Raw genomic sequence first — 144,179 nt, forward strand, 5'->3', positions numbered from 1 at the left:
AACGTGCACAGGTAATAATAAACATAGAGGTCTGAACTTCTGTTGTCATTGTTGCTGTTTTACACCTAAGGACCCAGAAAACATTTCCAACTCCAGTATTGCTATACTGCAGATGTAAAAAAGCCAGGACAGTGGTTCATCATTTTTAGTTCTGCACAGTCTTTTCTAGGGATTACCAAGACTAAAACTCTCCCTGAATCCCCTTCCTTCTTTGTCTGTTAACAAAGAGACAAGAGACACAGCACTGCAACCTGTTTGGATCTTTACTTCCCATGCTTAAGAATTCAACTAGTAAATCAGTGTATGAAAAGAGCACTTCCAACAGGTCTACCCACAAGGAAAAGCTTCAGCAAGATCTTGATGCTGGTATAGCCTTTGGAGATTTTGCATTAGTCAAATAGTGCCAGATAAATGAAAGAGGAAGGTTTTGCTGATGGTTTTTAGCTTGCTGTTAGGGACTTATTCATTACACTCAGAGGAATATCCATCTTTTTTTTTGGCTTTCACCACAACTGTACTCCACGGACAACTGTGCCACTTAAGTTCAGCCACTTTAGCCCTGATTTGTGCTGTTTTTTTCTCCTTTCCTCATTTTTACTCTTGCGAGCACAAACTTCTAAATTTGCCTCAGATTCCAAATTTGCCATGCCTGCTCTTGCACACTGACTCTCGCTCAACCATATATCTGTCATTGGATCCATTAGTAAGTACAGTAGTAAGCTCAACTTTCTGCATGTGTTGCTGAGCTTCCTGTATGGTATGCTGGATCTTGAGCAGGGTGGAGGGTTGGGGAGCAAAGAAGCAGTATGGGTTGTCCCCATGGTATAAATCATTAGGAACTGGCTTGCTCAGCATATTAATTCAAGCTTTTGACACCCCCTCCTCCACCCATCCATCTCCCCTACAGCAGGGTCACCTTGAGTTTAAAGATGTGCTTGTTAGGATGTGATGGGATCCAGAGAGGAACAGAGAGAGCCTCCTTTATACACATGTGCAAGTGAAATCTATAGGTTTTGTTGGTGCATCTTTACATCTCTACAGTCTTCAAGGGCTGGCTTTGGTAAGCAAGGACCTTGCACTCAAACAGCTGACATTACTTTTAACCCCAGAGACATTACCAAGTTTGGGCATCAATCCTCTATTCCCAGAAAGAAGCAAACCCCTACTGTCTTGCCTTACAGCACTGAGCTCTGCAGGCAACTGATGCAAAGATGTAATTTTTTGATGTGCTAAAGGAAGTTGGGGTTTTTTTCCACTTCTATTGATAGAGTCTCCCAGAGCACCTTTATGCTTAAGCCTTACTCAGGCTCTCCTACTGTTTGGTATGCGTCTGAGAGGAAACTAAATGACCTTTCTTTTCCTATTTTTTTCCCCCTGTGCATTCTGATTCATTCCTTCTTCTTTTCAGAAATTCTGGCTGAAAATCATCCATTTCTAACCACATAGTGGGATTTAGCATCACAAGGACTTCTAGCAACTTTACCTCCCAATGGCTGCATCTCTAAAACCACTTTCTTCTTCCACACTTCTCAAATCTCTCTCTATTCACCATCTGTTCAATCAGATTTCTTGTTAGACTAAGTACCTGTGTTGGCTTTAATCTTTGATGATGACAGCTCAACTATTGCCCCCCAAGGATGGGCTCAAGGCCAGAAGATGCCAATGTCTGTTCTTCTCATCCTGATTTCTCGCTAAACAGCTTTCAAATGCGATGCCTACCATTAAGAATGGTCTAAAACCAGGTCTAAATCATAAGAAGTGACTTCACTGACTGGATGTTGAACTTATGTGAAAACTGATGCTGGAGTCATATTAAAGGCTCTCAAACTCACCTTCCATGAAATGTCCCATCAGATCACTTTTCCCTTTCAGGAAAAGCTTGGCAGAATCAACATATCTTCTAAACATGCTCTACAGGTCAAGAAATGCAAGCTCTGAGCAGCTGGAGGTAGAAAGCAGGTGCCGACATTATGGGTTAATAATTGCAAATGTTTTGTTATTAGCCTCCTGTTTCCTGACATTGCTGCTACTCTGATACCTCACTCTGCATTTATCCTCTCCGCACAGTTAACTCGGCTCAAACTCAAAAGTTCACCTTACCTTCGTTCTTGTTCACATCCGCAAGATCCTTTTACTCAGCTGGGGGAGTACTTTTAACAGCAAAAGGGAGAATGGCTTGTCAGCTGCTAATGCTTCCCCACAGCTGTGTAAACTCTGGGCATGGGCAGCTGTTCCCCTCCAGATCTGGCAGCAGGAGCTGGGAAGCCTGGCACCCTCAGCTATTCATTACCAGCCCCCAGTGCAGCCCCCAAACTGGGACATGTGAGTGTCCCCTAACAGGCTGCAGCACCACCATGGCTGACCTTATGCTGGGAAGGGTGAAGTGCTTGTGCAGTGTGTTCAGAGAGACACTAGTATCTCCTGTCTCTTAGAATGGTTGCAAAGATCACCTACATCTTCTACATCTTAAAGTTGTTTGCGTCCAAGTGCTGCCTGTCTCCTTCTGCCTCCTTCTCATTCCCTGGGAAGCCTGGACTGATCATTTCTCCCATAGGGCCATGCAGTGTAATTCCCTGAGCATTGGCAAAACTGTGACCCTTGGCAAGTGGCACATGTTCCCAGATGATTATGTGTTACATGCAGCACTGATCCTGACCCACATTCACGTGCTGCTCTCTCCCACAGCTGCTCTGATCAAGACAGATCAGTTTCAGAGGTATAAACTGACTGCTGAGAGAGAAAAGTGGAGCTATTTCTGCATTATCCTTAGCGGGAAATATGCTTGGAGCTAATCTGTACCTGAAATGTTTAGGGCGAAACCAACACTGGTCAGGGACAATACATACAAAAGTACTGTACTCCTTTATGAGAGCGAATGAACAAGAAAGCAGCCATGCAGGGTGATAATCAAAGTTTCTGGCTCATTTGAGAATTTCTTGTGGTTATAATTTTGTTGCCTGTAGGGAAAGCTGTAAGATGGGCTCAGAGAAAGCTTTTGCTACCTTATAGGATGCCATTCCTCCAGGCTCAGGTTACAGGTAGAGGCTGTTGTGTACTCACAGGATATGCAAGAGGTTGAAGTCTCCTATCTTGACTTCTCTGCAAAATCTCTGGGAACAAGGAGTGACAGACACGTGAAGAAGCCTTTCACCTCCTCGCTGTTTCACCAGGGAGCCAAAAAGGGAGAAGCCCTTGCCTGGGCAGCTCTCCCTGGCAGTAGGAGCAAGCAGCTGCATCCTCTCCTACATGAGACCCCAATGGCATCCCTAGAGTTCTTCATAAAAGTGGACCTACAAGAACAGCCTATGACTCACATCACAGCCCAAAGCCCTTGTTGTATGCCACTGGAAATACAGGCAGCTAACACCCTTTGGGTTTTCTCACAGAAAATGAACCCAAGGAGCCACATCTTACCTGGAGGCTATTAAATGTCCCTTTGGGATGTGCACAAGAAGAGCCCTGCACCTGCTGGTGTAAAGCCTTCCCAGTATACCTCTGCCACAGGAGCTATAAATAGTCTGGAGGATAAGACAAAGGGAAACTTTCTGAAAATGGAGGATACCACAGGTTGTCTTGTTTGCAGGAATGAGAACTTTAAAGGTTAGGCAGGTGTTCAAGGAAGTTTTGAAGCTGATGCTGTAGGTCTTGGAGAGGGGAACGCTGTCATTCTGGGGATCTCTTCCCTTTTTTGCTTCACTAAAGCAGAGAGGGTGTTGTCTCTCCTTTCAAATAATACCCATGCACGTTTACAATAGTGGATGGCTGCTGGGAAGAGAAGTTTGTATATCTTCTGTTTGCTTGCTGCAGAGCAGTGGAGTTGCATTGAGCCTGACAGCCCCTTTTGTGAACCACTGCCTAGCAGTACAGATGCTCATTTATTTGAATAAAAGCAGCCAAGGGGCTTGTGTGGTCTCCACATGCAGACTCTACCCTTCCAGTTTCACAACTACAGGCTTTTGGATGCTACTGCAACCTAGAGAAGTAAAAATAGGAAGGAGGGAGCAAGCCTCAGGAAGCCAAATCAAATGGCAGTAACAGCATCTCAGGAAGCTCACCCAAGGTGGTGGGGTGCAGGGCAGGTGAAGAAGATCAGAAGCATAGGAAACTGGGGAAACAGATGTGGCGATGCCAGGCTTTGGGGAGGGAGCTCTTGAGATGCAGGGCCGGCATTCCCATGCGTTCCCATCTGGCAGTGAAGGAAATTATGTAAAGTGGAGGGGCCACGGGCCCCCTGATTTTTTTTCTTCCAATTCTTTTCTCCCTTCACTTCCCATGATGCAATTAAACAGCCATTGCTGACATCATCATGTATGCACACTGAATGCAGCCATTGTGTCTCGGCTGCAGTGCTGTACTATATATAGATTAGTTGCCAATCTCTGCTATGTATCAGCAGGGAAGACACCCAAGGAATTAAGTGAGCAGTTGCACTGTAGGACTCCTGGCTTTTGTCCCGTGGCCTCAAGACATGATGGAACTAGAAATAGTCAAAGATAAGTGATTTGGAGACCAAGCCAGGAAACTTTTGAAGGATTGATTTGCAGCAGTGGTAGGGGAGCAGTCCTCTAGGTTTTGGTGCATGAAGCAGGAAGACGACCTGCCCCACGCATGTTGCTAGCTTCTTTTATGTAAAACTAACTGGTTAGTCAGTAATTTCCCCTCACCAGTCCCTCTGTCAGGTAACATTAGATAGCTGCACATCCAGCTTCTTTGCCTTTGGTAGATGAAGGAAAAACATCCACCTGTGGTCTCGGCCTTGTGGACAATTGAAGGGACAATTGTGATTGCCCTCCCCTCTGTGGGTGGTAAATGCACCCTGCAATCCCCTGTGCAGAGGCCAAATAGAGCAGCCAGTGCCTGTCCTGGCATTGTCAGTGGCATGGGAGGCTGGGCATTTGAGGAAGACCAGTGCTGTATCTGCCACCACAACATACCAGGTTCCGTGCTGAGCCTGTTCAAGTGACCTTGCCAGCACTAGGTTAGGGAAATTTGGTCTTGTGCATTTCCAATGGTAGCATTTTCTTTTGAGGCAAGACAGCTCCATCAGCTACTTCTCCCTCCCACCCAGCCCTTTGGCTGGAGGTGACAGGAGGTAGCCGAGCCAATCAAACAGCTCAACACTTCAGAAAGGGGCAAGTCCTGTTCTCTCCCTCCAGCTCCTGCTCTTTGCTGCTCATCTGTGGACACTCCAGGCAGCTGACAGCAGGGGCTGATGAGTGCTCAAAGAGAGGAGGTGGTGGGACCAGGGAGCTGGGTGAGCAGGAGAGGGTCAGGGTCTTTGGAGGTAAGCAAACCCTCCCTGTTCAGCAGTGACCTGTTAGATTGCCTCAGACAACAGACAATTTGAAGGTGTAAATTGACCCTGAAAGGAAAGCTTTGATGTTAGAGGATTTTTTCTTTCTTGTTGACTTCACTCCAGGCCAAATTCCAACTAAACTGTGGCCATAGCAGCTTTCTCAATCATTTCATGAAGTCCCATACCAAGATGATGAGACCAAGTGTTGCCACAGCCCCAGGCACTCACCTTCCTGCCCTTATGCTGCCCATGAGCCAGTCACAGTGTCTCTGTTCCTAAGAGGTGTTCAAGTCTTCACTCAGTAGATGGTATTTTTTGTTGCTCTGGCTCCTGCTAGGCATTTAAGAATAAGCCAGGTAAAACTGTTTATTTCTTGTAGTTCCTATGAGAGTGGCTGTTTCTTTGGTAGCAGGCACAGAAGATGCTACCAGAGTGGTTTTGAAAATCTTCAGGAATGTAGGTTCCCCAGATTCTGTGGGCCCCTGCTCCCCTGTCTGACCCACCTGTCACGGCAAGGTTTTTCCTTGTGTCCAGGTAGGATTTTCCTTGGTGCAACTCATGACTGCAGGTCTTGTCCTTTTGGTCTTTTCAGGCTAAATAAACCCAGTTCTGTTAGCTCTTCACACATCGTGCTCCAGCCCTCTAACCATCCTAGTGCCCTTCTGCTGCACTTGCTTCATTATATTCATGTCCTTCTTGGACACAGTAGCACAGATGCAGTCTTGCTGCTGCTGAAAACAAGGGAAGGATCACTGCTCTTCACCTGCTGGTTCTGCACTTGCTGATACATCCCAGTCTGGAATTAGCCTTCACGCTGCTGGGTCATATTCAACCTGTTGCTCACAGGGACCCTCAGGGCCTTTTTGGCAGAGATGGTGCCCAGAGAGTAGGTCCCCACTGATGCAGGGAGTTTTTCCAGATGAGGTGGAGGACTTTACATTTGTCCATGCTGAAATTCATGAGGTCCCTGTTGCCCCATTTCTCTAGTTTGTCCAGGTGCCTCTGAACAGCAGCCCTGCTCTCTAGGATATTGTACTCCTCCTGCTTTGACATTGTCTCTGGACTTGCTGAGGAAGTGTTATCTCCCATTGTGCAGGTTGTGGGTGATATTGGTGTAAACCAATTCTGGCCTCAGTATTGACCCCAAAATTCACTACCCATTATGGACTGCCTGATGGACTCTGAATCCGTGACCACTCCTTCCAGAGTCTAAGCATTCAGACAGTTTTTCACCTGCTTTCCAGTCCATCCATGCAGCCCATACCACCTTAGTTTGGCTACAAAGATGCTATGGGATACATGGTGAAAGCCTTACTAAAACCGAGGAAAGTGACATCCACTGCCCTCCTCACCCCTGCAGAGCAGGTTACATATTCTACCAGGAGCGCAGGCAGGCTGGTCAGTCACACTTTGCCCTTGGAGAACCCATGCTGGTTATTCCAAATCACTCTCCTGTTGTTCTTGAGGTAGACATAGAGTCCCTCAGGACTTGTTTCATAATTTTCCCAGGCACTGGGTTGAGTCTGACCATCTGGTCTTTCTCCAGATTCTCTTCTCTGCCTTTTTTTTTTTTTTATTTTTTGAAGGCAGACTTCACATCAGGCATCGATCGACAGATCAAACACAGACCTGGTTGAAGCTGACGGATGTACAAAGCAGCCTTCAAGTACAATAAAAGCAGCAAGTGAAGATCTCTGTGCAGCAGGACAGCTACTGCAGAAGCCAACACGCACGGCATCACAGCGAGCATTGCGCAGCCTGGAAAACACAGCCCAGCAAAGCCCCAAATGCTGCTTATGGGGGACAACACAGGACAGCCATAGTTAATGGCTGCAATGAAAACTGCAGAACTTTTTGCAGTATGACCAGTAAATAATCCATGGTGTTACAGTCTATTTTTGAAACAATTGAGAAAATCACTATATTGGGTTCCTTGGGTTGAAGAACTACAGTTAGTCCCCTGATGCTTTTCCATTTCTGCTGGTACTTGTTAGTCCTTTTAATTGTATGTGTATTGCAGAGCGAATGAGAGGCACAAGTTTGGATATGAGAATCTGGTCCAGTTCAAGCTCTTCTGATGTGGCTGTTTCAACAAAGGCAGTATCAGGGCAGATGGAAAATATTGTGGTATTTCTGGAGGTACAAGGGAATTCTTTGTATTTCCTGAATGCAAACAGTATTTCTACTTGGTAATAGCTGTTCTGGAACTGATTGCCTTTCATTCATTGTCTTTTTATATCCTAGACACAGAAAACCTATATTTTTCAATTGATTTTGCATCTTTTCTTGATACAGCTATATACAGCACCCTAAAAGCTTTCACCTAACTGGGTAATTATATTTTGTTTTCAAGACAGAAATGTTTTAAACTTCCTGTAATATTAAACAGCTCCCAAAGATACATTGAATATTGACCAAAAGTGTGACCAGGGTAAGATGGGCTACAGGACTGTCAAAACAAAACTCCCAGAGCACAGAGCACCCCTAGGAAATTGGGCATCTCAGGATTCCTGACAGCAGGAGCTGAGAGTTGAGGCAGCATCTACCCTGCCTTGATTGCCCTCGGGCACCTTGCCACACTGGCCTTGGCAGATAGCCATTCTGAACTGAATGCATATATTTGTCTTTTAAGATGAAGTTTTGTTAGCCTTTTATTCTCTGTGCAGATTCCAAAGTTACGAAAAAACCTGCTAAAAACTGTGGTTCCTCATCAGCAAGATGAGGAAAAATTCTTACCCTTTTGCAAAGCCCGAGGTGCTGATTCTCTCAGGACATGGTAGACCTGAGGGTGTCTCCAAAAACCTTAAAAAGCTATCTGATCCTGCCAACAGTGATCTGCAAAGCTATGAAGCCCTCTCTGCTTTTCAGGTTTCTGATGCAAGTGCCTTGCGTAATACCACAGGCTTCCAGGTATGGGAACCAAAGCCAGCCCATAAACCTGAGTGCATATCTTATCCACCTTGAGGCCAAAATAACCTGACCTTTAGATGATCTTCAGTGGATGATGAATAATGTATTGCATCTCCCAGAAGGCTGATTTCTGCCCCTACGATAACTGACAGTTTTCCTGGCATCAACCAACTGTGTCAGCTTGTATATTTTGAAAAAATGTTTTGGGATTATTGAGGGGGAAAACCTGTAAGGCAGAGGACAGACTGTTTCAAAAAGAAGTCAAAAACTATTGCTGCCACCAAATGGGAGTGACTTTTAGGACACAGTGGCTGCAGTGTTGGAATTCTCCTGAGCACAATAAAATCTATCAAAGAAGAAGCATCAGGGCTGGAGAGAGACAGCAGAAACTGAGAGCTAGGAGAGAACTTCCAAGGAGTTAATTGGTGCTGCATTGGTGTTTGTGGGTAAGCAGACCTGTAAGTAAGGACAAATATTTGTGAGATCACGTAGAAATTCCCAAAGGAGCTCTCTTTGCTGGCAAATGACACCACCAAGCCTGTGCTGACAGACATACTACCTGCTATGAAAGATAATTATATGTCACTCATTACAGAAAAGGCATTACAGGATAAAATCCAAGTCCTTTGGTTCAAAGAAATCTCCAGTACTGCTTCAGCCTATCTGCCTGTCATCTCCAGCTGTTTCTCACTGGGCTGGGGCTGTCCCCAGGAGCCATGGTGTCCCCAGGATCCACTGGGTCATGGCAAAAGCATCTCCTCATGAAGGAACTCCCTGCAGGTTGTGGACCAAAACCCCTCCCATGCAAGAAAAGACTTGTCTCCCTCTGCTCTCCCTTATCCTGGGGTTGCCATTAAAAAGGCCCAGAAACAGCAGCCTCATGTCATGAGTCACAGAAGCGACTTTTAATTCCCAGAGGGAATTTTTGAAATGATTTAATGCTTAGAAGTTTACTTCTGTTCGGGGATGGGTAAAACTCCCTACTTTTGTGCTTTCAAAAATGTGCCATGCCAATTAGCTGCAGATGTGTTTGTAGGGTAAGAAGGATGCTACGAGAGTTTCCCCTGCTTTTCTTGGCTAGACCATTTCCTGAGAGCAAGCCCTGCAAAATGTCTGAGCCCTCATCCTCATGAATGTTGTGGTGGCCAAAATGGGCTGCACTTCTTTCTGATGTGTTTTTTGGGCAGTGTGACCCTTTGATGCTCTGTCTTGCTTCCCTTGCCATCCTTCTCAGTACTTGCCAGAGCTCCACTGGGCTGGCTGCCTGTTTGCTGGAGCTGGATGTTTGCAGCAAGGTTGGGAGTGTCTTAAATGCTTTTAATAGTGGGGTGGCCACTACTAAATAAAAATAGTCTTCTTAAATGAAAATATATATTCATGCCTTAGCTTGTGGGGAGCTGCTAAGTTTCAGGGAATCACATTTTCTGCCAGCATAACTTCACTGGAGTCAACGCAACACCTTCTCCTAAAAAAGCCTGTGTGGAGGGGATTGCATCCATCAGCAGGGTTGGAACTACTTGGAAATAAGAACACAGACTTCTTTTATATCATAGTAAAAAGTGTGCTTCTGTATGACTTATTATACGTTTTTTATGTTCAAGTTGACACCACTTGCATTCCTTATGTGCTTTTCTCAATTACAATCTTAAACACTTGTATAATTTTAAGCACCTGGAGAGCTTGACTGGCTTCGCTGATGCTGCTTCTGTTTAACCTGATGCCAGGGTTATGTTGCAGTATATCCTCCATTCTCGCCAGGTAAAACTACTGGTTTTGATGCAAGCATGTTTTGTCTGTTATTTCTCTTGAGGTTTTATCTTCTGAGGTGATTCTCTGAACTAAACATTGCTCTAAGGTCTTCTCCATGCTTTTGGAAGATAACATCCATCTTGTTGGGACTTGCTGCTTAAACCGTGTGGCAATGAAGGGCCATTTGACTCGCCAGCCTGCCTTAGGCCTGCTGTGATCCTTCAATACCTTGGTTGACAAAGCAGGACCTGTGGCTTCCAGGGTCTGTGCTGCTCTGCAGAGACAGTGGATTCTTAACTGGAGGAAAGCAGGGACAGGTGAGATGGGAATTCAGTGTCTTGGAACTGAGGACAGTGGGCTGGATAACCTCCAGAAATATGGCTCTGAGTATAGCCAACCATTACAGGAGAAGGTTGCTGAATGTGGCTCCCCCTCTTCCTCTGACCAGTGGGTCGGTGCTCACCCCTCCCTGAGGTCAGGGTAGGCTCCCCTTGCTCCCCTGCAGGCTGCATCCACCTGGCTGAGCTCAGTCATGGGCAAAGCTCACTCCTGGGGAGGGGTGAGGTGGACATGAAACCTTGCTCAGCCTTTCTTCAGCCAGCATCTCCTATCACAAGGAAAGATGACAAATTGTTTGTTAAATTATTTAAGATACTACTGACTGGTTATGAATTATTAAAGTGTTTATTACTTACCATTTGGATGGCAACTCAGAGCAGAAAATCACAAGCCTTTCAAGAAACCTGAGGCCAGACATAGCGTGCCAGACATGCTGGGGACTCGGGGGTGAGCCGAGGTGGTGGGCGCAGCAGCATCTGGTGTGAGAAAAGGCACGGCTGGAGCCTGGAGCGTGCCACAGCCTGCACTGCTGCAGATGGCTTTGCCACTGGTGCTGCAGTCTCACAACCTCCTGCCACTCCTCCCAGTCCTATTTTTATTTCATATTTGCATGATGGCAGTGCTGTACAATGCGCCATATAACTTAAAACAGAGACAGTCCTTGTCTCAGTGGTTTTCTCCCTATTACTGCAATTTTCTTATTAATGAAACTATCTTTAGGTAGGAGAGGACATCACTAAAGCAAGAATATGCTAGTTCTCATCAGCAAGTGTATATGTTTGTTTGTGGTTTTGCTCTGTTAAAGATATTAGAAATTTTTTACACCGGCCTTTTTTCCCCCTCCTTTTCACCTCCCTCGCGTTTGGGTTTTTTTGCTTTCTGTTTTAATTTTCCCTTTTCTTGAAACTGTAACCATGTGCCCATCATTAAGACTTCTGTTCAATGCATACTTACCCTTTGTGGTCACCATTCACGAATCCGGAGGTTACTGATCAAAGAAAGAGTGTACCTTATCTTCCAATGTTATTTTGAGGAAGACAAAGCAAGGAGATAAGCATAGTTTGGACATGCAGCTCTGCTTAACAATACCTCCACATCAGAGTCAGGATTGGGCATGTGGTTAAAATACAACTAGTTGGAGCAAAAATTCTGCTACTGGGTTCTGACCACATAACATGGCTGCTAAAAAATGACATTACCCTTTGGGTTTGATTTGCAGACATAGATATATCACGGCATCCAAAATCCACAGGGTAGCCAGAGATTGCTGGAAATCTCTGAAACTGTTTGTGAAAACAGTCAGCTGAATATGTTTGTCCTTGAAATGCACTGTTTCTTATTTAGTATCGTGTGTTCATTTTTCCTCCCTTGCAAACATTTCAGTCATTCAGCCCAGGAACTGATTAAACCACCCAGTAAACACAGTACAGATGTCAAAGTGAAAAATTCACAAGCTATTCATAACAAGCCATCTGCTGAAAATAATTTGTCTAAATTATTTGGGGAAAGTTTACGAAGTAATGAAAATGCTCAGAGATATTTGGGAAGATTCTAATTACCAAAAATCAAGAGAAGGCCTAATGATATGTTTTGGATACAACTGAAATCTTTACAGCTCATTGCCGGATTTGGGATAATAAATGCTCTCTGGCCTGCCATGCTAAGTACTGTCTGCTCAGATTTGAAGCACATAAACCTGTTTCACATTCATGATTACCCTACAAGAACGTGCAGTTTGGGCGTAGTCCGTGGTCTGACTTATATTCCTAGGACAATAAACGGCTGAAACTCTCACTCAGGCTATATTTGGACTATATTGGAAATCCAACCTTCAGAAACTCAAGCCATCCAAACAGTAAAAAGAAAAGTCATACCAACCTTTGCAGACCTTGCTCAAGTAAAGGCATACCTAACCTGAAACAATTTTTTATCACAGTTTCTTTGGTTGTTCAAACTGCTTCTGTTGTGCATTATTCTGGTTTTCAGAGCTCCTGCTGAGTCCTGAAGATGGGCTCTTTCATCTGCCATGGCTCCAGGAGCATCTCTTCTTTGCCTTTCTCCATTCTCTGCATTTCTTCTTTGCTTTAGTTTACACACCAGTGCTTTGACAGGCACCTGAGCTGGCTAAAGTGTTTTTTGTGTGTGAAATTTGGATTTGGGCCCCTGGGAGTTGTGTTTGCTGGTAGATCAGAGATCTCACCTTTAAACCACAAGCAATTTCCTGAAGAAGGCTTAAAGTGAAATAAAAAAGAAGGGGAAAAGATTAGTATCTTCAGGGGACATTTTCCAGCACATCGCTTAAATCCTCCTCCCCAGCCTACAGGCTGAGTAAAGGTTAATCCTACAGCATCTAAAATCCCATACAATCCACACTCCCTCAATGTACACATTTCCAGGAGGAATTCCTCTGACTGAGCATACTTGGCAGTCACACAGAAAAGTATCTCAGAGCTTAATGGCCACAAGTCAGTGGATATCTAGGTCCATCAATCTCCAGTGGATATAAAAGTCACACTGGGACATAGATGCTGGGCACAAGCGGGATGGGGGCTTTCTTTGTGAGTGAACCATGTGCACTAAGAAGAAAGACCTCTTCTAAAGCCCAGACCAAGAAGTAGTTGTCACAGCCTTCGCTCTGGGATTAATGAGACTAGGGTCAAACAGATAGGTAGGTACTTAATGAATTTTTCAGTAGATGTTACATCTGAAGTGTGTGTTTACTGAATTGTTCCCATGTCCTGTTTCTTCTTTTCTTTGGAAACTGTCAGTATAAATATTCTATACAGACTGAAAAGTCTGTGAGTACAGCTGGTTGCTGAACTTCACCAGTGAACACAGGGAAATTTGTTTTATGTTTGCAGTCAGAACTCATTTTCCATTTTTAAGTGACTTCCAATATTGAACTCCCAATTAGCTACTTTTAAATAGAGATGAGCTAATGCATTGTCCAGCTGCTCTTGCCACTATCCTGTGTTCGTCGATAGTTGCCCATCTGCTCTTTACCAGCTTAAAAATAAACATCCACTAGTAAAATAAAAACATGTTCATTTAGAGTATTATCCTGATGCTACACAATTCAGTGTTTTCCATCTAAAAGTTCATTGCATTCTATAAAAAAACACGAAAAAAGTGCAGTAGCTTGTCTTACCAGAGGGACAAACTGAACTCATTGTATGAAAATACACCGTAAAATGTTGCTGCCAAATAAAAGAGCTTCAAAACTGGCATTAGCCTTCTCTTTATCTTTTGCCTTTTATTAGTGTAGTCTAACAGCCAGACCCACGAAGTTATTTGACTGTCAGACTCTCATTGATTACAACAGGAGTAAAGCACCTAGGTATATTATAAAAGTTTGGTCTGAGTGTCTCCAGCCTTGCACTGCGCGTAACCCATGAGCTTCGGCACATGGTCTCACTCTTAGCCTGGCCAGCTTTGACTAGTGCCGTACACTGCATTTCCGATGGGAAAACGATGGGAAAACGGGGACCACGGCTGCAGATCTTCGGGTAGAGCCTCCCGTACGTTTCCCCGGCGGTGGGGCTGGGCGATCGCGGACCCCACCACGGAGCAAGTCAGCGACTGCAGAGAGCTCGGGCTCGTTCCGGAGGCAGAAACCAGGGACACGAACCGAAAGCACACCGTGTGGTCCCGGCGATGCTCCCGGGCAGCGTGGCGGTCTCGTCGGGAACATCTCCCTGCAGCGCCAGTGACCCCCGAGCGGAGGGGCCGCTTTTGTCCCCATCGCGGCGGGTTTGCCGGCCGAGGGGGGGGGTGGCGGGGCCGGAGGGGGGTCCCGGCAGCGGCTGCCGGCAGTTCATCCCCCGGCCCCGGAGCTCGGCGGGGTTCGCGGGGCAAGAGCGGCACCCAGCGGCATCCAGAGCCCCGCGCCGCAGGCTGCGGGACAGCGCCGGGAGCACCGCGGGATGGTGTGGGGTTTGTGTGTGGCCGGGGACCTGCGAGAGAGGGGCACAAACTTCTTAGCAGGGCCTGTTGTGATAGGACAAGGGGTAATGGTTTTAAACAGAAAGAGGGCAGATTTAGATTGAATATAAGAAAGAAGTAAGTTTTTTGCGGTACGGGTGGTGAGACGCTGGCACAGGTGGCCCGGAATGGTCGTGGATGCTCAGTCCCTGGAAACATTCAGGGTCAGGTTGGACAGGGCTCTGAACAACCTGATCTAGTTGAAGATGTCCCTGATCATTGCAGGGGGTGTTGGAACTAGATGATCTCAAAAGGTTCTTTCCATCCCAAACAATTCTGTGATAGTAGGGTTTTTTAATTCTATGATTCTATGACTCCTAGCCCTGGGAAGGCCCGGAAAACTGGTTGGTTTGGGTTTTTTTGTGTGTGTGTGTTTGTTTGTTTGTTTTTAATAAAACACACACACACACACACACACACATACACACACACACACGGACTGGCAGAAGCCTGAGGAAGCCAGAGGGAGGGTCTGGGCTTGCTGCTGCTGTGCTGAGGGCAGGGTGAGAAAGGGACCTACAGGCTTTGGGACCTTTCTCTTGCTGTTACAAATATCAGGGAACATGGTTTCTCCATGCAATAGTTTTGTCCTGAGGGAATCCTCCCAAGAGGGAGCCAGTGGTGCTTCAGGGCTGGATTGCATGAGGCAAATCTCAACTTTCACTGCCAAGGAGAGAAATGGAAGAGGAGGCGAAAATCTGACAGACTTAACTCCAATCCCAGTCAGTGGCATTTCAGTGGAATTGCTGTGGGTTGGGAGTACTGCACTTAAGAACAGATTTTTTTGGCAAAAATAATTTAATCCACTGCTTTAGAGTAAGAAACATCACACTCATCATGCCTAGCATGATCTGCATGCTTGTGTGAACCAGCCCCAACACAGCAAGTACAGGTAGTGTCTGCAGCCATGGGAGCCTGTGGACCACCAAGCACAGCCAGGAGAGAGCAAAGTGAAGAGCTGGAGCCAGCCCCTCCCTCACCTTGCTCCTCTGGGTCTCATCCAGAAACAGTACCAGGCTCTGCCAAGCTTTGCTCCAGCTGAATTCCTAATGCAAGTGAATCTTAACTCTACCCCTGTTTAGGGTGTTGAACATTGCTGTCTTTGTAAGAAGAAACTGTTGATAAGGATGATCCAACTGTGGGTTTGGAAACATGATAAATAAATGGTGCTCAAATGGCTGCACTTCAGTAGAAGTGATGTTTGGTGGAAAACAAAATATTAAGAAAAAAACTGTATTTATTATTGCTTTTAATCTTTTTAGCAGGATTGCAGACTGGGCAGACAATCTACTTTTCTTGTGGTGTAAAAGAATCCTCCTAAATGAATAAAATATGGGATATGTTAGAGCTCAGCTTAAAAACTAGAAAAAAAGAGGAAAGAAAAAAGCAGAAAGAACACAGGCAAGTCCCCATCTCAGCTCTCATTGCCATCTGAGAATCTGTGGTTGAGATCCTATGAAAGAACAACCCCTGGTGGGACAAGAATTAAAATTAGAAGAAGAAGAAAAAAACCTGAAATACAAAGTGACCCATGAAACCTAGCCCAGAAAGAAGAAGGGCCACTAGAGGAAATGAAGTTAAGGATATGTTTGGAGGGAGTTTGTTTTCTCAAAGCCTTCCGTTTCACTGCAGCTGATTTAAAGCAAGGGTTGTGTTTCAGCAGCAGCAGTTGTAGGAGTGCAAGAGGGGATCCTGCTGCCTTGGCCTCTGCTGGCACACCCCACACAGAGTTGTTTCTGGGATTGGGCTCAGAAGCTGTCCATGGGACCAGACCTGGAGGAAAAGCTCCCTTTTCCCTCCAGGGGACCAAGTGATGCTGCAAAGGGGCATAAAAGGTGTCCCTCAGCCTGGCTGCAGACAAACATGTGAGTTTGTTGCCCAGCAGTTTTCTCCAGTTGCAGAAATGGTCAGCAGTGATGCAGACCTGTGCCCACCAGCACAGGGATTTGAATAGTGCAAGAACTGAACCAGATTTTGTGTGCTAAGGAACCAGTGCCATGCCATCAAACCCTTTCACATGGTAAATGCCTATTTGCTTATTTTATTTACTTCTTTACCCCTAACAGGAGCACTTTTCATCTCATAGTGCTTCTCCAAATGGCCCACATATGTGCTGTTCTCAACTTTTGGGCATGGTTTGGATGCCCATTACAGACCTGCTCTCCTTGGGGCAATCCCACTCCAGCCAGTGAAGCCTCGCTCCTCCACACTCTCCCAGTATTACATTCTCGTTAAGCACAAAACATTTCTATTCTGTCCCCACACTGAGAAATTCTATGGGGACCATGGCATAAACAAATGACCCCCGGAGATTTTGTAACTCTTTGCTGGGTCAGGAAGCTTGGATTGATGGTCCTGCACTGGCAGGTGGATGAAGTTACGATGGTGCCCACTGCTCCAACTTTCCCAGTTGATGGCAGGAGGAGCCACCTTTGTCTCCCACAGGCCCAGCCTCCAGCCCTCCTCAGGGGTTTCATGGGGGTCCATGATGTCCAGTGATGTCAGCTGGAGGTTGTTGACACTGTTAGCCAAACACATTTCAAGGGATAGTTTAAATAATAGATAAATTATGGGTAAGTTTCTGCTTAGCAAGGATCTTTACACTTGAAATATTTGTACTAACCATGTCTGAAAATAGTGGTGTGGACAGGGAAAAATAAATTACACTGTCAAAAGCTGAGCTGAGTAAATGCTGCAGCGGGGATGTTTCAAGTTCATTAGCTCTTTACAAAGCCATACTTATACTGATTCGAATAGAAAAATATCTCCAGTGAAGGGGTGCAAATCTGCCATCATGGTCCAGGGACTGAAGAGCCTGGTAGTCCCTTGCTGTGGTGCAGGTGCCTGGGTGCTGAGCTGCACTTCGGAACACAACGTCTAACTGCACGTCATGGCTGAGGACACTTTATTGCTTTCTGTCAACACCACAGCACCGAGATGGGAAGTAATATGTGCTTCTAGTGATGTGATCCCTCAGACAGCATTTTAAATCAAACTTCTGTCTGTGGGGAGGCATGAAAGATCCCGTGACACCATTTTTATTTCAGGAAGAATAAAGGCATTCATCTCCACAACATTGGATAGATTCACTGCCTTATCCCAGTAGGGCATCTTCACATAAACAGCTGAATTAAACTGCAGTCTGGAATAGCAGTCAGTGGTAGGAAACTCAGGCGCTAATTTTGCTTCTTCACTGAAACTATCTGTGTTTTATCGCTCTGAAGGAGGGTGGCCAGCAGTTTGTGCTATGACTTCCAAATAATGGTACCATTTTTCCTTGGACTGCAGGGTCATTTTTGTTTGAATGCTGATGGTTGGTATTTACAGTTTCAAGCCCATTCGAGGCCAGGAGTGTGAGAAGAAAATCAAAAGCAAGTTCCAACCCCTATTTTCAAGGAATCTGGCTGAGCTGTGGAGGTTGATTTGCAGTTTAAAATCTTTAAAATGCAGTTTTAGTTCTAAAAGAACAATGATTGCACTAAGACAGCCAAAAGAAAAACGGTGATAACATTTTTAATACCAATGGGGACAGCTGATTTGAATTAAGGTTTTTCTCTCAAGGGGGAGACAGCAGCCCTTATAAGGGCTACAACTCTGCCGTGGTGGAGCTTTTCATGACCATCCATAGTCACAAACTTCCTGAATGCCATGTAAGCTTTGAAAACACTATTCCAGTTTTACAGATTTGTGACTTGGCCTGGGAGCACTCCCTGCTGAGAGCACTCAGCAATCCTGCAGTTGAGCCAGTACTGCAACTTGTGGGAATCACTCCCATGCTGTTCTCACCTTCTTTGCCCTACACCAGTGTCCTCCAGGCTGGATGTCACCCCCTACCCCTTGAGCTGATGAGAGCCCTTAGATGGATGTTCATGCACTGATGAACACCAGCCCAGCCTTCATTTGAGTGAGGGCAGAAGAAACAGAAAGCTTCTCCGGTCTTTGGGCTGAGTTCATTCTCCAAGCAGCAGAAAATAAGGAGAAAAAAAATCAGGGTGAGGGGTAGAAAGCAAAGTCAATGCAGGATAGAGATATGTATACTCACCACAGTCTATGGTGTACTTAAATAACATAACAAGGATTTTAAAAATTCAGTCTTGATTCTTTTATTTTAAAAGTAAGTATCACTTGTGAATATACAGCTGGATGAGTTAATAATTTGGTGTTATTTTTAGACCTTTTTTGTGTAATTTGAAAGTTGCTTCAGCCTCAGTAGGTCTAACAACCCAAGAGGCCAGGGAAATGCCTTTTCCTTGTATCTTTTCTCCTTTTTACATTTTGCATTGGTCTGATTTTTTGTGGGGTCAGTTTGCATTACTGTTGGTTTGGATCTGGATGTGTGCATCACTGGATTGTAAAGATGCAAAGCTGCAAAGGCACAATTCACAGAACATCACTGCTTTGTAAAGCATACATTTAAGAACCACTTTGAGTTTTTTCATCTCACCTTTTCACAGACTCAACAATTTTCTTTGTCATTGACAGCAACTGGGGATAAAATCACTATGTGAAATGCTTACAAAAGGACCTGCCTGCCCTTTGCAGAGTTTCCAATACAGCATCTGGCTGCCAGCAAGTCAGACTACCTGGGTAAGGGGAGAACCCTGCTCCATTTAACCTCTTCTCCCTCTTCCCAAGCAACGCTACTGGAGAGACACAGAAGTTTAGCATCTCTCACCACGGATATTTATGCGACATATTCCCTCTCCTTTTTTCCAGAAAGCCTCATCCCTCTCTCCCCACGACTAGGAGCAGAAGTCCAACCCTGGGGCATCCATCCTACAGAAACTGCACCTTGCCAGAGACAAGTACTGCAGATGGCTGCAGCTGCTCAAGCCAACTGGGACAGCAGCCGCCAGCCCCCACACAGCAGCCCCGCGGCTCAGGTGTCCTCAGGAAGGAGAGAATTAGTGAGGACTTTAATGCTGGATTAGGCTGCCCCAGGTTTTCTCTTTTTCTCCTACCACCAGCTCAGCCCATGGAAGCGGGTGGTCTCCGGTGTGGGTTACAGCCTGGGACAGCCCCTCAGCATGGCATGTCCTCTCCCTGACCCACAGCCCTGCTTCGTCCTGGGGTGTCCTGAGGGCACAGGGATGGGAGCTGCTAGAGTTACAACTTACAACTTACCCTGTCCTCTGCTGTGTAAAGCCTGCAGCTGAAATGGAGCATTTTGCAAAGGGCTTCTCTCCTCTCTGTCTTATTCAAAACCCATACACCAGAACATGGGTAGAGCCCCTTGCACAGACAAAATGTTCTCCCCTGTGTTTTTAGGCATTCCCTTTCTCCACAAAACCTTAGGAATATTCCACCAAGCTGCAGAGAAATCTCTAGCCATCATAGCAGACTTTAATGGCCCTTAAGTCCTGGAGGACTGAGCAACCCAGTGCTGTGGCCTTGCTCACACTGCAGGGAGGAACTCACCATTCCCCCTGTGGTCAGAGCTGCAACCATTAATGTAACTACTGGGAAACTGGAGTTGACATGACTTGTTGAGTGGTAGTTGGTAAGCTTCCTGGCTGAATTTGGACAGCCTGCCTGGCTGCCCTTCCACAGCAGTCATGTGGAAAGCCGTGGAGAAATCAGGCTATTGCAATAATGCCATTTTTCTGAAAAGCTAGTTCTGTGGCTGAATGAGCTCATGTGGGTTCAGGACAAAAACCCCATAGTCATGCAACACAGAAATAAGAATTAAAAAAGATCTCATATGTGATTTTTCCCTGGGACTTAGAGATTTGCCAAAACCACTGTGTGCTGAAAACCAAGAGGAAATCACTTTGCATTTACCCCGTTTCTCATCTTTCCTTGAACATCTGCTACTCGTTGTTGCTAGAGGGAGGTTTGGGAAGAGGATACACACCAGATCTGACCCACTGTCATAATTCTTTTACTTTCTGCTATATAGTGTTCATTTTTTAACCCCAGTTGACTTTGAACAGCTCAGCCAGGCTCATCTGCCACTCTTCTTGGGAGCTGCTCTTTGCTTTCTGAGAATACCCAGCTGAGTCGTCCTGATAGTTCATCAGTATTTCCCAAAGGGTAATTAAAAAGCTTTTGGTAAAATATGTCAGGTCTGTTTTGCTGGAGTGAACACATCTTGGAGGCAATAATTTGTTACGAATATTCCATGTCAAAAAGCCAGAGCATGATGACCCTGCTTTGGCTCTCAATTCTAGTAGAGATGCCAGGTCCTGAGGAATTGTATCTCGAAAGAGCAGGTTCATCCACTGTTTTTTGGTCTCAGGTAACCAGTGCTGTTGTCTCATTGAGGGATTAGCAGCATAATTGACAAACCAGGAGGAATCCAACTGGTGACTGCTCTTTGTAGACACAACCTTGGAACACAAACCTCTGGCCCCAGGGATTTGCTTTTCATTTGCTGCTCTACAAGTGCAAACAGTTCAGTAGGGAAACTGCACTCAGGCTGAAGGCTGCTGACCCTCCTCCTGCTCGAAGTGTGAGGCAGCAGGAGCCTGCAAATCATGGTTGTAATATATCAAGTGACTAAACTCCATCTGCCACAGCAAGAACCATGCTTCATGCTGCACCACTTGGCTGATGGTATATGAAATTTCTCAAGTAGAGCTGAAGCAAAACTCACATTTTGCGAAGCTGGTGGAGCTTAAGAAGTTAATGCAAAAATGCCACAAGTAATCACTCTTTTTCACAAGAAATGTTTTGAAGTAAGCCCAGTTAATCAACCATTTTACAAAATGCAGGTCAGGATGGTGTGGGTGCATTAAACCTGCGATCTCAGAATGTTACCTCACCTCCAGTGGGTCATGTAGGATGTTTTGGAGTGGTGGCCCATGAACACCCTTTTAGACTGTGAGCAGGGGTACCTGCTGCCTGGAGACACCTTACACGTTTGAAGATACCAGTGGCCATGAATTTCCTTGTGCTCAACCAGGAGTTCAAAGAGCTGATGCAACACCTTATGTCTTCAGGTGTTGGCATTTGGCACCACTGGCCAGGCTGACACAGTCTCCTACAAAAATTTTTTCATCAGTTTGCATGAGATTCCCATCTGGGACAAGGAAACTTTCTACTATAAGGACTGGGTTTTAATCTTTTTTATTTTTAAGCAGCTCTTTGATTTATTTGCTCATCTAAAGTTTTTTTATGATCCTGAGGGAAATCCCACCTCAGATGACAGATTCTGGTATTGCAGATGAAGCAAAAAACCAGTAAAATGACATGTACCAGGTTTCCCACACATCATTACAGAGGAAGCCATGTTTCCAGAATAGATTTACAATGTACAGAAGAAGAAAAATGCAGAAATAATGAACATTTTAAAGAAGAGAATGTGCCTGTTTATTTCTTCTGATGTAAAGAAAAAGCAATATTATTCCGAACATGCCATTTCAGAGTGATTTTCTAGTATTAACATTATGGATTTTAAAAAAGTATCCACTATATTGTTGATATATAAAATATTATATTTATATGGAAAGCACATAAGGACATTATCAATGTAATAAAAGCATTTAGTTGAAAAGCAGAACAAATCAATCCTGTGCCTATCAGCTACAAATTCAGTTCTAACTTGTCAGCTTCTGCACTGTTTTTAATTCTTATTTTCTACTACCTCTTCTAATACAAGATAATTTTTATGTACTTACTTTCATGATCAACTATGCAGCACTTCCTTCAGTTTTGCACAATGTCAGGAGAGGATGGAAACAGTTGTGTAGGATGCAAAAGTGGAGCCAAGGTCTTGTTGAGGGTGAAATGGGTTTGTGTAGGGGGGCTGAGGCCTGGCAGGAGTAAGGGAAAGGGGAAATTCAACAAGACCCCCATGCATCCATCCAGGACATTAGCTGATGGCAGGACAGCTTGTGCAAAGTGTGTGCACAGAGCTACCTGTGGCTCCTGGAAAATGCTAGTTTTTTGTGTGACCACCACCACCTCTCTCTGTGCCACAGTTAAATGGCTGGTGGCTGGGTGGACTGGTACAGAGATGACTGGCTTTGAAATCCTCCACTGCGCTTTATAAGGAAGGATCCCAGGGATGCAGGATGCAGGAGGAGGGCTGAGGCGCAGGCAAGCTAGAAGGAAACACTGGGAAAAGGACAGTGAGAACTTTATAGGATAAAAGCAGGGGACAAGGACGAAGTGAGGGCACAGCAAAATGCTAAAGACAAAGTGCTGTATTTCAGGCAATTAGAATAATCATTCACATCTCAGAAATGCCACGGTTTTATTTAATATGTCATTTTTTTCTCCTTTTGCCCCCAGACCTGGAGAGGAGGGAGCAGCTGCAAGGCATCCCCAAAACCCCGGATACCCCCCTCTCACCTCTGCAGAATAAATGTGTTATTGGAGGTTTGCTTGCAGCATTTGCACTTTACCAGCTCCTGCATCTGCAGGCACTGGCCAGGGCATGAAGCAGATTTGGGATGCTCTGAGCTGAAAGCACATAAGGACTGGTTTTGCTGCACTATCACATTTTCCTGCTGCAATAAAAATCAAACCATTGAGTAAAATGTTCCCAATAGGAAGCATGAAAATGTGCAAATGGAAAACACAGGAAAGGCTTTTGTTACTGTGGTAGTCCTGTACATGCTGGTGAATGATGAAATATAGAGACTTCTGCAACATTCATAAATGTAGACTGCCAAGGCAGGCTGGCAGAGGCAGAGGATGGTCTATGGGACACTTTGGTTGAACACAGAGGGTGGCCTGTGCCCTCCTCAGTGCACCAAAAGGAAAGAGGAGGCAAAGCATGAGTCCCGACTCATACCTGCACAGAGCACACACACACTAAAATATTCCTTAAAATTTTCAGATGTTATTTGATCAGGGGAAAAGCTAAGGAGGATGGAAGGATTTCTCACCAGTTGGGAAAAATGAGACCATAATTGCAAAGACATGAAGGCATCCTCTGCCTTCCCCGCTCCGGGTCTCGAGTTCCCAGCATGAAATACGCTGCATCATTCTATTGTGATTTGAACAAAATCAGACGGAGCAGCACAGCCATGTGGGTTAGCCACGGAAAATCAACACTTGTGGGCTCATGAAAGGAAAACTCTGGGTACCTCCCTGCACCTACCTGGTATGGAGTGGTGCTCAAGCACCCCAAAATCAATGTGGTTCTGGCAGGACCCCCAGTGGAGCAGGTTGGCCCCTTGAGGCAACTGCAGCAAGGAGCCAGGGATGGAGCCCTGGGTGCCCGCCACTGCTTTTCCCCAGGCAAGGAAGGAGCCGGGTGCAGGCGGCAGGAAGGTGGACGGGGAGGGATAAAAAGGAAGAACCCCCTGATCAGAGGCCACAGCTGATGGCCGTGCCCAGGGTGTACGCCCTGGCTGCCTCTGGTCCGGAAACGCCGTCGTGAGGCCCAGCGAGGGTGAGCTACGCGAGGAGAAAAGCAGCCCCAGAGCATGTCTAAGGTCATGACACTTGACCTTTTCATTTCTTTTCGTTTTTGAAACCTGATTACGTCTATTTTTAGGCCCGTGCTTGGGGAAGGAGGGGGGCAGGAGTGGCCTGACCCTGCCTGATGGCGCAGCTCCGCTGTATTCCCTACTCTGCGCCTGTGCCTGTTTGTACATTGCAGTAATGGCCCCATGTGTCCAAGCACACTTGGAATCACTGGGTGGGTTTGGTACCAGGGTGCTTTCACCACTCCAAATCCCCTGCAGACTGAGGTCCGCCCCATCTGGACGAGGAGCATGTGGTACAGCTGGTTTGGACAGGAAGCCAAGCTCAGCAGTGAGCAGCTTCCAAGGGCATTCGCTCTGGGTGGCCGGGGAAGACAAGGTTTGGTGCAAAGGAGAGTGGCTGCTTGTCCGTTCTGAATTGGGATAACCCTGTGGATGCTGTTGGTGAGTGGTGGATTGCCAGGAAGGTGCAGGAGTGGAGGAGGGACTTGGGCATGTCAGAGGCAGAACAAAGAAATTACCAATTTTGAGAATGAGTATTGTAATCCGGTGTAGACTCTGGATTTTTCTATTTAAGACAGGCAAAATCACAGTTGAAGAAACAAGGAAAAGGGGGTGAAATAATCATGGGTGATGATAGCAAAGCTGGCTCCCAATACAACAGCCCCTTCACCAAGCATAATGTCTATTTTGTTTTACCATTTTAGGTTATCTGAGCAATAAGAAAACAACAAAAAAACCCCATAACCTTCTGGCAGACTGTTTTGCCAGACAGATGCTGATTTTCTCCCACTCCAGCTACCCAACTTCCAGAAGTGCAATGGGGGAAAGCCAGGAGCTGAGCCGAACCTGTAGTGTAGGAGGTGTTCCCAGGTGGGGTTGGGCTCTCCCTCTCTCCCCAGGACCTGGTGAGTGGGTGTTACTTCGCCCAGTGTAAGTTTTGCATCCTACCTTTCCCACAGCTCTGGCCAAAACCAAACTCATTCTCTCTCTCTCTACCTCTCTCTCTTTCTCTCCTTCTCTCTCTTTTGTTTTAAAGCAAAGGTTATTCTGCCCACCCAGGGCCTGACTTCTTTCACATCACCCATGCAGCAGCATCTCACAAACATATTCAACAAAATAAAATATTGGGGGTCTCTATGCCAATATGATATTTACACATTATTTCATACACCAAACACACACACACACACATACAGAGAGAGAGAGAGAGTGCTTTCTGCTTTGTGTTTTTTCTTTAAAAGGCCCAGGGTATGGTCAACCAATTCTCTTGGCTGCTTAGCAACAGGCAATTGAGCCTGCCTATCAATTCTCAGTTTATAATAACCTGAGGCAGACCTAGATTTTTGTTTTCCCTTGAGCTTTTGTCTTCCCTTCCCTCTATAATAAATACCAGAAATGTAGGGGCAGCATGTGTCAGAAATCCCCCAGTGGAATATCTTTCATCGTGCTGGCGGGGCTGCTTCTCTAGCAGGATAAAACTCTAGGTCCCACACGCCCTACTCTCCTTTGTTAAAACATTTGAGAGATTCGTTCTGCATTAGACCACACCTTGTAGTAGACTTATCTTTAAAGTAGATAAGTAAAAAATAGAAATTTTCTATATTGTATTAAAAAGAAGACCCAAAGAGTTCACCTCGATAGACTGAATGCAACCCTGAAGATACCCTGAATATCTCTGTCTTTGAATGTGCTATAAAAAAAGACAGAATATAATTAATTTTACTGGCTAATACATCACTAAACAGCACATCCTGCACTGCAACTCAAGGGGCTGGAGCTGAGGGGCCTGGCCATGCTCTTGGGGGGAAATGGCAGTGACAGTGCATGGAGAGGTTGGGAGCACAGTGCTGTGCCTTAGCGAGCACCAAGGAGCTGCTGCCTCCCGTTGGAGGAGGGCAGCATGTGTTAATGATGAAGAGGCGGGTATTCAGCCCATCCTGAGAGGTGCTCAATGGGCAGTGGGCAGGGCACGGTGGGGTCTCTGTGGCCAACTTTGCTGTAACAGCACGCTTCCTCTGAAACACTTTTGTTCTCCACCGCAGCACCATAGGGATGCTGCTTGCTGACTTTACTGCCCTTACTCTGGAAGGAAAAGCAACCTGTAAGGCCTGGAGATAAGGCAAACCTACGGAGATAAGAAGAGAGCAAATGGGAGAAGCCTTCTCACTCACCTCCGGCCCCGAGCAGCCTCATCCATAGAGCTTAGGGCAGCTTCAGGCTGGTATGGTCTTTTTAGATGTGACCCCTCCGTACCAGGTTGACCACAATTCTCATAGTTATCCTGTATCAAATCTAAGCATTTCCATTATAAGAAGCATTTTCAGGAGACTGACATGTTTTTTACAAGCAGGTGAGCAGGAGTAGCCGGGCCACCCCACATGTCCTGGATCACTCTGGCAAGGGATTGGCATCCCTGGTGCTGGTCCACAGCCTCCAGACTCACCACACCTCTCGTGTTCACAGAGCGTGGTGCAAAGCTGCCACCTGCAGCCCTCCTGCCCACAGCTGTGCTGTGCTCCCCACCCTCCACTGTAGGTATGCCACAGGACCAAGTGCTGTTTCACCCCCAAGCTCATGACATGAAGGATGGTCAGAAACCACCAGCAAGGCCTTTGCTTTCTTGTTCTTTCTTTGCGGATCAGAGGGTTCTTCAAATGCTAGTTCATGCTGATTCTGGAGATGGCACAGATGATGGGGATGGAGAATCCAATAGCATGCATGTGTCTCCTCTCATAAGGACCAGACATTAGAACATTCCCCTTACAGCATGAGAGGAGGTCATGCTGGGGAAGGAGAACAGGGGGTCCCCATGGTCCTAGCGCAGCCTGTCTGCTCACACCCCTTCAGTCTGGGCTAGAGCCTGTGGGATTGTTCTGAGCTGCTGTATCACATAATACCATCACTCATCTTTTGTTTGCTGGAAATTTAGCAGAGGATCCAGCTTTTTAAAAGCAGAACATCTGGAAATGAAACATAGGCAGGGTATACATGGGGATGGGCATAGGTGTTCACTTAAGCAGAACTGAAGTTAATGGAAGCAGCATGTCACTGGGAATGCGAGTGGCCAGGACCTTTCTCCAAGAGGAATCCTACAGGAAAGCCACACTTCTGCACTATTAAAATGCAGTCAGGTGACTGTCAAGGTTCCCAACACCAGCGCCTGCCTTCACAGAGGGAGTTTTCAGGTGTGAAGTTTGTGGTACAGTAATCTCTTCAGACCTTTTTTACAGAGGGAGGGAAAAGTCACATTGCTTTTGTTGAAAGTTCAGTTAAAACTGTGCTGAAGAATGGACCAATCTATCTTCTCCCTGCATACCTTCTCCTATGCTCTGCCCTCCTGTTAGGACAGTAAAATTACAGGCCAAAACAAGCTCTACCTTTCAAGAAAAGATGTTAAGGGAAAAAAAATATTTTCCACAAAATCTGTGCTTTTGATCTGTTCATAGCGGGAATTAAAAAAATCTACAAAGAAATTCAGGACACTTGATGCACTATTGTTCAAACAGTGATTTCTGGATGCAAAGCATCCAACGAGGATTACAGAAATATTGAACTCCATTGCAATCTTTCAGGAAAGGGGAAATATTTTAAAACACATCAGCTGTGGTGTAAATGTGAAATCACTGAAGCTACACAAGGGCTTGTCATCTCAAAAGTGACAGCATTATAAGTGTACATTTAGGTTACAGCAACTCTGGTGCAATTCTCCAGTGGAAACTCACTTCTGCAACAGATATACACTTTTAAAAGTTTATTTATGGCTAAGAGTGTATGTTTAAGAAAACAGAACAAGAAAGGAAACAAAATAATGGAACAAATATTAAAACAAGAGGTTACACTATTTTAACACACTGGCTTTCTGACATTTTCCCAGATACACCCTTCCTATAGACCCTTGTACGTTTATGTAGCTGTACATCTGGTGCACAAGGTGGAATGAGACCCTTTCCCACAGTGAGGATGCAGCACTGGCAGAATTTGAGGAAAACAGCTTTGCTTTAACAAAAAACAATCAGCAACAACTACAAAGCCCAAACCAGAATAACACTGAAGATAGAAGAAACTTAACCGGGAGTGCAAACTGCTGAGAAAATGGCTCCAGTGTACAAGAAAATTATCCATACTGACACTGTGTGTGTTAAACTATTTATTATGCTCATGTACATGGTGATATACTAAGATTCTTGTTGGCAAAATGTCCATTCAAAATTAAATGTTAGCCTCACTACCAAGATTTTTGTGGTACCAAGTCACATTTGTAATAAACTTTATTAAATGTGATAAAATATTACACAGTTCAAACAGAGAAATCCAACAGGGAATTCATGTCCATTTTTTGTTAAACTAAGTAGCAGAGCTTTGTTGTTGGCATTAGAACAGCTCTGAGCTTTGCTGGAGATATGTTCTAGAAAATCTCCCCATAGTTCCTAATGAATAATTGAAGACAATATATAACTGAGATGCTTGTTTGCGAGCTCCAGAGCTAGATCCTAGAGGACCATTATATTAACTTGTAATAACATATGCTATGGTTAAAGTTATAGGACACAAAATTTCACCCTAAATATGCTCATCCTATAAAGAATAATCTCAAGATTATAACCCGGCTAGCAGCAGGTGTACAATGACTAATAAAGCAGAAAGGGAAACATTAGCAAAGCTTACAGCTACTCCAAGTTATTTTTCAGATATCCTCTATTTATGCCTCTTACCTACATATTCCATGACTCTAACAGTGCACCACGATGACAACGCTCAAATTCTCTGTTGCAGTTCTCCTCGTTTTCATGGTCCCCTTTCCCCCCCAGAAGCTAGGAACTGAGCAGGTCTTTCAAGTGTGTGGGGTCTGGGCGAGATCCTACCCATTTTAATTATTTATCATATGTGATCAGTGAGGATGCAATTTCTGCTCATGCCTCAGGGTGATGCTGAAAATGTTTCACAAATTTATTATCCAAGAAGAATTCAGCACAATAAGTTGTCTGCAAAATAAATTTGTAGAGAACGAAGTAATCATTAGGAAATCCAGCCCATTTAAGTGATTGCTAACTGCACCTAGGCTTCCATTAATCACCACGTAATTGTGTTTCACCTAATATTAACTCTGTCTTCAAGAAAGGCTGGTTTATCTTTGGAATAAATGAACATAATAAAAGAAGGGAACAATGAAGGAATGACAAAATCAGCATAAACTTTAAACTAAAAAAGAACAAGAGGAGTTACCAAATATCCCATGCCATGGGTGACTCAGTATTTGTATAGAATCTCTGCAGTCTACCACTGAGACGAGTAGCATGTGAGAACATATTGGAATGCAGGCAATTGTAATGCTGTGGTGGAGCATGAGGGTTTAAGACACAGTGTGACAGCGTGTACCCAGTGAAGTTTTTATTTTGACAGAAGCAGAAAGCAGTTCTGGAAACTCTGGTTTGTAATTTCTTGGCAAACTCTGTCACTATTGCAGCCAATGGTCCATGCTCACTGAAGGTGGAGCAGCCTTTGCCCATTGGCACTAATACTTGAAATGACAAACAGAGGAGAGGAAGGAGGAAGACAGATGTATTCAACACCCAATCCTTCCACACTCTCTTCTCAGCCACTTTTGAACACAAGACATTTAGAATAAACTTGCCTATGATTTGTACCTACCAAGTCCAACCTGATGAAGAAAAATGCAGGACACACGTACTTAGTCAGAACAGCAGTTCTCTTCTTTGAAAGAAGTTTCTAGTGCCAACCAGATATACAGATGTACCACACTCACTATACAGGCTTATACAGCTTTACTTGGGTGAAGGAGTATTTTTTCACAAGAGATTTTGTAAATAAAGACATAATTAAATTTCTCTTCTAAGAGAGACCTGTGAGCTGAGAAGGTCTGTTAGGACTTTTTGAAGACATCTGAAGATACCTATAATTGCAGTAAGGTCTCTATAGTTTTCAAAGGGCTGCTACCCAGCTAGGGATATGCTACTAGATTATAACTAGAAATCTCAGCTAGCACCTGCTCTTTAGATTTGCCACTCAGTGCCAGTCATGACAAACTGCATTAGAAAGGAGGTGGACAAAACCCCTAATTGTCAAGCTGAAGCAATCCTAAACCTGATTGTTCCTTTTCCTCATTTTTAAACTGGAGCATAAATTGTAGATGAAATGTGGCTCCTGCTAGAAGATTACAGTTTACGGGTTCTATACCCAGTAAAGATGGAAAGAATTGTACAGTAGTGAGGAAGATAAATATATATATATATGTGTGTATATGTAATAATTTTTTTTAAAGTCCTGACTTCAGCCAGGAGGGGCTTAGACCTTTAGGGTCCTTTGTCCCACCCCCTTTTCACCATCTCAAAATGAAGACAGGGAATCTTGAGCTCCAGCAGAGATTTCTGGCTAAAACCAGAACACACATATACTCCTCAATTTACAGCACAACTTATTTTCCCTCCAAAGTCCGTCATGCCAGGACAACAAAGACCTGAGCAATGAAAAAATGTTTGCAACTGTACACAGTTTTAAATTCTGGTTCATTAATTTGATTTTTCTTTTTTGAGGTAATACAGAGTGCAAGAGACCCAGGCATTCCAGGCATCATATAAATACTGACCAAGACAAGATTTCCTGTTGCTAAAACCTTTGTGAGCTGGTTAGTCACATCTAGATTAACACTCTGTGACCTTTACAGAAAGGTCTTGCAAGCTCAAAGATTAAACAGAGAGGAATGTGCATCTGATCATGCAATACGCTAATGGCCCTATGTTTAAATATCACCTGGCTGGAGGGATTGTCCATTTTGAAGACAGCAGCATCATCCTCCAAGAATCTTATTTGAAGTGTGCAAAACCACAGCAGAAAATTGGCTCAAAAAACCATAAGGCTCAAAAAACTCTGTCAGCACTGCTACAAACCCCCAGGGAGCACTTTTATTTCTGTGGAGTTTTTTTGTTTGTTTTGTGGTATGTTGGTTTGGTTTTTTTTTTCTCCTTTATTTTTTTGTTTGGTTGCTTTTTGTTCATTTGTTTTTGTTTTTAAGTGAGCAGGGCTCCTCAGACCACTCCACCAGAGAGGTTGCTGTGATCAGTTGTCCTCCCCTGGGGCTGCATAGGCAGTCTTGATGAAGACAACAGTGACTCACCCTCCACAGGTCTGCTTCTCTGAGACAGTATCACCTTCTCACATCCCTGCTAGCAGGGTGAGCCCCAAATCATACAATCTCTGAACAATGCCCTAGCTGCCAGTTGGTGAGAAAAATCAAAGTTAGATGTAGTGCTCCTTGTTAAGTACGTTCTAGCAATTTTAATCAGCTGTAAAATTGAGGGATTTGCATTTATTCAATTTTTTTAGCAATGTGTAGAAGTTACCACTCAGTCTCCATGGACTGTCTGAAATAAATGCGAGCTAAAAACAGGAGTTACCTATGACCTTGGATTATAACATATTCAAAAACACAGTCTATGGCTGTGACCCATTGACTCAATGAACTTGAAACATCCCACTAAAAAAAAAAAATTTCAGAGTAAGTTCCCAGGAGCATGACAAACGGATGGGTAAAATAACGTGTGGGTTGGACAGAGCACTATCAAGGAAATGCCTTGATCTTGAACTGTGGCTGCCAGATCACAGAGCGGTCTTGAGGGAGGACATCAGGTTCTCATCCGAGCGCTGCTTTTAGTAAATGGTCCCAGAATATCCCATTACAGAGAGAGGGTACATGCAGCAACCACAGGCATTAGCTGACTGCTCAACTATGTCCCTGCAACATATAAAAATCAAATGACAAAGCAGATGATGAAAGAGAAACAATCAAAAAGAAATTAAAGCTGACTGGTGTCTTAAGCTACAGTAAATTGCCTTGTGTTCTCCTGTGCAGCTAGGTAGGGATGTTGGTACTAAATAAGAAGAAAATTAACCCCTCTCTTTTTATCTAACCTCAATGTTAAAACACCGTTTCATGTTGTCACTGCAGCTGTTATATTTGGCAAAAACCTTGGCTGCTCCCACTTTTCTGAAATCTTATTCCCTGTTAAAATCCAAGAGAAGTTTAGAAAGAGGTTAAGCAGCTCAATTTCAGGCATGTTGGGAGGGTCTGTTGTTAGCACAGTCCACAGCAGAGATGGGGTGAATTTAAGGCCTGTGGGTTTTTTTGTAAACATGGTAGGAAAAGCAAAAGAGTTAAAAATCATTTAAACTTGCTAAAATACAGAGCCAAAACAACAACCAAAGGCTATGGAAACAGATCAGAGAAAAGACACTTTTAGAATATAAAAGTTGTCATGAAAATACTAAATTTCAGCTCTACTAAATAAAACATATTCTAAAGGTTTTTTGTTTTAAAGACATTGCTGAGATCATAATCAATCAGTCTGGCTACTTAGACACAGCGCCCATTGGAGGATTTAGCAAAAATGAAGCACTAAATTATTCAGCATTTAAGCAATCGTGTAAAGAATGTGTAGCTGAAAAGAACAAACTGCAAAACAAGATTATTTTTCCATTCCTTCAGTATATACTGTAGTTTTGCCTGGGCCTTCCAGAGAGATATCTAAACATTTTTTCCATGTACAGAATCGAGATCCCAGTTTATAATATTGCATTTTTAAGTCAAGTTACTCTAGTATTTATACGCAACTGAAAAGGATGACCTCCCTGTCTAACTTCTTAAATTAACGTTTTCACTGTATTTACAGCTATGTTTTTTCCTTCTCAGCTAGGCTTTAAAAACCAATCAAAAAACCCCAAACAAACAACCCTCTCTCCCTCCCTCAAAACAACAACAAAACAATCAGTCAAACCAAAACCAAAATCAAACAAAAAACCCCAAACAACCCTGCCCTTCTCTACTACAAATCTGTATAATGTTAAGCTTATAAATATTAGGTCTCATCTTTGTATACATGTACTACACGCAGACAGTACATGCATATGTCCAAGGAGTCACAGAGATAACCTTCTTCAGAAAAATACTATATATTCTCAGAAAGACACAAATTAGTAAGTTTAAAAATTTCAGTTTCCTCAGAAAGATTTTTTTAGCTGTAACGTACAAAACTAGATGAGATTTACATTCTCCGTGAAGAGTTCTGATGGATTTTAGATATGCTTTAAAAAATTAGCTCTAATCTTCTGGAAGACTTTCCCTTTTTAAGTCTTCTCCAAGATTCATTATCAAGATTTTGAATGTCTTACAAAACATGAATACAAGCCAATTAGTGCTGGAGACTGTATCACAGCAGTTAATAGCCACAAGAACATGACAAAATGGACCTTATTGCATGCAATTGCATGCAATTTTCATATACAGCTGTTAAAACCCAGGCAGGAGCCCGTAACAGTGAAATTCATACAGAACTGATACTGTAAAATGTTGTGCCGACACCTGACAAGATGGAAAATGCTGTTTGTCAGTGACTGCATCTCAAGGTCACAGTATTAAACAGCATCAAAATAACTTGTTAAGGTGATAAATTTTGTCTCAAGCCCCCACCTCTTTTATTGTAGCATTGAATCTGGCATTGAATTTCCTTCTGGCAGCTGCATGAAAATACTACACCACTCTCATGTGCTGAATGACACGATCTGGGCATCAGGGTTTACTGACTCATGACAGATGACCAACACACATTTCAAGTCTTTGATCACTGGCAGGGTTTCTTACTTATCTTTCAAATCACAGAATGACTTTTTAAATCACAGAACATTCTGAGTTGGAAGGGACCCACAACAATCATCAAGTCCAACTCGTAAGTGAATGGCCCCTACGGGGATTAACCCACAACCTTGGCATTATTAGCACTGTGCTCTAACCCCTCAGCTAATCTCGGACATGTTTGCTGCAAATTTCTAAACAGTAGATAACCTCAGATCTAAGACGAACAATAATGATTAAAACAGCAAGACATCAACTCTACCTAATTATATTAGGATTTGTTTTTAAAGAGGACACTTTTTGAAACTTAATGCCAAGCATGTTTTTAGTTGTTGGTCGCAGAGTAAGCAGGAATATTGTATTGAAAAAAAACTACAGTAGATGTTAGTACTCATTCCAATGCAGTTCTGTAATGAGGAGATAGCAAAGTTGTTGAACAGAATTCAAGGCATTCTGCGCTGCTTAAAAACACAACAGTTTCAAATCATCATCCATTTCCACCCTGTCATTGTGACAAAAGATTTTCAGAGTTCTATTACCTCTTTTTTTTCCCCCACCATATTAACATGTCAGAAAGCAAAATGTAACTCTGACAGATTTAACCCATATATTTACCTAAATGGATAATTGTTACTCTTGTGACAGTCTTCAAAATAAGTCAAACATGCCAAAATAAATACCTACAACATGTGCCTTAAATTTAGTCCCCCCCCTATTTTTCTAAGTATGTTAAATAGAGAGGTCTATATGCTTGTAAAGGGAACTCAACCATTCTGCAGCAAAACGGACTTACAGAAAGTGCACTATAAAATAACACTGTTAAGTTCTAGACCTTGCATTGCTGAATTACTGACTTATGCTCAACTTAAATTCTTTTACTGCTCAACTTCTGAGCAGTTTTAGAGATTTTTATAATGTATCTCCTTCAGAACTCAGGAAAACTGAACCTAACAGAAGAACGAAAGCCCACCCTCATGGCACCCGAGCCAACCACCTTCCTGGTGGAAGAGTGGCAGGACTGGAACTCTGGTTCACTGCACAAGAACCGAGACCTCGGCCCGGAGGTAACCATCAAGAGAGCAAGCTGCCACACTGTCCTTGGAGTGCCGACACATTTTGCTGGATGATATTGGCTACTTCCCCTTAGAAGGAACGGTGACAATCTGCAGATGTATCCCAGACTAGAAGTGTGTAACAGCAACTACTTTCACTGCTTTTACACTTTAAGTTCAGTCCCATTCTCCCTTGCCAACCCTTGCCTACACCAACCCCATTCCAGGTCAGGGTCTCCATTGCCCCAGTTACTTACATGAAAACATCTCATGCTCTATTTCATTAAGGTTCTTTAGAGCATATGTCTCCTCCTCCTCCAGCCAGTTCCAGTCATCTTTTCTGCACCGCAAAGAGGTGTAGTCACTGCTTTCTGTGACATTATTAGCGTCATTATCCTTTCAGGATTCCATCGGGCTCTCAGTCGCATCCACCCACCTTCCCTCAGACTTTTTATCATCTCCTCTACAATCAAACTGGACCACTGCTTATTGCCTCAAGATCTGTAAGGGATCATTCAACTCAAGCAAGAAAAAACTCCACTACATTCACTTTTTATTGCCAATGACACCTTGCTTTCAAAGAGCTATTACAGGGAATATTGCTGGGCTACAACTGATAGGACTGGCTCACTTGCTTAGCACAGAGGGGACATGGACAGGATCATCAATGATAGATGGAGCGAGGGAGGTAACGTGCAATGGAAGTTAACTACTTAGAAGAAACTATCAACTGACCTTCAAAACCTACACAAGGAATTGCCAGTAATATCCCTGAATTAAAGGCCTGAAAAAGTCACAGCTTCTGCCTCAATGTTTTAAAACACACATTTGAAATCACAGTGAGAATTTTTGTTTTAAGTTTGACAACATATCAAACAACTTGACACAGAGCCTTTTAACAGGAGAAAACAGAGAACCACAACAATTTCCCTGCTCAATACAAATAAAAAGGCAAGTAAACATTTGACAATTCCTCTTTTTTTTTTTTTTGCCAGTTATGATGAATTCAAGTGCAGAAATGTTAAGCAGTTGGTGTTTCTCAAAAGATATTTTGTAAAGTAGTAATCCAAATACCAAAATGCATCTTGGCATGTATTACAATGAAAAAGTGTTGACATACATTCACACTTTATTTCATGTTGTTTTTTTTTTCAAAGAATAAAGTACCAATAAAGATCCATTTGCTGTACTGCAAACTCCTTGTTCTTATTGAGAAATACTTACTCTTGCAGACAATCCCACACAAATCAATGCTTCCTTTCCTTAGATGTCACATTAAACTACTCAGGTTTTAAGTGTTGCGAATGGGATTTGCAATCTGTTATAGTGTAAGAAAAGAGGATTGTCTGTATTTACGGAGCAAATGCTGAAAAACAAAAAGAGAATGACATCTGCTTTAAAGTAACTGCAGACAGTACAACTGGTGTATTTTGGAATTCTAAGGCAATACTGTTGGACCAGCATATGAAACTCTGCTGTAGAGACCAAGTTAATGTACTGTTTTCTTTGTCAAAGTAGAAATATTCTGTTGTTTTTCCCTTGCTTTTTTGTTTTTTCCTAATTCAGTAATAAGCAGCAGTATGAAATGCCAACGTTGCCAGAAGACAAATTATGTACTGAACTTCTGCATTCAACGAATCCCTTAAGGTAACATATAACGTCTGCTTTGAATAGCACACTCTTTAAGGTGATCTATCTGGCAATATTCATGTATATCAAAAATACACATGCACATTTTTGCAGACTCACAATTTAATGTATTTTCAGAATTCACTACAAAAATGCAGTTTCACAACTGCTAACATACATTGAACTTCTACAGTAGTATGGATGACGTACAAATGTCTTTTTCAGAACTACCAATACTGTGCATTGTGCAAATTGTCTAGGACTCCACTCCTTCTTGAGCAGCAGCTGGAAGAAAATTTGTATGTTGAATACTGATATCAAAATACAGATTTAAATAATTTACTCTTAAAAACATTCATATTTATAACCTCTTACAGAAAATAAACAATTCATCTGATTATCAGATATGTCTCTCAGTTTTTCCAGTTCCAAGGTATACACAGGTCTCCATCCTGCAGCACAGAGTAGAAATGTGAAATGCAAAGGTGCATGCCTTGTAGGTATGGCAGCGATTCTTCCAGCAGCCGCTTACAACAATCTATCATCTGTGCACTGGAAACACTCGGCTCCTTATACAGTCGGTCCAAAGAGAATTTTTCAGTGGAAGTATCAATTAGCTCTTTTTCTGTAATCATCATCCTAGCAAATGAAGGCAACACACAGTGACAAAGTTAGAACTTAGCATCTTAAAAAAACCCCAAAAAACAAACCACCTTGAAGCAAACATTTCAATATATACTGAATATATATTAAAATCGAAAATCATGAAATAAGTAGGTTATATTCATGTAAACAAAGGTATCAATTCATGTACAGTTGGTACAGCTGAGATTTTTGTGCAGGTTGATACCTGTGTCTACTCAGAGGTCAGACTGAACATTCTCCCATGACTATGGGCAAAAGCATGCCCAGGGAGTCACATTTGAAAGCCTGCACCATGACATCTTTTTGCTCACTAAGTAACAGGGAAAAATATCAAAATAAAATCCTATTAAGCTCCATTTTTAATGTAAGGGATGCAAGTACTTAAATAATGTTGAAAGTGTAAGTTTGAAGTATAAGATCATGTTCATAATTATTCTCATTTTCATAATTACACCAGTACTCTGTATGTCATCAAAAACAACAGTTGATAGGTACAGTCAATTGATGCACATTAAATGTTTTAGTGACTTCCTAAAAGCAGAATTATATGGATCCACTTGGACCTTATGATCTTAAAGGTCATTTCTAAGAATATTGAATTCATAGCTTGCAGATGATTTTTTCCTTTCACCCCAGAGTGATAAGACACCACATGGCAAACTCAAACTACTCAGAAATAAAGTTAATGTGCAGAGTTAATTAAGTCACTGGAGCCATGACTGATCAACTAATGCAGACAGTTCAGGCTCAGCAAGTCTCAACAGCTCAGGCACTGTGCCACACTAACACAGCTGTAGTTTCCAGCCAGCCTGCCTACAGAAACAGCACCGCTGCTGCCCTACTACACACACCCTGTGCTAGACCGGGGAGGTGAATCAGCCCAAGCTAAGCACACACACAGCTACTGAAAACACATGAAAACACTACTGTAGGGCCTCGCCACCACTCTTTCCAGAGCTCAGGATGGGATCTCAGTGTACTTGCACAGCACTGTGCTCTGCTGAGGCACTCAGATCACTGTACAAGAGCCCAGTCCACCTCTGGCAGTCAGGGATGAATTGAGATGGTGAATTAACCTAGGGCAAGCCTGTCCTCTCTGTGGACCATATCTGCACCACCCTCCTGAGTGCCTTCCCTAATATCGAGGCACAAGCTTTCCTGTTCTGTGAAACCTCAGGCTCCCTTGAAGGAATTCAAGTTAGCTGCACACAGGGAGAACCCCTTGTTAGGTGCTAACTAACCTTCTTCTAAACTAACTGACAAACAACTAGAAGTAATGATTCTGTAGTTGTCTCAATATTTTTAGTTTAGATTTTTTTTTACTACTGTCACATTGTAATTAACATTAATAGAAGTTGTTGCTTTTCTTATCCAGTTAAAGGTATCTTCCTTTAAAAAAACCCCCATCTCCCCTTTGGAGAAGTAATTGTAAAAAAATTATGCAATTTTGTCTTTTAAGCAAAGATCTTTCATATCTGAATGAAGTTTCTACAAGGTGAAGGAGGGTATTTTCTAATAACTGTTTGTGTTCACTGAATGCTGTCATTCTTCACTTAGTAAAGTTGATGGTTAAAGTTCTATTTTATAAACAGAAGATTTTTTCCACCAGAAGAGTATGAATATGTTCTTCAAAGGTCTCCTCCTCCTCCAAATAAAAAACATGACATGCAAAGATTTTAATGAGCTAAATGTATCAAGTCACATGAACACTTACTCCTCCTTTCTTTTCAGATTCTCTCTTGCTTCCTGTGCTTTGGCAAAAATAAACCATTGAAGAGCTGCTGGATCACAGACCGTTGGGATCATAAAGTGTCCAAATTCATGTAAGCTTGGTGCATATCTGTCACTTATGAAACATGATGGAAGTAAAGAACAAGGTATAATTTTTTTAATGCAAGTATTTCCATTACTTACTTTCAGCATGAATTCTGAAGATAAAAGAATATAAATTAATCACTATCAGAATAATTGGTAAAAAACTAATCAAGTTTGGTTCATGAGACTGCAGAAACACAATACATAATTCTTTTTTAAAACTACATTTCAAAATCAACTGACAACAATACTTAAAAAATATGAACACCAGTAGGACAGCACAAAACTTTTGATTTACCCCAGCACAATACTGAAAAATAAAGACAGAACTTTGAGTCCAACTTGAATGAAATTAAGCAGGATTTTCTTCAGTCTGATTCCTTCTTAACCCACAAAATGCACTTAAAACCTTCAGAAACAAAACGACTTTGACATAATGAAAATCCGAGATTATATTACTTTTCTTCTTAGTGAAAGCAATAATCAGGGTACAAAAAAAAAAAAAAAAAAAAAAGAGTAAAAACTCTGAAAGAAATAAACCTTTCCTGCAAATACCTACCTTTCCAGAATCATTTGCAAACCTCGCAGACTGCGAGGATGAAAAGGCAGTCTACTGTCACGTAACTTATTATAGAAAGAGTTCAGAGTCTCGTAGTACTCTTCTAGAGTCAACAAAGGTTGCAGTTCTTCAATATATATTACTTGTATTCCTCCCAGAAGTTCACTTATCCGATCTTCCAAGAACAGCAGCCTTTTTTGAAGCTTATAATAATTTGGCAGTCTCTCAAAAATCTGTGCACACACACAAAACACATCTCCTATGTCACAGAGCATAAAACTCATTTTAATAAATTTAACAAGAAACTATAAAAGAGACACTTAACAATACAAATATGGAACTCAAGGGGAAAAAATAAAATCAAAGAATACCAAAATTGAGAAATATCAAAAATATACATTTTGGGACTAAGATTGTAAGTATTTTTCATATTTATACTATAAAGACACCTATATACAGAAATTAACAGTTCCAGATAAAAAAAATGTATCATCTAAAGCCAAAATAAAACATTTATCACCACACTATAGTGGTAGAGCTATTCCTCATATAATAGTCACTACTCACCATCTACCCTGTTATTACATTATAATGTAGTTTTCCATACAAAAAAAAATGCTGCTGCTGGAACAAGTCAAGTGATTTCAGAACAATCTCTTTAGAAACCCAGGAGAGTAGTAAAATCAGAACAGCTTTTGGCACAACAGTATTTATTGGTTCAGTATTTGCATTTGTTATGGAGAAAAATGGCAAAACTCCTCTAAATATTGTACTTCTGATGAAGCATTCTAGAGACTGACTTGGACAGTATCCTACTGCTTCCTTCTTGTAGTAATTAGTAACAAAAAGTAACAGCACTTAGGACTATTTTCTAAAACGGGGTAGAATTGGACAATTATGTCCTCTAAAAACCAAGTGGATAATCGACCTGATCAAGATTTTCACTGACTTTTTCTGTGTAACATTTCACATGATCTTCAGTGCATTTTAAAATACAAAGCCTTTGATTTCAGGTTCAAATTTATACCTCTCTTTTGTACCATCACTACAACTAACTACACACATTATTCCATCGGCTTGGCATTTTGTGTAGATATATGACCTCCTCTGAAAAGTTAGAAAGACCTCCTTGGCAAAGTTAAAAAGAGCATTTATCTTTCCAAGGAAGATAAGAGTTTATTTTAGTATTCATCAGAACGTGTAAGTTCTTAGTAAATCATTCACACTAACAAACCATGGTTTGTTTTCTCTCTCAGTGAAACATATATAGGCGAAAATTCAACAACCAGAGAAAGAAGACTGAGTGTCAAGTTTTCATATTATTCACTGACTGGACTACAGAAATAGAATATTCTCATATTCTAGCAGGGTGAAATTTCCTAGTATGAAATTCCACCAATTATCTCCTTTAGAAGTATTTTTTGACAGAACTATCAATAATATTTCAGCAACCAAGATTAAAGAAAAATTACTTAAGTGACACGTTGATATCACTACAAATTTAATTTTTGGTTCTTTGCATATAATACTTTATCATTTAGAATTCCAGAAAGCTTATCAACTGAACGTTACACAATCAGCAGCAGAACTGGCATAGTCACTAAAGATAAATTTCTGCAACATCCACATTAGCTGCCTGAAAGAACAAAATGGACTGATGGGGTTGGTTAGTCATCATTGACTGAAATCATCAGTTCACAACTCCCTTTAAATCTCATATTTACGAAAAATCTGAATAAAATTCATTAGTTCTTCATGGAAATGAGCTCTTTATGGATCACTAAATATTCTGCCAGTGCTTGCTGCACAGACTGGAACGGTGCATAACAAATTAGTTTTCTTTGTATCTAATCAGGAGTAGTACTGACTTGTTAATGAAAGCAGCAGTAAACATCTGACAAAGTCTGTTGTTAGTAACAGCACACAGAGGATTAAATTTAGAATGCAGTGTACACACTGATGCTAAACATAATAGCTAAGTGTTTGCTTTAAATTACTCATCAGTTATCTGCACCTATTAATATTTTTGTTATAGTTTAAAAAAGGATGTCATAACAAAAGGCATTATCATTTACTTTGAAATCCTCTTACTTTGGTCCAGTGATGGTGAACATCCATGGTCCCCAGCATTATGTGACCTGCTGCACTCATACCCGAGCGGTCTGTAAATACCACTGTGCGCCCTAGAGATTGAACAAAGCTCTTTATTAATCTGAGTTACTGCAATAATTCTCACAATGTATTTCTGCAGCACAAATGCACATGAGTAGATGCTTTTGTTATTCTCAAAGTTTGAAAGAGATTCTTGAAAAGTCTAGCTTCGGAATTTTTTTTCATACAAACCTGACTTAGCATTTGCCTTCTCCCTGTTTGAACTTGACAGTTTTTTAGATACTTGGATTTTTTTCTTATGACTACTTTTAAAATAAGAGAAAATCTCAGCAGACAGCATATTTAAAGAATCTGTACAAATAACGCATACAGTAAGAAACATGTTATGTTTAAAGTATACATAAGTAAGGTAAATGTTGGTCAAAGAACTACTAGCACAGCCATTCAACACCATTTTCACGGAACTCTCTGCAACATGCAAGCTGTAATAATTTTCATTTCACATTAGGTTTTCACTCCTTTTTTAAAGAAAAAATAGACACAACATAAAAAGGATAATTCCGGTTGTATTTTTAGGGTGATAAATCAATTTTGAGTCTGAGTATGGTTTTTTAAGTGAAGTACAAAGATCCTTAAGAATTCTTTAGGGTAAGAGCACAGGCAACTAACTATTTATCAAAATAAGCTCCCACAAAAGTCTTCAGTGTGATGTATTAACCTACAAGACAAGGCTTAAAGAGAAGCTCTTGGTCTCAGAAATCAGTTTTCCAATTCCCAAAGAAAGAGCAGCACTGGTTTTAAGGTATCTAATCCATTCTTGTACCCTAAGGCAAGATCAGCTGTACCTGTATAATTACTGACAGGTATTTGTGTATTATTACAGATTTTCAAAGATGAAGACTACAACTGGTTCACAAGACAGACTTCTTTAGCACTTTAAATCCTTAGCATGCTTAGGAAGAGAAACTAATTTGAAACCTGATACAATTTAAAACTACTACTTATTCTCCTACCCACTGTCTTTTGACAAAGGATTAGGTGCACCCTCAAAAGAAAGCATCTCAAAACTGACTATCTGCAGACAGGCATAAAATGTGGAATTACAATTAGAGGAAACAGCTACTGCCACAGGTCAAACAGCTGTATGAGAGCAATGGCAGGTCAGGTTTACAGAATACTTTAGTTTTTCTTGAGAAAATACAGACTTTAATATAGTTGTTTTATGGAACACACGTGAGAAGAGAAAACAAATACAACTTTAAAGGTATTCTTGTAAGTCCTCATTATACTGACTCTTTAGAGAGTTCCTCACATTTTTGTCTTGAATCTACCATGGGTAACAGTCTATTGTTACCTCCACCCTTTCAGAGGTTCAGACTAGATTTTTTACCTTCATTGTTAATATTAAGTCTGGTGCCTTCAACTCACTCTGTTTGCATTTATTAAGAAGTAAACTAGAAGCTGAGTGTAGCGAACATACTATAAGGCAAGACCACCTTAAAAAATACCCAGTACCTTAAAAGTTCTCACCAGCTTTTCAGTAAGCCTGGCAAGTTTGTTTTTGCACTTAGGAAAGGTATTTACAAAAAGAACGAGAGCTCTGTTGTCACAGAAGACCCGTGCTCATCTCTAAACAAATTCTGTATTAGGATATATGAAACCAGCAACAGAAATACCTTTAACATTCTTCAATACTTCAGGTCGCTGTTGGACTAAGCGAGCTAGACTGTGCAGCTGGCTACAGCGGTGAGCAATACCCCAGCTTCTCTGCCACCTAAATAAAAATACAATTGAAAGCATTTAATTCTCAATGTCATTAAAAAAAAAAAAAATCACAGAAGTTGAGATGCAGGTTAAAGCCTTATAACACAAATAAAACAGCACTTCAACAGTAATAAAAGCAAGTGCTACTGAAAAGCCGTCTATGTCATATGTTATTTGAACAGTTAAAAAGCCTAAATAAAATTTCACAGTGTTTCTTAAAGTGAAGCCAAAAAAACAAAGAAAACCAATGACAGATATAAGAAAACCAAATACAAAATCTGGTAGACAGAACAGAACTTGTAAATCTCTCCCCCAATTAGAAGGGGGTTAGTAAGAAAACAGTGACAGACAACTCTATTTGGCTCACTCATGGAACATGCAGTTTATTTGTACACTGTGTAATGTTCATCCAGAGGAGCAAATACAGTATCTAAGGTTGGGTTTTTTTCGAGTTCCTAGCCCAAAACATTACTATAATTCCAGTGGAAAGTTGCTATGTATTATTTATATTTTAAGTGGAATAATTTTTGTTAAACAATAGAGGAGCCAGGTGTTACCTGGGTGACTTTAATATAGGCAGTTTTGACATCTTTTCCATCACAGACAGATCAGATTTCTAACTAAATTGCAAAACATTTAAACTGTGAATTTGTCCCAGTGTATTGAAAAAATACACCCTTTTACAGAGTTGATATGAAACTGTCTCAAAGCAGGAAATTACTATTCCCTTATTGTACTGGGTCTGTCTGGAATTGAGTTAATTTTCTTCACAGCACCCATCTTTTGCATTTTTACTAAAACAGTGATCATAACACACCAATATTTTGTGCAGTGCTGGCACAGTGTCCAGGTCTTCACTTCTTCCCACTCTGCCCCCCAGCATCAGCAAGTAGGTAGGGGTGGGCAAGATGCTGAGAGGGGACAAAATCACGACAGGTGACTCCAACTAACCAAAGGGTTATTCCAGACCCTATGTTGTGTTCAGCAATAAATGCACAGGGAACAGAGAAGGAAGGGGGGATCCTCATGATTACGGTGTTTGTCTTCCCAAGCAAGCATTACACATACTGAAGCCCTGCCTCCCATAATGGGCTAAACACCTGCCTCTGTCAGGGGAACAGTTAATTCATTCCTCCTTTTGCTTTGCTTGAACTCACAGCTTTGCTTCACTATTAAAACTTCTACTTTAATCCACAAATTCTCTTAGTTTTACTCTTCCTTTTTCCCTTTCTCCCATCCCACTCGGGGTGTATCAAGTGGCTGTGTGGGGACTTAACTGCTGGCTGGGGTCAACCCAGATTATCTCATTTGGGGAAATTTAACTAGCAAAATCTCACTCTTTGGGATGCAGGAAATGGCACTAAGCCACAGCACTTGTGAGGCAATTTAATCTAATCCAAGTAATTCAAACAACTACTTACTGTTACCTAGCAATATCACTTTGCTTTCAGTAGCACCAGACGGGAATGTAAAAAGGTGGCATGTCTTCAGCTGTCCTAAACTTATACATGGAGTAAAGCCAATGACCCAGTTATTTTTCAGACCTCTGTGAACGCTGGCAATATCACAAGTAACAGTTCCCTATTAAGATACTGGTTTGTCAGATTTCCAACACACACATTCTTTTCTGAATTATAACAATATAACTCATGGAAGGTGAATAACTCTGCACGGAACACAATAGTTTTAGTGAATTTTAAAAGCACAAACTGTAAGAAAATTAGATATAAGCAATGAATAAAATCAAACGCACGCGTTTAATACTGAAGACTGTTTCAGAATCTTAAAAACCCTCACCACAGCACAGTTGCAGAGGATTAGAAATTGTGTCCAAAAAAACTGGCTTCAGCTTAAAAGAAGCCAGGGCCTTTTACAGGGTGAAAGGACAAAAGCATGATTTCAGAGGCTCCAACACTCTCTTTCCTTTTTTTAAAAACAGAACTTAACAGACTGGCCCTTGAAATAACCCTCCAAAGTTAATTTTTCCATTGGTGAATACCTCCACTGCCATTTTCCCATACTGAATATCACACTTCAGAACATTCTCAGTCCAAGGCACAAAATTTAAAAAGCAATGGCAAATTATTTTCTGAAAATATTCTGAAGAATCAAGATCTCCAACTGTACTCTGCCCTTCTAAGGAAACATAGCTCCTACTCTGGAGAGTGGGAAACAAAGCACTAGGAGGAACATTTTTATTAAACATTCACACAATATGTACAATGGGCAAAGTTGCATTTCACCACCAGTCTAGTTATCTTTGTAGATATTAACTTGAACTCAGGAAGAGCAATTTTAACCAGCAAAACACCACCCAAACTAACACATATGCAGAGGTTCTATTTCTAGTTATGCGTTTGCCTCAACTGGAGCCTACATTTTTAGTTACAAATACGAGATCTCTTGGAGCAGATTGTAACAGGAAACTTTTGTCCCAAAAGAATTGTTCTACAAAAATATTCAATGCAGTAACACTTTTTCATGTATGAAATATAGCTTTTTTGCTGAAACGAGTCTTTAAAGCTCATGGCGTAGAATTAGGCAACACTTCCTTGCTTTGATTGTCTTAATCCAGGTCCAACTGATCTAAATTATTACCTGATATCTGAGAGCTGGAGTTCATTACAAAGTTCAAATTTTAAACGTTCTAGTTCTTTTCTAAGCGGCAAACTCTTTTTCAGCTTTTTTACTGCACTTGCTCCATTATCATCTAGCCAGGATCTGAAAGAGGAGGAAAAATGCTCAACAGTAGAAGCATGCTGCTGTATTACCTTTCATGCAAACAGTAAAGGTAACTGAATTCTTACTGCTAACATAAAGGTTTTATTTCAAATTACCAGGTAAAGGGATTTTTTTAAAAATAGAGGATAGAAACTGAAATTGTTGAATGCTTCACCTGAAGATATCTACAAAGTAAAACCTGGTACTTAATGTCTTTGAAGGGGACTAGGGAATCAAACTGAACCAAAAGACACTGACAGTGTAAACTGTAAAACTTAGAGGTATGAAAAGGGTAGAGAAGCAGATTAGTGTGATTTCAGGGGGCAGCTTCAGAATGTTGTGTTTTAATGAAAGAAGCTTCCATGTACCTGCCTTTAAAAAAAAAGCCATGACCAATTCCAACGGAAAACCCAACTGAAGTGATCATAGTAGATTACCAAATACAAGAGGTGGTACTAGAGGGCTAGGTTAGGTAACTTCTACAGAGCTGACATGAACATAGATTAAATGAGTCAAAGTATAATCACAATAATCACAACCAGACAAATATGACTCATTAGGTACATCTAAAATTTCAATAAATAGATAATTCTATTTATAGGCAAAAGTTACTCTTTAAGAGATTTAGCCTTTGTTCGTAGCATAAACTGATTTTCATACCTTTATTTTTTACAAACAAATATTTCCATTCGAATATTGTATTCTGAGCAAAAAACTTCAAACTCAAGTAAAAAGAGAGGCCTAATGCCAAATGGATAGTTATTCAAAGGAGATTGTTAATAAGTAACTGTTTGTGGCATTTCTTGTATATGTGTAAAACTAAGCAAAAATATTCTCTAGTATGTTAAACCTCAGTTAAGTGTTTTACAATTGCATATGTTAAAGCAGCTTTATTTGTGAAGTGGTATGCAGGACAAGGGGTATGCTTTGCTCTGAAGAACCTTTCTGCACAGTCCTGCATTCATTTCAAATGACACAAAGTTACAAGAAGTTTTTCAAGGCCACAAAATGTGTATGTGTCCCAAAATGAGCACCAATTTCTAATACACAATATGCTCCATTAAATACAAGTTCAGTATGTATAACTGCATCAATTTAAATATTAAGGTTGGCATGATGAACAACAAATGAGGAGCACAACACTAAGATACCTGGCAAATTAAAACCTTTTAACCTCAGTTTTCATGTATTATCTCTCACTCCCACCAGAACGTGATAATGAAAGAGTAACAATAAAGTTAGGAGCCATATAGTTTTGTGTTACAGAAGTACTGTAAGAGGTAAGGAGCTATTTGGAGCACGTGGACCCTCTGTCTCCTTCTGAACTGCCACCAATATTCCACAAATCTGAAAAGCTAAATCAACCAAAACTGGATTGACCGAACATGACTGCTGGGCAAAGACACAAGAATGCCTCAGCTTAGCTGGCACTAGTTATCCCAGGAGCTCATTAGAAAACTCTCTTTAATTATAAAAAGCATGACAAAATTACATGTTGAACAATAAAGTTTTGTATTGTTCAGAATACTTATTGCCTGCCTTTAAAGAACTTGGCAGTAGAATAAGACCAATTTAGGCTACAAAATTTCTGTTCAATGAAAGCATTACATACATTAAAGTTGTTTCCACTCTCTGGGCTTGTTCTAGTTCCTCCTCAGGATCCTTGAATCCAGTAAACGAATAATAAGTCTTATCCCATTTGATAGGTCTGTTCACTGTGCTTTTTGCTTCCTTGTGTGGCTGAGAGTTCACATTCAAACTCTGAATATGCTCTGTAGATAAACTGCAGGAGTTGAGAATATCTAATACTGTGCTCAGGAGATCCCTAGTACGTAACGTAAAACTGACTGCTCGAAACCCTGTAAAACACAAGTATTATTTAATTAAAATTATTTAAAATGCATTCACATTTCTCTCCTTACATGAGAAACCAAACAAGGCACAGATAGTTGGAAATTATTATGATACTGTTATTTCAGTACTCACTGCAAAATTTACGTGCAGTTTAACTATGTCTCATCACAGCTACTGGGCCAAACTGCCCTGTTAGAAAGCAAGCTCTTGACTCAAGAGCAGAAGACAGCTTCCACTTCAAATGTTACATTAAGCAGACTGAACATAACACTATTTTCTTGAAAAACAGTATGATTTTATTTTCTAGACCTAGCACTAGGGTCCCTCACAATTCGCTCAAGTGTTTTAATTGTCAGGATATAGAATGTAAAACTCATCTGTTAGGTAAGGCATATTGGTACCACCCGAGACAAATATGCAGAATAAAATTAATCATAAGCAATATTCCAAATTTGGCAATATTTTTTGTAGTCTCAAAGATAAGAGACAATCTGGTAAATTGAAGCTTCAGATATTATACAGCTTCTGCTTTACAGAATAAGTTCCTATTGATCCTACAAGTACCCTGACGTTGTGTACTGAGGATAAGGACCCAACTGTTGTTCCACTTAAACATGACAATGGTATTAAAAGCAGAAAAATTATCATTTACATCCACCTATGTTTTTTACTTTCTCATACTGTAACTTGACCTCAACTCTGTAATGTCTCATTCTTTCAATGCTTTTTAAAGCTTAGATGTTTAATTACTTGGGATGGTCCCAGCTGTCTGATCTAATACATATTTTCATGGTTTGACTGGATTTTACTCAGTTGAGAAGTCTTTATGACTGCACAAGGCTAAGTAATGGTCGGAAAGAATTTAAATACAGGAAGATACATTCTGCACGATATAAAAGCACCTGAAGCACTGAAGGATTCTTGAACATTAGAAGAGTTTGGTTCTGTTTCTCTTACATAAAAAGTAAGCTGAGTTGGCTTCAAGGAACGAAATCCTGGTTTCTGTAGGTTCTCCAAGTAGCCATTTAACCTCTTCAGAGAGTTTTCATTTACTTCCTATTTAAAAACAAAAACAAACAACAAACCATTACAGATGATGAATTTGGTAATTTTTCATTTAAACCTTTTTTAATCTTACAGGCAGAATCAGTTCTTACAAAATGCCAGATGCTCTTAGCAAGTAGTGATACAGTTTATATTCTTAGCATTAATAATTATCTTCCATGAACAAATCTGTATGATGTACATACTTGTACATTCCAAAACGCACTCTTCAGGCTGTCAAGCTTAAAGAAATATACTGATTCAAATATAATAAACAGCATTTCAAAGTGATAAAGTAGTATGTATTATAAATTAGTCTGGAAGGATCAGTATTTTGTTTAGAACAATTAGAAAATATGAGTAATAAATAATGGATATTTAAGGGCCCTATCCTTGCTAAAAATAAAGGAAGTGCATCTTTTTGTTCCATGGTAACAACCACATTAAATTCTAACACTATGTTTGTCTCTCTGAGAGCAGGAAAACTAGAAAATTTCCGTCCTTGATACATGAAATATTTACAGAGAAAGCATACTAAAAGATTTTTACCCTCTCTTTGGGATGCTGGCCAAAGAAATCTGGATGTACAGCAAAATAGAAAGGTCTGAGAGCATTGATGGCATCAGCTCCTGACAAAGTTCTTGCCTGAAGAACACACTGTAGCAATATCTTGTCCAGACATAACCTAATTAAGTAATAAAATATTTATGTATGATGCAACCAATCAAGTGACAAAACAAATTACACTAGAATGTGACAGAATTGAGTAAATGTTCACAATTGCAAGTATAATTTAAAACTGATATCAGAAGTCTGAGTTCTGGATTTTTCTTCCCCCTTAGGATTCACAAAGCTGTATTTCAACAGAGCCAATCCAACAGGTTCTAGAGATGGTGGATGCTAATGGCTGATTAAAGACATGTTAATAAGTACAGTAACTTTTCCCTCTACTTTCTCAAAGAAAAATTCCCCAATCAAGAAGTTCAAATTACAGATATTGGCTTTAGTGGTATTTTTTGTAGGTATTCCTGATGCTTCTCTTAAAAGTCAGTCCTTATATATTTTAGAACCTCCACGTTAAAAGCCAAACCTAGTATTTTTCAAGCAGTGCCAAAAGAATATTAGATTTTACCCCGGAATAATAATCACAATTCAGTCAAAAAAAGTTCTACATTAGTTTCTGAGTTTCCCATACTTGTGTCCATTACAAAAAAAAAAAAAAAATCTAGTTTCTTAAACATCCTTTTATAGAAAATATCAAGTTAAAAGACAATATTTATTTGCCTTTTAATCTTCACTGAATTAGAAGAAACAAGGACTAAAAGAAATTTCAGTGGTAGGAAACGAAGATTTATTCACCTAAGATTAGGAGGAAAAATTAAGTTGAAGAAGTTCTACGTAGCTCAGAAAGCACAAATTATTGAATACCTCCAATTATGCAGAAATTAAACAACAGTTCTATAACAAGCACACTTGTGTAACAGAGGACTGAAATGGAAAGAAAAATGAGTTCTGCATTAAAGACCACCAAAATTTCCTGCCATGGCTCAAAGGTGATATTCAGGTTTAGCAAACTAATTACCAAGAGACAGTGTATATAAAAGCAACAAGAAAATGTGAATTGGTAAATATTCAATAATAGGTTTCTCCTTCAGCTGATTTTATAAGTTAACACATTCAACAGGCCGTTTTCTGTGATTAATGTTTATTTTCATTTGCAACTCAGAAGGGCAGGGACTCTGCTCTGTTAAGCAGTAGAATGCTGTTTCACTCCTCACAGTATCATTCAAACTGCAAACCCTAAATATGTGGCAGATTGGAGGCAAAGTTGCTTCCAATTCACATAAAACTAATAACTTATTAATAATAGTTAGCAGGACTGTTTCACAGCTATTTGTTCAGCATCCTAGACCAAATAATTATCCTGGACACAGAAACATGTGAGACTTTGCTGACTGCTGTCATTAATTTAAAAAAAAAATAAAAAAATCCCCCAAATCCCCAAATTTGTGCTCGGACAATAAGGAGAATTTTTCATTTTGGCCAATGGTTGAGTTGTCAAGCAAATGCAGTGACCCTCACTTTACCTTTTTTCTATCAACTTTTCCAGCTCTTCAATTAGATACATAAAAGCAGTTAAGACTAATGTTTTCTGCCTAAGAGGTGAGGAAATATTTAATTAGTAGGCCTGAAAAGTCGGCTTGCTGAAAACAGAAGTTTTTGTAGAAAAGTGGGACAGAAAATCTGTGATGCAAGAAGACTGATGAAATTTCAAATCTGTTATCACTAACAATTTTCACGTGTGTGAATTAAGTGGAAGAATTTAAAAAAAAAAAGTATTACTGGCAAACACTTCTACCTCCTTCCTGACTACATCTCAGAAGCTCTAAGACTAGTCATCACTATAGCCCATGATCCTACTCAAAACAGCAGGAGATGGTGAAGTATCACATATCGTGTTCTTATGAAGAGTGAAAGCTCTCAATGACAGTGCCACAGTTGCTCAGTGAGGCAGGAAAAATATTTCTACTAGATCTGGCAAGAAAGGAAGCAAAGCACACTGGTGGTCCTACGTTCTGGGTATGGTAACACCAAAATAATTGTCTTGCCGAGAAAAAAAAATTGCAGTTGTTTTTTTTTTTAGCAAATGGACACAGAATAGTAAAAGGAAAAAAATTTCTTTCAGCAAAGGAAAGAAAGTAAATTAACCAGTTTTCTATCTGAAATCAGTCTTGAGTAACAGCTATGCAAAAAAATTCACATCCTCCTAGACCTTGCCAGGAGGAAGAAGAGCTCAGTTCACTGTTCACCTTATTTATACACTATCTGCCTCATCCACTCCTAAGCTACACTGCATGCTCTTTCCAGTAGTTCAGGTAAAAAGTTCCAACACACCTGGAAATTCCAAGTTTATTAATCATAAAGTTCCATCTGCTATTCTAAAAGAAAAATGGCCAAGTATGGCTAGCTTTAGTTCCCTTGTTTTGTATCTAAACAACACTGTCATGCTAGTAGGAAGGCTCAGGATTCCAGCCAGAAGTCTATTTTGAACTTGCTTAAAAGAGAAATGCTCAAAGGCCAAAATTAGTCTGCATGACAGAAGGAAGAATTCATTCAGTGAAGGTGAAAGACAGAACTCTGAGGCATCTTTCAACTGAAGTGACAAAATATTTAATTGGAATTAAAATGGATTTAGAGAGATTAAACGCAAGAAAGATGTTTATGGCTTCACTCACAAGGAACAAGGATTGTTCCAAGAGGTTCATTTAGATCTGAAGAGCAGAGAAAGGCTTCGTATTAAAATCAAGGTCATAACCACTTTGAGGACAGTGTCTCCACTTCATGAAAGATATGAAACACAATCTCTACTACAACACATTATGCAATTACACTCTAGGGCTGATTTAATTTATTGATTAAATAATTCCCTCCAGCTTTCTTTTTTTCACATCTCTCTGAAGTTTAACTTTTTGGCTTATAGTTTTGGCACTGAAAAGCTTGGCTAAATTAAGCTCATAGTTATAGGCATATTCACACTTTTTTAAACACTGAGCTTTAATAACTCAATAGTGCAGTAACATATTGGACATCCTATTCATATTTGGACTACCCTGTCTCAAAATTAAGCTATTTTAAAACCCTTGTTTTGTTGAGAGCCTTTTTATTGTCTCACTCGAGGACAGGCATATGGCTTTCGGGGATTTTCAGCTGTGGATGCTCTGCTGAAAGCTTCAAGCTGTAAAGATGAGAATGTCAAAGAAATGAGCACTGATCAAAAATACCAAACCAGTTTCACATATATGTAAATCATATACAAAAACATACATACATATACATATGCTAAAGGTAAGTTAAGTCAGCAACATGCCATACCTTCTCACGGTTCTCAAGCAGCAAAACATTTCAGCAACTCAATAGTCAAGCCAAATTTCAGCCATCCACTAACTCACTTAAAGAAAAGGAAAAAAAAAATCCCGTTTAGTAACAAACAGGGATATTTTCCCCTGCTACTTATCAGTGCATTCCCTAAATCGTAAGTGGTAACTTTCAAAGTCACAACAGTAATACAAAATTGAGCAACCACACATAAAATCTAAAGGTTTGTGTAAGAATGTTTTCAGTTTCCTCTACTAACAGTGAGTCTTGCCAACATTAAGAGTTGTTACCGTATTTTGCTTTGAGGATGAATATTTAAAGGCATTCCAGTTAGGAAAAGAAACCACCCTAAAAATTACCTATGGACAATGTTGCCTGCTCTTCCTGATGTTCAGGTTTTGTTCTGAAAAAAAAGCAAAAAACCAGAGGCTTTCTTTAAGCACTAACACATACCAGTTCATGGAATTCCATGTAAATTTTTACTAAGTCCGAAACTCTCAAACAAATGATAACACTTTAAAATGTACATGCCAACTAATTTATCGAAGCACAATGTAAAAACAAAGGGAAAGACACTGTCTTACAACAGTGCCTTGAAATCTTTTATCAGAAGTTTGCTGGCATTCATAAAAATGAATTAGCAACTTTTACCAGTAACTTCTGCACTATGCAACTGCAGGTTGAGAGTTTTCCAGCAGTAGACAAAACACTGGGCATGTCAGAGTGCAAACATGCACCTAATCATTAGGGATTATGAGGGAAGCTCCCTATTGGCAATGTTTTCTTATATGTTTTCGCGCACTCTTTTTTGAAAAATATACTTTTGTTTGCACTTTTCAAAATAACATGCTTGCTAAGTATGATGTTTTCAAGCTGAGATAAGCAGTTATCAGAGAAACACCATCCATGTTCCAATACGGCGTGATAGTTCCTGTGACTGCCTTGCAAAACACTTGAAGTTTTAAAACTTAGTAATAAAAATATACTTAACCAAGAGGTGGTTTTACTAGAAGCAGATAGTGGGAGAAAAAAATACGCTGGGCTAAAATAACCCCAGATTACTCAATAATTTTTGTCTTCTGATTTTCAGCTAGGTGGGCAAGACTGTAATAATGTCATTTTTAGTGTCTGTGACAACAGTCCTGATCATAAACTAAGTTAAATACATTAACAAGCTCTCTGGTAATAAAAGTTTTCTCCTTCTGTAATTTTAGCTTCAGGCATTTGGGCAGAGGATGGAAAAAACCATCTCAATCCGCGGTGACGCTTTATATAACCAGACAAAAGCATCATTGTTTCTTGCTTCAAATGCTGCTTGGAAATTGGTACACTGCTTAGTTAAAAAACAAAAGCTCCTGGTCTTGACCAAGTTTCACCTGCACCCCACCTCAAAGTCACTCGCACTTGCTAACACAGAACAAAATATTAACTACGTACAGTCACTCAGCAAAACCCTTCGGCAACACGGCGCTGCACATCGCTGCTATCTCACCTCGGGCCGAGGGTGTCTATATCGGGTGCTCACCTATACTCGAGGCAGCACTGAGGAAAAAGACTGAAAATAAACAAGATGATAGCGGCTCAGAAAATAAGCTCGGGCCAACTTCACTCACTCGCTGCTTGAAAGAAAACAGTGGCCCGGCCACAGAGACAGTTTTAGCTACTGAAAACAGAGCCCCGGTAGAATTCACCTTAAGATTCACTAAAGAAAAGGTGTTCCCAGCAGACGGCAGAACTGACAACCCCCGGCTCGCGGGCCTTTCGCACCCTCAGCAAAAAGGCACGGGAAAGGAAGGGACCACTGACCCCGAGCCGAGCTCGAGCGGGCAGAGCCGAACCGAGCCGGAACGAACCGAGTCCGGCCAAAGCGAGCTCGAGCCGGGGAGAGCCGAGCCGAGCCGAGCCCGACCCGAGCCCGGCGGAGCCGATCCGAGTGACGCCCGATCCGATCCGATCCGGCCCGATCCGACCCCCGGTGCCGCCGGCCGGGCCCGCGCGTGCCCAGGCGCACGTACGGCCCGCGCGTGCCCGGGCGCACGGGCTCGCTCCGGCCCCGGCCCGCACCCCCCGCCCCGCCGGCGGGGACGGGGCCACGGAGCCCGGCCCGGTTTCAAAGCATACGCTCCCCCTCCCGCACCCCCCCACCGCCCGGGCTCGGCTTCGCACCATCCTCCGGCCGCCGTCGCCGCTGTCCAAGCGGGCCTCTCGAGCAGGAGGGCGGTGAGGTCGCGCTGCCTTCCCCGATCCCCTCCTCCCCTTGCCCTCCCCTCGAGGAGAGGCGCGGCGAGACCCGCGGCCCAGCCCCGCTTACCGCCGCGGCCGGACGGCGCCCACCGGGGCTCGGCCCCATCGCCCCCGCCGACGGCCCCGCAGGGGGCGGGCCCGGGGATTCCCGCCGGGGGGCGGGGCCGACAAGTGGGCAGGACCATCAGGCGGTGGGCGTGGCCATCGGCAGTGGGCGTGGCCATCGGCAGTGGGCGGTGCCGCCCCGGGGCGGGCAGCGCTTCCCCTCCCGGGCCCCGCTCCGCGCAAGCGCACGCGCAGGCCCCGCTCCTCGGGGCTGCCGTGGGAAGCAGTGTTCCTTCCCATTCCAGAGGGTCCTGCCTCGGGCCGCACAGCTGTGCCTGCAGTAGTTCGTCAGGGACGCGGAAGGGAAAACCCTCGCCACAAGAAATGTCTGCCGTTCCGCAGAGGGGATGGGAGCGGTTTATTCAAATGCCTGCGCGCGCCTCACGTTGCCTTTCTGCAGAAAGAGAACACCAAGTGGGCGAAGAACCAGCCGTGAGCTCTGCGGTCCCGATGGGAACGCAAGAGCCGTTTTCCTGCAGTTACACAGAGATCACGGAGTCCAACCTATGACCTACCGTGTCAACTAGACCATGGCACAAAGGGCCACATCCAGTCTTTCCTTAAACACCTCCAGGGACGGTGACTCCACCACCTCCCTGGGCAGCCCATCCCAATATCTAATCACCCTTTCTGTTAAGAAATTCTTCCTAATGTCCAACCTAAACCTCCCCTGGCGCAGCTTAAGACTATGTCTGTGTTACTAATGCTCGATGTACACATACATTTACACATCTATTTTTCTTCCAAGATAGCTGCTGTCAAAATGCAGCTCATACAGGGATATGGAACCTCAAAGCAAAAATGCCTGTTGCTGACAAGAGTTAGAAAACAAAGGGATATTAACTGCTAGGGACTGGAGTTATTTGCATGCAATGTATTGCACTTCTAGGCAGAAAAGGTTAAAAAGAGGACTGACAAGGTTTAGGAACTAACTGTAGTTCAGTGAAGCTTTTAATCAAGTTAACACTCTCACAGCCCTTCGGGGATTTTCTTAATTTCCATAATGTGCAGCATGTTTTTTGCTTCACAACAGAAGCCAATCAGTTATGTAAGCAAATTGGTTGCATAATTATGCAGATGAAAAAATAAATTTAATTGATTCAACAGAAAACCGTGCTGTTCATTTCACCTGGGATTTCTTTTAACTTCTTGAGGAATAAAATAAATTGGGAGACGTCATCAGCAAGTGGGCCTGCCAGACAGCAGCTCCATTGCATAGGGTACGTATTCCCAAAGAGAGGCTTCCTCCCTCTGCCCCAGCACAGGAATTAATTCCTGCTTTTTAGTTAAGTTTCAGCACTTACTGTGTGACGGGAGTAGTGCTGTGGCTTTATCTGGTTGTGTTATTCCCTATCTGTACCCAGGACACATCCCACTGGCTCAGCAAGCAGCACAGATTTCCAAACTGAAAGTTTGTTTCATACCAGATAAAATTATCGTCTGAAAAAGTTTGTATTTTGACTGCTTGTTCCCTAACAGAAGGAGAATTTTAAGCATTCTTTTTGCTTAATTCTAAGTTGCTACAAGTGGCAATGGAGCTGTTTTCTCCTCATTCCTTTGTTTCGGTCCTGGATCTGCAGGTCAAAAAGTAGCATCAGTTTCTTGGAGAAACAGTTCCGTCACAGGCAATGGTACAGAACCCTGAGACCAATCATGTCAGCATTAATTTTTTATACTACTCATCATTCTAGCAATTTTAGAGAAAGTAATGGAAAAGGAAGTAAGACTGAAAAATGTAGAGCTGGGATCTGCAAAAAAAACTCCCAAAAAACCCAAACCCGTGATGACGCAAGATGCATCTGGAGAATGTGAAAGGACAAGAGATGTGAAGTAGTCATTGCTTTTAATGTGGCCGTTATTTTACTAAGATGAGGAGTATGGCATTAAGATTTTAGTAATTAAAGTTCCATTACTATACATTTTATTCTTTTTCCTCAAGTGAAACTCTCACTGACATCCACTTGAATTCTTCAGTAAACTGAGCACAGCCTGTACCCCTGGCTGTAGCCTCATCTCAAGTCTACAGTGACAACTGGAAGGTGGCCATCTCCACAGCTGGGAGTTCCAGCCCAATTTATTCATGAGCATTTGCTACACTATGTGCTCTGGTGTGGTTAAAAACTGCATAGTCTGACTGATTTCACACTTTCTTAACCTCCTCATGCAGCATATCATACTCCAGATTCCTGTAGTAGCTACAAGATATTAAACTGTCCACATCTACTTTGCTGTTTCCCCATCCTCCCACATACCTAAGAATGTTAATTACAGGGATCTGAATAGGGATCTGAATAGAATTAAATAATTTAATGACAATACAGACACTCAGATATCTTGAATATTTTATATAAAGAATAAAAAACCATTTATTAACATCTTAACAACTTCTCCAAAGGGACCCCCCCCCAATTGCTCTTTATAAAACACAGTGCCAAGCTCTTATTTCCAGCTTTTCACCTCCGTCCCCCATGTGGGTTCAGAAACTCTCAAAACTATCAGTGCTTTGAAATAAAACTGTGGTAAGCCTTTCAAACCCCATTATTCTGTTTTAGTTACAAGAAACTGTCCATACCTAACAAAAGCAATCTTTCCAAGAGCATACCGTGTAATCAGTGAAAACTGAAAAATATTTTCACAGAGGCAATTTCTCATGCATCTAACAACATTCCAAAGGAGCGCAGTGTTGTCTACACCAAGCTACCAAGCACAACATAGGAAATTTTTTATTTGCACATTTTTCTGTCTCTCTCTGCAAAAAGGTACACATACATTTTATTTCCTGTATGAAAATTTTTATCAAATTAGTTGCTTAAAGTCAAAAACAGAAGTTCTTTCAGCTTAACTTACATCTGGGAAAAAGCAAAAATATGGATATTGTCAATATATTGAGTGGCTGGCTCTGCAAAACTGCATTGTCTCTATTGTACTTAACTTTACTCTTCAGAACATTTTTCCATCTTTCCAGGCTTGTTTCCATTCCACACTGGAGTTTTGTCTTGTTTGGCACATGGAATTTCTGTTACCAAAATACCGAGAATGTTACTCAAGAAACCTTTCTGGCCTTTTGATACACATCAAAATGGCCAGAATTGTTCTGTATTTCATGAAGACCTAGACAGTACAAAAATGTGAAATACAGGACTTAACAGCAAAGTTTTTTAAATTGCCTACTGGTTTGTCACGTGTGTATATATATATTTCTCATATATATATTTATTTCTCATGTATATATATCTAAAGGGAGAAACACTATATTGCCAGAAACACCAGAAGCCCCAGCTGTAACAAAACTTCTAAGCAATGATATGGGGAGCTTGCATTGCTTGTTACTACAAAACATGACTGAGACTACATCCTATCAGCTGAAAATGATACTCAGGAGATGGAGCCAGAACATTGCAAAAATTTTACACAGTTCTAAGTTAAACCTGAAGGTCAATGATTAACCTCTGTCTGAAAAAGTAAGCAACATCTGAATATTTTTTCTGGGGATGATCGAAGTGAAAATTCAAGGTTGCTTACAGTGGAAAAAATTCTGCTGCCTCTAGAACATCCCAAGATTTGAAGCCATACAGATTACAAAGAGAATTTTTGTCCTTCTGCAACTCTCAAACACAGTATTAGCCACATCTGGTACTGCTTGCAGAAATGTGGGATTTAGCTGAGGGTCAGATAGCCTCATAATTTCCAAGGGAAATTAAGGATCTTACAAAAAGCAATTAGCAAAAATTACTTAGTTTCTCACTACCAGTTTTAGTTCGTTGAAAGCTTCCAAAATTGCTCATCACTAATGCTGGAGTGGCTGCAAGAATATCAGTTTAGATCCCTCACTGGAAACCTGGTCACTTCTTACCCAGTCCTTCAGCTCCTGGGAAGCAAATGCAATTGGATTTGACCAGGTAGATGGCCTTACAAATGGCAGAGCCATCTTGCTGAATACCAAAGGGGTGGAACCCAAAGTTTGTTTAAACTAGTGCCAACTGTACTTCAAGAAATGTTGAGGTAAGGGGCTTTTAAAGAAATGTCATCTGATTGTTATTACTGAATCCACCATTTTTTAGAGGGAAGGCAGATGAGATCCTCACAGAAGAATGAAAACACAAGAGCCTCTATCTTTGCATTTTTTTTTGTACAGGTGGCACAGGAGGAAAAGTAGTGATCTTGGCTGTCACTGCAGTCAATCCTCTCCTCCAGTAGCAACTCCCAGACAGACTGGATGAGCAGTGGTATTGAAGAAGGTCAGAACCTGGCCCTGAAGAGGGCCAGGAATCTAAGAACTGATGATGAGATTCATGACATCAGATTAATGGCATGAACCTTAAGACAAGAGTGGCAACCTCCCCCAAAGAGAAGAACCACCAACACCCCTTCAAAACCCTCCACAACCATCCAGGAATAAGATCAAGGTGGCTTTCATAATTCAGAGGCACAAAGGACACCTGCAATAATGCTCCTGGAACTGGGAAGAGACTTATGCTGCCCCAAAGGAGGTAAAGATTTTTCAAACATTCAGGTCTTATGCTACACCACCTTGATCTCCCTTATGATGGAACAGCCTTAAAAACATGTGAATTTCTCTACCCAAAAGAGCAGAACTGTTCAGAACAAAAAGCTTTGAAAGGGATGGAGAGGAGGATGAAAAGAGCTGTACTACTGGCATGTTTGTCAAGGTTGGTACTGGAGATCTAAACTAACACTACATAAAATGGGGAGCTCAGGCAACTATCAGCTTTGACAGAGGTCCCACTGATTTGCCACAAGAGTTCTTCTGATAAGAAATGTGTGTCTCTTCTTACTCAGGCCGCAGATCAGTAGATGAAGTGTGACTTGAGCAATTCATGCTCCAAATCGGATTCAGAATTTGCAGGTGGGAAAAAAGAAATCCCGAAGAACCAGGAATGGTGGCACAAGCTTGCTAGAAGCCTTCATCTCATCGTGCATTTGGCAGAAACTAAAAAATGGGCAAACTCACCTTCCTCTAAGAGCATAACCAAGGGAGAAAGCAAGTTTTCCTTTTCAGTGGAAGTACCCCTATATACAATTGTGAAGCTACACACAAGCTATTATCAAGATACAACTAACCCTTCATCTGTGAGCAACACGTGTCTGTGAAGAAAGGTGTCCTAAGTCGGGCATATCTCAAGCGATTTTGAAGTTATTTTCATCTCAGTGCTTTTTACTGGGATCTTGCAGTAAGGAAATTAACATCTAAGGTGCACACAGATGGGTCAACATCCTCACAAGTTACTGTGAGGAAGACAAAAGGAAACGTATTACTTCTACAGACTATGAAGCAATGTGGAAAATACCTCACTCAAGAACAGTAGATACACTCCATCAGTGCACTTACCTATACTTATACTACACTTACACTATCACCTGCTGGGAGAAACAAGTTCGTACTAGATTCTCTGTAAAAAAGGAGAATGTAGGTTCTGAGGCTGCAGCTTCCTCAATATCTAATGATGTCATTACAGAACATAGTGTGACATTTATGTACTTAGGGAAAAAAAATTACTCTTTTTAGGCTACTATCTGCATTATCATCAATATCAGTATTTAAAAGCACAACTTGAGTTTGAAACGTTGCTGTCAATCTGTAAGGAACTGCCTTTATTACTCTGTATTATTTTGAAGAATGATTGCTTTAACCATTAAAAAAAAAAAAAAGTCTTAACTATTTAATGACTACCAAACAGCCAGACCTCCTCAGCCCATTTCATATTCTCCTGAAGCCATTTTAGAGCAGATGAAAGCTCCAGGCTGTAAACTTCTTCCATATTAAAATTCATTGTCATATGCTTAAGAAAAAGCTTTGGATCAGATAAACGAGCTGCTAGAATCAGTCTCTCCACTGCCACTTGATAGGCACTGTTATCCTGAACTGTCTGATCTTCACATCTGTAAGAGAATTTTCACAAATACAAAATTAGGTACCATACAGGCCTTGTGTTGATTGCCTGACACTCTACTGGCAGCAAGATTACAGAAATATTAAAATAAATCCATGTATTCACTTCACTGATAATACATTATGTTAATTTCTAGACAGATTTTAGATTATTATTCTGAAGAATTAAAAAGTTAGAAAAGTATATTTTTAATATATTTTACAGTAATGAAATGTAGTAGGCTTTAATGCCAGTCCAAAGTAGCTCTGCAATATTCACAATTCATGAAAAAATATTTGTCTCTGGGCTGGAAAATTCAGTAAAGGAATGCAAACCAAAAAGGTTTAATAATTTTTGGCATGTAATCACTTTTGGAACAAGGCTGTGCCTAAGCTACATGCCTGTATTTTTTTGCAAGAGCAGAACTTAACTCTTTAAGAAAACAAGCAGAGGTACAATAGCATACATATGAAAACAAGAGATAAAAAATTCCTCATTTATCAAAGGAACAAAATTAAGAGGTGTATTCCTTGGGAAGGATAGAGAGGAAGGAAGACAAAATACTACAGTTTTGGAGATGCACTTGTTCATAGTTCTTAACAAATGTAGCTTTTCTATGCAGTTACATTTTGATGCTGAGCCAGTCAGTCCCAGAGAAAAGTGGGTCTTGAAAAATAAAATTACAGGTATAACCTAGTGACAATGATTGGTGGTTTACAGACAAATGGAAAAAAAAGCAACAAAACACATTTCTAATCTGGATGTATTAAGACTCACAGAAAGTGGGAAAAGAAAATACTAATAAATTTAATATTGAGCTATCCCTCATAAAGAAAATTAAATAAAATGGCTTCATGCACTTTCAAAAAAACAGCCAAGAAATGTTAAGAGTTGTTTTTTGAAAGAATTAACATTTTGACTGTGCCCTTCTACTCCAGTACTTAACCACAACACAACAATCTATATAGCAACGCATCAAGTCATCCCATTTTTGAATATACAGTACATTCTTAGTGCAGTAGACACATTCAGTTAGGAAACACAAGTCACTGTCACTCTGGAACAACTACTTTTCTGTTACACACATGTAGAAATTATAATGATAACCCCCCCCCAATTCAGAAACAAAGATTAAAAACAAGTTTAAAACCAAGCATCCTCTTTCCTAGACAGTGGAAAATAGGATCTCTTGTTAATTACCTCATAACATGAACAATCAAAATGGTACATATATGACAACAAACCTTTTCAGTATTATTTGAAAAGTTTGACTAGTAGTCATTGGACTTTGAATATAACTGGCATTTGAAACAAGAAATATTTCAATGGCAAACAGCATCTCAACTTCAGACAGGTAAGATGGAATCTTCAAAAGTTTGTGGTATGAATTTCCCTGCAGCTGTGGGTAGCAACCCAATGATAAAGCATCTGAGAATAAATACAGAAACATGAGGAATTAGGACCACCAGTACTTAACATAGATCTGTTTTCTTCTGTGTGTGACTAAACGTGGAAAAAACCCAAACCCTTAATAGATTTTACTATTTCACTGACGAAGTGGCCTGATTTGAGAACTTAGCAAATAGTATTCACACATAATATTCACTGTTGTAAAATGTTATTTTTTTCCATGAGTATTATCAGCTATGATTAAAAAGCTCTGACAGAATTCTGGAGACACCAAGTGTGTAATAACACAAGTACAGCTTAGGGCAGGTCAGACAGAAGCTCTATTAATCATGATCAAAGTGAGAGAACATTTGAACAGCATCTCCTGCTTTTTTCCCCTAACTTCTGTTAAGTGACCCCAGCAACCCAACCTACATATACAGCATTTTAGGGGGGAAAAAAAAAAGAGAGATGAGGAAAAACTATCATTTTAAGGTTAAAAAAGAACAAGAGGGATGGACTCAAAGTAGACTGCTAACCACCACAATTCTAAGACAGAATCAAACAGTAAATAATGTGACAATGTGGAGCAACAACTCTTGGTGGACCCCAGCAGAGTGGCACACCCAGTATTATCTTAGCTCAGAAATGGGGAATTGAAAACAATTTCTGACTATTAGCTTTTAGTTGAAAAGCATTTTCTTAAAGTTAGGATAAACTTCTTAGCCAGACTTCTCAAATCTTACATAAATAATTTTAGCACCACAGCTCTAAACAGATGTATAAGTAAATATAATTTGCCTAGATGAAAAAGTGAAGATGATGCTATTTTCAATCATTTCAAGGGTTCACATTTCTGAAAATCTGAAACTGAATATAAAAAATTAGTTTTATCAAAATTACATTTATTTCATGCCAGGTAGTATGCGATGATTCTTATTTTCAACTATTTCCTAATAAATATTTTGGTTACAAATAAATTCCTGAGAGTGACACAGAAAGTACTGTTTTTCTCTTACCCATTTCTTCCCAACATACTGAGATGTTATCCAAAGACTGTAAGGGGAGGACATTGTTTAAGAAGCCACTTACTTTTGTAATATGTCCTAGCTTTAGACCACAAAGAACTTCTTCCCAAAGCTGTGATTAATCTTCTAAGTAAAATAAAATCAATAGCAATTTTTTTTGAAAGCATGAAGTCTACTGCAGAGGATGAGACCCCAAGGCTCTTGTTCTCAAAACAGGCATTTATCAGCTTGTTAAAAAGGCAGCTGTACTGAGAAACATCTACAATATCTGAAATGAAATGAAGAATATTAACTACTGAAGTCAAATGCAAATCTAATTGAAGAATCACTTCCCAATCAGTATCTAAATGAGGACTCTTGCTTCTATCAGCAAAATGGAACATGGGATAACATGAATTCTTTTTTCATCAGAAGTTTTTTCATACACTAGTTCATTTATATTGTGAAAGAGAAGTGTTAAGGTCCAAGTAACAATTTGCTGCCAAAACCAAGAGGAGATCAGATAAAAATACATTCACTTGCTCAAGCTTATAAATACAATCTTTACCTGATCTCTCAGGCTTAAAACTCTCACCAATAAAAATTACCTTAGTGCTTCCACTTCTGCTTCTACTCTGAACTGTCCCTTTCCTGGCAGGACTGAGCAGACTTGTATCCACCTCATGCCTCAAAAAACTAGATTCTTTCAGTATTCTCTAAGCAGATGGTCTTCCAACCAACCTCTCCTGACATTCCTAAAAGCACACACTGGCAACAGAATGAGACCTACACAGAGGAATCAGCTGAGGTTTCCTCAGTGGAGCTTAAGTAACTATGCATCTCATTTTGAAGTACTTGTCCAGAATTTGCAAGATAAATTGAGCCCAAAAGAGCACTTATTCTTAGCATGGTATGTAAAAGATGTCTAGGTTAGCTGCCTCAGTTATAGGAAAAAAAAACCCTAAGGCATTCATCTGAAATTAGGATAAAATTAATCATGCCAATTATATCCCTATTTGATTGCATTGTATAGACTCTGTATGATCCTTAAAAATTTAATGGGTCTTTCCTGTTGCCCTGTGTAATTAAGTCAATTGGAAAAAGAGGACAGGTGTACAAACACTGGGTGTGTGAGAGTGCACGTGTGGCAAGAGCTGCAGAGTAAAATAAGAATTCAAACTCATGCAACACTCTGGAAAAAAACCCAGGCTTGTCTGAAACCATCTTACTTCTTCAACAAATTTTAGCTGGAAAACAGAAAGAAGAGCATAGAATCATATGTTAAATTTTTAAGTCTTAACACAGTACCTTTTTCTTTACTTACCAGAATGTTTTTGCAAACCTGGGAAGTTCTGCAGAACTTCAAATGCCTGCCTGTACAGACTCTTACTCAAGTATTTGTGCACTAGGGTATGTAACAGATTGTGTCGATTGAGGATGTCCATTTTATCACAAGGCCACAACGGTGCATTTGTGGTCCACTCTGACTCTGTGGCAAACAACAGTACAGTGTTATTTCTGTGAACTGAAACTGCTGGGCGCTGAGATTTTTGGCCATTAAGAATATACTGTAAACTGTAACATAACATAAATTTCAGATCTGCACAGAAAATGCAGTTCTAGTTATTAATAATTCATTCCTTACGACAAATGCTCTTCTGATGGATTCTCTGAACCTTTATATTGTAAAATATTGTTAAACATCACAAAAGTAAAATGGACTGTCAGTGGCATATATAAATTTGTAATATCTATGTACATCTATAAAACTGAGTAGCAAATTTTAGATCCTAATATTAATTTATAGAACACATTCTATTCTTTAAACTTCTGAATTTCTTCTCCTTTCAGCAGATCAGAATTCCAAAAAGTCAGAAATAATATGCTATTTAACTGCAGAAATATGGTACTATTCTAAAGTAATTATATTAAATGGGGATACTGATAGGCATAAAGAAACACTCTATTGACCCAAGCCTGAAATTTTTTGACATTGAATGTCCCCTGGCTCAAAGGAAATCTACATGGAGCAGGGTCATTTGCCAAGCTGCACTCCCCCGTCATTACAGCAGACTTTTGTGTAGAACGGTGTTGATACCAGACTACTGCGAAAACTTTTCTGAAAAATATTATGTATTATATTATTTCTTATACATATCAAGACTACTACTACCAGTAAGATGGATCACATTTGCTTTTGTTGTCCCAGTATTATTAACTTTATTTAGTAACATAGAGCAGCTTGTATCTTTTATCTGAAATTTGTCATGGAAGGGAATGGTTCAAATTTAAGTCAAAAGCTTACCTCTCAATACCCTTGTCGCTCCATCCAAACTTCCACAATTAAGGAAGATTTCTGCAGCTTTATTAACAATCTGACATCTTGATGCTGACCTCCCTGCACCTATAAGTCCTTTCATGAGTGTAAAACGTATCTGTAGCTCGTGCAGTTTATCCAAAACCTTCCTTCCCTAGTGTAAGAGGGAGAAGGGAAAGGGGGAAGGTCAGAAAAAGCAGTGGTATCAGTGAACAAGGAGTGTATTTACACAAAATACAGCAGATTTAATTTAGTGGTATAGGTTTATAGGCATCAGTTCAGTTATCCAAACTGAGTCAGGGGAGAAAATTTCTAGAGCAAAACTTCTAAAGAAGGGTTTTGGTTTTTTTTTTTACTATCTAGGCAAAAAACTTTGACCAACCTCTCGTTGAAGAGTTCCCAGCACACTATTCCCCTCTATTTCTCTTATATAATGTCCCTATACAGTATTTTTAATATACTTTGTAATTAATTTCTATTTGCTTAGTTAATTTTTTATTTTTTATTCCATTCAGCACTACACAATCTGCAAAATTCTAAAAAGATCATACAGAGATTCTTCTTTTTGCAGTAGAGCTATAACTGTTAAATTGAAATCATTACTCCAACATAAGCAAAAGCAGAGACTGATAGTTGTAATGCAGCAGGACAATAAACTGGAAAAAGTTGGGCCTATCTGGCCAACAGTGTAACAACCAACAACTTGGCTGATTGCCAAGATTCCAGGCTGATATTCAGACTGGTTTCCTACAGAAGCTTCGTCTTAACTTTTTCGTTGTCCTTTTCAGTCAAAACCAGAAGAAAGGTAGCAGTCTCAAAGATAATTAAGATCTGACCAATCTAAAATAGATGATGATCAAGTCAAGGTGGGATATCACAATAATGTTCCCAGCAAGGCAAGGCCAGGCAGAATTCAGTACTTGCCCTGTCTGGCTGCACCTTGCTAGTCAAGCAACATGGACCAAGCTCCAAACTAGATGCGTTTCAGCTCTTGTTTAGTGGGTGCATCAATAAGGAAGCAGCTTATTAAAAATTGTGGTTTTGTGTGAGCATGCATTCTGGTGGCAGAATAAGGTTCATGAAGGTAGAAGGAAAGGGAAGTTTAAGAGAACAGAGAAGCTGACAGAAAATGAAACTCACTTAGAAGAAGCTCATGATTTGAAAATGCTTTATGCATATGTACATACATACTGCAGACTGGCATGTGCTCAAAACTGGAGACTTTTGAAGCCCTGCAGGTATCTGCAAGAAAAACACTACACGTGTTTTTGACAACTTGCACCTCTGAAATTAGGACATGAAGATGAATCTCCTTGGAATATAAGGGATTATGCAATCCAAATATCAGGGTTACCCTTAATAAGTATCTGTAAAACAGCTAGAATGTATGAATGCGTATGAACACTATATGCTGAAGAAGACAGCCAAATCCCAAGCCAAACTAAACTCTTCAATGGGCATGTGAGCACTACCATTCCTCAATGCCAAAAATTTATATCACCTCTTCTATGGTTAGGACTATCTTAACTGTTCTAACTGCTAAGTTTTGTGGAACAAAAATGCCTAAAAGAGTTCTAGCGCAGTATTATGTAAGTGCTAATACAAAGAGCCTCTCTCCTTCCCTTTACTCTTAAACAGTACCACACTGTGCTGTAGCTTGACAGGGACTTGCTAAATTCAACTCAACACGCTGATGCTGAAAAATTAATGATTCATCAGAACAGGTGCACTGCTTCCACACTAATCACCTCTATCAAATATCTCCTGGGACCTGGCTTAACCATTAGCACAAAAGACAATTTAATTCCTTGAAGCGAACCAAAATGGGTTCCTTGATGATAATTCACAAAAAAACCCAACCCAAAACTTCAAGAGACAAAGGGAAGAAGACAACGAGAGCACTTCCTTTTGTTCATAACAATTCGTGCTGGAAATCATCTTGTATGGGATGAAGAACATCCCAGTACAGCATAATTATTAGCTGAAAGGATCAGACCCAAGTTCAGAATTTGATCACTGAACAAAATACACTCCAAAACCGCTGGTGGTTTATATATTTCTTATGCTGTCACTTGTCATGTTACATTGTATAGGAGATTCTGTCTGGTATACACTGCTTCCTTCCAGGAAGAAAAAGATGAACTTAACATTGAAGTAGATATTGCTACAGTGAAATTATGACCAATACTGCATGAGGCCTAAGGAGTATAAAACATCCAGTCAAAAGTCTAGTCTCTTAGCCCTGGCCCTTTATAATATTTGACAGCAAAGAAAGCATTGTAAAGGGTATTTCTTTGGGATGTCCAAGTTTTGCAAGATTCGCAGAATTCAGAAATTTATATTCTACCAAAGAAAAGCACTTCCAGTGGAGTTCTGAGGAACAAGCAGTTCACCAAGAGCAGCAGCAGCCTTGCTACGCTGCTTTTCTGTCTTTCTGGCCTTATCCATGCTATTTGAGGCCAGATGCAGAAGCACCACTGCAGGAAATTGCTAAAACTTCTCTAAATATCACTTGTGTTGTGAGGTCTCAAAACGCAGCATTACTGCCAGACAGAAGAAACACACATTTCCGGGAAACAATCCCATCAGCACCTCACCCCAGAATATCAGGAAGACTGGTCTCCTGATTTAGATTCAACCTCAGCTCAGAAAAATCACAAGCTGAACCTGAACAATCAAATTGCTAGGTTGCAAGACAAAGTTATGATGGGCTCCACAGAAACCCACTGCTCAGAAAGGCACAGTGAAATGCTTTGATCCATCTGGACGATTAAGAAGTATTAAGATGGTGAGGAGGGAAGTGGAGCCATTCAACTAGAGAAACACAACATCTAGAAGAGAAATTACTACTTCTTTTTCTTCAAGTCAGGTTCCTATAGTCCAAGTATACCTTCATCCACTGCAGTACTTCGTGATAAGAATACATTACGCTTATTCCAGTCCTCCCAACGAAAAGTCTGTCTGCTTCATTAGGTTGTGAATTTTTCATTACTGGAAACAAAACAAAAAGCATTTTAAAAAAAATTTTACATGTAAATGCAGTTTAAAAGAAATTAAATGCTTGAAAACCACAGTTGTGAAATATCAAATCCGTTTTCTGAAATATTTACCATTAAAAGTAGTAACTCCTTAAGTCCTAACACTGGAAGTAGGGTAAGTAACTATAGTTTATTCAGACAGTATTTTATAGTAGTCTAAGTCATCTATAAAATAACTGGACATATAATGGCATAATTTAGCAACATCATTATTTGTAAAGTAAGCGTTACGTTTTCTGGCAACATGAAGAAATTTTGGTAATTGCAGAAGAACTAAGTAATTACAAGTTTTTCCAAACATACTGTACCACCTCTTTGGTCTCAACCCATTCAGGTGTGGGAATATTTTTTGTACCATTAGAAAATAAAAATAAATATTTTAAAATGTAGTGTTTATTTATCTTGTATTTGCAATTTCTATTTTTGTATATGCTTTCTAATGAATTTAATATATTAGTGCAGTAGTACATAAAAAATTGGGGGTGAGTGTTCAAAAATCTTTTACTGATGGAGGCGCCTATCAGTTTGGAGACCACTGCTCTAGGGAAGACAGACTAAGTCCCAAGCTCTGCCAAAATATTCTCTCTGTGTCACAACTGGAAGCTGTGATAGCCATTTAGTAATACAGAAGTCCGTGGTCAGAAAGGTCATGTCATGTATCTGGAATAAGTATTCATCATGTTTAATAGTTAATACAGGATGAAAAGTATCTGAGTCATCCCTTATAAAACACTTAAATATCCCACTGACACTTCACTGAGCCTCAGTGATTTGTGAGCTTATCAGGAAGAATGATACAGATATGCAAATGAAGGGGCATAGGGAGGAAAGGGGCAACTAGAAGGTGTTTTGTGGACCCAGCACTTGGAGAAACTCTTGGTTCTTTAGAGAATACTTCTAAAAATCCAAATTACTAAGGAAAAGCTATAAATTATGTATATGATGTAACCCTGTTCAAGGTGTTTTAAAATACACAACTATATATATATTGACAACTCTAAAGTTTATTTACGCTATTAATAGTGTGACACTTCACATGACAATACTTAAATACATTTGCCTTTGTCCTGAGTATAGGCCATTCTTATTAAAAGACCACAAATTTTGGGTTCTCTTCCTGATTTCACAAAGCTCAAGTGTTCCTCCTTCAGAATTTTCTTTTGACTTTAAGTGTAAGCTCTGTGGATTTTACTTCTAGTAGAAAATGGCTTCTACTGAACATTACAGCTGATTGCATTTGCAACTCAAGAAATTCTGAACACTGTAACATAAAATTAACTAATAATCATAAAACTATACAAAATAATTTTTTATCTCTTTTAAAACTCTACAAAGAAAAGGGATGAACAAAAAGCATTTCTTGTATCTTAATTTTACCTGCATCAGCAAAATCACAGAAAGGAACTTCTGGTCTGTCTGACTCAGAATCTTTGGTTAGTATTTCAGCAATAGATAAAAATAATTTCTGAAAATCCTCAAAACATTCACATCCAGTTCTTGCATTAAGATACAAAATTCCCAGCTTGGTCCAATCCCTTTTTTCCTTACAATGCTGTGAAAAGGGCAAGGGATAAAGATAAGCAAACCTGCTTCCAGAACACCAAACAGAAAATATATTGAAATTTGAGAGATACACCTGGGATAGACTAAAGCAGAAAAAAGATGGAGATGAAATGGTACTGCCAAGAATCTTCATGTTCATATGGCACAGTTTCATGTTGCCTAACTTTCATGGACTACTAATTGCTTCTGTCCCTCAAGAAATAAAATTTCTTTTTTCATGTCATGACCCCAGCTGAGGAAGCTCATAACTTACGTATCCTATTTAAGAGCTGGCATTCATCCAGTATCCAGTATTTGCTATCCTTTTTTTTTTTTTTTGACATGATGCACACCGGATTTATGTTTTTTTTCTGTATGAGTCAGTCGTTTGCTTGCCAGATCACTTGGTAACTTTGGTGTTGAAGGAGTAAAAGAAGGTTCTTCCCTTCTTATATTTCAGTGTCTGGATTTGAGCACTACGTGTGATAATATGTAAACCATAATTGAGCATAATAAGTAATCTGACCTTGAATATGAAACACACAAGTGTTCAACTAAAGAATATTTTACAATATTTTCTTATTCTTTAAAATTCCTGCTTAGTGTTGTCAAATGTAGCCTTTCACAATTGTGTGTTTTTATACTACATGTGAATTCTATCTGCTAAATAATATAAATAAATTTTTGGTGAGGAATGATGCACCACTACCAACTACAAGCATAACAAATGTAAGGCATAGGAAATAATTGCTTAAAGTTATAAAATCTTTAAATTAGATGCAAAACCAAGATACAAACTACAAGTATGTAAATTAAAATACTGACATCACAGAAAAGCCAATGACAGTATTCCCTTGCATGTTAAGCCTTCCCAAACATGGATTTACATAAAAGCATTTGATCATAAGCTCAATATACTCAATAATAGAGCCCACTAATTTAGAAAGGTGTAGAAATTGCTATTTCTTGTACGTTTAAAAGAAGGCATAGTTTAAGTATTCCACCAAGTCTGAAGAATGCACATACTGTACCTGAATTTCATCTGCTGCCAAGTTGAAATCAAAAAGCCAGTTCTTTTCAAAATGGTGTCTTTCTCTAAATCTTCCATATAAAAAAAATATTAATACTTAATTTTAACACCCTATTGAACTAAATTATGCACTAGCAGAAGACAAACAACAAAAGACCATATATGAACAATAAACTGATCTGATTTTTGATTCTATTTACTTCACATTATGCAAACTGCACACTGAAAACACTCATTTACAATCTTGCCAAGGGAAGACAGTAAATGTATTAAACAAATAATTGAGCAGAGCTAGTTTTACAGAATATATTCCCTTGTCTCAGTTGAAGTGTAACTGAAAAGGTACAAATAAGACTTGCAAATCCAGTAAGTAAACTGTATTGTATGTATTTCTGACATAAAATGACAACTGCAAGTCACCTTCAAATACCTAGGAGCACAACACTTTATCCTGATGCCACCACTGAAACGATGGATACATCTACTCAGTGCAACGCTACGAGGCAGAGATGGATAACCTACACAGGGCATGTGCTAACAGGAGTAACTGAAGTAGCACAGGTGCTCAGTCTTCATAGATACAGAGCCTTTCTCACCTTCAGCTGCACTCACATACATACTGAGGCAACCTGGAAGAAGTCATTACTTTGTGAATCAGATTCCCGATACAAAAAGTAATTAAAATGACCTCCAGCATTTGTGGTAAATTGCATAGGTAAAAAAACAGAGATCCATGGCTGAAAGTACTCTATGGGAAAAGTATGCAAAAGCAGAAAATAATTTCTACAGTTCTTTCAGTTGGAACAGTGGTGGTTTATTTTCAGATAGTAGATGCTGCATATTTGGTCTCCTCTAAGAATCAAAGGTATGTTTACGAATCACAAATTTAATTTCTCAGCTTGCATGTGTGTATATGATGCAGATGATACAAAAAAGAAGGATCACAATCTCGTTCAAGTGATGGGGAGGTACCAACAGTTATGGAAAAGATTTGAGATTTTGCCCAGCATAATCCACCAGTACTTAAAAATGATCCTCCTCCTCCCTAGCCGTGTTGGCACAAGTGTTTATCTAATCACACCATAAAGGAAACTAGAAAACTACTTCAGATTGTAACTAATCCTCGTATTGTCTGTACTGTTTGCTTATGTGGGCATAAATGATATATTAAACCATGATGTTTTGAATTTGACTAGTTATATAAACCTTTAGCACAGCAGGGAGCAGACTGTACAATGACGGTTGATATGGAAAAAAATAATAATCAGAATCTAAGTTTTGACTTAACATTCCTTGATCTCTGAAGCACAGTAGATTGACACCACTTTAAATACAATTAGGCATGATACGACAGTATTTTAATTCAGAACATCTTTTAAAGATTTTACGTAAATTTATAAAAACAGAATCTAAAGCAGGAACTAGACAGATATAATTAGAAAAGTAGTTCCTTAAAGGCATACCTGGATTTTATGTTCAAAACAACACTTATTTCCCAACTAGAAACTTGCAATTGGTGAAGTAATTTAACAATATAGTCAAAATGGTCTAACTCAAGGAACATACCAGCATCAACGAGCTGTAATATCAAAAAAAGTAAGAAAAGTAAGCATACAAAAACTGTGATCACTTAACGCATTTTCAGAGGTAAGTGGCAAACAACATTGGGAAAAACATGTCACAGTGAATCTTACTCAAAAAAGAATTGATTAAATAAAAACCCGTACAACCAATTCAGCTACTCACAATAACACTTTTAATATTATTTCAGTACAATTTTTTTAAAGTAAAGTGTTTGAGTTTTAAAACAGGGAAAGTATTTCAGAAATTCCAACAAGCAGCAGTAGTACAAACTCATACCTTACGAAAGGTACGGATTAATGTAGGCACAGCATCTCTTAAATTCAAAGAAGCCACTTGCTCAAAAACTTTCATAACAACATCTGTAGTTGGCTAATTTAAACAAAAAAAAAGCACAATCAGTTTTGCAATTCTGTTCAATAACGAAACTTAGAGATTTTATAATGGAAACTTTTGAACTGCTCCCCTCACCCAAGATTTGAGCACCAGAGTAAAACCAAACTTATTAATACAAATGGCATAATACTCAAACTTGGAGTGTGGAGAAACTATGGAACAAAGATTTAAAAATATTCCAAAGTCACCTACCAGTGTCTTGATTTCTGCAGTTACATTCAATATCCAAAATACCTCCTGCAACAAACAGTTCTTGAGCAGAGAAACAAGAAGATCATTCAACACTTGAGAAGCAAAATCCACACCAGGAACAACTCCTCTGTAATACCGCACAAATATCTGGACTGAAAAAGCAATTAAATTAATTTCACTTTGGGGTAACTGATGCTAACTATTTAAGCAAGTTATTTCCTTACATTTTAAATGCAGTGTAACAACCCTTAATTATCCAAGATATTATGGGACAGGGATATGGAGAAAAATGTGTGAAAGGATCCAGTTTGAATACAGTGTTAACCTTACTAGACCCAGACTGACTATTCTGAAATACCTCATATAATTGAACTGAACACTGTAAGCCCTGTAGATTTCAAGAAAGCTTAGCTGATTTGGTGCAGCACAAGAAAAATGCACAAAACCAGGTCAGATTTAGTATGTGCATCAAGGCAGTAAGGCCTTTCCAGACATGAAGCTCTAGAAAGTGAAGTGCAGTGTTATGGTGGATGGTTTTACCACCTGTTGCATAGCTAGCTTTCCTTGACAGACACGTACCATAGCTTGCTGGCACACAGTGTTACCCACATTAAAACACCCAATATTTTAACATGGGAACAATACAGCACAGGGTGCAACTGAGTCCTCCGTTCACATTCTGCTACACGCCGAGAAGCTCTCAAAAACTTAAGACTGTTCAAGATAGGTACAAAAGGAATCACTGTCCAGAGTGAAAAAAACCCAAACCAAAACAAAGTCCTTTCTGACTGAACTCAAAAGCTCAGATGGATCCGCATCAATTGGAGTTCTTAAAATGGGTTAATCATAATTGCCTGCATATATGGTAATGTGTAAGGACTAAACTAAAGCTGTTTGGGTGCAGTAGCAATACTTCAAGAGCTTCATTCTAAAGGTTTTGGGTTTGTGATGTTTGGCCAGGGTGTTCAAAAGCACCTTAACAAAATTTGGGTTCTGTTAAACATACCCCCTGCCCCAGTCATGCATTTCTACTCTCAAATCTAGTTACAGTCAGGCTAAGTTCATTTTCTGTGGAAGTAAGTTTCTAACAACCTCCTGAGATAACTGTGTATTTAAATTTCTAGCCTGACTGGGAAATTTAAACACAACAATGCAGGGACTGAACATATTCATTTGAAATAGGAACTTCTTATTCACTGTTGAATAACCATTTCTCTCTTGACAATCTATTTTATTTGCTTTAAATAAGCTAAGTATCAAAGATACATCAACAGCTACTACTATACCATACCTGCACGTTTTAGGAGGCCTGGTTCTTTGATATTAATGTATGTCCTAAGAATTGTCATGCAAATCTAGGAACAAAAAAAAAAAAAAAAAAACCAAGCAAAAAAACCTATAATGAAATGTTACCTCAGTTTACACCAAACAAAAGAACTACCCACAAACATGACTTCTATTATGAAATGAGCTTTACACTGAAAATACAGTTACTTCAAGATTAGTATTAATGTGGCAGACTGTAAACAAACAGAAAAAGGGAAGCAAAAAGGTTAAAGTGAAATGTGGTAACAAAAAATTACATGGAACATAACAACTAAGAAGTCAAAAAATCATCCAGATATGAATACTGTAACATTGATTATCACAAACAATCACTGATAAGGACAAAGAACAAAAAACTCACTAACTTAATTTAATGAACCGTTTCACCCCACACCCACTTAATTAAGAAAAAAAAGTCCACATGAGTTATTTGGTATTGGAACATTCTGTCAGTTTTGTGATACTTACACATTTTGCTCTACCTCTGCAGATGAAGAAAAAAACACTACTGTGTTTAAATCTTAGAATTCCAAGTTAGGGAAAAAACCCACCCACCCTTTCAGATATCCTTTGTCACTTCTGGAACATTACAGTCTTTCTGCACAACAATGTAAATAGGTCATATTTAATACTATTTTGTGAAATAATGAAAAATCAAGAGACAGGGAATGCCCTAAATTAATAGTCATGTTATTAGAAAACTGAGTCGGGTTTATTTTTACATGCAACTTAAAAATTACAGAGGATCCACTCATGGAGTTTGTTACACAGCAAATGAACTATCATCAAAGCTAAAGATACTGGCTTGTGGCCAAGACATCTTTCTTTTTTTAAAACCATTAACCTGTTCAGATCATCGAGCCCAAGAACACAAAAACTGTACGTCTAAGTATGTTAAATATAAATCTTATTGTTTTTACTTTGAAACAGTATCATAATGTTATTGAACTATAGTCCAAGATACACCTTTCAGAAAATCATGTCATCATTAAATATATGTGAAGTGTGACTTGACAATGGGTTAATTCATTTAATCCAAATCTATAATCCCAGGTGGCTCAGGGCATTTCCAAAACAAACTTTCATAAATGCTCATAGTACGGAAATTAGTTTGCTTTCTTTTGGAAGCTGTTTTTCTCCTTCCTTGGACTGACTCCCAAAAAAAGCCAATATTACATCTGGAGCTCTGACTGTTCCAAGTATTAGTGAAATTGCCTGGAAAACCCACTTGTAGTAGTATTTAATCATGGGACATGTTATATTACATTAGTAAAAGAAACTAAATGTGTTATTCCTTTACAGCTTCTAGAAGGCTTCAGTTGATTTAGCTGTTTCAATTTTAAAACATATAACTGCACATACAGACCATGTAAAAATCTGAGAATCTCTAAATTTTGAGTTAACTGTAATAGATTTCGAAAAAAGGTACATGAACGAGATGATTCCTATTTTCAAAAGGTAGTTTAAGTCCCACTCTTCTGTCATCTCTCAGTTGATCCCACGACTTCTTCAACATGACAATTTAATAAAAACTACAATAAAAGACTGTGTATATCTTATACAAGCAACCAGCTGTCCAGTAAAACACGGTCCTACCACAGTAACAGAGGTGCTTATTCAGAAGAACAAGCACAGGAATGTACGAAATCCTTCAGCATCTTCCAGCCAGTGCACACTCTGATGTTTAATAAGGGAGAAAACCTCATGCTGCAGCCTTTTGCTCAGTGAGATCAAAACCATGATCCTTTTTACAGGCGATTCTGTTTATGAACCCTCTGTAATCTTTAGGATGCACAGTCTCTACTAAATGTGGCTGAAACTGAGCAACTATAAAACTAAACCAAACCCCCACCACAACAGAAGTATATACTCAAGGCCCCAAAGCTGCAAGACAACACTAATGAAGACAGAAATCTTGGTATTTTATATTCTGTTTGCTTCCAGTCAGAGGTTCATATGATCAAAGAAAAAGCAAGTATGAAGCCACAAAAAGTAATAACTTCTTTAGTGGATACAAGTCAAAATAAATGAGTAAGGTGCACAAAGATAAAATAAAATGAGAGAGAGAAATACAGCTTGCATAAAGACATGTTTTCAAACCACTTATTTAACCATGCAATTATTATCTGTGCTACACTCTGAAGTGCCTTTTGAGCAAAACAATTTACTGTATTATGCCCACTGCCTCTTGCCCTTTCACTGTGCACCACTGAGAAGAGTCCAGCTTCATCTTCTTTATCCTCTCTCCATCAGACACTGATACATATTGTTAAGATCTGCCCTCCCTTTAAATACTTCAGGGAGTATTTAAAACACAGTCTTAATAGTTTTGTTTACTTTTCCTAGTACAAAAGAGATTTCACTGTTTGAAATTAAAGGCAACTTAAAAAAACCCCACCAAACCCAAAAATAGTAACTTGTACAACTTGCTGAGCAAAAGAGTACGCTGGTTTTCAAAACATATGATGTTTTTATAAATTAAATCAGTGCTATGTTGTGTGATCAATCGCAGCTATAAAGTGTTAAATACAAGGAAGTTATGCCTTAAAGCATCAACCATTTACCTAATGAGAAGGAAAGAATATCCATTATGGGGAAAGGCACTTCTCTTCAAAAATTCCAGTAACAATCATCACTGCAAACAAAGCATTAAGCAAGTGGACTACCAGCCTGCACAGCAGTTCCTGGAGAGATGTATTTCTCCTGTATATGACTGGATGACTTTGTGACTTCTTTACCTGTTTTCCACTGATGTACTTTGGTGCCACCATGAGGTGCCTGGCCTATTATCGTTTTGAAATGGACAGGTCTATAAATATAAATAAATATAAACCAAACAAAACTCAAAGTATACTTTCAGACTACCAGTAAAGTTTGGCTAGGTTTGGTGGGCGGAGCAGTAAAATTGTGCTGGACTGCTGCATCACCAGTAAAATCAAATGGAATGGATTTTTAATAGTTTGGGGCAAATAATTCTTTAAGGTGCCTGTATATAATGAAGCATTACAAACCACAGTAATTCATATAAACTAGCTGAAAATTACTAATATTCACTACAGCCTGCCGAAGATACTTCACAATTGAGGAAAAGGGAAAATGTCCCATACAAAACTACTCTCAAATTATCTTACTATCTTTAAGATGTAATACAAATTTTCAAAGGGTTTACAAAGCATTAGCAGAAAGTTAAGCAGCTTTTCCAGACGTAGAAAGGAATAGAGAAAACATCAAGAAAAATAAAACTGAATTACGCTGACGTATTTTAGAAATTCTGATGGATATCCATCCAGAAGATGGATAAGCTTCTTTAGATGTTACTTTTTTTTTAGTAATTATGTCTAACAGGTTCACTACAAGTTATTTTTTACATTTTGATTCTGAAATGTCTTACTGGCACTAATGATGAAACTGCACTCATACCAAGAAGATGGCAGATAAGAAATACATCTTGTAAGGTCTGATGTGAGGACAAGTTTAGGCACTTTTCTTTATCTGTTTTGATATTTTTGTTTGCTTCCAAGTGACTTAAAAAAACACCTGAGTCTTGGTTTCATACAGCCAATTCCAAAATCTTATTACACGACTGCACAATTAGCTTGCCACAGTTCTTGGAAGTATTACAGACTCACACAACGTGTCTGTTAAAAGGTTTGAAAACATATCTACTTTGCCCATCACTGGAAAACTATTTTTGCTTGCAAATATTATGTGAATTGTTGCTCCATTCAAAGAGATTACAGCATCTTTAAGCAAACATGCCCATACTGCAAAAAACATGCAGGAAGCCATATACCATGGATAGCTTTTGACAATACATACAAAGTCTCTGCAAAGGTTTGCTGAAAGTCTCTGATGCTCAGGATAGAAATGTCTCAGAATCTGTGCATTCTACTACTCTATACCTGCACAGCCTAATTCTTGCTCTTTTGCTGATGACTGTTCTCTTTAAAAGTCTGCTAGTTCAAAATTGTACCATGCTTTAAAAAAATAAGAGACCTTGAGAGAAAGGTTTTCTGGACATTTTTTTCATCCATCAATCTCTGAAGTTTATTCCCTTTCCATACAGAAATAAACAAAGGAGATTATGTCTTGCATTTAAAGTGTTCACACTTACAGCCTGTTCCTAACTTCAACAAAACTTGTTACCTTTTCATCCCCTTGTTCGGGGACGTGGCAGAACCGACATCTTGGTCTTGTACACCCACGTGAAGTCATGAAATAGTATCTGCAGTATTTACGGGGCAAGTCAAGTGCATCGAGGATCTGCTGGACTGAATGAGAAGCCTGAAATAAAATAAAATTGCAACAAGTTGAAGAGACCAAACAAGTAGTACTTTTTGAAAGCAAACATGCTCTTTTCTTTTGAGAATTTCAAAATAACTACAAATTATAAAGAAAAGCAAAAAATATGGGATCTATAATTAAATCTCTGAAACAATCCTCACGTCTATAATGTCCTTGCAGCATTTCAAAGGGGACAAAGATCAATCTTGTCATGTCGTGTCAGAGTCTAACACAAAAAAAGCCTGTCTTGAAGACCACAGACAGGGACAATGCAAGAACTGCTAAATGAGGTGGCCAATGAGTAGAGAGGAGGAAGAAAGAGAAAGGTGACAAGCTCCTGCATGGCTCTGAGTAGCAGTCTGAGAATTCTGGGGCATCAATTTCCTTTACCCTTTTTCAGTGCCCAGTGTGATGGATAATGCAGGCTGTCTTAAACATGTGAAACCTTGTCTGCTTTTTAGTTCTACAAAAAATGATAAAGCAATAAGCATTTTTAAATTTTGCTTAAGCTGAAAGTAAAATCAAGAAATTGAAGAGTTGTCCCATCATCATTGATTTTGTTCTCAGAAACTGTATTTACTCAGTGACAATATCTTTAAGGCATAGAAACATAAACTTACATAGATTCATAATTTCTGACTCGATATATGGAGAATTGCCTGAATATTCATAAGAAATGTAGTGCCAAAGAATCAGAAATCAAAGACTTAATAACTCACAGTTGTGTTTTTCTCCATCCTCCATGGCTCAAAATCTCCAAAATTCTTCGATGTCTGTAAAGGACTTTTTCCTGATGGTTTGTAACCTAAAAATTAGGATGAGGGCAATAAATGGATCACATAATAAAAACGAATCATACTGAAACCACTCCAATTTATCATATTTTCCTTTATATTTATAGTTCCTTCAAGTCTCAGCAATGATTAATGGAAATTTGATTAATACAGTCTGAACTCAGTAATTTAAGTTACAGTTTTCTTAATTATCCCAGAAGTGAGACTTTACACAAACTTCAAGAGTAAGCACATTTAGTTTAAAAACTTCACTGCTTTATCCAAGGTTCCCAGTCTCTAACTTATAGAGATAAGAAATGGAACAAAAATATCCAGAAGTTTAAATTTCAAAAGGAAAAATAACCCACCCACTTTATCAGTAATCTTTGTGTTCCAACATCACTAGCCATAAATTTAAACTGTTTTTTTCAGAATTGAAATAAAACCTTTCATATTCTTATGTTTTAAGCAGAGCAGTAGCAAGCTTAAGCCCAATGTAAATTACTGGTTTCTTTACCATGAAACTTGGCTTTATAACTTTAATTATTATTGAATAACAGATTTCTTTCTTTGAAAAATGAATAATGTTAATGGAAGATAAAAGTTCAAATTTTCAACTCCATATCTAAAGAGAAATAAGAGCTTTTGAAAGCCTTGCTTTCTAGGGTTCCCATCTAGCCCTCCAAAGGAATGAGTGTTCAAAAGACAGGGTGCTCAGCCCTTTCTGACAAACTAGAGTTACTAAAGAGCATGAAATAATGAATGTTCTACTAGAGACTTGCACTAGGTACATGGTTCTTATTCTGCATGTCTTTCTAAACACATAGGGCTACCCCAGGATAGGAAGGAGAAACCTAAGGTTGAATAATTAAATATTTAATGTTACATACTGTCACAGTTGCAAAACTTTGTGCAGCGATGGAGGGCAATTTGATAAATTCAGGATTGGATATAGTTAGTGACAAGAAAGACGAAGAAAACAACCAACCACTAGCTGCAGAAAAACAGCACTAGGAACTTGATCTCAGAAGTCTTTCCTCTAGATTCTTGCCATCCCCAAAGCATAGAGTTTCTGATCAGGTCCCTTCTAGAGTTTCTACTCTCCTTGCTGACTGTAGGTCACACTCGTAGGGAAGATGGTACTAAAGTGAAATAGTCAATCCTGCCTGCACAGTTCTGGGAATAAATGGCTGGTTTGCCCTGTCCTAGCACAGGAACTCTTGCTTCGGCAACTGTTTTGAATGATTTTAAGACAAAGATTTAGAAGAACTCTTCTGAAGATGTATATATTTTAAGGCCAAAGACACGAGCAGTTTCAAACAACTGGAGTCTGAAGAAGTATTTCACAGTTGCTTTTTATAGCATGTTTCTTGCACTTCCTGAAAATATTGTTAAATGACATGATGATAAAATCGTTCTACAAGCTCAAACTAGCATCAGAATTTGAAACTAAGCAAGAACCTCTGTCACTGATCTTAATTCAGGAAATCCATGTTTATAAATATCTATATTAATCAATAATTCTAAAAACATTAATTCCCAAAGCAGCTGTTGCAAAGGAACAGAATACAGTACCTATCCATAAGTAACCAATTCCTGGTTTTCTCCATCTTCTACACCAAATAAACCATGCATTTATGTAAGGCTAAATGTCAGATTTGTTATGTGCTGTGACTACAGTTCCATTACATTATGATTTCCCTGGTGGCAGAGACACTGTAGAGGTATCTGTCCCAGGTGTGAAATATACTGAACATGAAGTGCTGTTTATTAAATCTACATAATTTCCTTGATCCAGCCTAGCACATGCCTCACAAACATTTGAACTGGCATAAACAACAAAATTCTGACCTTCAGCAAAGTGGGTAAATCACTTTAGCAAGTTTAGTTAACAACAACCAACCAAGACCTGCAGTCATGTTCTCTGACCACAAACAGAGAAAAACAAGTTACCTGCTGATGATGGTTCAAACGTAATGCATCAAACTACTAAGAACGAAGGCATTGCTGTACTATTGAAGTATCTGACAACCATAAATACCAGATAGAATGACTGCTATTTGACCCTACCAAATGGAATTCTGCTAAAAACCAAACCAAAACCCCTCACTAACCTATCATATGAGAGCTTGCAGTTTTGCTTTTATATATGCAATCTAAAATTCCAGCCAACACCTTCAGGAAACGAAGACTACCCGTAAGATTTTATAAGTAAATAAAGCACATGAAAAAATAAATTCTGGAGGGTTCACCAATACAGCATACAATACCATTTGTCCAGGATTTCATCACTGTAGGTTCACTGAAGATATTTACTTTCGGGCCATTCAGTGGTGATCCTGATAGCAATTCACAGTTCACAAGATCTTTGTATTTACAGTCACTGCTGAGCATTAAAAAAAAATTGTAAAATTCTTTAACTAAGTAAACAGGTGTTTCTCTCATATATGTATGCCTAAAAACACAGATTAAGTATATAAAACGTGAATTTCTTCCACAATTTATACAACACTTCAAAACTTGCTGTAAATTTAAAAAGCTAGCAGTCCCAGCAACTTGACTCTCATTACTCACATTGCCTGGTCCAATCTGATTATCATCTTAGCTCAGATTGTTCTGTCCTGGAGCATAACCATATGAAATTCAATAAATAAGTAGAAAAGGCACCTATGTACCACTTTCGGTTTTTTTGGTTTTTTTTTCCACTATGCTGACAGGAAGACTGAGATGATTTCTGTCATCTCTGAAGAAGCTGTTTACCATAGTCTGTTATGTAATATCTGCCAAAGAAGTAAACCACAAAGCTTTTCAAATTACATTTAAAGAGCCGACTGTTTTCTTTTCAAAAACCTGATTCTACTGGGCAGAAGATTTAGGTGATTTCAAAGGGAACTCCAATTCAGGACTGTTCTGCCTTTAACTATCCCAAATACGTTCATTCCAGATAATTAAACTGCTAAAATGTGACACTTTCAAAAATAATCTAAAAATATTGTTAGCCAAATACTTTGTATTCTCTTTCTTATGTGGAAACAAAGCCACAGGAAAAAAATCATCCCCTTTCATGAGATCTTCCTCCCCTCCCCCTTTCAATTAAGAATCCTGGTCCAGTACAAAGGACACTTCAATCTGCTTGCCTCTCTATAGAGACAGAAGCAGAGTTGCTATCCCCTATGAGGGGCACATTCTGGCTATTTAATACTTCTCACAGCCAAGATAATTCGAATTGTTCCTAAAGTGCAGGCTGTTTTTAACACAATTTGAAATGAAAATGCTGTGGCAGAGAAGACGAAATTCTATCTAATAAACCCAAATTCTTCAAGATCAGTCTTTATTTTTAAATGCATTGGGTTGGTTTCCAGAGAGAATAAAAATCTGCAGATTTAGTTACTCAGAAATTTCAAGTTACCATGTAAATTTTTTTTATACTTCCTTGTAATGGAAGCCTCAGGTCTGACAACAGGATTTTCATAGTAACTTACCTTCAGGATAACAATCTCAGATCTCTTTAATCTAGACATGAAACTACACACAATTTTGCCATGGACTGTAAACTATATAGCTCTGCCATCGATTTACATTTTTAAGTAACAGCATCACTAGAAGTGAAGTTTGTTAAATAAGAACAGCAACTCTGTTTTGTTCTACATGAAACTCTGCAATGGTAACATTTTTGAGTAAAACTAGAGAAAATAGTCTGACTCCAAATGAAGGCCTCTTCTTTAGAGTGCTGCATTTCAACTAAAGTAGTGAAGTAATGCAGAATCACTTGCACAAACATATTTTAATCAGCATAATCTTCTTATTCTATAGCATAAAGAAGGTAAATTTAAACAATATTTTACCAGGAGGAGGAGTTTGGAGCTCTCTAGTGGATTAATGAAAACACGCAGTATTCTCCACTAACAGACTTCTGGGACACCTCACACCTCTCACAGACTGTGACTGGTGTTGGGAAAAAACCAATACTCTCTATATCACCTAAGGTTTCTTGATTATTTTGAAAATTACTCTGTGTCCTGGTTCTGGTCAGGACAGGGTTAACTTTTGCAGTAGAAAAACTGTATTAAATACTGATGGTGTTTTGGTAAAAACATCATGTTTTGTTTGTACAGTAACTAAGGAACACCACAGGTTACATGAAGGACATTATATATACCTTTTTTCAGCTTCACTCTTTTTTTCTTGTTTAACATCAGGCACTCCATCTGCAAACTTGAACTGTGAAAATATCTAAAAGTTATTTTCAGGTACAGCCAAGCACTACTAAGCCTGTTATGCTTTACTCTACAGACTTAAAACTGTTAGTGATTACTGAAAGGTGTGATAATATAGCCTTGACTGTAGAAACTGTAATTTGGATTGTAGGGTTACTCTTACAACATGTTTTAAAATTGCCATTATGCTCTTGATCTTTAAAATGGTGACTGCTAACTGGAGAAAAAGTGATGTGATCATCTTGACTTCTCTGCTCCCACTGATAATCCCAGAAATTTTTAGGCCTACTGCCCAATTTTAACTGCGTCTGAGAGATGTGTAGAAACCCACAAAAGACTTCATCAAGAAACCCACTTCATCAAGTTTGATGAAATTTAAAGCTGTACCAGGGAGGAATTTAAGGCTTTTCCTCAGCTATATACCATGCTGTATAGTTAAAAAATCCCCAATTATATCGAGAAAATAGACAGCGCCAAATATATTTGGGGGCAAGAACCTGAAAGGACTAATACAGAACAAAGTCATGGAATCCTGGCTTTGTTTTGTTCATTACTCATGGAAGTAACTGGAACTTCACAATCTATCACAAATTTATGATAGCCAAAGAATTAGACATAGATGTGTTCCCATCAGATTTCCAAACTTCATTTTAGCAGTTCCCCAAATGTTTACAGTGCTTTCTCCACGGTTAGTCTTTGTCCTTCTCACAGGATTATCAATTGGAAAAGCCATCAAAAAAGCAAAATACAAAAATCACCCCAAATGGTAGAGTACTTGCAACAAGTGTTCTGCCTTTGCATTCCCTGCCCAAGCCGGCACAGCTGGTTTTCTGTCCACATACAGAACAGCAGGACACTGGTTTTATAAAGACAACACTATGAAGCAGCCCAGCTGGGAATGACCTGGCAACATCGCAACAAGTACTACACCTTCAGCAAACTGTACTATCTGACAGACCCTTTTAGATTCTCTAAGAGATCAAGGAACAAAGTGGTGCTCTTAACTTTGTGAATCAGATGTTAGCAGCCCAAATTCCATTTGCTGAAGGAAATGTTTCTATTCTTCTAAATAATGATTCTGAAAAGGAGATCGATTCTCTGCTGTTTGATTAACCGATTACTTATCAATTTTTAACCATGTGAATTTTAACTTACCCAGTATAAACCATTATCCACTCTTGGAGCAGTGGAAAACAGTAAATGCTATCAGCAGCTATGTCTGAGTGGCAGAGAGATGTAAATTCCAATCCCTTATTAAAGAAGTAAACACTATAAAACTTCAGCAAGTATTAAAAGATCTAGACTTATTATTTAGAAGGAGGAGGACAGAGAGAGTAGAAAGGTCAGATAAAGTCAGTAAGCATGAAAATGGCTTAACATTCCCTCTGAACTGCCAGGAAGTCAGTATGTTAATATGATGGCCCTTTTGCCCATGTAATGAGGCACAGAAGGATCGTCCTTGGAAGCATGATGGCTGTACAGCTCCCCAGCTTTCCAACACCATGCCATCCTTCACAGATTACGTGGTGAGAAGCATTTAACAGCAACTTTTAAAACTAGATATGTCATGTGAAATGTCACATGCACAGTAGTACTCTTAGGTGTTCACTGGAACAGTCATTTTCATACTGTTGGTGGTACAGCGTTAACAACTGATATAACAATATCCTGTTTCATTTCAAATGTGAACATGAATTACTAGTAACAACAAAAAAATCAAGCACAGATTACATTGTCAATGGCACAGAAATCTATGAAATGCTAATATCCTTTTTATTACAGGAAATTAAGAATTTTGTTGGTAAAACAACGTTAGTAATTGAAATTACCCAATTATGTGGACTGTAGTTTCTTAAACTATTTAAGTTTAAGCATAATTTCTCAGTACCTTTTCATTCACATCAAAACTCTTCAAAAGTTCATCCAGTTCACTCGGTTGCCCATCTTTAAGAAAGTCCTCAGTCACATCTCCCAAAGGACTGCTTCCTCTGGAGGAGTTGTGGGTTTTAATATCTTCAGCTAAAAATGTATAAACACATTGCTTTATGTGTTTCCCATGCTAAATATTACAAAGTCTTAATATTAATGACATTTAAGAACTCCTAGGACTTCCTAAATGTGAAATTTATAAGGAAAAATAGTTCACGTTTAAGACAGGAACCATTTCAAATAAATATCAAGTTGAATCTGCAATTAAAATTCTATCCAGGCTGTATGTACTATAATGGTCCCTGTAGAACAGTACAACAGGTTTATTTATAGAATATTGAATTCAGTATTTTAGAAATAAATTCAGTTAAGCTTTTTTATTAAAACCCAGTCAAAGATATGTGTGGTAATTTGCTCACAAAAAGACTCAGCCTTTGCTAGAAAAGGGCATAAGTTAATTGTAATGATACGATGCTCTGAGAAACTCCAAATTCCTGTAATACAGTAAACTCAGTAAGAATTCAGTGTCAGGAAAATTCAGCACCTTTTGCAGATGCCACAGGAAATTAATAAAACACCTGACTGCAACTTCCTGAAGCAGTTGTTTATGTACAACAGCAGTTCTGCATAGAAAAGAAATTCCCATGAATTAAATTTCAACTGCACTGCATTGTCCAGATGCAGGAAGAAAGAATCAGATTAATATTGGAAAGGCTTTTGTCTTATAGTGACTGATTTCTGTATGATCACCAGTACAAGACACATCTGGCAAAAGACAACACACATAAGATTTCCACTTACAAGGTAAAGAGGATTGATGTCATCCAGAATACTTTAATGGTAGTATTTTTTTCCCTGCTTAGATGGTGAAGCCACTGAAGCATGCAGCCATGACCTCACTAAGTAACACATGACACCAGAACAGTAACTTATTTTATTTACAAAGCAGTAAACAATTTTATTTACTAAATAAAATAATGCTAAATAATACATAAATACCAAACCCAGGCAATTTCTTTTGTTCTGTGCGGGTCTTTTTTAAAAGTCATATATTAAACATTAAGTTACCATGTGCATATTCATCTAAGAGTGTGATGTGACCCTAAGTTTCTCAGATCTGGGAAGGACTTACTGAAACCTTTTTCTTTATTTTAAGCACCACAAAAAGAATTAAAGACTCTAAGCCTCAAACTTCAATCGAACACAAAGTCAAACAACAAAGAAAATGCAGAAGTTACTAAACATACAGGACTTGCTCCCAGGTTTGGTTTCAGTCATCTCAGCATTGCAGATGCATGGTTTTTTACATCACCAGAGGCCTAACTGTGCACTTCCTCCTCAGGGAATTTCTGTTTTTTAGTATCTGAGCTCTTAAAACCTCATTACCTTTTATTTTGCCTTCTAATCCCTGAAGCCTGAAACCTTCCCTCCCCCAGATAGTCACTAGCCCCTCCTTTCTCTCCAGGAGACTAGATCTGCCCAAACCACTTCTTCTAGATGAACATAAATCATTAACGTGGAAAACCAGCACAAGAGGTACTGCCACAGACATCTTGCAAGCCTGCAGCGAAATCAACACATAATGGCAGAATGTCACATTAACAGTAAGCTGACAAACTGATACCAGAAAGGGAAATACTGTGAACTTTCAGAACCAGTCTCAGCACTCTGTGTGTTCTCCACTAGGTCAATAATGCGCTTCTGTTCAAAGTCAAAATCCTGTTCCTTCAGCCTATCTAATATATAGATATAATATATCAGATATAATTGAAAAGTAGGTCTGGTATGTAAGCTGTAGAAAACAAAACAAATCACATTCATATGCTGCCTAGCTGGACTGTTATGCTTTAAATAGGAAGAAGAAAAAACACCATTAAGTCAGAATTAACCTTCTCTTAATAAAAAAAAAAAGGCGTCCTTTAACAACACAACAGTGTCTCAGAAGAATGAGCAAAGCATCCATAAAAAGACCGAAAGGACAACCTGGAAAAAAAAATGATTACAAAATTTTGTGTGCTGATGAACACAAGAGAACAGCCAACTCTAAAGGTGAGCCAGACTCCAAAGCAGTATCACAGTACTGAGTGTCCTACAATAATCTCAACTACCAGAATTCCTAAAGTATCAGAGAGATGTCAAAAAAAGCCCACTAGCAAAAAAACCAACCAAACAAAAAACCCCAACCCCCCAGTACTACCAACAGACAGGTATTACAGAGAAATTACAAAGAAAATCCCTGTATCACTCAGGTTTGTACCATTTCGAAAGACGTCAATTTTAGACACATAAGGAAACAAACTGCCATTACAATAAAAAGATATTCCAGGAACTGACAAGTTCCTCTTTTTTTGTAGGGAGCACAAAGTCTAGGTTTTGCCACAAAACATCTTTGTGGTTACTTTCACGTTCTGATTACGTATGAAAAAATTTCCTATGACTCTCACCTTTTAGCACCAAATTGCAGGAATTTTCAATATCATTTGATATTCCAAATTCTTGCATGCATCTGTTTTGAACAAAAAGAGTATTTAAGATTTCCATCTTGAACAAAAACAAAATTAATGTACCACTTACATTAAGGTTCTCAGTAACAGTTTTAGCTATGGACAGAATCCTTACATACAACACACAAAGCACATAAAATACAAAGTAAGACTGTTCTTAACTTTTGGCTTTCTTATGTCCACCCCTACAGGTACACGCCTTAACATGTTAAGTAAAACCAAGACATTTCAAATCCCCAAATTTTCAGTAAAAGCTCATTATCTCAATTAATAAAATTAGGAAACTTTCTCTGTATTACAAATTATGGAAATACCGTGCTAATGAGCCAATTTATGAGTTTCTAGAAAATGAGATTTATAGTACTTTTATATTTGAGACCAGAGTAAATTTATATTCAAGATCATCTGCATAACAATATATCTTAAAGAGAGTTGCAAAAACATTTGTTCATAGATACTTACTTCACCTATTTCAAGGATAAGTTAGGAAACAGTAACTCTTTCTCCTTAAAAAAGCTTAGAAGTAAAAGTACCTGTTAAAGTATTATATACAGAATATATAAAACATCATCAGCACAGATTTTGGAAGCTCGTACCTGGTGAATGACACAACAGCAAGCTGTCTAGTAAAATGCAATAAAGGAAATTTGCAACAACCTAGTGAAAATGAAAAAGTTCAACAGTATGTGTAACTTGGAACTAAACAAACATTCAAGTACAGACAGAAGATATATTAAGAAGCAGAGTTTAGTAAGTTTCAGCAGGTTTGCAGAGATGGGAGGGATTACTACTATTAGAGCTCTTTGTAGGCTATTTCCCCTCTCCCCCACATTTTATGTGAAATGTAAAGTTTGAGTGCTTTTGCCTACAACTACTGACTTTCTTTTTTGCAAAACTGTCATACAGACAGTTGCAGAAAGCTGTCATCTTAATATACATTGCTTAAAACTGAAAATATTTTACAGCATCAAGAGACTGAAATCTTCACATTCAGGTCAAAAGCCACTTTCCAATCTTTACCAGATTCTGCTAATTGTGCAGTGTGAAATAGTTATGGAAATACTTTATTACTGCTTGTACAGAAGGTACCTAAAACACATACAGAAAACTACATTTATTACAGTACTTGGCATTTGCTCATCAGTCTCACAAACCTAGGAGTGCTGACAGAACAAGAAGTCATCAACATATTTTAGAGATGTAGAAAGGGAGATAGACCAGTCCATGTCAGAACGTGGGATGCTTTGTGGGCTTCTGGTGATTAAACAAACCTCTCTTTACAGCCCAAGTTACACATAGTGTTGTTTCCTATTTTGCATATGAAAAATGGATTCAATTTAAGGTTTTATTCAAAAGGAAAACAGTAAAACAACAAAGTCTCCTAAGAGCAAGAATGGCTCCTGATGCGCTTTCAAAGGTATCCACTGAACCTACTCTAGAGTTCTGTTGGGGCAAAATGACAGAGAGGATCCACCTGAGGTGTGCAGATTCCCCACATGAGAGAAAAGAAATACCTCAGGTGATTGATTCAAAACTCTGCACTATTGGGAGTCACCTAGGAGTAGGCAATAGAAAATAGTAAATAGAAGTATGCGTGAAAACTGAGTTTCACTGCCCCACTCAGGCCACGGGCCAGAATCTTTTCCTGATGACTGGCAACTAACACCTGGAAGTGACCAGCACTCATTCTTCTCTTCGAAAAATGCAAGTACCGGAGGAATGACCAGTCCTACTCATCCTAAAGGTCAGAACATGCTAACTGAATCAAACCATTCAGGACATACACACACAGAGCCTTTGCTGAACCTGCCTGAATAAAGACAGGACCTGTTTGTTCTACTTAAACCTACTTTTTCACAGGTACCAGTTCTGAGCATATGCACAAGTACAATTACAGTAGTTCAGCAACTTTAAGTCAGAGATGTGCAGCAACAGCCAAATCAAACCAGAACAAGACTTACCTGAATTTTGGACCTCAATCACTGTTCTGACCAGCTTTTGAAGGACAAGTGTTCTCATTATTTGAAAGCCAAAAATTATTATCCTTGAATTTACTAAAAATACCCCTCTGGCTTTTAAGGTCATGAACAGTTGAAGATGCAAAGTGTCAATGACTAAACATGTCTTAGTGTTTACATTCAAAGCTCAAGTGAAAGGAATCTACACTAATAGTAATGAATCCACTGTGGCCAAGAGTTGCCACTGAACACTTGCCAGTTACTGAATCAACCTGGTGCATCCTTCACACAGTTTCAGTGCTTTTGTTTCATAATTGAATAAAACGTATTACTTCATTACAGTAACTGGTGTTTTGACAAGCTGTTAAATCTCAGTTTTTTGTTGTTGGAAGAACACTACAAACTAAGACACCAGTTGTTTCCTTTACATTGCTGTTAAACTCACAAATAACACTCAACACATTTTTAAAAAGCTTTTTAACAACCCAGTTATACTTTTCAGCATAAGTTGCTTCTAGCAGAAACACAGTTCTTGCTGGTCTGTACCAATGCCAGACTAAAATACCAGTACATAAAAAGTAACATACTGAAGTCCATTCCCATGCATACATGTACTAAATAGCTTTAGCAAAGACCCAGATTCTTTCTGTGATGATGCTCTTATTAAACTGAAGGTAAATCGTAACAGAAGCTATGTATGGATAACAGCTAAAGAAAATACTCAGCTTGCAATAATCTTCTATCTAAAATCACCTAGATGACACATCTAGAAGCAAACAGCTGACATTACCCAAATGTTAAACAAAAGCTGTATATAAACTAATATTTATACAAATTAGAGATGCTTTAGAACAGCAGAGTTGTGACTCATCATTCTACCTGAACAGACTGGTGTTAGAAACTAATACTGCAACAATGCAAAACTGAGGATGCATAAAATAAGAAGCCAAAGAAGAAAACACAAACAGTAGTCTAGACCATATCTATAGAAAAAAAAAAAAGAACATGAACAGAGTCAATATTTTAAAATATGTAGTAGGATGTGAGTGTAATTCTAACAGCATAATCACTTTTTTTTTTAGTTGGCCAAACAAAGTTGAAGTGATAGTTGTATTTGGTGAAAGACAACAAAATAAACTCCCAGTATGAACTGCCCATGATCTGGTATTATCTGGGGATACCACAGTTTTATCAGGTAGCTTATGATAAGGTCTACTGCCTTATTTTAATGTTCTTATATTCAATTCATTAATATGTTCCTGACTGTTACCAACCATGACTAGTCACCATCTAATGATCTTTGCATCAAATTATGGAAGGTAAAAAGAAAAATAAGACAATTTTGCCTGCCTGTTTCTTTAGCAAATTAAGGGGAAATGCTAATAAACAAGAACCATGTATTCTTATTTTCCTTGGTTAATGGAGAACAAATTCACAAGATATCAGAAGAAAGCTGAAATTATGACTTCAAACAAGTTCATTTTTCATCTATCTAATGATCTGTAATGTTGCTCTAAGTCAATGTAATTATTAATTAAAGGAAGTATTTGCCCTTCCCTACAAGATCCAATAAAATTTTCAGTTACTATTCAGGTAAATTGCAAACCATATAATCATAAACAATACATGAGTGTAAAGGGCTAGGAAGTTCTGGTCCTCCATTCTGTGCAACAACTGTCTGAACAGTCAGTTGGAATCCACCTCTGGACAACCATTATTACCCTGGGTAATAATGCAAAATGTACAAATACAGCAAATACTAATTCTGATATACAAAGATATCATAGACACTGTACCCAAAATGAATACTCATTCTAATAAATTTACTATGACACAGTCTAGCTGCTTCTCAAGAAGTTGGACGTTGCTACTACAGACTTGCCCTGTTCTCCAGAGGCTTGTTTTGGCAGAAATTTTATTCCTTTAACATCTGAAAGTTTTATATTCTTATGTCCTGTTCATCACCACAAAAAAGATTCCTTTCCACTTTTGCACATGGGAGTAGAATGCAGAGAGTAAAAAAAAAAACCAAACAGAATGCATTTATAAGGTGGTTGGTACAACACTGAAAATAATTAAAACCTTATACAAAATATGGATAACATAAAGCCACCCAGAAAGAGCACACAAAGAAAATTAAAACACCCATCCCAACAAGAAAACTCATTTTCAGAGGAAAAGCTTGTATTATTTTCTATCTAGACTGTGCGTTTTCATTTGTAAGATGAAAAATTCAATCTTAAAACTCTTCCACTGAACACAAGTATCAAACCTTAGAAAGAAAACAGACTAGACAATCAATGAGTTCATCTACTCCGTGAAGAACTACTACCTCATTTACAAAAGTCTGTTTCTACTTCAGACTTCTCTTCCTCTTTCAGTGACTTTTACTATCATCTCAAAACCCAGAAAAACATTAATACCTAATGATTTCCACCGGGAACTTGTTGAATAAAGATGCAGGATCATAAACATCTGTAACACTTTAGCCAAGTTATGCATTTGAAAACTATTCACACGTCTGGGGACAGGAGAAAAATAGGGAAAGAGAATGGCAGAATGGAATACTACTGTAGGGACAACCATTTACTCTTACAGATCCAGCAAAAAAATAAGCTATCGAGAAAGTAATGTTATTTCTAACTATTATACCACTTTACAAATAAGAAAAATGCCCCTCAAAAATCTGCTATCTCAAATCAGGTCATATTAAGAATAATACTTCCAATTATCTTTGTTTATATTTTCGTATTTCACTTCACTTGGTCTAAATCAGTCCTTTAGGACTATGTTTTACTTTGACCCAGTTTATCCAAGCTCTTATGAAGAACAAATTAGTTTATCTGCATTCAGAATACTGACATAGCTTAATCAAATTTGACACTTAGAAGCAACCCAGAAATTATTCTTTAAAGAAGCCTGACCACTACAACCAAAGTATATTGATATGAGAAAAAAGTACTTAGGAGTATTGTAAGAAAAAAAGAACTATATGCATACCCAGAACTATTCTCAACCGAATGTCTTTTTTCTGAGGTAATGGGAGACTCAGGCTTTGTGTCTTTAATGCATATATTAGTAGAGGACACTTTCACTGGGCAATTCTCACATGCAAGGGCTAGCTCCTCTTCATTACTGCTTCCAAAAAGATCAGGGTCATCCTGAATCACATCAATGACAAGAATATCTTGCTTGTAAGCTTCAAGAATATCTGGTGAATTTTGACTTTTATGTTGTGAAAGAATCTCTTTTGATTTGCTATCATCATTTATTTGCAATCCAACAGGGTGGTCAACTGAATTCCAAGAATGATCAGGAAAACTAGGTTTCAGCACACATTCAGAACCGGAGAAATCAGGCACAGATGACTCTGGTTGTCCATCAAGAAGAGGACGCCGATATGCAGAAAAATTTTCGGGGAGCACAAATATCCCATTTGAGAAGTTTTCAGAGCCACTGTGCTGAAAGTCCTTACTGTCAATCTCACATGCTGTTTTCTTTACAGAAGCTGTAGATGTAGCATCACTCATGACAGGAAGAGGGTGCTGCTCAGAATTTACCAGCACAGTCTCTTCACCTGTCTTCTGCCTTCTTGAAACACCAGTGCTTTCAAGCTCTAGTGGACTACAGGTTTTTCTTTCAAATGAATGGACAGATTTCAATTTCCTGGATTCAGGCTTGTTTCTACATAAAGGAATTCTGAATTTTGTCAGGTTTTCAGGGTTGAACCCTTTAATTAGCTTTAAATCAGAAAATGTCTGGTTCACAACTGACACTTTAGAGCTAAAGTTTATTCTATTTGTGTCACCTGTAGATGTGCCTTTCTGGACTGTCACAGACAAGTTTCTTTTTGTTACATCTTCTTCCTTTCTATCTTTTTGTTTTGTTGTACCCTTCTTGACTGTCACAGACAGGTTTTCAGTTGTTACATCTCCTTCACTTTTTTTTTTTTGGTTTTTTATACCCTTCTTGACTGTCACAGACAGGTTTTCAGTTGTTACATCTCCTTTGCTTTTATTTTTTTGGTTTTTTATACCCTTCTTGACTGTCACAGACAAGTTTCTATTTGTTACATCTCTGCCATTTTTATATTTTTGTTTGGTTGTAAAGTTCCAGGTTCCTTTAACTTCTTGCACATCGTCATGGTTAAAAGCCAAACCACTTTTATCTGCATTAACTGATGATTCCCCATTTTCATTACTCGTTCTCGAAGTCTTGTAAATATCTACAGAAGAGGATTCTGGTGTTTCAAGTGAAGTCTGACATTCAGTATTTGGATCAATTCTTTTATGTGCAGATTCTTTTGTAATTTCTGCCAATGACACAGGCAAATCCAACTGTCTCAAACTCCCACTCACACCACTACCTCCTACAGTTTTAACACTGCTTTTATCAGAGGAATCCTCACAGGCAGCTTTGAAAAGTCTTTTTCCTTCTGAGATGGACCCATGATTTTTATAAACCCATTCAGAAGTCCTGGCACAAGATTCAACAGGCCAAACTTTTTTACCAGTCATGGGTACTACTCTTTGACAGGTAAACTGCTGAAATTCCTTATTCACATTGTTCAGTTTTCTCCCTGTCTTGCTTTTGTGACAGTCACAAGTATCATGGACCTGAGCTAGTGCTCTCAGGGTACCTGAGGCAGCTGACTGATGTGCCACAACCCTTGAATTTTCTCTTTTTGCTACTACAGAGAGCTCAGACCTCTTCTTAACGGCATTTTCAAATGCAGGTGCTTTGGTACTACTCTTCGTTCTCCAGGCTGATATATTTTGTGCTTCATGAGTATTTTTTCCCATATGAAGATTTAATTCATGATCACGTGAATCTGACAGAGTATGATTTAGTCCTGAAATTGCAAAGGAGCTTGATACTGCAACTGCTGCTTCTGCTTGTAACTCACACTCACTGCATTCATTAGCCATGCCTGTGAAAGCATTCTGCACTTCCGATTTCTCTGTGATTTTCATCTTTTTTCTAGGTTTCCTACCAATATTCCACTTTTTTTCCCTTAAACACTTATTGCTTTCACTCAGACAACACGAAAGACAGCCTTCTCCATTTTCATTTTTTTCTTCATTAGATGATAAACCACCTTTTACGGGTGATATCTCATTTGGCATTCTACTATTGCTGCAAACTGTATCACTCACTTCTACAGTACCATGGGCTACATGGAAGAATCTATTTAATTTATAACTGCTGGTAGTTCCACTAGTTGAAAGCTTCACTAATGTATTGATGTAACTACAGTCTTCTAATCTCACATATGGATTCTTTTCTGTTGCACAGAGCAAGCCACTACAATGTTTAAGGGCATTTCTGCAATGTTCAGCATCACATTTTACAGATGTGTCCACTTTTTCAGCTGGAGTCAAACTTTGCAAGTGCTCGATTTGACCATTTCTGGGTTTTCTTTTCTTAGGCTGACTTACTTTATACTGCACACCAGACTTTTTTGTTACAGCACGGCATAGAAAGTTCTCGCTTTGAGTCCCACCTAAAGCAGCAACCATGGGAGATTCAGAGTAGTGAGATTCCGTTTCCTTAGAATCTTCTGATCTGTTTTGCTCTGTCTTTACATTCTTCACAGCCTGTGAAGTACCGGAATCTTGCTCGATTGCTTTCAACTGTTCCTCTGCTGATTAAAAAAGCACAGAAAACACTAAAAGACTACCCTATTGCAATATTTTATGAAGAGAACAACAAGAAAACCAAACCCCAACATTCAAGGCTACTAAGAACATGACAAAGGATAAGGCTAAGATATTTCTGTAAAGTTTTACCATTTTTTTAAAATGAACACGACTAGCAGACTTAAAGTCTTATTTTAAGAAACAAATGCAAAGATTAACAAAACCTTAAGGCATCATTAAGGACATTGCAAGTTGTATATTTGTTATACATTCCACAGAGGTGGAAACCAAATTAGAGCAAGTCTGGCATGAAAATGCAGATGCTGTTTGCACACTCAGCCTTAAAATCTTTTGTTTACACAGTAGATTCTCTGTAATAGGAAAGCTTATTCAGAAGAATATATTTCAGATACAGAGTCCAACCAAATGCATTAGACTGAACAAGATCCAGCAAAACTACAGGACTTGCACTTTTAGACTACTACTTTTTATTTCAAATACAGATTATGCAAAAAGCAGTACATCTGAAAATTCAGACTAGAAAATGTACTCAAGAACATGCTAGTAGATGTAGGTTTTTTTAGATCTTAGGTTTCAAAGATACAATTTTGATCTCAGTTTTTCAGAATATGGTTTCTAGATAAAACATTTATTAATAATCTACAGTAAATATCTGTCATTTGAATGTACCCATACTGAAAGTAAGAAGAATGTCTTTTAGACAATCATTGTGGAAAAAATAAATTTTTAAAAATCCCCCTTCAAAAATTGTTCCAGTTTGATACAACAGTCCCTTAAAATGTGAAAATACAATCATTGTTTCTACATATTTTAGGATTTTAGAGAATAGTAATTAAAAAGCAAAAAGTTTTGGAAAAAAACTCCAGTATCCTGTAAAGGCAGGCAGTGAAACAAGACAGCATGATACATATTCAAAAATAAATGGACAATATACAGATTAATGAAGAACTGACTTATTTTGGCTTTGTTGAAACTACTGCCTCCTTTCCTGCTTTTGCCTGACCTTCTCTGAAAGAATGGGCAGACTGCTTTTAAGAGAAGCAAATTCCAGTACTCCTTACCCAGGGCCTGTTGCTGCCAACACTCCTCCTCTCTCCCCGTCACCCTTCCTCCCTCCTGATACCCCCCCAAAAGGTAACTGGTCTCCTCTCCTTTATGTTAAAGGCTGCTTCTTCTTCAAGAAAAGCCTTTCATCTTTCTAAAAATCTGTTTTCTTCCAAGACTTCTATTTACAGTACTTTAAAGCACACTCCAGCTCTTGTCTCTACACTTCTTGAACTAAGTTAACAGCCAGTTTTTAAAGGTCATACTGCGGCACTAGTCCTTGTTCTGGGAGCCCAAATTCTGCACCTGTACTTCTACAGTGGGGCTCTCCAAGTGCTTACCATTTTCCCCTGGGCTGTCTGCTCCTTTCCGAGGGACTGAGCTCTGCCACTCTTCTTTCCTGCACCACTTGTATGTCTTTCGTCTGGTTGGTGGTTCTTGTCCATCTACGCTCTGTACCAGCGCATTTCTATCCCTCTTCCTCATATTCACAGGTCCTTTCCTGGACTCTGGACACCGTGCATGAAGTTCTAGCAAAACAGAACTACCTTTCTTTCTGGGACCGTATAGTTTTGGTTTCATCAATGATATCCCGCCTTTCTTGCTCAAGCATTTCTTTTCTTTCTCCTGCGTCCCTAGTTGTCTTGATCCAACTAAAGGACACCCATTCAACTTCTCTGGTATATCAATCACTTTCTGATGTTTTATTTCAGTCATGGCTTCCTGACCCCCCAAATTCTCCCTAAAATCAGGGATTTGCCTATTCTGCATCATCATTGAGTCAGTGCATTTCCTTTCAGTACTCCATGTGACCTCTCTGGGTCGCAGCCCTTCTGGTTCTGGAAGACAGGAAATGCAATATCTCTCTGCGCTCTCAATTTCCTCCTCTGAGGATGGAATTTGTAATTTTATATCCATACAGCCGTATTTCCCCTCTTCTTCTGAACTCCTTGAATCCTCTTGGAAAACTGAGAGGTCCACGTGGTCTGAGCAATGTTCTTTCCTCTCAATCCCTTCTGAGAACTTATTCTGCAAAGGAGTTCCTGAGAAAAACAGCTGTTGACTTTGCCCTGTCCCTCTCCTTACAGTCTCTTCACAGCCTACTGCTGCACCCGTACCTGCTGCCTGCCGATCTTCACACTCGGCTGCGTCTGAAATTGGCGGAGCTACACCGCTGCCGCTTCTGGCGGCCCTCCTGTGCTGTATCCCCCTTTTTTTTCCACCTGGGAATTCCCGGCCGTTCTCACCTCGCTCCTCCTCCTGCACGGGCAAAAGAGGAGCAAACTGCCCAAAGGAAGCGCTGGCGAGCCTGGCAGCTTGCGCGCAGGTAGGTAAGGGCTGCTCTGCTTTTCTCTTCCGCGCCAGGCGAGGACTCCGCTTCGCTACGAGCTTTCTCCCTGGCTCACACCCTGCACCCTGGCAGCCGGGGCCGGCGCCTTCCGAGCCAAACGGCCCCACCTCGCTGGCCGATACCATTTTCCCCGACCTCAACCGCGGCATCTCGGGGGCGCGAAGACAGCAGCAGAACCCACAAAACCCGCTCGCAGGTGCACCCCAGCGAAAGCCTGGCACCCGCGGCGGGCACAGGCCCACCTCGTAGGGGAGCACAACCCCTCTCGGGCCTCACGGGTCACCCGAGGGGGCCCTGGCTGACAGAAAAGCCAGGCCGCTCAGGAAAAGCCCACGGCCACAGGCGAGCCCCTCCCGACAGCCCCCCCCCCCCCCCCCCAGCCCGCAACAACCCCCTCACAGAGCAGGGCGGTGGAGGAAGAAGCCCCGCGCCTCCCCAGACTCAAGGCAGCCGCTGACCGCAGCCACCTGCGACACCCTCTCACCCTCTACCCTCGTCCACCGATCCGTTTCTCGACGCCTCCTCCAAGCGCCGCCTGCCCGCCCGCAGGGCCGAGCTGCCGCCGCGGCGGGTAATGGCAGTAGCGGCGTAAGAGCGAGGCGCGGAGCCGTGCAGAACCTGACAAAAGCCCCGTCCCCGCAGCGCTCGCCCTCCCGCCGAGCCAGCGGTGCCGCCCTCACGCCTAACCCCCACCGCCGGGGCGGGGCTCAGCATGGGGGTGGCAAGAGCGGCTCCTCCGCACCGCGGGGATTTGGTGCCGGCAACGCTGGGCGGGGCGGTGGCGCTGTGGTTTGGGTACAGCGCCGTAGTGCTGCTCCTACGTTGCCCGAAGCCCCGTGCGAAGCTGCCGGGCTCGGCCGCAGCCGTGGCTCATGGGGCGCCCGAGGTAACGGGGTTCTGTGTGGAACTGCCACACCGTCCGACCAAACGCCCGGCTCGCCCCGAGGTGAGAGTCGCGCAGGAAAATACCCAGGCTTGCCCGTTCCTTCAGGTGTTCCGTCCAGCTCAGTGAAGCAGCATTACCTGCCTCATGCACAACGCTTCAGGAGCCCTCCAACTCTCCAGCACTGAGGGGTCATGTACTTGTTCCACGGAATCACAGAATGGGTTAGGTTGAAAGGGACCACAGTGAGTCATCTGGTCCAACCTGCCTGCTCAAGCAGCATTGTGTTCCTTAATATCTCCAGTGGGATTGCTCTCTGGGCAACCTCTTTCAGTGCACCCGCACAGTAAAGACATTCTTCTTCATATTCAGGTGGAACTTCTGTGCATCAGTTTCTGCGAGTTGCTTCTTGTCCTATTGCTTGGCACCACTAATAGCTTGGCTCCATCTTCTTGGCACCTCTTGTTTAGATACTTAAAAACACTGATGAAGTGCCCCCTCTCTGAAGGCTGAAGAGGCGCAGCTCCCTCAGCCTTTCACCCTAAGACATGTGCTCCGGTCTCTTAATCATCTTTGTAGCCCTCTGCTGGACCTGCTTCAGAAACTCTGTGTGTCTCTTGTACTGAGGACACCAACACACACAGATTCTCAGGGCTAGTGCTACGAAAAACATCACTCAAACAGATTATATAGTCAGAAAACAATAAAAGTCAATGTTTGGGCTTTGAGTGGGGTGACAGTTTCAACACAGGTGTAGAACACTAAAATTTCAGGACCATCCACCATGCGATAATGTAAACATATAGAAGTTAGTTTACAAAACCAATGTTGTACAAAGATTCAATCTAAGCAGCAGGTGCTATGAAAATCACAAGTTATTAAACTTAATAAGGTGATACTCTAACGCCAACAATGTAATTGGCAAAATTGCACATGGTTGGTAAATGACCGTGTCCTGCAAGCAGTCCCTTTCTGTTCACAGATAGTCTCTGAGGGATCAAGTGCCTTATTCAAATTCTTTTCACTCTGGCTTAGTGCTTTCTGGTGTTCACATCTAATGCATCCTCATTTGAGACCTGTGCATGGAAATAAGGTGCTCTATGTCACAGCTTTCTGGAAGTGCAGTACAATGGATGTAAAACAGTAGTTGAAGGGGCATATTTTACTAATTTGGCATTGGCTCACTCTGTGACTTCAGCCCATGTAACTTTATCTCTGCTTCTCCATCTAGAGGTAGAGATAATACATCTCAGTACAAATAAAGACAGAAAACAGTGGATTTTTGGTAAAAGCTCTTCATAGGTAAAGAAAGAACAGACAGGCTGGGAAATTGTTAACTTTCATTTGCTTACCATCTTCTTAGGTTGCACGTACATACTTAAGTACAACAAATAAGTCAGTGAGTGGTTAACTAAAGCTAATCAAAGCAGAAAATACAGATGTCTTAGTATCTCCATTGGCTCTGTATTGTGCTTCTGGTCCTTGAGGCAGAAACGACCCAATAAAAGGGACTTAACACCATTTATCATTGACAGTGTTCTGCAAGGCCAATATTACAAACTTAACCATTTAACCTTCTCCAGTGTGTAACAGAGTCTTTTAAGCTTGACAGCGAGATGAGGAAGAAAAAGATATGCTGAAAAGCAGTAGTAAAGAAAATCTGGAAGAATGGCATATAAATTATCTTACTGCTCTCCAGTGTAATTTTTAAGAGTTTAATATTTATTCAGTTATTTACAATGATGAGAACTCTACTCAAACCAGGTTTTCATAAAATGAATAAAAATTTACTTGAAATGAATACTAATTAAAGACATTCTTCATTAAAATCCTTTGGAAAAAGGGCTAGAGCTTCAGAAAGGACACTTTGAAGCAGCTGTGGATTATGTTAAAAAACAGATTGTATTCAGTTTACAATACGGCTAAAAAGAGGTAGTATAAACATCGTCTTGCAAAGTGGATCAATTTAACCATCTTTTAAAAATACTTGAAAGAAGAGAGATTTTTAATATGTAGACATTTAAAGAAATTCTGTGTTAAGTGTTTATTAAAACTCTAGGTTATTAAAGTGGAAATAACTTTAAAAAATAAGCAGCTTAAGGAGGAAAAATGAGTTGTTTTCACATTCCAACAACATTTGAATTAATAATACTACAGGGAAATGTTCAAACTTTATTTTTAAATTATATATTGTTTAGAAATAAAGGTAAAAGCTTGTTTCTCTTGAGTTTTGTAGTCCTGTATGTCAACATCTAAATGCCATATCTAGGTTTTAGAACTGATTCAACTTTTGCTGATCTATTGCTTAGTTTCAGTGATTTCTCGTTCATCATAGACACTTAAAGACAGTAATAGAAAGATGAGGTACTGAGTGAATGAAAGTAAAAAGGGAATCCTAGTCCCTGAAACATTTTTTGCCCGGAATAATCAGTACACTCAGAGGTGCCTGGCAATTTCCAAGCAGGAAAAATGAACTTGTGTGACTACATTTATATAAAGTCCATAAAATTATTTTTTTTCTCAAAGGAGTGTGTGCACTTAACTCCTGAAACAATATAATTTACATTGCTAGTGTGGAGAAATTGAGGCTGCAGATCTAACAATGATACATTTGAGTAATCTTCCAGAAGTTTTCAAAAGATTGAAATTTATAAACATATAATCCAGCTACATAGGTGAGCAAATCATATAATTTTTTTGTTGGGCTCTATTTTAGACTTTGCTAATATACTCACCTAGCAATAGGAATTAAGTTGTCTTTTTGAGCTAGGGAAGTGGAAAGAATTAACTTGAAAATGAACTGGGCTTTTTTTGTGAGGTAATGTGAAAAATGTCCCTCTGGACCACTTATTTTTATACTGCTTGCATCTTCATGCTTGGCTGAGGGATAGATTTGTTATCTTTAGCAAACCTTAGTGAAAAGAGTTTGGCTGTGCTGTAATAACTGAGACTGAGCTCTGAAGAATATTCCTGATCTGTTACATTCTTAAAACACACCAAATTAAACCCTTAAGTAATACAACTAAATTGAATACGGAAAAAGTTTTAGTGTAGTGTATTTAATAACCTATCCTTTTTTAACCCCAAGGATTTATTTATTAACAGTTCTGAGCTATTGGGTTTGCAAAGGTAGAATCCATAGATAGTAAACATTGTTATGATTTTTAAATAACTTCTTTGTCCTCTGCTTTCCGTTCAAATACACGATTGTTTTGGAAACAGGTGTATTGCTGATCAGTTAAAGTAAGAAGTGGTTTTTTTTTTCTCAAGCCATTCATGTATATCCTTCTAAAACTGCCTTGGGTTTTCACTCTGAGGGCTTAAGGCAGGAGCCACCTTTGACACGGCATCTGAGAATCGTGCAAACTACCCATGTTGGGCTTGAGGTACAATGTGCATGTTTGATTCATGTTCTCGGTAGCTCACCTGTGTAGGTGTTGATCCACTTTATACTGACAGCTGTCTGCTTGTCTGCCCTGCCAATATGAGCTCTGCTGCACAAGGGCCAGTGTGGTGCTGAGAGCAGAGGTACCTCGGTGGAAATACGTGATCTGTTTTGTGAAACAGCTGAGTGATTATGCTGCATGGCATCATGACGGTAGACTGGATTCACCTGAATCCAGTGAGTAGCTGGATATCTCAACCTCTGTTTTGGTGTCTGTTTTTATTATAGAGCTGTACAGGGCAGATTAAAGTAACTTCTTTTCCACCAGTTTAAAATGAGTCAGTGGAGGAAAAAGGACAGCTGCTGCATTTTGTAATGAACCATCTGGCATTTCTTGATAGATCCTCTGATTCCTAATTTACTACTGAATTGTGGCAGCAAGAAAATCAAAATTATTGATTGTATGGAATCAATTTCCACTGGCAATTGTTGTGCTCCTTCGGTTTCTGTCAAAGGATAGTCATAGGAGGGATAAGGACCTCTCACACTGAGCTTTACAAGGCTTGAAAGTCATCTACACCACTTGCCTTTTTTTTGGTAATCATGCTGCTTGACATTTATTCTGGAAGACTGACTTTCCAGATAATCACATCTGATCTGAACCTTACAGAAAGTGGCACTAATCGGTTTTAAGGTTCCACAAGGCAGCTCCTGTGTAAGGTTTGTATTCTGTTTTGTTCCTTTTCATTCATGGCTCTTTTTAAAACTTCCACCGCTAGAAGTTTAAGAAATAAACTAACTAGCTAGCTGGAATTAGAGATTCAAAAAATACAAATGCAGGAGAGAGATGCAGTAGAGGATTAACTAGTCAAATAGAGGACTAAGTTTTCAGTCTGAATTTATTTTAAAATTCTCTAAATAAAACATATGTTTGCTTTAACTAGATAATACATAACCGTGTACCTACCACTAAATCTGCCTTTAGAATAAACTTCTTTTGGTGGTTGGATGAAAAAGATGTAGGACTTAGAGGAAAGCATCTGCACACCAGCAAGTACGTGACACCTCCATCCTCTTGCCAAAAAAGATTATGAAGTGTGATTTCTAGATCAGAAAGTTAAAAAAGAAAGGGAAAAAGGAAATGAAAGTTGAGTTAATCAGAGTTAGAAAAGGCATAGAATTAGTAATGGTAGGGGTGCAGTAAGGTGTAGATAGAATGCGATAAACCAGTAGATAATCAGTGAAAACATTGCTAGAAAACAGAACAATAAAATGGCTTCAGAAAATCACTCTTAAAAAAAGAAAGGAGTGGTGAAGACTAAACACAGTTATAGGAAACTTTTCTGCGATTCAGACTGACTGAAGAAACAGTGGGGGATCATCTTCAGCAGTGCTCCTAGGTAAAGTAAAGAGAGCCTGAACTTTGAATGGTGACAGTGATCAATCGCAAACTGGAACCCAAATCTGAGTCCTAATTAATCTTGCTGTTGGGCATTGAACAGTGACTGGCTCTTAGGTTCAATTTCTTGTGCTATGGTCATCCATTAAGGCCTTCCATCTCTCTCTGCTTAGTAGTGCCAGAGTGGCTGACAAGTATAGAACCTCAGAATAACTTGCTGTGTCTTTTCTTCCTTGAATGATTCATCCATAAGCATCAGATCACATCCCTTAATATGTTATGTAGTTCGTATATGTAGTTTTGAACCTGAGGACTGTATTTACAGTTCCTCTGTGTTTTTTAGAGCTCCAGATCTCTAGGAAATATCTGTTGCTTATTTTTTTTTTTTGAGACTGTGTTACTCTTTAGCAGTGAAAGTACCTTTTACAGTTGATGAAACGTAATTGTTTCAGCCATGCTGACTGTATCGCACAATGCACTGACTATAAAGCTTCCCCTAACCAAAGCAGCGCACAACCCTTTTAAAATGTTTGCTTTCTTTAACACTGAACATTTTCCCACCAGCATATCCAGGATAATCTATGGGAATAGTTGCATGAAAGCTGACATTATTGGTTCATGTGTGCAACCTCTTGCTGTGTAGGAAAGAGGAGACGAGAACAGAGATTTACTTACTTTTGCATTCATCTTCTTACTTTTTCATTTGTAATTAGTTATGCTATTTGAAAACAGCAGAAAATTATCTTCAGATAAACCAGGGGCATACTAGGTCCTTTAGTGAGGGTTGGAGGTAAAATTCATTGATGCTAAGTCAAAGCAAGGCACCCATTTAGCAGGGAGTTGCATTCAGCATACATTATTGGGTTAATACTGACATCACTTGCGTGTCTTCATACTTTGATGAGCTGAGTGTCTGAGTCATAACCTCCAAGTGGTATCTTAGCTATTTGCATTCTGTGTATGAGAAGACAGGTTTATTTGAAATCTGAATACTCCCTGTCTGTATGCCCTGCTGCTTAGCCAGCATTTGGGGACAGATAATTTCTTTTTCATCTCTTCACCTAGATAAATATTTTTCTAATCAGCATGAGGATTGTTGATGTGTGTGTGTTGCCCGAGGTTCCATACTGTGTTAACTGCAAGAGTGTCCACTCTTCAGCTTGGCTGTCATTTGGTGGGTCAGACTGAGCATGTAAGCAATTATGGAAAGTGTTATTTCTGGAGTAATTTTCCCACAAACAACAACTCTGTGACTGAGGAGAGCTGATCAGAATGCAGAATGTCTCAGTACCTGTTGGTGTAGACAAATATGTAATTACTGAAGAAATTAGATGTTTCACTGTTAAAGGAGGAATTATTTGCTGGACTGCCCTTCAGCCTTGTCACTTTCTAGAACAATTCCTTTGACACCAAATAGGGAAAACATCCTTTAATGTAACACGACAGCTCTGAAACCTCATTATAAGTCATGATTCTACTGTAGTTTTTTGCATAATATCAAATAATAATAATATTATTAATATTACATTGGTAGAATTCTAAAGTGAGTAGTTATATTCCTGATCCCCAGGTCAGTCAGCTGACAACAACTGAATGAGCCATCTCAAGAAGTTGAGACGACATGGCGAAGACATGAACATGAACACTTTCTGAGCAGAGACTGTACATAGATGGTTTAAAGACTTTTATTCATTATGATAATTGAAACTGTACTTCTTACTTGGCATGTTGCTCAACATGAGAATTGGTGTGCTCTGCGTTAATCATATTGTGATGATCAGGTGAGAAGTGAGGTTATGTATTCACACAGCACAGGGTACAGAAATAAAGAGTAGGTCTTCTCTGATGTTACAGTATCTATGCAGAAGTACATTCCTTGCAGCTCAGGAGTCTCTCTTTCAAATGCTTACTCACCTGTAATAAGGCTGGCCATAAGTGATAATTCTCAGTTAATAACAGTGTTGTTGTCACTGTTCCACAGACAAGTCAGAACAGCAAGGCAGTCTGTTTCCTTTTTGGCTGCAATGATTGTTTTGCATTCACTTTTTGTGTGCCTGCATATATATGTCATTCATTCCTTCCTGGCTTCTGAGTAAGCATTGGGCAATTTTGTCTAAATTTGACTGTGGTGGGACAGAGACCACAGAGCTGTTAAGTTTCTGCATATTTCATGAAGATGGACATCTATATAGATGGGAAATCATCCATGGAAAGAAAGGTTCACCCTTTATTAAACATGAGAGAATCCACAGAAAAGAGACATGTCAGATATCTGGTCTTATCCTACTGCTTACACAGCTTCTGATTATAAGATCTTGAACAGAGTTCCAGTCAGGACTGGGTGTCAGGGAACATCTTGCTTCAGAGAAGACCTGCTGGAGGGGAGAGAGCTTACACTTGCTGACAGAGCTTTATGACTAGAAGTGCCTAAATATTCCTGAGGGTTTCCTAAAGTCGAGGTACACAGGCTAGTAGTTGTAAAGCAGTATTAATCCCTAGGGGGAATAATATGTTTCCATATGTGGTGCATCTGAATGATTTTTCAGGAGTGTTCCCACAAATGAGCCTCTTCCTTGGGCCATGTGAATTTACAGAAAAATCATTTATATATATAGTTAGTGCTGTGTAATAAAATTATAAATAAATGTAAACAATATATTTATTTACATTAAAAGTATATAAGTTGCTCTTGTATATATGTAAATAGTCATTTATCTTTGCACCTTGTGTTTGAGTTTCCTATTCTGTTTTGAACCTTGAAAACAGACAGGTAATAATTTGTATTCATTTTGTATGCTCAACAGTCTGAAAAGAGACAAGTGAAATCAGTCAGTTGCCTTATGTGGGCTAAGAATGATGCCTTCAGGGATTCAAGGTGATTGGGGCTAGGCACATGCTGAACTGAAACCTTTTCCTGTGCCGCAGGATACACTTGATACCTTGTCTTTTCTCCACCATCCCATAACATTTACACATTTATGTTTGTCACATAAATCTGCATTGTGGTCTTCCTGAGGGCTGTTAGCTTTTTGTTGCTGGCTACTGAGGAAATTAAAAGTTATAACCAAAGACAAATAATTATTTCTAATCAGGAATCTGTTTGGATATTTTTAACTAACATCTTTTCTTTGGTGTAGTTACAGGCTTCTGTGAATAAAATATGTTCCCTTACTCTTTAGGTGGTATCTGTTAAAACAGAAAGATAAATAAACACATTGCTGCCTCATTAAAAAAGTCAAGAATTATGTGCAGCATTTAATTTTGTTGCTGCTTTTTCAGAGACCTGTTTTCCAATACCCTCATCCTCCTATTCTCTTTCCCCAAATAAATATTTTGTGTGGAGTGGGATGGGAAGGAGGTTATTATGAGGGATTCAGAGGCTGCATTGAGTCCTTACATTCACTTTGGAATTTGTTGGTGCACTGGATGTACTGCACTGCCAGGAGGCTACACATGGAGTTGAGTAGAGCTCTGCAATGGATTTTCTTGGTATAGCTTAACTCCAGAGAACGAGCAATGAAATGGTCCTGTACAAGTCACTGCCTGATCTCTTAGTAAAAAACCCTTGCACCCCAGTGGTACCCCTTTTGCCCCCAGCAGTCTTGAGCAGAGAATGCTAGGCAGAGACTGTCAGTTTTGGTTGGATTCAACTCGATGTTATTAGCAGGACAAAAACCAACACAAGTGTTGCTAAAATATAAAAATGATGCAGGACCCTCTGGCACCTGGTTCTGGCAGGCACAGCCGTCCAGTACTGGGCTGGGGGCTTGCTAGGAAGCTCTGCTCTCACTTCTGCAGAGCACTGGCCTCGGGCTTTCGAGCCTTAGGTGATGTTTTATCCAATCCTTTGTTTTGAATGGGTGATGTAAGGATTGAAAGGTGGCCTGAAAGCTGTTGGAAGTCAATGGCCAGGTAACCATTTCCCTGACATCTATGTCTTTTATGTGTGAGTGGATGCTAAGGGCATACCCCAATGTGAATGAGAACAACAAATCCCTCCACGCCAGAACCGGTATGCTGGAACACTCACCTCGGATTTTGTATCTGTTGTTCTCTTTCAGGGTGACAGCAAACTTTGCTGACCAGCATGTGCTGGCTCCACGAGCTGGAGTTTGTGCTCTGCCATCACAGCCAGACTTCACACATGTACAAGCCCCTGCATTTTGGGAGAAGGAAAAGAAACAGGAGAAGCAGGAGACTGTGGAAAGAGAAATCCTGGCATGCTCTGTGAGGAGACTGCCATTTCTGTTCCTTCTCCTTGCTGTTCCACCATGCATGAAAGCTTCAAGCTATATAATATGAATTAGTACATAGCCTATAAAAAGGCTATAGTATATAGTCTATTTTTGCTATAAAAACCAAACTAAACCAACACGCCTCATTAGTCAAGTGGAGATTGAGAGGTACTGTTCTGAAAAGGAATTATATACGCTGCAATAGCATTCACTAGGACGCACAACCTAAACATTTTTATTATCCCCTCCCAGATAACTTCTCATATCATCCTTTCGGGAAGACTCACCATTTAAATTGCAGGCTTTTGGGTCAGGGACCATTATTTTCAGTGTCTTTGGTTCCCAGAGTGAGACATCAGCTGATGGAGCCTGGAAGTTGCCACTGTGCCCTGTACACGTGAGATAACAGCAGTAACATTTGCAGGGGCAACTAAACAAAGAATTTTATAGTACATGGCCTTTAAATATTGACTAATTGATTTAGCGCTTGAAAAATATTTGGGGCTTGTGGATTTGTCTACTCAAACTGTAAATAGCTGCTGCTAGCAGTCTCCAGCTGGATTCAGGAACACTGCTGGTCTCAGTGACCTTCCCTCCTGTTCATTTTTTGTTGCTAAAAGTAGTTGGAAAAAAGAATTAATCAGAACTGTCATTCAGAATATTCAAATTATAGTAATCCCTGTGTTCAAGTGTATCTTTTGTGAAATAAAACCATTTTTATGAGAAGGAAACTAAATTATGTTGAATTAAAATGCCAGAGGTTGTTACAGCTGCGTATTTATATAGATTCATATGCTCAATTTTCCTTGCTATTTTATGAAATTCTCATGATAGGAATTGTTTTTCCAGAATCATAAAATGTTTTAGGAGAAATATAGGTAGTGGATTTTTCAGGAATGAATGGCTGCCTTGCTTGCAAATTCCATCGTGGAGCAAATGACACGTTAGTGTAGTGAATTTGCAAAGCTGTAGCCAGATAGTGATGAAAACCTAGTAATACTTTGATACACTGATAAACAGGAAGCATTTCTCTGAAAAACATAATGGATGGCCCTTTCTTGATTGTTAATCTATGGTGATATTCTTAGGGAATAGAAAGTTAGTTCTTGCTGAAAGTCTGAACACACAAGTAGACTTGTCTGTACAATAGGAGTGGAAGAGTTTCTTTAAGAAAGTAGATGAATTGGGTCTCCAGTTGGCTCTCCTAAGTGCATCTGGTCTCTAACTGTGATGTATTCTGTCATCTTTAATCACTTTACAGCACGTATAACTGGTTAGCTGATACCAAATAATGCCTACCACTACACTGGGAATTCCTGGGTGTTTTTGCTGTATCTTTTACTCAGTGTAAAGTTTATACCTTAAGATAATATAATGTAGTTCAACTCACTCTAAGATACATCCTACTAAGGGATCCTTAGTTTTCAAAGGTTGTGTTTTCCTTTTGAAGGAGATCCAAGAATTTAGGTTTTGCCAAAAATGCCTCACCCCAAACTCATGAAACCTTCACTGAATAGAGTATTTCTTTCTGTAAGCAACAAGTTTGGACATTTTTCAGTAATGTCTTTCTGGTCCTGCCTGTGCCACATAATGGAATGGGGTGAGAAGATCCCAGAGGAAGGACAAATTGAGGTATTTCCTGCAGCAGCAGCAGTATAGTTGTCTCAGTGTGTTACCCTAACCAGAAGGGCCTAACCAGCCCTTCTGAGGTTGCAGAAATTGTGTCCTGGAGTACCCTTTCAGGGTAGAATCTTTCTGATTTCCACCAAAGGTTCAGACCCCTCCAATGGATGTTTTTCTGAGCAGAAAAAAAAATCAGAGAGAAAAATAAAAAAAAAGCCTGCCAAAATTTTCCAGCTGGCTCTTGTCGTTAATGTGGGGAGGGTGCATGGTGTTTTTCATAGCTAATAAAGATGTTGATGTGCTACTTTATAATGAAGCTTAGTTTTGACTGTGGAAATGTGACTGATTCTTCCACAGATTTAACACTGACACAACAACACAGCTAGTGCTATTCTTACTAGCTTAGATCTCTCACCTAGTAGCACCTTCTGCTAAATTAATCCTTGCCTTTTCTGTCTTACTTTTGGATGTCTGAAACTAGTCTCCTTGGAAGGGTTGAACACCGAAAAACATTGCTCAGTCCAAGGGGCCCTGCCTCAGGTTCCTGGCTTCATTTAAGCATCACTGACCTGTACCAATCTCTTGAAAATGTCTGCCCATGAAGTTAACCCGCGGACATGAGAGACCACTGTGTTGAAATGACTTCTTGAATAGGACCTTAAAATGCAAACTTTCTGTGTGCTGTATTGTGTTTTATGCCAAGTCCTCCAAGCTGCCAATTGCTCAATTAGCAGTCTGATTAGCTTGTGGTGGTTAATCATGTCATTTTTGCTGAAAAAAAGGGCATAAAAGCAGAGGGCTGGAAATTTTCTGGGTGTCATGTGTTTAGGAGGACAGGTGGTGACAAACGCTGGTGCTGGAAAGATTTATCCAAAGTGTGTGTGTTCCCAGCAGATGGTGCTGCGCTGGTGGCCATGAGCAAGGGATGTGTCCAGGACTGACAGCTCCTCATCCAGGTACCAGCCCTTCTCCAGCACTCTGTGAGATGCAGCTTGAGATGCAACATTTATTGAGGGAAGGGGATCGCAAGGACACTGGAAATTGCCATCATGCAATGTGGAAGGAGCCTGTTTGCACATGTGCATAGGTGTTGCACAATCTGAATTTCCCCTTATGGTGTTTCGTTGTATTTGTGTTAATCTTTTAGTTCATTTGCACTATGAGCTTTGTATTGTATTCCCTCAAGGTTTGCATAGTTTGTATAAATATACAGCGTACTTCTGGGGCTAGAAAGGATGCGCACTCTCATTTCGTTAGTCCTCTTAGATGAGCCAGGGCAGTGCTCCTATTTAATTCCTGATTAAAGAATTATAAAGCCTTCTGGTAAAGAAAGGAAAAAAAAAATCTTCAGCTCACTTCATACTCTGCCATTTTGGAGTGATTTGTGGATGTGAAAAGCACTTAGCAGTAAAGTAAGCAAACCTGCAATTTTCATATTTGTTTTGTAAAAATCACATATGAGCACTGTACTCAGAAATTGACACTAAAAAAAGTGAGTTTTCATTAAGCTCTGGCTTGTGTTTCTCGAACAGGAAGACAATGGCAACAGCCAGAAATTATTTTGATGTCCTCCTACAATATGACCAGTTGCCTGTGACCCATGTAGTGCCTAATAGGGGGCCAAGGTTCCTGTGTGGGGAAGGGACCCCATAGCTGATAAGACCAGCCCTAGAAATAGTAACTTCTTAATATGAAATTCTTCTCACGGAATTTGTCTAATAGTCTGAGCAGACAAACTTTTTAGGGCACCTTTCATATCACTGGTGTCTTTTCTGCCTCAACTTGATGATCCTTGTAAGTCCCTTCCAACTCAGAATATTCTGTGAAATCTAAACATGTTTCATAGTGTTTAAATGCTGTGTTGTAAGTTTGGGGGAGGAACAAAAAGTTTACGCAAAATGCTGTGGATTACCCTGTGCTTTGAAATACCACCTGATTTTTAAAGACCTTATTACAAAGATCATAGTAACAATATATTAAAAACCCCTAGTGTTATTTAGTAATAATTTTTTAACCCTGGAGTCAAAAGACGTGGTTATCAATGTGGAATGTAATCAAGTAGAATGAGCATATAAGAAAGCTTCATAAGCAACAAAACAAAGCAGCTCAGTGTTGTTTCCCTTGCAAGGCCATGGCCTTTTCATCATGTTGACTGCACAGATAGAGCAAAGCTTGCAGTATTTTCTTCCTTGCTTTTTGTGATTATCACTAAGCAACTGGCCCCTCACTGTTTCTGTGCTCAGAACCGGTTTAGAGAGATTTGCATAATTTCAAACTTTTTCTCTTTTAAAAACTGTATCACAAATTAATGGACTAAAAGGAAAGTGCCTTGAATGAGTGACATTTCTTTGTTGAAGAATTAGAAATTACATTATCTTCTCTAGCCCTCTAGGGAGGGAACATGAAAAGTGTCTCTGCCGCCCCCACAGCATCCTACTGCTGTTGATATTTTGCAGGTTTGGAGAAGGTGAATTTTAAGGGTGCCTACAAACAATGTACTGTATGTATAGGCTTGCGTATGTGTCCCAGTTCAGCAGTTGAGTAAATCGTATGTTGTCAGTGCAATTCAGATGGTTTGCTACATTGCAGCACAACTATACAGATTGTTCAGGATATCATCTGAGTAAAGCCTTTTGTTAGCCTCAATTTAGTATCAACAAAGAGAGATAAGAGAAAAGGATGTCCTGGAGATTTTCCTAGTGCGGACTTCATCCCTTTTTATTCCACCATGAAATGAAGAGACATCCCTGAAGGTACCACACATTTCTGATATAGGAAGCACTGAAATGCTTTGTATAAAGCTGCAAGATGCAAAAAATGATGTGCAACCCTGACATCGTGAAACGGCATACATGTCATGTTTATAGAGTGGCTGTTGCTGATGTGAGTTCCCTGGTTAGTTCCTGGGTGAAGCTGACCACCTGCAGCGTCAAATATCTTCAGCTAATAAAGGAAAATCAAGTGACTCTCAGCTCCTCCTTTTTTTGTGCTTTAATCCATTTCTGAATGTTATGGAAATATGGGTTGCTGTGTAGCAAAAGTCTGTATTTTTAATTCAAGTTTTAATTCCATAAATGATCACGATCTTCAGTTCATCCTTATATCAGACTTTCATTAACAAATAGTAGGAAATTATCTGAGAAACTTCATTGCTTGATACAGATGATAATGGCAAGCTAATTGCCAGTTCAAAATTTCCCTCCTATGATTTAAGTTTTAGAGAGCCTGATACAGTTATGGGACACTGCTTTTCTTTGAGATTAAGACTAGTTTTACAGCTTCTGGTATTGGATGTTTCATTTGAAGAAACCTCATTTTTTTGAAGCAGATAAGAGCCATTCTGCTCTCTCAGTTGAAATTGTGTGGAAGGGGACCATACTGTCTTGTGAAGATGGTATGAAAAATCCCATTTCTAGACTACTGGTATAATAGGAAATGACATTCCCACACTCCACAGAAACAGCAGGGAAAGCGTGGTCCTGACCCAGACAATCAAAACTTTAATTGTAAGGCTAATTCTGATTTATTGCAGACTTCAGTGTAATTTTTTTTTTCACTGGCACACACTCAGAAGAGGTAGGTCTCTCCCCTTTCCCTCACGCCATTCCCCGTGCTTAGCGTGAGCCCCGAACTAAGGTAGCTTCGCTCATGCCTGGAGTCTCAAAACTTCCCCTTACAGCAGCGCAGCAAGCTACCATTTATTTTTAATTGCTCCCCACCGTGTAGGCCAATTAAGGATGAAGCCAGCAGGGCAAGGATCACTGGCAAAGCCTTTGAAGGGAGCAGACCCAGCATTTGCTTCGCCGGAAGGCTGCCATTCACACATTTGTGCAAGAATGCAAACAATTGGGCTCACTCAGTGGGATCGAGTGCTATCTAGTTCAGTCTGAACCACTTTCTAGTGCAGATGGCAGTGAGAATGGCAGCACCACTGAATATTATCCCCGGGGTTAGAAACTTTCCAAATGAGATTTCCATTCCTGACCCTCCCCATTTCAGCAGGAAACACCTGCTAAAGCAGCTTTAGGAAATGCCTCTCATTAGCAGTTTCTGTTTGAGCTCAGGTTTTCCTAGCCATTGGAATTTAGCAGGTTTAAGAACTTGATCTTTTGATAATAGGAAATAGAAAATATTAGAGGATAGTGGGTACAGCCTCCATTTTTGGTTCATGTATCCTGGTACCTTGATTATTCCTTTAAAATCCTCTTTTGGCACATTTATTTTTCCTAGCTTTTGAACCTCCCAGAAAAGAGAGTTGCCAGGTATCCTAAATAGCTTCATAATTTCCAGGAAATCCTGGATGGAGGATTTGCTGGGTAGATTGGAATTAGGAACCCAGTATTTTAGATGCTTTGGGAAAGGTATGAGTCTGCAAATTTGGTCATGAGTGTTGTGAGCAGTCTGTGCTTTCCTGCTTCTGTGGAAGAGACCTAGCATTCATGTCCAGTTTCACACAGAACTGTGAAATATCAGTGTGCACAAACCCAAAAAGCATTGAGGAAAAGTAGGAAACCAAAATGGAGGAAACTCAGTTTTATCCTGGGAAAAGTTTCCAGGAGGGCTTGCTGTTCCTTGTGGTGGGCTTTTACAGGCTGTCAGCTGTGGCTCGCACACTGGCAAAGTTGTGTCTGCTCTGTGTTAGGGACACACAGACGCTGGGCTCGAGAGGGGTTTGGTGTCTCTTCATGTCTGAACGTACGTTGTGCAGGTAAATTTTAGTCAAAATAAGCCCAAGTTCTGGCTTTGTTCTTCTGTTCATTGCACCTGCTGGTGTCTCCATGAGCCTTAGGGAAGCCTCCCAGTTATCCACTGGTTGGGATGGTGGAAGCAGTGGGTGCAGCCAGTCTGTCTGGCTGATGGCACTGACCTCCCCTGCTGTTTGTCAGCACGTCTCAGGGATGCCAATTCCACAGTTCCCAACCTTTAAAAAAATATTTAATTTATAAATCCCTCTGGGTTTTGTACTGGAGAAGAAGACCCTATATGAGACCTCTTAGATTATTAATAACTAGCCTTTTAAGAATCACTTAAAATTCTGGCCACAGCCCATATATATGCACAGGGGGCTTTTCTAGACAAAGGTAGCCTTCAAAGTACTCATTAAACCTCTTACCTGGGCAATTGCTTAGTCTATCTGGGGAAGCCCTGTATGACTAAAAGGGCTGATATCAGGTTTTAAATGCTATTCTTCATACAGCAGCAATGGAAAATGATGCAGCTGAATTGAGACTGCAATTCCATCATGACTAGGCAGGTTTCATTTTACATGTATGCCATGTAGCCTGATTTTGCACATTAAAGAAAACAGCCGTTCCCTGGCTTGTCTGTAGGTTGGATTTTCCCCACAGAAACTTCTGCAAACACTGTAAGGCAGAAGGCCAGTGTGGCTTGGGTTATTCCTAGGTGCTTCCCACCTCCCCAGGTCCTTGCAGCACATCTCCCTCCTCTGCTCTCTGAGCTTCTCCCACTGCGAGTGCAGCCACTGCAGCCCAGCCAGCGGAAAAGAGGAGGAATTTCCTGACACATGCCGAGCCCCAGGAGCATCAGCTCCCTGAGCTGCCGGGCTCTCACTGACCTGGTTTGCACAGAAATGTTGATACTGCAGATGAGAGGACTGGCATGCCTCTAGGACTAAAAAAGAAATGGAACTACTGGGCTTACTTTTGTTCTGGTCCTGGTTTATCTCTCCCTGTGTGACTGCTTTTAAGATTTCCCTGCATGTAGACTTCTGGGGAGGCTGTAGCTTTCTGTGCCACATGAAGTCATTGTGAGGATCAGTTAGTGATGGCTGTTAGAGCAAGCCATTAACATATTAACATTGCTAAGGGCATTTTTGTTGTATTTACAGTAAATGTATTTCAGCAGTAATGTAAAATTTAAATCAAATTTCATCTTTCTTCACAACAAGATAAGCACTGTTATTTTACAAATTGTTCACCTCTCTGACAGGTGTAACTTTGTCCTAATTTTAAAAAAGCTAATAATTATATACAAAATGCGTATAAAACAAATTGCTTCATTTGTAGAGGGTTTTTTCCTTTAGATACCTGTAACATTGCTATGTTATAAAGATGGAAATTCTCAAACAGTCTTTTCCAGAAAGAAATTCAGCTTCTTAAAACTGTGTAAATAATAACTGAAAGAAGACGTATTTGTGCTCTCCTGATAATGGAGTAATATGGTGCCTGTGTACATTTTAATCTGGCATTCAGTGATTGTAGAGCATGGTGATCTAACAGTCTTCAGACTTCAGAGCCTGCATTCAGCAGTACATGCAGAATTGTTTTCAACATGGTAGAGAATTGTAGTGAAGGAAGAGACAAAGCTGTTCAGTGTTAGACAAAGGGTTTATCATTCTGATTGCCAGTAGTGTATGTTTTGTAAGTTAGGATATGACTGAGTGTCTATTTATATGGCTGTTATAGAAATATATGTGTGTGTATGTTTGGAATGGGATTTTTCAAAAGCAAGCTGGATGTGCACTCCTCTATGTAGTTAATCATTTCACTATGGTGCTTATATCATGCAAGCTCAACAATTGTGTTACAAAACCCCCAATATTATGATTGTTTGTCTTGTTTTCCCTGTGATTGATAAGTTCTTGGTTCCATCAATACATCAAGACCACATTTATATACTAGAACAGGAGCCTGTCATTTCTGAGGAAAACAAAAACATTAGATAAAAGTAAACTGCTAACTTATATTCATGAGCACCTATCAGCATTTAATAAGATGGCATCCAGTTCAGACCAAAAGCTATATCCTGCCTTGTACTGACAATGTTATCTCAGTCTGGGGATTTGACTTGTATTTGCTTCCCATGTTTTTGGAGTCAGAAAGTCTTTGAAAGAAAACTTTCATTCTGATTTCTTACTGAGATGATAATCACATTTCAATCAACAGGGAGTAGCTGGTCTGCAGCTGCTGCAGTAGTTCTGGGTATTTTTGTGCCTGTGGTCTGGAAAGTGCTCCATTGCTTCTCCAGAGCCTGAATATGTGTTAAAGCAGCTGAAATGGAAAGACAGAGAGTCAGCCTACCATGACTGTCCATGCTGCTAAAACAGCATGTTGAGAACATAGCAGGTGTTGGAGGCATTAGGTATTGCACCCATAGTGTCTGAGTCAGTGCTTGCTGGGGAGGGAGGATGGTCACGGGAGTACCGGCAGGGATCGGCAGGGAGAGAGGATGACCATGCCGCAGGAAAGCAAGTACAGATGGAAAGAACAATCAAATTTTGGAAACAAGTGATGGGAAGAAAAGGAGGCTTTGGCTGAAGTTGTGAGCTGAGACTCCAGGACCTGGGTTTGGTATTTGCTTTAGCTTGGACTACCTGTGTCATAGTGGGTAAAACAACTGCAGAGTTTCTGTCTTTCAGTCGCCCATGTGCACCTGAGAAGCAGCAGAGTATCTGCATGCAATGCCAAATGGATGAGAAGCTACATGTAGCTGCAAATACAAGATGAGTTGCCCCTCGACTTAAGGTGATCATAATGTGGGAGGGCTTCTGGTCGACAAGCTCCAAACACCTTAACAGAATTCTTTGTTTAGAGATACTTCCCTGGGAATTTCCTCATCAGGGTTCTGGCCAGTTCAAGCCTCTATCCCTTGTTTCAGGAGGTGTCTGTTGTTTTCAAAACAGAGGTTTGTCCTGTCTGGGCACAAATATTTACCTTTCAGCTTTCATCTGATTTCAATATATGGGCAACATCTACCATTCAAGAAATGTATGTTTTCTTTTGCTAGAAGGATTGATTTTCTTTTCCCTGAAGACACCAATCACAGGATCAAACATGTTCCCGAATCCATGCTTGGGTTAGGAAGCTGCAAAACCACCACTGCAAGGGAGTATGAACCTAAACCTGTGTTGGCTCAGAAAACCAGAAACAGTCTCCCACCTCTCTTTTAAATCCATAGTGAGGGAAGGGAGCATAAAACTAGAATTAATGCATCTCAGCAAGTATCTGGAATAGCACAAATGAGGATGTATGTTTCAGATAGGAACTGGGCATCTAAATCTCCAGTTTGTTTGAGATTTATTGATCTTTCATGGTCATACTGAGAAGCAGTCATACAGGGGATGGTCAGTGGTATGCCATAAGAACAGTCCTATAAGACTTTTTTTTTAATCTGTGTATTTCAAATCCCCACTTCTATCACATAAACTAAAATCAGAAATGTCCTTTCAAAAATCATTATGCCCAAAATGTTAGCAAAAATTACTTTTGCTAATATTGGTGCATTTTATTCTCCTAGTGCAGCCCAGCATCTATCTTATTAGCCCAAATTTGCATTTGATGTAACTGCATGCCATGGATTTTGTCACCAATTATCATTCTTTTCCAGGGAGGATGTTTGTGATTTGGGCTGAAATATGCTAATTACTGAAAACCATCGACACGTGAAGAACTCAGTATTTCAGCGTATTCCCCACACCAGCAAGAGCGGTGAATGTGAAACACCACCTGTCAAGCACTTGCAGCAGATAGGGTGTACTTTCTGCAGTGTCCTGTGGAGTACAAGAGGTACGGGAAATGAAACTGCTGGAGGATGCGATGCTGTTGCTTGTCTTTGCGATCTGTACAAGGAGCAGCATGGCAACGTGGTGTGGTAGGAATTCCTCAGCTGAGTAGGAAAGGCAGCACCACAGCAAGCTGCTGAGCTTGGTAATGCTTCCCGTACCAAAAGGGGAAAAAGTTTGCAGGGGGATTTTTTGTTTCTTTAAAAATCCATACTTGCAAAACAGCAACTTCCACACAAGAATAACACTGAGGATTATTTTGAAAGTGCTTTAAAAAGATTGCAAGAGAAGGGGATTGCTGATTTTTCAGAGCAATGCAAAGTTGTTGCTGCCTATTCATTTCATTCATCCTAAATACCCAGTCGCAGTTTAATTCCTAGATGTAGTGTATGCCCTTTCGTGTATAATCAGCCTAATTTGTCTTCAGCTGCAAGCAAGTGAACCAAGATTCATTTAGTTAAGCAAGCTAAGCAAAAACATTCTTTGCTCACAGATGGGTAAGCCAGCCGATATCTTAAGATAAATGAAAGGAATTTTGTTTTCTTTTCTTAGCTACTGTAAGGACTCCTATGGGTGGAAGAATGACAAAACAAATTTTGTCCTCCGTGTTTTTAATTAGTTAAACAGGGAAAGACTAATAGATCTCATCCTGGAATCTGGAATCCTAATTTGCAATATTGGATGTTGTTTTGACTTCAACTGGCACTTTTAACAAATAGACTTTTCACTAGAGGTTTTCAGAAAGACCGCATGTAATATTAGATGAGAGGTACTTAATTAATGTAGGAAAGCGCCAACAAACTATCAGCCAGCACCAACTTGTCTTGGATTTGAAATAAAAGGTATTTGGTCTGTGCTGCCTGCCTAGCAATTACCATTAAATGTGTGTGGATTTAGGCCAATTCTTAATGAAAAAGGGCCAGCTCACAATAAATGTCACCCATGTTGTCTTGAGTTATGGTGATAGCATGGTGAATGAATAACACAAAATGCAAACATCAATTTAGCTGACCCCAGGGCAACCAGTGGGAGGCAGAGATCGGCTATGATACCCCTTATCCCTGTGCCCTGTCTAAAGGCACAAGCCAATAGCCAAATCTGCCCATCACACCTCTCTCCCAGAGAGCAAAAAGATTTGCAAAATAATTGCAGTAGGACATCACATTGTCAAAAGAGAGTGTACACAGAGGAAAGTGCTGAGGATTTTTAATCCCAACAATCAATTTGAATATAAGCAGGACTTGCTACTAAGAGAACTGTACAACCATTTTTCAGCTATATCCTTCCTTCTGACTGAATGCAGATGAAAGCAGATGGGGAGGGGAGAAAAGTGTACCTTTCCAGGCTCTGTAGAAAAAAGGTCCTCACTCTGCACCATTTGTGGCGAATGAACTCAAGTGGGAGAGACTTTTGTCCAGGAAGAATGCTCTTGTAACTTTATTACTCCATACCTATATACAGACTCTCTAATGACCCTGGGTCTGAGCTCTCCAGCCAGCAAGATGTTTACTTATCTCCCCATATACCACACCCCGCCATGTGACTGCTTCCAGCCACAGAGAACAACCATGCTTCAAGCAGCTTTGACCTTGTGATTCTTTTCACAAACACACTAATCTTAGTTCTGGCTAGCTCAGGACCACAATATTTTTGCTTTAGTATTTTCTTCTTCTTCTTTTATCTTCCAAGTGGCTGGTAGGCTCTGGCATTTTCTTGGTAGAGGAACAAAGTTCAGGACAAGTTGGAAGTGTCTCAGTCCTGCATCTCAATGTCACATCCTCACAGGATCAGAGAATAAGTGAACATGAACAACTCTTGCTGCTCATCTCCATCTTTCCAGGAGAAATTCCAGAAGGTGCAGGAGCAAGGGAGGACACGTCCTGTTCTGCCCCCTGGCACAGAGGGGGCAGTGAGCCCCTTTAACTAGGAGTGCAGGGGAAGGAGGCACAGTTTGCTTTACACCTGATGGAGAAGTAAACTGCAGTGAAGAGGTTAGTTTAGGAAGGAGGAGGCTAGATCTCCCCAAGACTATAGAGTGAACCTAAATATTGTGAAAACTGCGGAAATCCTGCCCTTGGTGAAAGGATTGTCTTTGTTAGAGAGCAGGCTGATTGCCTTGGGACTGGTAAGAAGCTAGGGAGCTGGATCCCTCTTTTCCGTCTCCTACTCCCTGTGGTCATGAACTGACACCATGGGGGTCCACTCCCTAATTTCTCATCCATGTGCACCCAGTGGGCAGCAGGGAGCAGGCTGGCAGCTCCCATGAGCTCCAACATACAGCAGAGTTAAAAATCTGCTAATTCCCCAGCCCAAGGTCTTATGTCATCATCATTACCTTCCTTTTCTTTTTGAACACTTTGCAGATGATAGCTTAAGGTAAGGATTTTCTCTGCCACTGTTCTACCATCTTTCCCCTGTCCTCACCTGCTCTTGACCAGTCTCTACAATAGACACTACAAGAGACACTTTTTGCACGTTCATGTGTATTTTCCTAATTCCAGCACTGTGCAAAATGGATTTAAACCCTGCTTGGGGCTAGGTCTCTGCATGTCCTGCTGGTGGATAGAGCCTCTTCTCCATTTCAAACTCCTTAAGGTCTTTCAGCTCCTCTTGGACCACCCGAAAGCCAAAGTGTGCCCTGTGTATTGCTCCCTCTGGCAAACAATGGCTCATCCCGAAGCAGGTCAAGGTAATTACTTGGAAAATAAGTTCTTTTTAGAGAACTTGTTATTTCTTAAGGTTAGCCAGGTACAGCAGTCAAATGGGAATTATCCTCATAATCTTCAGATCAGAAGTGTGGAATATGCCACAGTTATCTGAGAAGGTATGATTATGTTTTGCACTGGCTGCTCATCAGTGTAATCACAGCTTTAGTCTCACAGCCTTAGCTTTTTTGTGGTAGTTGTGCTCAGCAAGCCTTTCTCTTCCAAACCAGCTTCAGATGCACCGAGGGAGCAACCTTTGGTACCCACCTGCAGCCCTGGTTGCCTCCCATTAATCCCCTCTGGCCCCCTGCCATTTGGATGAGCAAACTACTATTCTTTCTGTTATTATCTCCCCCCCCCAAAAAAAAACAAAAAAACAATCAAACTTGTAATAAATTGAATTACTTTTTCGGCTACCTGGTTGATTGTGTAAGTGAAGGAAGTGGTTAATTTTTGAGCACAGTGGGTTATTCACAGCATTAAAATTAGTTTTGCTTTTGTTAGACCAGAGATCCATTTGTCGCTAACACAGTTGAGGCACAAACCAGTATTTAGAGGAGAGATGAAAAATTCATTGATTGACCAAAACCTTCTGTGCCACTGAACACTGTGCAGTGATCTAACTAGCGGCGAAACAAATAACTTATCACAGCATTGGAATTACGTGCACGTAATGGGAAATTCTCTTTTTTTTTTTTTTTTGTTCACAAAAGGACTTGATCACATGCCATTATTCAGAGAGTAGCTGAAATCTCTGCAGGCCTTTGCTCTGTAATCCAAAAAGCTCTTTGCTTTTTACTGTCATAGGCTTTGGCAGCTACAAGAAAATGCAAAATGATGGCTGTGCTTGTATCGATTATCATCCTAATTCTGCTCTCAGTGAAGTCCATCACAAACCTGCCACAGCCTCCCGTGGGAGTGAGTGCAGGCTGTGTATAATTGCAGTTACTTTAATACAAATTTACTTACTTGACACTTGAAATTCTGCATTCTTGCTGCAGTTATGCTGTGAGCAGCATTAAATTAACTGTCTCCCAGAAACAGTCTGAGGCTGCTCATGCTCACCTATCCTCCTGTTTTCTGAGGGAGGAGCGACAGCCCCTTTCCCGATAGCAGGGCTTTTTCTGCTTCCCTTGGTCACCTGTGGGATTCCTCCGATGTACTATGTCTTTGTGATGGATGTGCTGCCCACTGGCAATTGCTCATTTTGATGCTCTGCATGATGTCTCTGCTTCACGTCTGGCTCCTTATCTGCTTATTTATTTTATGACCTCTCTACCCATTCTGATCTTCAGTCACTCCAAATTCTCTTTGCTGCCTACTTCTCCTGCTTGGTTTGCTCAGTTAGTGGCCCTGCATCTGGTTTTTGGGTCACAGGGAATGAACAGGGTCTGGTTGAATACCTCCTTCTTGAGGTGGAGAACAAGGTGACATCTTCAAATAGTTTTAAAGCTGTTCAGTGCCTTTTATCAGTTCTTTGCATTGTCGAAACGTAGTATAGCCATTTAGCTTTGCCAATAGAGCATCCTCAGTGATATCTTTAATTCAGTCTGCACAAGAGGGGGTCATGAGGCTGTGGCTTTTTCCAGAGTCTGTTTAAGGTTTGTAGGTTGGGCAGAGAAACAGAAATTGAGCAGTTTCTACCACCTCTTTAAGAGGTACAGTGTAAACCTGCGCAGCCCTGATGCCGTGTTGCACTGGGGAAGATTCACCTGCTCCCAGCTGCTCTGTAAGTGTGTGCCTGGAGCAAGGCCTCTTGATAATAACCCTTGAATTACCAGCTTCTGCTGCAAGCCTGGCAAGGTCAGGACTTTAATTTAACATGATATTAGACCCTAGGTGCCTCCATGTGCCTGCTTTTTGCATACAAGAATCAGCAACCTATGCAACTTAAAAACTGGCTGTTCCTTCTGCCTGCAGTTCACCAGCTGCCTGCCAGTGTGACATCCAGGTTCTACAGAGAGCTGCTAAAGGGGGAGGCAGAGCACTGTTTCACAGCTGACTTAGTTTGCCTTTCAGAGAAATCTCTCCATCCTAAAAAGAACTGTAATACCTTAAAACATCATTTGCAAATGTTAATATGGAGAATACTCAGTGGGTACAGGCTTCCAGGTAAGCTTTTAGAAAATATCTGTCCCAAATGTGGAGAAGTCTCAGATTTGTGTTTTAATACCAGTCCTCCCTATTCCACTTATGACCTGTTGCAAATAAATAAATACCTTAAAGATCTCCAGCTTGTCCTGGTGTCAGCAGGTTCATTTTCTTCTTAGTTCTTGATACAGTACTGTGTTTGGAATTCAGTATGAAAATAATGTTAATAACACACTGCTGTTTTGTCTGTTGCTGAGTAGTGCTTTTTCTAAGTCAATGACTTTTCAGTTTTCTATGCTCTGCCAGTGAGGAGGTACACAAGAAACTGGGAGGGAGCATAGCTGGGACAGCTGATCCAAACTGGCCAAAGGGATATTCCATACCATAGAAGGTCATGTTCAGTATATGAACAGAGGGGAGTTGGCCAGAATATGCCAATCTGGGCTTGGGGAGAGACTAAGCATCCGTCAGTCAGTGGGTGGCGAGCAATTATAGTGTGCATCACTTGATTTTCCTGGTGTTTCTTTTTCTTGTGTTTTGTTTTTTTTTTTCTCCTTTCATTACAATAATAGCAACAACAACGATATATCATCATCATCATCATCATCATCATCATTATGATAATATTTTACTTTTTTCTATTATTTCAATTATTACTGTCTCAACCCATGAGTTTTTACTTTTTTCCAATTCACCTCCCCATTCCGCTGGGATGGGGGGCATGAGTGAGCAGCTGTGTGGTGCTTGGTTGCCATCTGGGGTTAAACTACAACACAGCTAAATATCAGCAAGTTATGCCTAGCCCTGCAAAATCTTAGGGACTCCATGACTGCTTAGGGGGAGGACTGTGCAAGCCCAGCTGGTAAGAGTGTTCAAAACTGTGACCTTGTGATGGCCTCAGGTTCCCTGGGTCAAGTTCATACTCCACAGGCTTGGTAGATGTAATCAAAGATGAGGACAGTTCACATGGCTGATATTTTTATGGTCCAGATGAAATAGTGTGGGAAGGCCCTGGACACTGGCTGCCTGCACTTAGGAATGAGGTGAGTGTCTGGGGCCCCATGGGCTTATATGAGCCCTGCTATTCAGTTCCTGTTCAGCTGAGATGTCTACAAGCTTGCAGTCGAGCACTGTAGATGCTTCTGTGTTGGTTCAAGAAGCAGCATGTTTTATTCCTTTTTTTAAGTGGCCTAGAGAACTCATTTTACCTGACAACTGCACATAGACAAGAAATTTATTTTAGGCAACAAACTCTCAGCTGCAAGTTTTTCCCCCTCCCGAAGCAGTGTACTTGAGGACCAGTGTCCCAGCCCTCTCCTTCCCAAAGCCCAGGCACCAATTTGCCTGCTGAGGCTGAGGCTGGAGACGCAGCTGATCATCTGTTGAGGATAGAGAGACTTTTTCTGGTTGAGACTTTTGAGTTTTGTTCAGCTGACAAACAGGAATTATTGGAAACTCATCTGCATTGCAAGTGTGCATTAAAATGCATGAGGCGTGTAAGGCTGGAGCTGGTGGAAGAAAAATGTGTGCAATTTGTGGAAACTGTGGATTGTTATGACTCCTGAATTGGCATATTTATATGCTTCATTGTTCTTAGATTTGGGATTTTCTGTTTGTCAAATCTAGTGTGTGTGACATACATACCATGACAGACTTTTTGTTGCTTTTCTTTCACAGAAGACCTTTCAGTGAAATCAAGACCACAGCATAACCTTCACTAATGGGCAGTGGGCTAGACGACCCAAGAGAAATCCCATCCAGCCTGAATCATTCTTTTTCTGGAATACAGTTGCCAAGCTAAGATATTTCTTGACAATTCATCACACTACAAATAACAGTTGGGGAATGAATACAAATCCTGTATGATATATCCAACGGAGACAGTATTTTTAATCCTCCTTTCTCAGTTGTCTAAAGGCGGTAAAATGGAAGGCAAGATTAAGACCTGTTATGCACAGGATCAAAAGATGTTTTTTTGAGGCATAACAATGAGGTGTTTTTTGATTTGGGCATCCCAAATGTTTTCCAGCAGAGGTGCCTTGGAAATGTAATATAAGCAGACATGTACTGAGTAACAGACAACCTCGTTTATCTCAGTTCTCTTTCGCAGGACAGTTGGAGGAGCTTTATAGATCCTGAAGAAGCTTCAGACTCTTGCAGGTAGAAAAATCATTGATGTTGAGAGAACAGATTTTAAACTCTTAACCACTTTTTGTATGCTGCTGTATGGGATCAAGAAGTCATAGTATGCCATAGCATGTAAAATGTTATGTCACTGATTATATAAATTGTATTTCTTCTGGTCTTGCAAATATACCAGTGAAAGTTATGAGACCGTACCACAAGTTGGATATTGCCAGATAAAGATGATAGATATTGCTTTTCCATTAGATGTATTCCTCTCAGGGTACAGATTTCCTGGATAAGGTCCTTTTCATCCTCAGAATGATGCAGGGCAGCCTCACTATTACCTCCATGGGCTCACCGCTGTTCAAATGTACCTGTTGCAAGTCACCTGGGTCACTGTCATGACTCAAACCATGTGGTTGTGAGGTGGGTTACAGTGCATGTCTCTAGTGCCAGGCAGAGAATGAGCTTATTGGCAGCATGCGCGAAGCGTCAATCGAAAAGAAAAAAGAAATTTAGTATCTCGTAGTTCTTATTGTACAGGCAGCAAGACCAGCTGCCAAAGAAAAGATTGATTGACCACTGCTGGTGTTGTCTAATGCTGGCCTTGGACTTCAGTAGCCAGGAATATGGCAGGTGTGTGGGAGTTGTGGATGGATGGGGAGAAGAAGGAGCTGCTCTGAGTGAGAGGCCATAAAACCGGCATCCTGTGGCATGACAGAGGGGGTGACAGAAACACCCTGATTCTCGTGAGGGATAGTACAAAGGGAAGTTGTACTGCTTCAGGTGAGAACAAGCTATCCCTGAAAAACACAGGGAAAAATTCAGTGTATTTTTAATGTTTGTGTGGCATTTCTAAGCTAGAAATTGTTATGAGTGCTAAATATTATGTTCCCTAATGTGTAAAACGGTGACTAATACTATTACATTCTGTCATACAAGAGCCCTTGGGATGCAAATTCAAAGAGGCACAGTAAATAACCGTAAAAGAAAAAAAAGGAAAGAAGGAGAACAGAATCCCATTTCCCATTTCAGCGGGAATGTGCTGATTGACATCAGACTTACGGAGACAATTCTCCTCTCTGCTTAGGCTGCAGAGCCCAGACCCCACTCAGGGAGAAGGAGGTAGCAAGAAAAAGGGTCTGGCTGGCTTCTACCTCACAGAGGAGCTGTGGACAGGCACTGCCCAACAGCAGGTATCCTCTGTCTGTGCAGGACCCATGGTTACAGACCTGACTCTTCATCTGTTTCAAACCAGTGAACATAAGCAGCCATGCTGCCTGGGCCATGCTCTTCCGAGCTGTTAAAGCAAAGCTCTCAGTGGGTTTTCGAAAGCCCATCAGCAGCTTTTTCTACAATAGCTCTGCTTCAAAACTTATTGCTGCCACCCACTCTCCTGACTCCTGCTGGACACTGTCAGTTCTCTGCAGTCAGGGATACAGCCTTCCTTCCTCCTACGCTGTGCCTGCATTCATTTTTTTCCCTGAGATTTTATATTGTTTGCATGTGCTGTTGTCAAATGAAATCTCTACAGGCTGAGGGAAGAGTGGCTGGAAAGCTGCCCAGTGGAAAAGGACCTGGGGGTGCTGATTGACAGCCAGCTGAACGTGAGCCAGCAGTGTGCCCAGGTGCCCAAGAAGGCCAATGGCATCTTGGCTTGTATCAGGAATAGTCCTGGCCAGCAGGACTAGGGCAGTGATTGTCTCTCTGTACTCACCTTGAGTGCTGTGTTCAGTTCTGGGTCCCTCTCTGCAAGAAAGACATTGAGGTGCTGGAGCATGTCCAGAAGGGCAACAAAGCTGGTGAAGGGTCTGGAGCACAAGTCCTATGAGGAGCGGCTGAGAGAGCTGGGGTTGTTCAGCCTGGAGAAGAGGAGGCTCAGTGGAGACTTTATTGTTCTCTATGACTACCTGAAAGGAGGTTGTACCAAGGTGGAGGGTGGCCTCTTACTCCCAGGCAACTAGCAACAGGGCAAGGAGAAATGGCCTCAAAGTGCTCCAGGGGAGAATCAAGTTGGATATCAGCAAAAATTTCTTCACTGAAAGAGTGACTAAGCAATGCAATGGGCTGCCCAGGAAGTGGTGGAGTCACCATCCCTGGTGGTGTTCAAGAAACAGCTGAGTGTGGCACTTTGTGCTATGGTTTAGTTTACATGCCAGTGTTTGGTCAAAGGCTGGACTTGATGATCTTGGAGGTCTTTTCCAACCTTAATGATTCCATAAATCTGTGACTCATTTGTAATCAGTAATGGGAGGTTTCAGGATCTGTGCCTGGCCAGATTGCTCATTGCATAGAGATGACTGCCTTGGTGGCCAGGGAGGGGGGAATGGTGGTGGATGCCATTTGTCCCTGCTTTAGCAGGGATTTTTCCATAATAGCCCACAGTACCCTTGTAGCCAAACTGGTGAGATGTGGTTAGGGGGTCATTTCTGGGGCTAGTACAGCTTAATCTTTCTACCAGTGAGCTGGTTAAGGGGACAGAGCACACCCATGACAAGTTCCTGATGGCACTCTGGGAGGTGTCAAACCTTACAAGCTCTGCTGCAGGCATGGTCTCGACTCTGTCTCCTTTAATGCCCCAAGCCATTGGTGATGCCTGACCAAAGCCCCAGGCAGGTCACACCCATGCACGTCCTTGCAGGTCCTGCTAGTTGCTGCTGCTGGCTCTGCAGAGGGGCAGGGTGCTGGAAGGCAACGTGAAGTGGGAAAACCCGACCCAGAAAGAGAATAAAAAAGCCATGAGATTGTTTCCCTAAACCCAGACATAATAATCGGAGCTTGATGAAATGTGCTGGGTGAGTGCATTTTGCGTGTGGCTGTTTCTAGGGGAGTCAGTTTTTCCTTTTGCTTTTAATTAGCCAGGCTTAAATTAGCAGCATCTACTGTTGATATTCCTCCTTGAACAGATAGAACACTTTCAATCAGGAGGCTTATTAATATGCAAAAAAGTGATTTGTTTTGATTTCAGTCTGGAAGGGTTTCCCCCCCCCAAGTTTCCATTTCAGTATCTTCTGTTCTAAATGAAGGTGAAATTGCTGTATTGTGGCCATGTAAAAGAGCTTGGGTTATCTGGGGAAAAGAGGAAAGACTTGATGGAGAGTTTCAGAAACTCCCATCTAGGTTGGTATTTGTTCTGCTGTATGTTACTATGCTGAAACAACAGCCTGCCGTGGGGATAACAGAAGACTCACTCAGGCTGGTGTGCTCCCTCACAGGGAGTTAATTAAAATTAACACCATACAATTTTTTTGCTTCCCCAAGGCACTGGGACTGTTCTCAGCTATCTCCTCGCCTCTCAACCTACAGTTCTGGATGTGAGGAAGGTGTAAGTTTTTTTTTACTCCATAATTCCTGAATCTCTTCACCAGTATGTTTGCAATACTATATTCATGCTGCAGATGACTGATGCTGACCTGCTCATAGAAAGATGATCCCAGCAAACCTCACACACGGTGGTGGGTCTCATTGGCTCTCTAAGAATGTCAGGTCCAAGGTCCATTTCCTTGCTATGTAGTTTTTGGGCTGATGTGGCAGCAAACTTAATTTGTTTACTTCTCTGATCTTGAAGTCTTCAGAGAGGTGCGGACATCAAGACTGAAACCAGGCCAAAATGGTGAAGCAGGTGGCTCAGAGGCAATTTTGGACTGTGGAGCATCAGAGGTCTCCTCCCCACCTTGCAATGGGGCGGTGGAGCTTTGTCAGCCTCTCTGTAGGCACTGTCCCTGTCTGTGGCACACCATTTAAAGACCAAGGGGTCTTTAAATCCATTTCTGTGAGACACCAAGATGGGGATGGTCAGGGCTTTTTGTTATTACTTGTGTGAGTGTTTGTAAGACCCTGCTGTGGGTCATAACCCTGCTGTGTAGTCTGCGATGCATATACAGAGAAAGTCGGGTAAATGCTGAAAGCAAATCTGAAAGGGGACAAATTTCTTGGCCTTTTAAGCCCCCTTGGCACAGCAGGAGTGATAGGAGAAGAGAGACATGCCTGCCCACTCTACTCCTTTGTGAAGGAGACTTGGGGCACCCAGATCCTTGCCCTGGCACTGCAGGGGAAGGCCAGTGTGGGCAAAAGTTTTTGCTCTGCCCCACTTAATGCTTATTTTTGTCAGAAAAATGTCATTTAGAAACTGTTTGGATTTTTATTTCCCTCTGAGAAAATCCCAGTTTGTCACTGTTAATCTGGATTATATTCAGTAACAGTGTCTGACTTTTTGTATTACATTATTTCCAAATATGGATTTTTTTCTTCGATGAACGTATGGGGAAATTTTTTTTGTTTTGTTGACCAAATATAACTATGAGAGTTGGTGGACTCCAGTCATGTGCTTAAATTCAGAGAGACTTGATTCTTCAGATGTAGGTTAAACTGATTTGTCTTGGGATTGAACCAAGCGGATTGTGAAAAGCAGTGATTTACACAGTGCAAATCATCTGGTCTGGCACTATTTGCCTTAGGCTGGTTGTGTAATTACAAGTGTTGAGTGATAAAATGCTACCTGATGTTCGTACCACCTCCCCAAGCAGGTACACCCCCCAGGTGGAGATGTGGGGATACAAACTCCAGGGGAGAAAAGAGGTTACTCCATAATAGAGTCAAAAGAGGACCTTAGCGCGGGGTAAAGTCCCCGTGCTCCCCAAGCAAGAGGTAATGCCTTCATACGGGGACCTGCCTGGAAGGCCATGAGCAGGGCAGAGAAACAGCCACTGAAATGGGGTTTTGAGTAACCTGGAGATAGGACTGATGGGGCGGACTCTGATGGACAGAGGCTGCGGGTCCAGTGAGTAGAAAGCATCATGGGGGAGAAGTGTCTGCTGTGAAGGAAAAGTAAACCAGAAATCCCTCCTGCCTCTGCAGTGGTGAGCGTGCAGGCATGGAATTCCACCCGACTCGAGGGAATTGAAGCCCTGTGTGTTCCTGGAAATTAAAACAAAAACTGGCTTCACTGATATTTCCTGAAATGCATTTTCATGTCATTGAATCTGTCTTAACAGCAGCCCCAAAGCATCCAAGATTTCATTTTCATCTAGTAGTGATCAAAAGCAACATCAGCAAGGAATAAATAGACAACGCCATGCTGCAGGGATATTAATTCACATGACAAGGCAGTGGAGTTTACTTTATTAAAAAAGAAAGCTCATGTGAGGGTTTTCTTGGTCACTGAGTATTTCAGTCACTATAAACATCCGTATTTTGCAATGTGGTATTTTTTCTGGGTCTTGTCTTTGAGGGCATAAGTCTTCAGCTCCTGTGAATGAAGCTGCAGCCCTGGTGAAAGTGTCTGAATTTGTGGTATGCCTGGGACACAGGCAGCCAAGGACAGGGGCTTACTCATCCTGGCAGGGATGGGGAGACTTTGGTGAATGTCTCCTGTTTCCCCAGAACAAACATAACTGTTTTGTTTATAAGGGAAAAAAACCCACCCCAATCAGGTGGGCTTTCTCAGGGGTTAAAACAAGCCAACTCCACCCAAAGCTACCCAGGACCGAGCCACCTGTGCAGTCCAGAGTGTGTAAATCTCACGGTGGCTGCCCTGGCCCTGGGGCATGCATGACCTCCCACTGCAGGCAGCTGCCTGCACGCTCACCACTGCAGAGGGGGGATGGATTTCTGGGTTACTTTTCCCTGTCAGCAGACACTTCTTCCCCATGACAGGATGAGTGATGCTGTGCTCTCCGCATGTGCTGTGGGAGCAGTCACTAGCTCTGTTTCCCTTACCTTGTCAGTAAGCAGCAAAGACATTGCCATTTTGAATTTGAGGCTTGAAGACAAGCCTTGATTTTAATTCTAGTGATAAAAAAAACTAGAAGGGCTTTTGGAGAAACCCAGCTACCAGAATGTAATTTGATACTTTTGGGTTTAGACTAGGGAAAAGGGGGAAGAGATTAAAAACCATTCCTGGAGGAAAAGAGCTGCTGTTTCTCATCAGAGACTTGTCACACGTTGCAGTTGACATAGGAGATGCTGCCATTGTGTGATGGGTCTCTCTGGAGGTCGCCACAGTCGAACAACAACAGAAGTTTATTTGAAACAATAAAATAGTAAATGAGATATTTTGAAATCTGGTGAAGGAAGAGGTTATGGAGTGCAGGAGTACTTTCCCTGACAACACCCTGTGGATGTGCAGCAGTTCCCAGGGCATGTGGGGATTTTTACCCTCTAAGTCTTCTGCAAAGTATCTCCAGAGCTGGGGTATGTGCTGGCCCATGTGGCTGTTCCGATAGAAACCATTATTTTAAAAAAATAAAAAATACTCACATAAACCCCCTAAAAAAGCGAAAGCCTTTTGCCTTTTGGCAGGGAATAGGACTGTAGGGTGTATGGGGAGAGCAGCTTCTTTTCCAGAAGACTATCCTGCTCTTTATCAGCTGAGGAAAGTGGGCACCCATCAGGGAGTCTTTGGGGAGGGGAGCAATGTGGTGGGTGCTCATCACTACCCCCCTCCTGCAGACATGCCTCAGCAGGGCAAGGTAAAACCAGCACAAAGTGCTGCCTCTTCAGACCTCCACCATATCTGATGTCTGCAGCTTTGGAAATGAAATGCAATTTGCAGAGTTAGCAGCTGCTTCAGTCCACGGCGGCTATTCACATAGAGAAGCTGCTGGCTTTCCCAGAGGGCCCAGGGATGTGCTACCACAGCTACCCATCCCAAATGGCAAGAAGACCAGGGAGAAAGAGTTCAGGGCATGACACCCCTATGCAATGGAAGGAATTAAGGTTTGTTCATCTTAATAACCACTTCACTAAAGGCATATGGGGGGCAATGTATTTGGGTGTTTTTGACATATGTCAGAATTCTCTAAAACTGGGCTTTTCTTGCCAAACTGCCAAAATTTTTAGCTGAATTGTGGAGATGCCATGCACTCAAAATATTATTACAGACTTCAGGTCTCTTCCCAGTTTTGCTTTTTTTGTGCTGTCCCAGACCAGGAATGAACCAGCCTATCCCAAGCCCCTGCCTCAGACTCTGCAGACAGAGCAGTAGCAGGGACAAAGCTGCAGTGGCACAGGTGTGGGCACCTGGTCCCAGCCTCCCACCCAGCATCTACACCATGTCCCTAGGAGTAGAGGAGATTTCCTGGTATGAAGTGGGTATCAGAGTGCAGCTGGCTGGGTTGCTTTGCACATCTTTTTCAAAATGGTCTCTGTGGCAGCAAGAGCTGTGTGCATTAAGCTTGCATGCGTGGGCAGCACTTTCCTGATCATGCATGGCTGGAGAGCTAGGTCTAATCAAATGCAATGTAGAAACTCATTTATTGAGGCAGTGGTAGTTAGTCTTCTTAAAGAAGAGAGGCAACTTTTTATCAAAGAAGCATCATAATTTTTGGAATTTCCCATATACATAAAGACAAGGAGTATGACACAGCAAAGTCTGTTGCTTTGGCTTTTAAGCAAGGAGAATCTCCTTAGAGGATGGGTTATAAAACTTCTCTGAGTAGCTTATGTGATCTTCAGAGACTGCTTGCTCACTTCTGTTGTTTACGTTAACCTTTGAGTCAAAATTATTTAGGCCTACTTTGTGATTTTTATGCTCTTTGTGGTGCCACTTCACTGCACAACAGGGATGTTTCAGCCCCTTTTATGTGCACATTTGAGGCCTGACTATATACTGGGAGGACTCTTCATTTTTCTAAAAATATCTAATATACCTCTCTAATGTACTATATTTAAAATAGTATCTGTGAACAAGCCTCTTTTCTTCCTCAGTGTCACCTCTTGCTCACTGTGTTAAGAAGCCGGAAGACTGTTTCTTTATTTGCTCCCTCCTGTTGTGAAGCTTTTATAGCACTGAAAAAACCTGACTCAGGTTTGTGGGTACCAAAATTCAGCCCCACCTACTGTTCGCTTTGCAACGCTGCCTGAAATATCATTTTAATTTCACATTAGTTGTTTTCCAAAGAGAAAGCCCAGTTAAAGAGACAAAGAGGATATCTGTTAATGGCACTTTTCATGAGGAATGCCACAGTAACAAAGCAGCTTGCATGTGAACACTTAGAGAGTGAGAGATGCTGAGCCCTACCGTGCCTGTCAGCTTGGTTTTTGCATGCAGGGGAAAAAGAGAACAAAATTTACAAGGATGCTATTCTCTGAAGTGGTACATGAGCTGCTGGCGAGCCTGGGAAGGAAACAAAAAACCCATTCAAAACAATTGAAGAACAGCGTGGATGCACTGAGAAAATAAACCCATCAGGTTTATATTTTAAAAGGTTCAAGGGTGAAATTAAATATTATTTGCTTAAATATAAAATACAGGGGAATAACAATCCCGTTAAACAAAATATCACAAGAGACTACAGCCCAGCATTTCAGCTTTGACAGACCTACTTTTTTTTCCCCCATTGCTGCGCACAGTGTTTTCTTAAGGTTATAAAAACCCTATAAACAATTCTAATGGAGTATTTTTCCGGGGTAAACTTCCTTTTTTTTACAATACTAAGCAAGTAGGAGAAAGGATCTGGAAAGCACCAGAAAACTCTCCAGGTGTACCCACAGACTGAAAGGGCCTGTTGTTTTGGGGGCTGTCCAGAAACCTGGTGAGCACCTATTTTTTCATCTCAGCAGCCAGAACTAGAGTTGACATGAAGACCAACTGTAGGTGCTTATTTAAGAATAACACTCACACAAATCTAAAGCTCATATTGAACTATTTATTTTGTGCATTCACCTTTCACTGCAGCCTGTGCCAGCTGCTGAAGGGAGCAAACAGAAATTCCTTCCATCACCTGAAGCTGACAGTTGGCTATTCAAACTGCAATCCACCTCATGAGATGACACGATCAGGCTTCTTAATGAGAAGAAGGAGTGCTTGATTTTCAGTAGTGGTGCTACATTATAGCATCCATTAATTTGCTAGGAAATCACTTTAGAAGAGCATAAAGTGTGATGCATTTAAATTATAGTACAATAAATGCCCCAAAGATACCTCTGAAGTGTGATGTTCCCACGAAATTCTTTCACAAAGGGAGCTAAAAATGCCCTGTCTCCACCCACATATCATACTTGAAGAATTATGGAGATAGTCTATCAGGTCACCTGGCAGCAGATATTAAGCTATTTCAAATGTTATGTGTATTTACCAACAGAAACGGAATAGGTCAAAGAGGTTTCTGGCTCACAATAAAAGATGAAATTATTTAGTTCCATATATGGATAGCTGCTCATGTATATCAGTGTGTGTGTGCGCAAGGGTTATCGGGACTATTTCCTTGATGCCTCCTGTTTCCAAAGAATTGTGTGTATTACCCCATGAAACAAACTCTGAAGTAAAAAGTTTCAAGATTTAAAACAAGGTTATAACAATGAGATTACCATACAGACCACACGGTTTGTGTTAGCAGCGAACAAGTTTAATAAGACAGACTTCTTGCATGTTGGATTCACAAATTCATATTTCTCCTGGCCATAGTGCCTGAAGTAGAAACATGGTCTTGCTTTTCCTCTCATCAATGACAAAAAGCCAATGCTAGCCTGCATCAACAGTTTGCCCTCCCCTCATGTACGAGTGAGCCTCCCATACACCTCTTACATTGTTCATGGTATTGCTTGTCGACTTTTTGCTAAGAGAGGAAGGGTTACTTCTGTAGGAAGTCCATCTGAACTGCAGGATGAGTCCAATTGTCTCCTTTCATTTGCATTTCCAGGCCCATACTATTTCTAGTCTTGTGCATATCCTGACTCTTATCTATCTCCCTGCCAGTAATCATACATCCAGGAAGAGATTTAAATAATTTTTACTGCCATCTTCAATCAGATGAGTTCTATGTTACCTGAATCGTTTGCTCTCTGCATTTCTCCACTCTTTGCTTTAGACATATCTAGTGGTTTATATCATACAAGAGAACAGCCAGCCACACCTGAGAGCATATAGCCATTTTGAGGGGTGGAAGGGAAAACTCACCAAAGAAAACTCCATCCTGAGCCCAAGAGCAGATGACTGCTTTCTGAGATCAAAACTGAACACCATTTCAGTTTGACTTAAGGGATTGTATATGGCCATCAGCTTTGTGCCAACCTCCATGTGCATTAACCGGTTTTGGATGGAAAGCAGTCTTTTATAATTCACTCCCCTCAAACTAACATCACACTGGTGTCGTGGTACAAAGGAGGAGGCAGAGGAGAGCCTGATTTCAGATCTGAAATGCGTGGTGCATGTTACAGGGCCACTCGGTTTGAGCGTGCTTCACTGTCCCTCCACACCCAGTAATTTAGGAGACACTGATTAAGCAATGTTTTCTCTGTTTTGAGGACAGCAGTTGTTCGTACCACTTCTGGATGACCCCACCATTTATTTTTTCATTCATCACAACACACCTGTTTTAGTATCAACACCAAGGAGCCCGACTTCTTTCCTGGTATGTAGAGCATCTTTTACAGAGAATATGCAATCAGGTGTCGAGATAGGGAAGGGATCAGAACAAGTCACAGGCACGGATCACAGATGCGACTGTTAGGGAGAATCATACACGGAGCATGCAGAGGCTTCTTTTTTTACTGTTTGCCACAGCTTAATAAAAGTTACCTGTTCCTTAACATTCATACGGCATGCGAAGGGGCAGGGACCATGTTGCTGACAGTGCTGCCCTGTGCCTGCTGAAGCACTGCTCTGCACTGCCCAGCGAGGCAGGGTCTCGGGGCCAGACCCACAGAGATATTTAGGGGCCTAACTTCTATTTCAGACTTCAGTGGGAGGCTGGTGCCTAAATAGGAGTTGAGCACCTGATTACCTTTGCAGGTCTGGGCTTGGGTGGAGGCAGCCAGGAGGTGCTCCACATTCCCTGCCTGCCCACAGGAACTGAGGCTCCTTTCCAGCTGGCGGTCGAACTGCGGTGCGGTGCAACCCTGGTGTTGTGAAGTAGCCGTTCTCCGACTGGTGACGGCCTGATTCACAACACCAGCTGCTTCACAGCACCTGAGGGGACCCCTGGCTGGGCTCCGCACTGCTGGGCTCCTCTGTGCTCCGTCCTTCTCCTCTGTGGTCCGTCTCCCACACTGCTGCATGCTGGAAAGCAAAGTGACAGGGTTAGGTCCATTAATCCCACAAGTTACATACCTATGCCTGTTTAAAATACAAATGTGTGAAGTGTTTATGTCTTCATGGAAGAAAAATTGGCAAACTTGCTCAGCACTCAAGATCTAAGGCTTCACAGAGGTGTCTGCTGCAGTGTGATGTCAGAAATGTGTACAGCTTCACTTCTGCAACTATCTCCCTGCATTCATCTCATGAGGGCTGGAGGCTGGCAGGCGGGGGAAGCAACCTAGAAACTCAGCCAAGCCCTCAGAGACATGGGAGAAACAGGCTGCTTTTGCACAGATCCCAGGACGTTGTCAAAAGGAGAGCAGTGCCCCAGGGACTGCTTGGCTTCCTGAGCACACCGTGGCTATGAACTCTCATGCCTGCACCTTGTCCGTTCCACTGAGGTGGGTGAGACACCAGCACATGTGTGGTCCACTCCCAGAAGCTGCCCAGCACGCTGGCACTTGGGAATGTGCCACTCCACAAAGCCCTGCTGCAAACCACAAATGAACCAGTCTGCCAGCCCTTTATTCCCCTCCAAGGCACCCATCCCTCAGGAGCTCTCAGAAGCTGAGGGACCCAATCTGCTGCTGACCAGGAAAACTGATCTTCTTTTAAAATCACAAGGGGAGTTATAGATTCTGGGACTCAAGGGAAAAAGAAATCTCCCTTGCCAGTGCAGGACTGACACTGGTGAGCATGACAACCATCACAGCCTGCACACAGCTTGTCTCTCAGGGAGCCCTCTCTCGAGAGCTCAGGGTTACAATGCTGCAGCACTACAGGAATGGCCTTGGGGAGGGCATGGGTCCAGGTGGTCTTGCAGCTTTTCAAGCAGACAAAGAAAGGTGGACACAGACAGGTGCTTCTTCCTGATTCTCCTCAAATTGCTGCACCAGTGCAAGGAATTTGTCATGGATCATTCTTAAGAGGTTACCAACAACTCCTTAAAGGTCTAATTCATCTAGGCACATGTGAAAAATAAGCAAGTAATAAATATGATCTTGTGTGTTACCTCCCTCAGCAACCAAAACCCAAAAGACGGCAGAGTTTCTGTGAATCAGTTCAGGACTATACCTGGAGTGAGCACTTGTTGCAGAAGTCCTTAAGCAAACTGGACAGAAAGAAAGCAATATGCAGCCTAGCACACCTCCCAGGAGAAAGTGCTGGTTTTTAATACTTCTTCTGAATTAGACTGGATTTGAAAGCAAAATTTCTGACCCTGCTGACAAAGGAAGTGTCTCCCCCCATCCATGCCCACTGCCCAGTTTAATCCAAGGGAAGTTTCATGCCTTGTCTTTCCCCTGCAGAGAAGGGAAACATGGTCATACATAGTCCCAGGGCAGAAAAGTGAATAGCATATGCACTAACAGAAAATATTCCAGAGACAGGTTGTGCAATTTAGCTGCTGTAGAAAACGGAACTAAATTTCTTGACAACTTTGCACATGTGCACACTTGTAAAGTCTCAGTCATGTTGTACTATCAGAGCTTTTATTTAAAGAGCAGTTTCTGGAATTTTAACATATTGAAGAAAAAAAATATTTATATTTTATGTGTAAGTATTATTCAGCCTTCAATCCTGAAAGGAAGAACGTGAAAGCAGAACTTGTGTTGTGGCTGGTGCTGATCAACGGTGACACGCTAATGTCAGATGAAGGTGAATTGTCTCCCCTGAGCAGATCTTTCACCGTGTGCGGTGGCACTGAGCACACTTGATGAAGCACATTGTGTCACACACAGAGTAGTGCCAAATACTTTTTGTACATTTTCTGTTCCCTGGGAACACTGAAGTCTGCCACTAGTACTGTGGGTGGGAACAGAAAAACAAATGATATGAGCCTTTTTCAAGGTTGTTGAAATCCTTCTGAATTCTTTCATGCAATCTGCGCTGAAATATATCAGACTACTTAAAAAGACCAGGCTACTGTATATGCATTGCTTGTTGCCTGGAAGAAGCAAACTGAAAATTCTTTCCAAGTAAAAACCAGTATTATATGTTTATATAAGTGAGAAATGAACACTTAATCCACTCTCTCTCCCCTTAACACGCCAGACGTGGAGGCTGGTTTTCTGCTTCTTTACCCCCTCTGTCAAATACTCCAATATAGTCTTAGTGTATGTTTGAACTTTTTTAATTTTAATATTCTCCCATTTTTACTTAATATGATTTTATTTAGTCATCTACTGGCAACAGCTTTCATATTCTTTGATGCTACATAGTTTGAAAGCTTTTTTACAATTTCAGCTAGGTTGCACATAGGTAACTGTAGAATCTCCCAAACAGCTAAGTAACAAGCAGTGAGGTCATGGCATGGTCTAGAAGCCCTGAGGAAAACCACCAAACCCAAATATTTACTTTAGGATAACACTAGTGCATTATGAAAAGAAAGTCATCTCTTATAAATAGGAAAATAAATATCTCAGTTTTGGGGGAAAAAATTCCACCAACACACACCCAGTAACACAGATAATCCTTCCTAGGATTAGCATTTTTTTTTTGTATGTGTATATGTATATATATATATGTATATTTAGAAACAGGGAAGAGTAATGAGAAGCCATGCCAACAAGCTGGGGTTTGTATGCTAAGTTCCAGGCAGTGAGCAGGACTTGGGTGCAGGGTGAGCACTAGACCTAAGAGTCAACTGCAACCCCACCCCGCAAGGTTATTACTGCCCTTAATATCCCATGCAAATAGATTTTCTTGCTTTGGTCACAGCAGTCTATTAATTCAGTCCTCTTGTCTAGTACATCTTTATCCTCTGCAGGTTAATCCTGCCAAATTCCCCTGCTGTAGTACATGTCACACAGCATATAATATCCAACAATGCAATTTTGCTAATCCTGTTTTATCAGCTTTGTTGCCCTGTCTGGTCAATCCAATAGCGAAAAACCGCACATAAGGTTTTTGCCAAGATCTCCCTCTCTTCTGCCCCTCTCCTCCCACTTTTGTATGTTTTCAATTAAATAGTTAGAGAGCAGAACATAGCATTTGGATATCCGCCAATGTCCTTCAGAAGCAGAATGTCAAGGCACTTAATTATATAGGTCTCCCAATTCTTTCAGGCGCCCCACCTACCCAGTCGGCTGAATTTACTAAATGCAAGTGTAAAAAATCAGCTCAAATCCCTTTTTAAAACACTCCCCATGCATTAAGGACTTGAAGATGGCTGAATAGCGACATATTTATCGCCCATTATCTTACTAAAAGATTAAACAAATGAGTAAAGACTGTCTCATTAACAGTTCTTTGTTGTCTTGTTTACTGTTTAGTGGACTCATTAACATTAATTATTAGAAGAGGAACATCAATTATTGCAATAACCTTTGTCAAGCCAAGCAAACTGACTGCTAAACAGCAAACGAATCCACGTTTACCAGGCAGGATTTGCATGGACAGAAAGAAGAAAAAGAAAAGACCCCATAAAATCCTCAACATCACTCTGAAGCAGAAGAGATCCAGTGTCGCTTGTTAAGTCTGGCATCAGCAGCACGTTCTGCTCAAGACCTCTAGACTGAGAATAAAAGGGTGAGTAAATTCTGAGCTTAACTCCACAAGACTTGCTTACCCAGCTCTAAGTGGCGAGATCTGAACAAAGGGATTCCTACTTCCTCTGGTGCTCGCCAGGCTGTATTTATTACACTAATTATTTTAACGCAGGGAACAGCCCTTTCTCTCCCCCGTCATCAGTGCAGTGCATATGCTTGTATAAATATAACGCGGACTGCAGCATCGATTTCAGGATTCTCTGCTAGAGCTGACTGCTTCGCTGCCTCAGGTGAAGGGCATTCTTAGAGTTACAAGATATTATGGCTCGGGCTTTCCTCTCCTCTTCCTCCCTTTCCTCTCTCTCTGATTTCTTTTTCCTTTTTAGAGAACCAATCCCAGGTGGAGATCTCCTCTGCCTGAGCAGAGATTCAATGTCGTACCAGTATTTTAAACACACCATATATTTCAGCAGCTCTGGCAGGAGTTAAATACCAGCAGTAGCACATCCATTATTTAAAATACTGTGAGGAAGAAAGCTGAGTCACTAAGCTGAATCTGTCACCTCTGACACTGTTTCTCAGCCTAAATAGAAGTGCTAGTCTGTCCCCAAGAACGAAATGAACCTTTTCAGAAGGACCAAATCCAGCGATTGTAAGATTATATTTATATACAAATAGAAACAAGGGCAGCTAAAGCGCTGCAGTTTTTGCAGATGCTTCTGCAGTTACACGCAGCGAATGAATATGCAGACAGCTCCTTACACCAGCTAGGTTTTAAAGAACAAACCCTTGCAATTTCTGAACAGCTGCCCTGTGACGGCCTCCCTATGCTTGACCTCACCAAGATCCTTCCTCCTCACCCCTTGGCCCACCCATGTGGTTCACCAATACCTTCCCCTTGCTGCCCCTTGTAGTATGTGGACTGTGTCTGGATCTCCCCACTGATTAAAATGTGAAACAATTAAGCTGTGTGCTAAATGAGCGACTCTGGCCTTACAGCCTTCGAGCCAGAGAGAGAGGTCCGCAGAGACGGTGTGGCCTGTTACCTCGGCATGAATTTGTGCTGACAGGACAGTCCATCCGTCTTCACATCTTTGGACAGCTGTGCTTACCTAGCAGAATGTAAACATCTCTGAACTTTGCTTACTGGATAAAAGGAAGCATTAGTTTCCTATTGCATTTCCTCCTATAAGATCAATCATACACACAGGCCAGACACAGCATCCCTATGTTTGTAATTAATCTCGTAAAGGAAGAACACCTCCCCTCAATCGATTGCTATATTTGTATGCAGCCTTCCTGCAAGGGAGGGAGTAGAAGAAAATAAAAGCCAGTAGCAGAATAATAATCAGCTGATTTCTTAATAAATGCTGGTATGTGCTGTATATGCACAGCAAGACACTTTTTCAGGTCAGATGATTCTCTGTTGGAAAAATCACTTTGTAATCAATGTTGATCATTAACATTGGGGATTGCAGCACTGTGTTTAGATGTCCTGATAGCGGACTGTTTTATCACGACAAAGTGGTGTTTTTGCCAAAACAATACATGTGTACTTCAAAATAATCTTCCAGATGTCTCTTGTTAAGTGTTTTTGATTGCAGACAACCAAACTGAACACCACATGGTCTGTACACTTGCAAGTTTGCCCATAGGAGACTCTTTCCCACCAACACATCTGGTCACAAAGGACATTTCCTTCACACTTGCCTTACGGTGTGTATGGGAATGTTTAAAATCCAGACTAGGAAAATATTTATTTTAAAAAAACTAAACAACAAAACCCCCACACCACAACCCGCCCACTAGATCATCTACTAGTTCATCTACAACCAATGAAGATTAATTTCTTGTCCTCTCAGAGAAAAAAGTGTGTGCTCTCCTGAGGCCGACAAAGACTCCAACTAGTGGGCAGAGGGAATCAACACAGAGTGCTTAAAAAAACAAAAAAGGGAAAGCAAGCGCTGTTCAGCAGTTGCAAGGACTCAGACTTGCCTCTTGCTACTGTTTTAGACCTGTCTGTTTCATTGCACAAAGTGCACTGAGCTCACTGACATTTACATTGGGCCAGCATATTCTTTATAATGAGAAAATAAATAGTCTCGGAGACATGTTCAGATTAAATGTACACTTCTGATAGGCACCATACTAGTCTAGGGTGTCACTGCCCATTTTGATTTAAAGGAATAATATGAAGATTTGCTTGCTGAATGCAATATTGAGACAAGGCAGAGCCTTCCCCCCATTAAGCAAACATCAGCAGGACAGGGCTACTATCATTCATGACAGAGCTCACTCCACACAACCTGCTTTACAGGCTTAGAGATTACAGTCTAATGCTTATATGATCAAATATTCGGAAATATTGAACTGCATATGTCTGAGAGGAGAAAAAAAAATCTGTCTATTTTAGGAAACTGATCAACAACAACAGAGAAAAGCGCCAGTGTAATATAAAATGTAGGTGTGGTATTATCTACCTGATTACCAACACTACAGCCTCATCTGCACGGCCTGTGCAGACCTGGAAGCATCTTTCTGCCGACCAGCATCCCATCATTGCATCAAGTAACAATGTGGTCTTTGCTCTGCTGTGGTACAGCCTCTTTTGGAACAGAGGCTTATAATTTTTATTTTGAACTGCTTCTTTTTAATTTAAACTTCTTTTATCACTAGAAAAATGAAAGCTTTGCCACAAAGGAAAAAGGATCTCAAATATCCACAAAATACTTAAGTGTACAATTTTCTTTCAGTGGACTCAAATAATGCAGTCTTCACTTAGAGATATATATGTGATTTCCACGAAGAATTGGATGCCAACACATCCATTTTAGAAACTCTTTATCAGAAAATACATCTACATGATAACAAGCCTGGCTTTCATCTGGGAAATCTATGGCCCATTACCTGATTGCCTGATAACTGTTTATAGGAATTACCAGCAAAACCAAGTTACAAATCATTGGCTTGAATCCTTCCACCTCTTTCACCTCCTTCCTGCATGACAGAGACACAGCCCCTTGACCAGTGGTGCTGGCACCTAACCCTAAATGATGGACACTTCAGGAAGATATATAGGTGACTGGTGCCTTGACTCTTCCTCCCTCCTGGTTGCAGAAAAAGGCATCTTGCCGCACCACCAGTCTGGAGATTTCCACAGGTATGAGGTGTGCAGAGGCTCAGACACTTGTGTCACTCTTACAGTGCCTCCTCTCTGCCCCCCCTTTATCATGAAAGTCCTGAATGAAAAGTCTAAAGATGCTGTTTGCAAACACTGATCACTCAAACTAAGGCACTGTTTAAACATTTAGTGTTTGATAAGGTACAAAGAAGATACAGTCTGGTCACAACCCACTGGCAATACAAAATACAAACATGGTACATATTTGACTAAAGGACAAATGGTAAGCCCAGGGCTGGGTACTGAGTGTTAACCTATGCTTTCTCTTTGTGTCTGTTTAACAGGGAACTTCAGACACTTGGCTGACTTGCAAGTTTTGATGCCTCGCCAGTTGCCTTGAGGCTGCAAAGCTTAGAGGATAAGATTTTCCTGTGGCGTTTGACTTTTCTGCCTGAAGCCCAGAGAGCTCAGGAGCAGACAGAACACAGGTGACAGTAACACATTACAAATCATAATTCACTCCACATTCTATGTAGGGTGCAAAAGGAAGGGAATTTTCCTATTCCTGTTTCCTCTGTATCCATGTAACCATTACTGTCCTTTGTCCCTACATGTACTGCTCTTAAGCCTGGAAGACCAGTAAATGCAAACCATTCTTCAGGCTGCAATTACTTTCTCAGTCTTGGTGGCTGGGGTGAGGATCCTTCTCATGTCTCTTCCTTACTGAAATTGAAGACTACTATTAATGCTAGTTCCTTCCTCCTGCCACAGCCAAATGTCACAGGTACCTTCAGCTCTTGTCCACTGTACCTGTGATGGCCAAGTCATAGTCTGGGGATAGTGAGAGCTCATATAACATGACAGTCAGGTTAGCAGAAGGTCTAATAAAGCTGTTGGAATTTGAGATTTTCATCAGTGTTGTGGCACGGTGCCTTTCCTAAGGGAACACTGCTACAGTCTTCAGTGAATGGGAAAGATATTCAGCGTTTGGGACGGGACCTTAGAGATCAGCAAGCATCTTGTCAGTCAGGATGGAGATGCACAGTTGAATTCAGTGGGCAGTGTTTGTACAATTTATCATTTCTCCAACATATATGCATCAAAAGACATAAATGAGAAATTCAGGTCTATGAACCTATACAAATATAGTCTTTTCAGCAAAGGGGGTTAGACATGGTTGAGCCTTACGTGGATGTGTGTGTACAGGATGCGCTTTTCAATAAATTACACTGAAATCAGAAATACCAGAAAGTTGACCAGGGAAAGTTTTCCTTAGGAAAAAAAGACCACAAACTCCTTCATATTCTATCTGCTGTTTGTTATGCTTCTTTCACAACTAGCTACCCTTCTGTTGCCAGACCTACAGAGGTTGGAGACACACATTTCTCAAAGCCGGCAGGAAGACAATAACAATTAACAGAATTATTCAGTTCTGTT

General features: G+C 40.5%; 2 protein-coding genes across 17 annotated transcripts; both read right to left on the reverse strand.

The window, feature by feature from the left end:
- Window positions 1-34,886: 34,886 nt before the first annotated feature.
- Window positions 34,887-54,755, reverse strand: TCAIM (T cell activation inhibitor, mitochondrial). Of its 10 annotated transcripts, none has more exons than XM_027639184.1 (14): window positions 54,681-54,754; window positions 53,807-53,924; window positions 52,729-52,772; window positions 52,367-52,442; window positions 50,581-50,649; window positions 49,043-49,178; window positions 48,352-48,505; window positions 47,208-47,454; window positions 45,473-45,595; window positions 42,787-42,884; window positions 41,090-41,181; window positions 38,999-39,231; window positions 38,339-38,470; window positions 34,887-36,618 (listed from the first exon to the last, which is right to left on the reverse strand). In XM_027639184.1, the coding sequence occupies exons 4-14, from the start codon at window positions 52,393-52,395 to the stop codon at window positions 36,393-36,395; spliced, it is 1,539 nt and encodes a 512-aa protein (XP_027494985.1). In that variant the 5' UTR covers window positions 52,396-52,442; window positions 52,729-52,772; window positions 53,807-53,924; window positions 54,681-54,754; the 3' UTR covers window positions 34,887-36,392. The 10 variants fall into 10 exon arrangements, with proteins under 10 accessions (XP_027494985.1, XP_027494989.1, XP_027494990.1 ...); XM_027639188.1 differs by having other exon boundaries at window positions 53,803-53,924; XM_027639189.1 differs by having other exon boundaries at window positions 53,799-53,924.
- Window positions 54,756-57,048: 2,293 nt separating this feature from the next.
- On the reverse strand, window positions 57,049-98,517 carry TOPAZ1 (testis and ovary specific PAZ domain containing 1). 7 transcript variants are annotated; one of them, XM_027639036.1, is made up of 22 exons: window positions 97,138-98,517; window positions 94,129-95,736; window positions 93,093-94,056; window positions 88,075-88,136; window positions 85,590-85,720; window positions 83,644-83,705; window positions 81,755-81,867; window positions 79,431-79,516; window positions 78,574-78,711; window positions 74,393-74,456; window positions 73,102-73,253; window positions 72,793-72,885; window positions 72,396-72,511; window positions 70,934-71,003; window positions 69,738-69,912; window positions 68,213-68,313; window positions 65,311-65,476; window positions 64,330-64,494; window positions 63,091-63,294; window positions 61,854-62,037; window positions 60,424-60,619; window positions 57,049-57,734 (listed from the first exon to the last, which is right to left on the reverse strand). In XM_027639036.1, exons 1-22 carry the CDS (start codon window positions 98,294-98,296, stop codon window positions 57,552-57,554), a joined length of 6,192 nt encoding a protein of 2,063 aa, XP_027494837.1. In that variant the 5' UTR covers window positions 98,297-98,517; the 3' UTR covers window positions 57,049-57,551. The 7 variants fall into 7 exon arrangements, with proteins under 7 accessions (XP_027494837.1, XP_027494836.1, XP_027494834.1 ...); XM_027639035.1 differs by having other exon boundaries at window positions 93,093-93,319; window positions 93,353-95,736; XM_027639033.1 differs by having other exon boundaries at window positions 93,093-95,733.
- Between the last annotated feature and the right edge of the window lie 45,662 nt (window positions 98,518-144,179).

Source organism: Corapipo altera, unplaced genomic scaffold (genome assembly GCF_003945725.1).
Source record: "Corapipo altera isolate COAL_440 unplaced genomic scaffold, ASM394572v1 44, whole genome shotgun sequence".
Classification (NCBI taxonomy): domain Eukaryota; kingdom Metazoa; phylum Chordata; class Aves; order Passeriformes; family Pipridae; genus Corapipo; species Corapipo altera.

What these genes read in the sequence shown, in the direction of transcription:
- TCAIM (XM_027639190.1), bottom strand. Translation starts at nt 52,395, where the DNA reads ATGTTTTGCTGCTTGAGAACCGTGAGAAG. An exon ending in GAAAAGTTGATAGAAAAAAG is followed by an intron (nt 49,179 to 50,580) that starts GTAAAGTGAGGG and finishes TTACTTAATTAG; the next exon opens with GTTATGTCTGGACAAGATAT. An exon ending in AGAGTGGAAACAACTTTAAT is followed by an intron (nt 45,596 to 47,207) that starts GTATGTAATGCT and finishes CTCCTCTTTCAG; the next exon opens with ATCCTGGCTAGATGATAATG.
- TOPAZ1 (XM_027639032.1), bottom strand. Translation starts at nt 98,296, where the DNA reads ATGCCGCGGTTGAGGTCGGGGAAAATGGTATCGGCCAGCGAGGTGGGG. An exon ending in AGACAGCCCAGGGGAAAATG is followed by an intron (nt 95,737 to 97,137) that starts GTAAGCACTTGG and finishes TTTTTTAATCAG; the next exon opens with CAGAGGAACAGTTGAAAGCA. An exon ending in TAATCCGTACCTTTCGTAAG is followed by an intron (nt 72,512 to 72,792) that starts GTATGAGTTTGT and finishes TTGATATTACAG; the next exon opens with CTCGTTGATGCTGGTATGTT.